General features: G+C 48.5%; 11 protein-coding genes and 4 long non-coding RNA genes across 20 annotated transcripts in view; 11 read left to right on the top strand and 4 right to left on the bottom strand.

The window, feature by feature from the left end:
* Nucleotides 1–1811, top strand: part of HOXA13 (homeobox A13) — a 2212-nt gene extending 401 nt beyond the window's left edge. Inside the window, exons 1-2 of the mRNA XM_051963353.1 lie at nt 1–623; nt 1455–1811. The exon at nt 1–623 is cut by the window's left edge and continues 401 nt beyond it. Coding sequence (XP_051819313.1) covers nt 1–623; nt 1455–1699 — 868 coding nt within the window. The 3' untranslated portion in view covers nt 1700–1811. The remainder of the gene's footprint in view (nt 624–1454) is intronic.
* An 8986-nt stretch (nt 1812–10797) lies between these two features.
* On the bottom strand, nt 10798–15513 carry LOC127539267 (uncharacterized). 3 transcript variants are annotated; one of them, XR_007947893.1, is made up of 3 exons: nt 15199–15513; nt 12099–14522; nt 10798–11942 (listed from the first exon to the last, which is right to left on the bottom strand). It is a non-coding gene; the product is annotated as an uncharacterized LOC127539267 (long non-coding RNA). The 3 variants fall into 3 exon arrangements; XR_007947894.1 differs by lacking the exon at nt 15199–15513 and having other exon boundaries at nt 12099–12169; nt 14391–15192; XR_007947892.1 differs by lacking the exon at nt 15199–15513 and having other exon boundaries at nt 12099–15192.
* Nucleotides 15514–18014: 2501 nt separating this feature from the next.
* HOXA11 (homeobox A11) lies at nt 18015–21988 on the top strand. Of its 2 annotated transcripts, none has more exons than XM_051963360.1 (2): nt 18015–18928; nt 20542–20717. In XM_051963360.1, the coding sequence occupies exons 1-2, from the start codon at nt 18192–18194 to the stop codon at nt 20630–20632; spliced, it is 828 nt and encodes a 275-aa protein (XP_051819320.1). In that variant the 5' UTR covers nt 18015–18191; the 3' UTR covers nt 20633–20717. The 2 variants fall into 2 exon arrangements, with proteins under 2 accessions (XP_051819320.1, XP_051819319.1); XM_051963359.1 differs by having other exon boundaries at nt 18021–18924; nt 20542–21988.
* An 8018-nt stretch (nt 21989–30006) lies between these two features.
* Nucleotides 30007–35144, top strand: HOXA10 (homeobox A10). Its single transcript, XM_051963352.1, has 2 exons — nt 30007–31911; nt 33506–35144. The coding sequence occupies exons 1-2, from the start codon at nt 30867–30869 to the stop codon at nt 33778–33780; spliced, it is 1320 nt and encodes a 439-aa protein (XP_051819312.1). The 5' UTR covers nt 30007–30866; the 3' UTR covers nt 33781–35144.
* A 5524-nt stretch (nt 35145–40668) lies between these two features.
* HOXA9 (homeobox A9) lies at nt 40669–45298 on the top strand. The gene is made up of 2 exons (XM_051963363.1): nt 40669–42064; nt 43794–45298. The coding sequence occupies exons 1-2, from the start codon at nt 41515–41517 to the stop codon at nt 44030–44032; spliced, it is 789 nt and encodes a 262-aa protein (XP_051819323.1). The 5' UTR covers nt 40669–41514; the 3' UTR covers nt 44033–45298.
* A 7884-nt stretch (nt 45299–53182) lies between these two features.
* Nucleotides 53183–57165, top strand: HOXA7 (homeobox A7). Of its 2 annotated transcripts, none has more exons than XM_051963364.1 (2): nt 53183–53722; nt 55072–57165. In XM_051963364.1, the coding sequence occupies exons 1-2, from the start codon at nt 53347–53349 to the stop codon at nt 55410–55412; spliced, it is 717 nt and encodes a 238-aa protein (XP_051819324.1). In that variant the 5' UTR covers nt 53183–53346; the 3' UTR covers nt 55413–57165. The 2 variants fall into 2 exon arrangements, with proteins under 2 accessions (XP_051819324.1, XP_051819325.1); XM_051963365.1 differs by having other exon boundaries at nt 53202–53722; nt 55108–57165.
* On the bottom strand, nt 57158–61667 carry LOC127539266 (uncharacterized). Its single transcript, XR_007947891.1, has 2 exons — nt 59237–61667; nt 57158–58581 (listed from the first exon to the last, which is right to left on the bottom strand). It is a non-coding gene; the product is annotated as an uncharacterized LOC127539266 (long non-coding RNA).
* A 101-nt stretch (nt 61668–61768) lies between these two features.
* HOXA6 (homeobox A6) lies at nt 61769–67578 on the top strand. Its single transcript, XM_051963366.1, has 2 exons — nt 61769–64269; nt 65681–67578. The coding sequence occupies exons 1-2, from the start codon at nt 63831–63833 to the stop codon at nt 65944–65946; spliced, it is 705 nt and encodes a 234-aa protein (XP_051819326.1). The 5' UTR covers nt 61769–63830; the 3' UTR covers nt 65947–67578.
* Nucleotides 67579–67674: 96 nt separating this feature from the next.
* Nucleotides 67675–70940, top strand: HOXA5 (homeobox A5). The gene is made up of 2 exons (XM_051963362.1): nt 67675–68699; nt 69847–70940. The coding sequence occupies exons 1-2, from the start codon at nt 68141–68143 to the stop codon at nt 70095–70097; spliced, it is 810 nt and encodes a 269-aa protein (XP_051819322.1). The 5' UTR covers nt 67675–68140; the 3' UTR covers nt 70098–70940.
* An 11368-nt stretch (nt 70941–82308) lies between these two features.
* HOXA4 (homeobox A4) lies at nt 82309–84650 on the top strand. Its single transcript, XM_051963355.1, has 2 exons — nt 82309–83042; nt 83538–84650. Exons 1-2 carry the CDS (start codon nt 82439–82441, stop codon nt 83876–83878), a joined length of 945 nt encoding a protein of 314 aa, XP_051819315.1. The 5' UTR covers nt 82309–82438; the 3' UTR covers nt 83879–84650.
* A 1495-nt stretch (nt 84651–86145) lies between these two features.
* Nucleotides 86146–107580, top strand: HOXA3 (homeobox A3). Of its 2 annotated transcripts, XM_051963350.1 has the most exons (4): nt 86146–86313; nt 91060–91137; nt 103425–104102; nt 105724–107580. In XM_051963350.1, the coding sequence occupies exons 3-4, from the start codon at nt 103544–103546 to the stop codon at nt 106494–106496; spliced, it is 1332 nt and encodes a 443-aa protein (XP_051819310.1). In that variant the 5' UTR covers nt 86146–86313; nt 91060–91137; nt 103425–103543; the 3' UTR covers nt 106497–107580. The 2 variants fall into 2 exon arrangements, with proteins under 2 accessions (XP_051819310.1, XP_051819311.1); XM_051963351.1 differs by lacking the exons at nt 86146–86313; nt 91060–91137 and adding an exon at nt 95412–95843.
* Nucleotides 98086–100337, bottom strand: LOC127539270 (uncharacterized). The gene is made up of 2 exons (XR_007947895.1): nt 100235–100337; nt 98086–99020 (listed from the first exon to the last, which is right to left on the bottom strand). It is a non-coding gene; the product is annotated as an uncharacterized LOC127539270 (long non-coding RNA).
* A 4776-nt stretch (nt 107581–112356) lies between the features above and the next one.
* Nucleotides 112357–115124, top strand: HOXA2 (homeobox A2). The gene is made up of 2 exons (XM_051963356.1): nt 112357–113263; nt 113927–115124. Exons 1-2 carry the CDS (start codon nt 112867–112869, stop codon nt 114643–114645), a joined length of 1116 nt encoding a protein of 371 aa, XP_051819316.1. The 5' UTR covers nt 112357–112866; the 3' UTR covers nt 114646–115124.
* A 349-nt stretch (nt 115125–115473) lies between these two features.
* Nucleotides 115474–120143, bottom strand: LOC127539265 (uncharacterized). The gene is made up of 2 exons (XR_007947890.1): nt 119927–120143; nt 115474–115624 (listed from the first exon to the last, which is right to left on the bottom strand). It is a non-coding gene; the product is annotated as an uncharacterized LOC127539265 (long non-coding RNA).
* Nucleotides 120144–120266: 123 nt separating this feature from the next.
* Nucleotides 120267–123423, top strand: HOXA1 (homeobox A1). The gene is made up of 2 exons (XM_051963358.1): nt 120267–121318; nt 121891–123423. Exons 1-2 carry the CDS (start codon nt 120676–120678, stop codon nt 122247–122249), a joined length of 1002 nt encoding a protein of 333 aa, XP_051819318.1. The 5' UTR covers nt 120267–120675; the 3' UTR covers nt 122250–123423.
* The last annotated feature ends 12893 nt before the right edge of the window (nt 123424–136316 follow it).

The raw sequence follows: 136316 nt of genomic DNA, 5'->3' as shown, positions 1-136316 counted from the left end.
ACCCCCGTCCGCGGCCGCCGCCGCCGCCGCCGCCGCCGCTGCAGCTGCCGCTGCCGCCGCGTCCTCGTCTTCGTCGTCCTCTGGCGGCCCCGGGCCCGCGGGGGCGGCGGGCGCCGAGCCGGTCAAGCAGTGCAGCCCCTGCTCGGCTGCGGCTCAGAGCTCGTCGGGCGCCGCCCTGCCCTACGGTTACTTCGGCAGCGGTTACTACCCGTGCGCCCGCATGGGCCACCACCCCAACGCGCTCAAGTCGTGCGCCGCGGCGGCACAGCCAGCCTCGGCGGCAGCAGCAGCCGCCGCCGCCGCCTTCGCTGACAAGTACATGGACACGGCGGCCGGTCCCGCCGCGGCGGCGGCGGAGGAGTTCAGCTCCCGCGCTAAGGAGTTCGCCTTCTATCACCAGGGCTACGCAGCCGGGCCCTACCACCATCACCAGCCCGTGCCCGGTTACTTGGATATGCCCGTGGTGCCGGGCCTCGGGGGCCCCGGCGAGCCCCGCCACGAGCCGCTGGGGCTGCCCATGGAGAGCTACCAGCCCTGGGCTTTGCCCAACGGTTGGAATGGCCAGGTGTACTGCCCCAAAGAGCAAGGCCAGCCTCCCCATCTCTGGAAGTCCACTCTGCCCGGTAAATGATGCCCCTCTCCCTCCTTCTGCGGCTCCGCTCCGCTCTCCGGGCTGATGTCTCTACTCCTCCCTAGCCCGCTTCTAGCTCTTCCCCAGCTCCCCTCTGTACCCTCCGTGCTCTTCGAGAGTCAGCGGAGCCTTCTCTTCCTCTCCATGCTCCCAATCACCTTCTATACCATGTCTTTGCTACAGTCCCCGCGGTTTTGCTTCCCCTTTCTCTATTACGCCTGTCACCCGACGAGTGGGGGTGGGCGCTTAATTGACTCCGCTGTGCCCAAATCTCCTCCCTCTGGAGCCCCTCTTCTCAGAGTATGGTTTTCGGAATAGTTTCGGGAAATCATAGAGTCCTCTCTCAGCCTCCAGACCATCCCCAACTTCTATTTTTCTCCCAACCGACTTTAGTCAAGAGCTGCCCATTTTCGTATAGATCAGAGAATTAGACTGGAAGAAAGCTGGGGAGGAGGTGGGTGATGTGGCAGCTGAAAGTCTGTTGTCCACAGCTACTAGACAGTCCCCCCAAGGTGGGCAACGATTGCCGAGACTGGGCACTCCTTGAACAAGGATGGACATGAGCATGAGCACCTCTCCTCGTCCATCGGATAGACAGCCCCTGCTGATTTTCCTTGCGGGCAAAAGGGGAGCAATTTGACCCCAGAATGATCCTTTCTCCCGTAGTACAAATCGCCGGGGTCCAAAGGTGGCAAAGGTAGAAGTAGGCTGGGCAGGCGTGAGGATGCTGGCCGCCTGGGAGTCGGCCATCCCCGGGCACGGCAGGCCTGCTCACTGGGTGTGTAATTCGCCTTCTTTCTCTTTCTCTCTCTCTGCTGTGTAGATGTTGTCTCACACCCGTCGGACGCGAACTCCTACCGAAGGGGAAGAAAGAAACGGGTGCCTTATACCAAGGTCCAACTAAAAGAACTCGAAAGGGAATATGCTACAAATAAATTCATTACTAAGGACAAACGGAGGAGGATATCAGCCACGACGAATCTCTCCGAGCGACAGGTCACCATCTGGTTCCAAAACAGGAGGGTCAAAGAGAAAAAAGTCATCAACAAACTCAAGACGACAAGTTAATGGATTTTTTTTTTTTAATGGAGAGAAGAGGCGACTCTTCTGTGGAAAGTTGCCGAACTCGTTGCCTTGCCCACACTCAGATAATAATAATTAATAATAATGAAAACGATCAGAGGAGAGACAATGGCCCTCTTCTTTCCTAAAGAGATAGCTGTGTCTTTGATGGAATCTATAATTTTTTTTTTAAAACAAAAACAAAAAACCTTGCGATAAGAAACAGTTAAGACTTCACAGTTCTCCTGAAAGCCCAAGCTGACTGACTGTTAATGCCCAACTCTAGAACCCAAACGCCAACCCCCAAATACGCAATTTTCAGATAAGTTACGCATTTACTGAAATCCTGTAAGTATTTATGTGACCTTTGTATTTTAGGACGCTCTCTTAAATGGTTAGGATCTGAAAGCTGGTGAAATTCGCGAGGTCATGGTCAACATCTGCCTTTACTAAAACAAAAACAAAAAAACAAAAAGCAAAAAATTATGTTTGCAATCTTATGTTTGCAATCCCAGTGCTTGTGGGATAGCTGCTCAGGTAACTAACTCCGAGTGAAAATGTCCACTTTCTCGATGGTAAAGTTGATGCATTTATGTTATTCTGTGTGTATAAATAGAGAGGAAAGAAGGTATTGGAATCCTGAAGGCAGAAATATCAAGAGAGGGGGTGAGGGCAGGGAAAGAGGCAGCACTGAGGAAGAAGATTTCTAGTCTGGGTGGTGAAGACAGCCAAATCAACCTCTGGAGTATAGGAAACAAAATCCTTAGAATCGTCCTTATTTGCTACTAACAAGCAAATATTGTGGCATTTGGACTGTATTTCCTGCCCCTCCAAAACTATTGATTTTCCAAAGGACTCCGCATCTTTTAATCCGCCTTTGCTCTTCCAAGACACCTTCTAGCCTAATCCTGTAACGACCACCAAAAAAACACCACCAAAATATCGGGGGAAAAAACTATCACCACCACCAAGAACAGAAAAAAACAAAAACAAAAAAAAAAAAAACCTCCCATATCTCGGTAGACCACGGATAGAGTACTGGTTAGAATTGGCCTTTTCTATTTGACGAAGCTTTTTTTCTGGAGAAAAAAAAAGTGGGGACTAGAAAACTCAGAGCCGAAATCCATTCTTGTCCCCCAGAAACATTTTTGATTTCTATAGCCTATATTTTGATCATTTAAGTAATTAGTTTTTTTTTCCTTGTTTATCATCTGTTATGAAACCGCATTAGGCAGTGTTAGGGATTCATCTTACAGCACCTTTTTAATCAATCAGTTATTTCAACCAGCACATTAGACTTGTTCTTATTCACTATTAAAAAAAAATGCTATCTTGTAAATAAAGACATTCAGCGCACTGTGAATGATGTATCTGTGCACCCTCATTTTTTTTATATTTCTACTGAAAATGAAAAAATTCTAAGACATGTAGATAGTGATCTAGTGATGTTTATTCTGTTAATAAAATAGTCACTGCCATACAATCTCAAGGAAATACTCTTTATTTCCCTACCCTGAAAATGCGCTGCGCGGAGAGTGAAGACCCAGCTTTATCTCATCTTTTAAAGCTAGGACCCTTCTTTTCTATTCTCAACCCAGCTCATAATATTGCTATAAATTTTTGAGCAAAGGGTGAAATCTCCCTATCTCTAGATTCAGCCAGATGATAAGTGCTTAGGGAAGGTTAAAGTGTCAGGTATTTTGAAGGGGAGGGGTGGAGAAGCAAAAAAAAAAAAAAAAAAGAAGGAAGGAAGGAAAGGAAAAGAGATAGTCTAAATTCCCAGGTTTCAGTGGAAAATGAGAACCAGTTGTGAGTATCAGAAATGCCAAAGCCGCCGTATTTTAAGGACTTTTGTTGGGTCTGGAAGTGTCTAGAAGTGCAGGTTTTGATATTTGTTGAAATGACAAGACTAGGAAAGGCCCTAAACCTTGACCTTGAGGAAAAAAGACAATTTGTGACCTTGACTTTTGACAGCTCATGAATCGGCCTCTTTGGGATTGGTGGATCAAGGGCGCCACCTGGTGTTTCAGAGAATTGTTGTCATTCAGCTTGTTTTCAGAGTTTCTTAAGCTGTTGGGGAATGGGAGAAGAGGGAATGGGGAGGGAATGGATTGGAGGTAGTTACTAGGCCCAAGGCAGAGTTTTTCTTTTTTTTTGGGGGGGGGGGCGGGAGGGAGGAGGGGAAGGTTAGCTCCAGAAGAAGCAAATGTATATATAGATTTGTATAGATTTTATATAGATTTGTAGATACTTGACATTTGGTAGATACAGTAAATATATATATATATTTTAATAAGAGGCATGCACTACCAGGTTTGAAAATATTTTGTAAATGTTGTTTCCAGTTAAAACGTTTTGGGCTAATGTTGACAATGTGTGATGATTCATGAAGTTGAGGGAATCTCTCCGTACTCTTGTGCTTTCGATGATACAGAATGTCCTTTAAAAATTATAATAATAGTCATTCCGAAGCTAGTTTAGGCCATCTAAATAACAGATCCTTTCTGCTTTGTCAGAAGCACATGGGTGTATTTTCAAAGCTGAAAATGTTTATTACAGTATAGGAGGCCTGCCTAAATAATCTTTCCTTCCTTCCCGTCGTCTCCTAAGGTGGTCTACCAGCCTAATTAGAATTATTGGGAACCTTTACGGCAAATAAAAAAAGGTTTTAGATGCCTTGCTAACTATAGACTTCTAGAATTACATTTCAGAAATTCAAAGAAACCTACCTCTTTAAAGGTCAATATGGAGACCCTTCTTGATTTCAGAGCTACAGATCTGAGTCTAACAGTCATTCATAGGGAAAATCTATTGGAGGTCCAAAAGCTGAATGTTATTTTGCTAGCATATAGTTATGAGTTGAAAGTTTGTGAGATCTGCCTGTTAGGTTTTTCTTTTTAAAGAAAGAATATGTATATATTATATAGACAGATATAATGTATTTACATATGTCCATAGCGGCATAGTGTGCATGTATTTGTGATCATGTGTGTATAAGACTTTATGTTTAGCCTTTTGTCGGAGAGTTTGACTTTTTATTTATACTGGAAATAGGACTCACTAAAGATGGGCCGAAGCCTACTTTAGCATTGCATGGAATAATATAGTCATGTTCAATTGTGAGCTACACAAGCTCGCATAAACAACCCAGGAAAGATTTTCCCGATGTTGTTCCTAGCACTTACAAAAAACTGGACCGTCTTCTTTAAGACATATAATTATACAGAGAAAATGAAAGTATTTCTCCCTAAGCCTGCCACCTTAAAAATTATTATCAGAGTAAATTCATAAAATATAATCCTACTCTGAAGTTATAAGGATTTTAAAGTTTGGTTTGGGTTTTTTGTTTGGTTTTTTGTTGTTGTTTTGAGTCAAATGACAATAATCTACCTTGGTTCTCTCTATCTAAAATATACACTTACACACAAACATACACCAAGTATATTTCCTAATGTAACTGCACCTCAAGGGCAACATAGATCATCTATAGGCTCTTTGGGGAAGGCCACAGAGCCTCTCTTATTCCTTTTTCGTGTTTGTTTATTTGTAGACATGTAGTCAGGGAAACTTCTGTTGGTGCACGGGTATTTATGTCTAGAGAATGGAGTAATTTACTAATTATCCTGGTTTGGAAAGCTGGCAGGCAGCAAATGGGGTGACCTCAGGGGCTCCTTCTTCGAAGGCCTGATAATAGCACCCAGCCCCGGTTCCGGTTCCTTCGGTTTTGTTTTCTGCACCCTCCCCACAAGGAGACTTGTAACCTTCATAGACAACAGATTAGCCTTGGCAATGGGGGGATTGGGAGGAGGCAGATTTTTATGGTCTAAAGAGGCTTCCATTATGTTGATGGTATTTCTTCACTCCTCTCTTATTTTAAATGTTAATTAATCTGTGAGATAATGATGGTAGCTGCCGAAACTTGTGGAGACCTGATATGAACCAGGGGAACAGAGAGGGCTGGGTAATGCTCAGACAACTCAGCTCTCTCTCTCTCTCTCTTTCTTTCTTTCTTTCTTTTTTTCTTTCTTTCTTTCTTTTTTTCTTTCTTTCTTTCTTTCTTTCTTTTTTCTTTCTTTCTTTCTTCTTCTTCTTCTTCTTCTTCTTCTTCTTCTTCTTCTTCTTCTTCTTCTTCTTCTTCTTCTTCTGCTTCTGCTTCTGCTTCTGCTTCTGCTTCTGCTTCTGCTTCTGCTTCTGCTTCTGCTTCTTCTGCTTCTTCTGCTTCTCCTGCTGCTGCTTCTTTTGCTTCTTCTTCCCCTCTTTTTTCTTCCTTTCACTCTCTGTCTTTGTTTCTGTATCTGCACCTTCCTACCTCTGTCTCTCTGTGTGTCTCTTTCTCTGTCTATCGGTCTTTCTCCCTCTTTCTCTTCCTCCCTGAAGCCTCCTAAAAATCAAAGCGGGAGGGCTTTGGGCGCAGCTTGAAAACATTCGTGAAATTGACTAATACTGGCCTTGGGCTAGTCCCGCTGCGTCGAGGCCGGAAAAGTCTCATAGGCTTAAAAAAACCAAAGCAAGCCACATATACACCCAGAAGAGATTGGTCGATCAACAGTGATCAACGCTAGGCCCTTTAGCCTTATTTATTGCATCAGGGTTTTTACGTAATCGAGTTTATTAAAGGCATTTCACGAGAGAATTTGTAACACGTTGCTATGGGCATTCCACTGCTGTTTACGCACAGTCTGGAGTTTTTAAATAGACCTCTTTGAAATGGCAAAGCACATACACAAAAATGTGAAATGGGACGCGTTGGAGGGAGGGGGGAACACACCTCAAATTCAGTCTTTTCTTAAAAAAATAAAATTCAACTCCGTGACTTCTCTTCGGGAGAAGGGGGACAGCTTTCACAGTGAAATCGGCCGGGCGCTTCTGCACACTTGCGGAGTAGTGGATGAGCTCTTGTTTGCTGATGTTTTCTGCAACCGGCCTCTTCAGCTATGTTTCGGTCCCTGCATCTCTCCACGGTTTCCCGGCTTGTCTAAAGCGTACCGAGGGCTCTGGATCCCACCCCGAGCCCCGGGGTTGGCCGCTCTGGGGAGTCCTGCTCTCCTCCCTCCTCCCCTCCCTCCGTGCGGGACCTCGAGGCCGGAGACGGAGGCCCGGTCCCCCCACTGATTTATGCGCATTCCTTTAAACTTGATCGAATGCGTGTCAACAGCCCCGGACCTGGCGGAGGAGCCGAGAAACGCCCGGCCGCTCGCTCCGGTGCCATTTTTCATAAGCAGAGATGCAGCCGATAGGCGGGGAGAGATTTACGCCGCGCTCCCCGGACGGGCACGCCAATTAAGTTTTCATCTGCTCCGGCCGCCGCGTAAATAATAGCTGCTTAATTCCTCCCGAAACGGGAAGGGCCCCCTTCGGCGGACGCGGCACCTTCTCCCCACCGAGGACGATCGGGGAGACGGTGGAGCTGCGTGATACGTTCATTGCCGTGGAAGAAGAGAAAAGCTGAGAAAACGTCAATATTCCTCTGCCCCAAACCCCGCTAGGCCGGCGGGCGCAGGCCTTCCTCGGTTGGGCCGCTTACGGGCACAGCCCTGGGGCCGCCGAGCCATCGCCCGCTCCGAGCTGAGGCGCAGGAAGCCAGACTCGCAAACGCCTTTCGAGGAGGAGCAGGACGTCCAAAAAGGCCCCGGGGAATAAAGGCGAGATAGGGAGAACGGAAGGGATGGTGGTTTGGACGGGGATTTGTCACACGCGTACGCACCAGGCTTTCCTTTCATTTGGGACGCGTGCATAAATCCCGGCTACAAAGCGAAGTCGGAGCAAAATGGTACCCGAAGAGAGATCTTGACAGGAGTTCTAGGCGGGAGGGAAGGGGTGTGTGTGGTGCGAATAGAAAACAGGCTTGGAGGGGGAGGGGGGGTCTACCTGGGTCCCCGGGGCGCTGGCAGCGAGACTCGTTTTGGGGGCGTGGGACTGGGGGGGCCTGCAGGGGAGGGAGGGTTCCCAAGGCTCAGGCAGGCTCTTCCCGACCCTAGCCCTAGCTGAAGGCTGGCATTCTCAGTTGATGTATGCTGACGTCACTGCAGCCTTGGAGTTGGGTTCTGAAAGATGGGATTCATTTGGGTGTTGTTGAAGGAGGACGGACACAGTAAAACGAATGGCTGGCTAGATTGTGCGGGCTCCCACCCTCACCGGGTCCGGGCCCCCGACAAGAGAATAAGTGGGTATTTAATCGCTCTCCGTCTTAATTCTTGGCAGAGTAGAAGGCGGTTTGCAACGGGAAATAAAACTTGACAGCGACATATTTCCTAAAAGGAATTCTAAGACTGGCTGAAAAGAAACTGTGTTTTTCTCCCCCAAATACTTCCGCTGGAAAATCCTGTATTTGTTTAGGCGCTATTCGGAGTTCTGGGAGTTCTGGGTTCCCTGGGCCGCCTGCGGAGCCCCTGCCCATGCAGGGTGGCCCCGAGAGTTGCCGGCGGCCTCTCTGGAGGCTCAGAAGGTCTGCCTGGAGAGCTAGCGGCGGTCAGCCAGTCCTAGAACTCGGGCTCCAGGCCCAGCAGGGCCTCTCTCGGGCCTCGTGTTTAGGCACTAAAAGGCCACGACTAAGAACGCTAATTCTCGGATGCGATAAGGTTTATTTTGTTTGAGGGAGAAGGCAAAGGCAAAACAAGGGAGCCCTCCGTTACAGGGCCTTCGGCACAGACCCTTTCTGAAGACCCGGCCTCCTTGGGTCATAAGGGGTGCAAGTTAGCAGAAGGGTTGGAGGGAAGAGGGACTGGAGCTTCGACTCTTTGGCCTTTTTCTTCTCCTCTCACCTCAGGCCAGAGACCCTGATTTCTAGGTTGAATGTGGCAGAACACATTTGATCCTATAGTGATGGAAGAGCCAGAGGACCAGCCTCCGGTGACTTAGGAGTAGTAAAAGGTAGCTGCATTTCAGATCTGGTTAGGCTGGGGGGTGGGGGGGTGGAGAATGGGGGGGGGGGGAGGCTCTGCTCTTCACCGTCATTGTGGCCCCAGTCTCTCAGGCAGGGTGGCCACTTTACACAAAGCCTGGGACTGATTGGAAAGAGGGTAAGAAGCTGGAGATAGTGGGTTGGGGAGAGGAAGCTCTCGTTTACCCAAGACTGGCAGACAGGAATAGGAACTGTCCCGATTGCTATTGGACGGAATAGCGTTGGAAAGTTCCCGAGATAAAGAGGATCTCTCCTCCGCCCTCCTTCACTCCCCCCTCCCTCTCCCTGCCCCCCCCCTTCCCTCTGTATAGTGAAAGAAAGCGCCCTCCTCAGCGGCGTAAAGGTCAAGTCCTCTTGCGCGCCATCCACGGTCATGTCTGTGGCCAGGCCCTCTGCCGTGCTGGAAAGGAGTAGAGAGAGGGGACACTGGCCTCTCTAGAGCCCACCCTAGACTCTGGGGGTGGGAGAAATGGAGCCGGCGGCTGCAACGGTGCAGTCTTTCTTTGTGACTTTGTTCTCTCTCAGACTCATTAATTCCTGGCAAAACGTTGAAGGCGAGCAAACCTGGCTGCTTGGAGTACCGACGCGTTTTTATTATTGTATTTTTCCTTTGGGAGGGGATTGTTTTGTTTTGAAAACCGTCCATCTACGTGCTCCCCCACCCCCCACCTCCCTGCCGCCCGCTGAAGTGCCTGAAGAAACAAACCGTGCAGCTGAAGATGGCTGGTCGGCTTCTCATCATCTTTTTCTACAGAAAGAGACAGACAGACAGACAGAGACAGAAAAAGACAGAGACAGGGAGAGAAAAAAAGATAGAGAAAGGGAGAGAGAGAAAGGGAGGAAAGGGGGAGAGATGAAAGCCAGAAAGAAAGGGAGGGAGAGAGGGGGGTAGGGAGAGAGAGGGAGAAAAAGAGCATCAGAGGATCATGGGGGCTAAGAAGGTATGCAGCGCCTGCCCCCTCTTCACTTTCTGGACGCTTTCCGATTCCAAGACCCGGCCACATCGAGCATGCAGTACCCGGAAGGGTAAGAACCGAGGGACACTGAAGTGTTTGAAGGGGGGTTAAGGAGGCGCATGACTTGGGGCTTGGGGGGACTCATTGAAAGATAACTGTGCCGTCGATCTGGGTTGAGATCATGTCTGGGGACCTCCTGGGCAGTCTGAAGCCTGGGCAGTTTCTTTCGGATTTTTTTTTCTTTTGTTTCCTCTTTCCATTTGTAAAATTCAGGCTGATCTAGCTGAGTTTGCTGAAGGACATCTTGGGCTTAGGCCCCTGAGGCCTTTTAATGTGGTCAGGGCAAAAAAAAAAAAAAAAACAAGGCCTTCAAGAGGGTCTTCGAGTGGAAAGGAGAGACAATTTGGGTGCCATGTGGGTGTGGGAGGCTCCCTCCCTTCTTTGGGTCTCCAAAACCCAATTGCTGCACAATCCTCTCCCCCTCCCCCCAGTACACACCTCTTTTTACGTCTGACAGGTCCTGAATCTCAGTGCCAGGACTTGGAGCCCTGGAGACCTTGAGATGGGACTGAACCAAATCTTGCAGAGATTCCTGATGGTGTTTGGGGCAAAACTCTTGTCTTTCCTTTACCCGTTTTGGCGAAAACGCAAATGAAGGGTGATTGCCAGGGCCCAGAGCACACCCCACAGCAGGCCGACTGGCTTCCAGCCGCCTGCTTGTTCCTAGGGCGTCTGTGGTTCAGAAATACCTCGTCTGCGTTTTTAATCGCGCCTGCCCACCCGCTGTTCAGTCTTATCCCTGCTGCAGGTAATGATTGGCACATGTCTAAAGCAAACCAGACGGCTCAAAATGAATCCAAAGGGGGCCCCTGGAAATCATTGTTGAAAAGGAAAGAAAAGCTCTGAAATCTCCCTCCTCCTACTATACACACACCCCCATCTGTTCACTGCTAACTGGGGGAAAGGATTCTGGATTGTGTGCACTTAGGCGGTCTGTGGAGTTCTTGGAGAGACCCAGAAATGACTAGGCCAGGCCGAAGCTCGTTAGCCCAAGAGCCACATCTCTATTTTCGTTAGTCATAACCAGACTGAAATATGAACCGCTGTCCACTGGACAGTCAGTCAAGAAAAACCGGAATTATGAAGGAGAACAAAATGTGCTCTTAAAGAGACCTTTCTTTTCTCTCATCCTCTTGCTCCCATATTCTCCACCCTTCCACAAATATAGTAGAAATAGAGACAACGCATGCGAGACAGGGGCTACCCTTTATTTCTGATGGAAGCAGAATAGAAGCATTAGCAGAGCAAGTCCTGGTTCAAGGCCGAGCTGGGGCCACTGCAGCTGGTACCCAGCTACTGGCTTTCCACTAGGCCCTCAGAGGCAGGGGCTAGCTTTCTTCGTTGGAGAATGGGGCTGGACAGACTAGAACAGGGCCTGGAGCAATCACTTTGCTGGGGAGTACTCCCAAATGGATAGGGAGAGTCCTCCCTTTGAGTTTTAGAAGGGTCTCCAGACCAAGCCAGGCAAAGTTGGCCCCAGATGCATTCAGGAGAAGAGTGAAGGGAAAACTGACCTTGTTCTTGATAAATAAATGCCAACAAAATCAGGCTGAATGATATCTCCATCGATATAGTCATTCACCACAAAGCTTCTTGAATCAAAGATGGAGGGAGAATGGGGTCAGAACTCAAATAACCTTTTTTGGAAGAATTGCTTATTTGATATCCTCTCCCACTCCCAACTTTTGACAGCAATAAGACCAAAAATAATTCTCAAAGAGATTTTTTTTTTAATGCTCCTCTTCGAAGTTAGTGTGAGGGACCTGAAAATATTAACCAGCTTTGGCTTCCAGTCAGCTAAAGAGGTTCTATAGGCAGAGAGAGAGGAAAGAGGATTTGGGGTTCTTAGGGAAAAAACTGATAATTATTCATAGGATATTGATGGCAGGAAAGATTTATAATAATTAATAATATCATTAAGGTGGGTATTATTGTTGTTATTTTTTTTAACTATGGTTTGATAAAGAAAAAATGCCAAGTGAAGGCTAAAGTGTTCCCTGTCTGAGCAGCGATGAGGAAGGGTCAAAGGCAGTATGGTTGCTGAGATTGTGAGCAGAGGAATTGAGAGGAGGCCGTTGCATAGAGATGGACACAAATTCTTCAGGGCACCTGGTGGTGATCATGGCTGTTTTTTTGAATTTTTGATCTCTAATTACAACAGCAGCTCCTAGCTAAACTTTCAAATAGGACAGAAAAAGCTATGGGTCCACTTGTGTGGTCTCTCTTGGATGGAATACTGGGGAGAGGTTTCCTTCAGTGCATCCATACATCCATATCCGACTTCCACAGAAAACTAGGCTGCTCCCAATTGGCCTGCCCCAATTTACTATATCTGCAAGTCCCAAATATGAGCGATTAGAACCTCCCTCCCCTTCAAAAAAAAAAAAAAGGTTTACATATATATACGCATATATACACATACATATATATATACACAACATACATATATGTATATGTATAAATGTGTGCATGCAGAAGTTTAGGATACCTTGGCAAATGGCTTTAGCCACCAACATCATGAAGCTACTCATTCTACATGTTGCCTTCGGAGTCTTGCACCTGTGGGAGAAGACACAGAGAGAAATGAATGAACGTGTTGTTTTTGTAGGAACCATTGTTGCTTCTGGGTTTGATTGTTTTTTTGAGATTTTTTTTTCTTTGAAGGGATTGAGGGAGAGGAAAGAGGGGACAAAGTCGTTTAGAGGAGTCAAAAGTTTGGATAATCGTGTGGTAGTTAGTATGGCCAAATTAATTTCCAAGACAGTGACCAAAAAAAATAAAATAAAATAAAATAGAGAAAAAGGGAATTAAAAACAAAACAAAACAAAAGCTTTTTGATTATCAGGGAAATGATCTTATTGAATCCCTCCCTGCTCCACTCCAAGCCTAAGCTTGATTCAGCACCCCGCCTTTTAGCCACCCCCAGTCACCTACACACACAAACACACACATACACATGAAAATGCAGACAATGAGAAGGATCCAGCTGAGTCCCAGAACCTTCAGCTGATACCCCGTCCCAAGTTGGACCAGAATCTTCCGAAGGTCCTTAGAATCAGAGGAAAAAGAGGAGAAGGAAGAGGCAAAGAAGCTTGCTCTGGGAAACACTTATATCCGGCTTTCCAAGGACAAGCTGAAGTGTAGCCGAGGGTAATGACCGTCTGTATTGGTCTAGAATCCAGCGGGAAATTGCCCAGCCTCAGTAACTCTCCCTCCCCATTCTTTTGTGCCCAAGTTCCTCTTGGTAGGGAGCCTTTGAAAGGCCGATCTTTTGAGTGGCCATCCTTCCTTGAAGATCCCAGGAAGGGAACGTGGGCAGGAAAGTAGCCTGAGGAAGGCAAATGTCTGAGTGGGAGCTGCACGAATCCGTGTGAGCAGGACTGGGCTCGCAGAGAGAGAGGATGCATGCCGGGGGTGGGGAGAAGCTGACTGCGGAGGGGGATTAACGAAATTAATGTCCCAGCTCCAAGAAGGCAGCCAAGCTGAGACCCAAGCGGATGTTTACACTGGGTCGAGATTTCATAAGATGGACATTTCCATGCACCTAAAATGTGTCCGAATGGGTGACTTCAAATTTCGAACAAACCCTGCCTTCTCCTGAGCCCGGATCCTGGAGGAGAAATTGCCTCGGTTGTTAGTTGCTAGTGAGCAGATTAAAAAAAAAAAAGGGGGGGGGGGCCGAAAGTGTCAGCCCTTGTGGGAGAGAATGGCCTCCTGTCTAGGAAGGAAGGAAAGAAGAAAGGAAAGAAAGAAGGAAGGAAGGAAGTGAGGGAGAAAGGAAAGAATAGAAGGAAGGAGGGAGAATAAGAGAAGAGAAGAAGGAAAAAAAAAAAGAAGAAGAAAATATTTCCAAAAGTGGATAGGAGAATCATTTGTGATAAGACCCCAAATCAAAACCAGGTGTATAATTTAAAAGCCAGACTAAAGTGTGGACATTGGCGACTTCCGAGCAGCATAAAGGACATCCTTCCCTTTGGGAGCTCGCCTGCGGAGCCCACCTACCATATAGCGGCGGCCAGAGAGTCCCTATCCTGAAAAGGGCAGCCCGAGGCGATCGGGCCAGACAAACCCAACCGGCCAGTTCCGATTGGAATTGCTAGCCCAAGTTTAAAGTGAGAGGATGAAACGGCGTCCCAGCTCTCCACGCACTTCCCGGCCTTCCTCTAGCCCACTGTCCACCGGTGGCGGTGGCCCAGCTGCAGAGAGACCGGGGAAACTGGACAATAGCTCGAGCTCCCAGCCTGGATCCTCTGCCAAGTCCAAGGCGACGGTTTGGTTTGTTTTTCTGGACAGCCCCGCTCGTTATTCGCTTCCGCATTTCCAAGTCTGCTTTGGATCACGACTGTCCTAGGTGACTTGGACGCCTGCAGTTGCGGCCTCTTTTCCCCCCTTCCGTTATTTTCTGCAAAAATGGGTTCCCCCCCCAAAAAAAAAAATGCATCTAACGGAACCAGAGGAGCCCAACCCTCCCAGAGCCATAGAGACCTTGCCCTTTTTACAAAAGAGCCCGAAGGAATTGCCCTCCTTGCCTCTGCTCATCAGAAGTACGCAAACCCAAACGTCCTCACTTCCTGGCTTTGTTGTCCTTCCTCCAAAGGAATTTTTAGGCACTTTACATAAGGCTCTTAAGAGACTCCATGTTGACCAATAAAATTAAGGAAATCGAGTGCGGTCTGTGAGATCTATCTCCTCGGGCATTTGACAATCTTCTCCCTCTGAGAAAACGTAGCTTGCAGACCGGCTCGCCCTGTGAAGTATCAGAGCTTGAGTTCTGCCTTACCTGGGGAAGCTTGGAGAACCTGAGAAAAAGGAAGCTGATGTGCCCATGTTCTCGCCTGCCCCTCCCACGTCTGCTGGCCCTCTCCCGGAGCTGATCGAGCCTTGTGCCCTTGGAGTGGGCCTCCTGAAACAGCTTCAGACAGGCAAAGAGCAAAGTCAAAATCAACTCTCCCCCTTCCCCCTGACAGCCTTGGGCCTCCTCCCCCAATAACGAATATTCTCTCCTGTTCGTAAAAAAATGGCCAGAACAGCCAGTTCCCTCTCCACCGCAGTTATCTCCCGCCCAGGCTTTTCGAGAAGGCTGGGAGAGTAATGAGTTAGGTTTCATTTAACAGCAAATAAAGCTGTGAGCAGAACTGCTCTGACTGCAAGGGTTGTTCCCCCTTATCCCCTCACACACTGCCTTCTCGATCCCAGCCTTTCCCACTAGCATTCCCAAAAGGTTTGCCAAACACAGTTAGCCTTTCCTCTTCCCTTGGGTTCCAAAGCCTTCTTTTGAGACAATTCTGCTCCTGGGAGTTCAAATATGCACCATTCAGAGCTCAGTTTTCTCAGTAACCTCTGTACCACCACCCCCTAGCCTGTACCCAAAGTTACAGCCAGTCCCCCAATTTAGGCCAGCCACCCTGGCTGCACCTCCATCCTCTCCTTTCTTCAATGCACAGAAACTCCCTTAAATATCCTTTGTTTCCAATACACAATCTTGGGTGATGGGGTAAAGGTGAAAACCTCCCCCCTTGCCGTGATGGGAAAAAAACTATGGAGCTGGAAGAGGTAACCCTAAAGCAGACTGACACCCTAATACCAACCTTTTCAGGCTCACTCTTCCCTCTAGGGGAGGGGTGCAGCTAATTAAAAAGGGACAGCCAGGAGCTGTGGAGAGGGTGGCGCATCCATCTCCCTGCAGAGTAACGCGGGTTTGTCTGCTCTACCCCAGGCTGAAGTTGACTGCCAAAGGGCTATAAAGCAGGAGGTCTGTCTAGAACTGTTTTCGGTTCTCCTAGACGTCCCGTGTTCAATTATGGCCTTAAAAGCCCTAATACAAGTGCAAGAATAGGTTTGCCATCGCCCAGGGGCGGGGCGAAGCCTGCGATGGTGGCGCCTTTGTTATCTCAAAGTCACTGAAATCCTTCAGACAGCCCTTTTGTTGGAGGGAGGGGGTGGTTGGGGGTGGGGGAAGTCAACGATGGGGGAAGTAGTATTTTTTATATCGAAACCTCAACACAGAAAAGAAAAAGGGGGAGACCCTAAACCTCCACAAAAGTCCAATTTTCTTTTTTGCTTGTTTTTTATTTCCCCTCCTTTCCTTTTTCCGAGAGAAAATGAAGGAGAAGGATACCGCCAGGAGAGCAGGCAGAAAGCAAACGTAACGCTGGAGTTGCTTCTGGAAAACCAGCTCTTTTCTTGAAATGCAGTGTTCTCAGATCTATAACTTCCTTCTCTCTTCTCCTTAGTTCCATCCCTCCTCTACACCATCCATTCCTTTAAATCTGCCTCAACCCAAGCAACAGGGGACAGAAATGGCGAGCTGGGAATGATGGAATCATCCCGAAATTTATCCCGCCAACCTTAAGATGCGGAAGGTTCTCTTGCCGCAGACACTGATTAAAGTTCGTTAAATGGTGGTGTCCGAGGGATGTGATTTGTGAGAAGTAATCCTTGTTAAAAAAAAAAAAAGGCAAATAAACATAAATGCTAATAAATTAGTTTACTCCACTACAAAGTAATTACTGCGTATTATTGATATTTATGGCAGGTATTCAAATGGAATGGTGAACCATCATTGGAGAAAATACATAATGAGAATATTTCTTTCCCGGAGCAAACATGATTAGATTTGTTATTAAGTCAGTTATGGTCAGCTCAGCAATAAATAAATAAATCGATGTTGACATTTAAATACTGGAGATCTTTGAATTTAGGCTGCAAATCTCCCTTCTCCCACCCCCCAGATATGTAGATACTTTTGCCCTCCGGGAGTGAGAGATGGGGGATAGGAAAAGGTTAGTCCTGTTCATTTTTCGAGTTCCTTTTGGTACCTTACCCCGGAAAGAATCAGGAAAAGAGGGATGGAAAGTAGGATCAATTCCTAAGCACCCCGACTTCTGCAGCGCCCTTTGTGGCGGGCTGCCACGGCCATCCATTTCCCCCTCTCTCTTCGCCCTCACTCCCAAGCGGGGCAATTAAATCTGGCAAAACTGCCCGGATTTTCAGCTCCTTCTTTGACTTCTTTCCCTTTCCCTAAAGTCTATGAGAGTTAGATTGTCGGGGTAACCACAAGTGTCTCTCTGCCACTGTGTCTCTGCCTCTTCTGTCTAGTCTGTGTCTCTGTTTCGGTGTCTCTGTCTCTCGTTCAGCCGCCTCCTTCCGAAGGTACTGGCTTTGGCTAGCCTGTTTTCTTTGGTGATCCTCGTTCTGTGGCATGCACACTGAGACTTTCTAGTCTCTGTCTTGCCCAGCGGTCGCTACCGACTCTCTTTTCTTTCAAGCAAAGATAGGCAAAGCCTTGGTGTTTCAAAAACAGCTCCCCCGATTCTCTCCCCCACTCCCCCGGCACCCCTTCCCCAGGTCTGTCTGGGTCTGCCTGTGCAGAGAAGCTGGGGAGTCATTGAGCGACCAGCCTTCTCTGGGAAAGAGCCTTGGATGTCATTTCGTATTAACTAGACTGGTGGCAATTAAGCAAGAATGGAAGTGTTTGTGGAGCCCGGACTCGCTTCATGGCCATTGGCTTCCCAAGCCATCAGTACCAGGCATCCAGGAGAGCATGCAGCCTGCCTCCCCTCCCCACCTCGCTCCCAGTCCAGATCTCTGCTTCAGGGAGCTCCGAAGCTGGGGGGAGGGTGGCAAGCGTGGGAAGGGGAGGGCGGGGGAGTTGGGAGAGAGGAAGTGGGGGCGAAGAGCGAGAAAGATCCCGGGTGAGACGAACGCTCTGCACGGCTGAGCAGGTCGCGCAAAGCCCGGGTGAAAACTGCCTTGGGGGACTGATGAGGCTCCCAGAAAAGGGAGGGTAGTTATTGGAGCGCCTCGGAAGTGACCGTGAATGCGGGCGTGTAATGGAGCCACCGTGCAAATCGGACAAGCCCCGAGCCCGGCACACTCACAGAGACGAAAGCTAGTCTGAAACGGATAGACTGGTTGGGGGGGTGGGGGGGAGGAAATGAGGGGAGCGAGTAGAAGCAGGAGACCTTGACGAAAGGGGGGAGGCAACGGGAAGCGGGAGTCCAGGAAGCCGGGGAGAGGGAGAGAGGCCGAAACGGCCCCAGAGACAGAAAGCCCAGGGGCCCTAGCCCCAGTCCCTATGCCTCCTCGAGAGCACCTTGGCTAAGGCCAGCAGGCAATCGCCGGGCTAAAGGGGGGAGGGGTGAAACGGACCCTCGAGGTCTGAAGTCTGGGGATGGGGAGGCAGAGGCTGGACCCCCCCCCCCGAAAGGGAGCAAGGCAAGGTTTGTCACGCGTCCGGCGGTCCTCGGAGGGTGCCCCAGCTAACATGAGTTACACTGGAGATTACTGAGCTTTCGGTGAGAATACCAAGTGCCGATCTGTTGCTTCCCTTGAGATGGCCACAAAGAAAGGAAGGGGGGGGGAGGGTTGGGGAGGAAAGGGGGGGAAAGGGCCCAGACTCGCAGCTTGTCAATTTCAACATTTGGTCACATGACCAGCACCTCCCTGCTAAGGATGGGGATAGATTTCCACGTCAGCTTACGTCTCCAAATTTCTACTTCACGGATCTGCTTCAAAGACGCAGCTGCATCAGAGAATCATGTGGAGCTCAGCTAATGCGCCGAGAGCGAGGTAGCCCAGGATGGATTTTGATGAGCGCGTGCCCTGCTCGTCTAACATGTATTTGCCCAGTTGTACTTACTACGTCTCGGGTCCTGACTTCTCGAGCCTCCCTTCTTTTTTGCCCCAAACCCCGTCTTCTCGCCCCATGACATACTCCTACTCCTCCAACCTCCCCCAGGTACAACCTGTAAGAGAAGTGACCTTTCGGGAGTACGCCATTGAGCCCTCCAGTAAATGGCACCCCCGGGCCAACCTGCCCCACTGCTATTCGGCAGAGGAGCTCATGCACAGGGACTGCCTGCCCGCCTCCGGCAGCGCGAGCGTGGGCGACATGCTGGCCAAGAACTCCGCCAACGTCTACCACCACCCCAGCACCACGGGCACCTCGTCCAATTTCTATAGCACGGTGGGCAGGAACGGGGTCCTGCCCCAGGCTTTCGACCAGTTTTTCGAGACCGCCTACGGCCCCCCGGACAACCTGACCGCCTCCGCCTCCTCGGACTACCCGGGGGACAAGGGCGCAGACAAAATGCCCCCGGCGGCCGGGGCGGCGGCGGCGGCGGCCGCAGCCCCGCCAACTTCAAGTTCGGACGCCGGCGGCGGCGGCTGCGGCGGCAGGGAGAATGCGGCGGCGGCGGCGGCGGCGGCTGCCGCGGCCGCGGCCGAGGAGAAGGAAAGGCGCCGGCGGACTGAGAGCAGCAGCAGCCCCGAGTCATCTTCCGGCAACAATGAGGACAAATCCAGCGGCTCCAGTAGGTATAAAGGCAGCGCCCCGCGCGCTCTCCGAGAGGGGACTTGGAAATGTAGCGCAGCCCCGCTGTTAAATTTTTATATGCTGTTTTATAAGCATATAAGGTTTATGAAGGGCCCTTAGATTTCCCCCAACAAAACTTTGTTATAAAAAGGCGCGATCACGTGGCGAGGGCTGAAATTGGCCGTGAAATACCCACCGGCCAATGGAGGCCTGAAAAAAAAAGGAAAGAAAAGCACCCACCCGATTCTTTTTTTTTCCCACCCCTCACCCCCCAGGCAGCCGCCCAGAGCCCCGGCTCCCGCTCCGGGGTCAGCCCTCGGGAAGGGGGGAAGGAGAGGGGGGAGCGCCTGTAAATTCACCCCCGAAAGAGAACTCGGAGCCTTTGATACCGAGGTAATCCAGCGCTTTTTATAAAAGCCATGTGTTGCGCCCAGAGTCTAGTTAGGGGCCCCCATTCAAAGGCAGGGCTGATGTGTAAGCACCGCCTGAGAGAGAGAGAGACAGAGGGAGCTGGGCTGCCCAGCCAGCTCAGTCCTCGCGGCCCACGCTAGCAATATATTAGAAAGAAACAAATTAACCCAAAGCTGGCCTTTTTGTCCAAAGGAAGCCGTTTTACTCAGGCACTGTGGCAATTACTGGCCGCCTTCTGTCCGGCGGCGTGTTCCTCCTCGCAATTGTTATTCAATCTGTCAGAAGGGGGTTTTTTATGTCTGTGGGTTTTTTTCCCCTCTCCCCTCAACCTCTCTTTAAGACCAAGCTTGCCAAAGCTTTGAGGAACTGGGCTCTGTCTCCCACCCTCTATCCCCTCCGCGCTACCTGCAAAAGGGGACCTCGGAGAGGAAAGGAGCGTTGGCTCTAATCTCGGGGAGATTGTTTGGGAGGGAAGAGAACAGGATGCCCAGAAGCCATTGCTTTTAAGCAAAGGTAGGCTACGAGGCGGGTTGGACTGGCCAAGACTAGCCTCGAGGAGCATTATTAGCCTCTGACAAAGAAGGGAAAAGCTAAAACGGAGATGGTTTGCCAAATCCAAGCCCAACAGCCACGGCCACTAGAGAGATTGGGATGAGGGATGGCTCATTGTGCCCGGGGAAGCAAGGAAAGTTACCCCCAGGGTTAGGAGGTGAAATTGCCGTGAGCTGTTTGTTTAGTCTATCCGAGCTGTGAGAGCTTCGGGGGAGCCCCGGCTGGCTTTAAAAGCTTCAGCCACTGCAGCCTGTTGCTTGGGAGAACATGCGTTTCTGATCTGGAGGCTGGCGTGTTAACTTCATCTGGGGCCGGCCCGGCTTAAAGGAGACTTTTATCTGGGCTCTGCCTGGGGTTGTATGAGGGGAGCTCGGCTCCTCGGCCAGGCTGCTGCAGAAATTAGCCCCTAGCTCCGCCCGCCTTTGGGCCAGAGAGATGAGGTGGGTTGGAGAAGGGCAAGAAGGTGTCAGGAGCCGTCTGGTAGCCGAGACATCCCAGGAGAGGGAAGGCAGAGGGAGTGCCTAGCCCAAAGGTGCTGGGAGTCCCAGCCCCCAAGCTCGTGTTCCTCGAGTTAAGGAGTTAAATGTAAATCTCAAGGCCATCCCTCTCTCCGGCCTCAACCTCCCTCTCTCTACCTTCTCTCATTCCACAGGTGGCCAACGGACCCGGAAAAAACGTTGCCCCTACACAAAATATCAGATTCGGGAACTCGAGAGAGAATTCTTCTTCAGTGTCTATATTAATAAGGAGAAGCGCCTCCAGCTCTCTCGCATGCTCAACCTGACCGACCGCCAAGTCAAAATCTGGTTTCAGAACAGACGCATGAAAGAAAAAAAAATTAACAGAGACCGATTACAGTACTACTCTGCCAACCCGCTGCTCTAAGACTCCGTCCCGCTTTCGGAGCTTCGTGGGGCTTTTTTTTTTTCCAAGAGGAGATTAAACTCAGATTTCGCCCTTGACAAGGTCAAGCCACACGGTGACTTTTCAGGAAGAAGGTGTGGAACCGAGGGACAGAGGGAACTGGGGGGTTCACAAGCCAGAACAGCGCCCTGGACTGCCTCGCTGGGGTTGGGGCGTTATTATGGAGAAGGGGATTTTCCTATTGCCACATCAACTGGAATCCATTCCATTGGGACCTCTGTGGCCCTTACTCGGAGGATTTGGGCCACCCCATGCCCCAGGGAGGAGCTTTTACCTTTTACTGTGACAGATCCTGCACCCGGGCAAGGAGCAGACTGGCTCCTTAGTTTCCAAACGTAGGCATAGGACAAAAGGGGTCTCCACACCTAGCTGTAGGTCCCTTTGCTTGGGCCCCAGTGCAGGATGGCTGATCTGGGTTAGAAGGGGGTGCTCTAAGACCCAGGATATGCAGTGAGGACTAGTGCGAAATCAAACTTGGAAAGAAAAAGCAAAAATCAACAACACACCACCACGAGCAAACTGCAGACTTTGGGAAGAGGAGGAGGAGGAGGAGGAGGGAAAAGAAGGGATAGGGGACCGAAGGAAGGAGATTCTTCGGTCAGAGCAGGGCCCGCTCCCCCTTGATAGAATGGAAGACAGACTGCTCTCTCCAAAAGCCTATGCGAAAAGAGGCAAACGAGAGAGAACGCTTTGGAAATGTTTCTGAAAGATTTCAGGTACCGACTCGCCGGATCCCTTCGGGAAAACAATACTATCCCGGCAGCCCTAGCCCTCTGCCTACCTGGAGAGGCTCTGAGCTTTGTAGCGGGGAAATAGCCACGCGGGAAAGAGCCCTTCCGGGGGCTGGGGCTGAGCCCCTGAACTTCAACAATGGATCAGAGGGAGAAGGGAGAGAAAAAAAACTAATTCCCTTACAGGCTGTTTCTGACTCCCCAAAACTTTCTTCAGGAAATACCTGTGGAGAGCGAGTTTGGCAAATCCTACCCAACACTTAATTGAAACGTGGATTTGTGCAATGCACTGACATCGGATCATTAAAAGCCCTTTCATCCAGTGTTGTTTGCGAAGGGAGGGAGGGAAGCAGGAATTTCGCGACCGGGCAGAGCAGGCAGACAATGTAAATACTCGCGTTCTGTTTTCTCCCCTCCAGTTGTGTGTGTGTGTGTGTGTGTGTGTGTGTGTGTGTGTGTGCTACCATTCCGCGTCCTAAAAAGCTTTGTCCGAAATCCACCAGGAAAGGAGAGTTGTCCGCAATTATTTTAAAAAAGAAATAGTCTATAGAGATATATATATTTCCCTGCAGGAACCAAAGCGATGGAAAAAAAATGCAATTTAAAGACAAAGGAAGAATGAAAAAAATATTTAAGATTCTATATCTGTTTACAAAAGGAGCGATGTTCATGGCGAGGTTAATTTACTGGTGAGAATTTTGAATGTATGTTTCATACAGGAACAGTGTTTTACAAGACTTGTAAATAAAGAAACCATAACCTATTTTGTTTGAATACTTTTTTAAAACATATTTTAATTTGGGAAGAGGTGATTGCCTTCGGAAAGGGGGGAGGGAAGGGGCTTATCAAACTTGTGCAAAGTAGGGGGGACCTACAAACGAATTGGAAAACGATTAGCTTACCAAACGGGGTCGTGTCCTTCTTTACCACGATTCAATGAGATGCAGTATCTTCATATTCCATCACTGTTTTGAGAAATGTATTGTCTCTATGTATGTACAGTGTTCTTTTCGTGTGCCAACGTATTGGGCTGCATGTATACACTGCAACGGGGCACAAGGAAAATAAAAAAAAGTGGAAACTTTATAATATTCATGCTGGTTTGTGACATTCCTCTCCCTGACGGATTCCCATCGCCAAATACCTGGAATCAAATCACCCACAAATAGGGAACAAGAAAAACAACAACAACAACAACCCTGATCCCACTCACTATCCACTGAATGAAGAGAATTAGGTTGTTATTGTCGTTGTTCATCCCAAGAGCTCCCCAGGCTTCAGATGAAAAGATTTGAAGGAAATAGATCTTGGAAGGGTAGGGATTTAAAAGAGGTCACTAGGCTAAGAGTCCGTCCCCAGAGTCTCCAACACCTTGGCCAAAGCAGATTAGAATGAAGTCGGGGCCTCTAATAGCAGAGAGTTGGGGTGCTTCTCAGAACTGGTCTTCAGATCAGACTCCATCCTTTTCACCTTCTAAGCTTCTCTGGGCCAAGCTCAAGGGTGGGGTAGTGGGGAATTAAATTTGTGGTGCCCTGGTCCAAGAACGCCATCAAACAGTGGGCCCCGAAATAGTTTTGAGGTACATCAGGAGGCAAAATGTGTGAAAATGAAGGACCGGGCTGAAGGCAGTGCTTGGGGAACCTTCCAAGGTGGGATTCCTTTCCACTAGTATACAAGGGAGATTTTTCCTATTTTATTCCTTCCCATTTTCTTGGGGATTTTTTTTTGGGGGGAGAAAGTAGCCCACTTTTCTCATTGTTTGCTGGCTTTGAACTTCTATATTGCTTTGGACATCACCCATAACCTTGAGGTGAAGGGCGAACCAGCCAGGACCTTTTGTTGACCACCCCACCCCCTCAACCCCACCCACCCACCCAGGCAGGCGGGCGTCTGGCCCTGGGGAGAGGGATATAATCTGAGAGTGAGGAAGGGGAGCCTGGGTCAGTTTGTTTGTTTATCTGACTGGTAAGGCCTGCTGGATGTAGGTTGAAAAGTCTACCAGACAGACAGAGGGATGCCTGTCGAGGAAATGAAGCAGACAGACACACAGACAGAAAGAACAGGATATTGATGAATGATGGGGGGTGGGGGAGAGGAGGAGGGTGAGATGTGGGGGGGATGTCGGGGGAGGGAAAGAGGAGGGAGGAGGAATCTGCACCCCCGGGCTGAGAGCAGGGACTTCCTTCTCTTGCTAGTTAAAAATTAACTGAAATTCGCTGCAAGTTGCTAGAGAGTCGAGGCCTGGAGCTGCTCCCTGCTCGGAGGATTTGATTTCCTGGCCCAATAAAAATCACATCCTCTTGGTTGCTGTGACAATGTGGTCATAAACCCGTCCGTGACTGGCCGATTTGCATATTTGGAATGGTCTGCTATAAACCCAGCCGAGGTTTTGAAGCAATTTCTTAGATGTAAAAATTAGATCTGAATAGCAGCGGTCTGGGCTCCTTCTCCAGCATCTCTTTACGAGAGAGAGCCGTCTTTGAAAACAGGGGACTCGCGCTCAGGCCTAGACGCCCGGCGGCCACAAGGTGGCGCGCTTCCGATCAATGTCAAAGCCGCCGCCGTGGGAGCCTCCGAGCCCTGCAAGAAGCTGGCTTGGCCTTTGTTCCCTTCAGATCCTAGGAGAAGCACGTTAAAATTATCTCACTTTCCCCTGATCCCGGTCGCAAAAGGGGGTCCTCGAGATAGGTTGCTAATCGCATTTAAATACACCCCCCTCCACACAGGCGAGAGGCCGGCAAGGGCGAGCCAGCGGAAGCGATGGGCAGTGCCTTAGGAAGCCCCTCAAGGTAAGTGCCCACAAGTTGGAAGGGTCGAGTCTCAGGTGGTGTCTTTTGGGAACCGGCTCGGAAGCTTTGGTCAGGCTTGGTGATCACTGTGCCGAGTTCCGAGCTTTAGGTTCAAGGTCCCCCGGCTGGAAAGAGACAGAGCACGGACCCATTCTAAAAGTTGAAGATTCAACTCAGGCTTGAGCGTTTTTCTCCTTAGAGGCGATTGTCTATCTGGCTTGTTCCGTCACAACCTCGGTCCAGCTGTCTGGAGAAGCGGGCAAGTGTGACGGGACCCTATAATAATAAGGTCATTTTCGCAGAGTCGCAATTGTGTGGTGTTTTGTGAGGCGAGGTCTCTCTCTCTCTCAAAGTTTTGCCGGTTGCAATCTCGAATTCGGGCAGAGTCAGATGGCTCATTTCCTCGCTGGAACGTTTTGCTGTGTATTCTGCAAAACGGCCAGTCCCCCCCACTCTGCGCTGCTCCCTAATTCGCAGGGTGGCCTGGTGAGAGACCTTTGTTCGAGAGAGGGAAGGCCGCTGGAGAACGAGCAGATTCAGATTTCTGCACTAGCAGAATTGGGGAGCGCTATTGGTAAATACGCATTTGCAAAAGCTTGCATTGTGCGTGAACTCTGATCATGTAATCTTTACATCAGGGTTTTCATAAAACTAGATTTAAGTAGACATAAATCATTTATATTTTGTTCTGGGCCACATTGCCCTCTCTCTCACTCCCTCTAACTCCCTCCTTCTCACGTTCTGTCTCTGTCTCGCTGTCTCTGTCTCTGTCTCCATATATATTTATATCTTTTTTTCAATTTTTTTTAGTTTCATTCCTATTTGCTATTTTCATAAAACAGGCCCAGTCTCTGGAGCATGCAATAATGGGTAAAAGGATTCACTTAGCTCGCTTTTTTGCTCTCCATTTTCTAAATTCAGAAATATATCCGAATATCAGAAATTCTTTCACTATCGAGTACCACCGAATTAGGCCGAGACTTCGGGTGAATCTGGCTCTTTGGGGACTTGGACTCCAGGGGCTTTCATTTTTCCTGCCTGGGCCTACCCCTTCAAGGAGAGTGAAAGGCCATTTAGAATGGGCAGGAGAGACGACCAGCCACCTCTGAGTTGGATGAAAAGGCTCCTGGAAAGCCAGTGATGGCTGGCGTGGCTGGGTTTCTGGAGAAAGCAAAATTTCGATAGAGATCGTTTAAAGCAAAGGGTACATCTACCGCCTGAGTTCAGGGAGACTAAATAGGAAATGTTGTTACCCTTATCTGAGATAAACGTGAAAAAGACGTCATTGCTGACGAAAAATGCTTCTAAAATAAGTGCAGCGATCTCGGGAAAGCTAGTGACTGGATTCCAGGCTTCGTGATTTAGGCAACCCGAGAAATTGTGGAAATCGTGTTTATTTTTTGCAGGCCCCAACATTGCTAGAAAAAAATCGGGGCGTCCTAACATCCGCCCCTGCGTCCTGTAAATACAAACAGTTTACGAAGGGGATCAGCCCAGGAACTCAATTGAAAAACAAAACAAAACAAAACAAGCTTGCTTCTTGCAATAATCGTTTGTTATTTCTGCTCGTATATAACTGGTCCCTTTTGGAAGGAAAATTCAAAATAGGGTCAAAGGGATGTTTTTCTGGAGGTAGAAAATATCCAGGGTGTCTCAAAGAAAGCTCCCAGAGGAGGGCCAGGCCTCTCTAATATGTCAGGGACATCGAGTGCAATCAGGGCCATAGAATCAAAGCTTGGAGTTGGGGAGGCCACAGGGCTCGGGCTTAAGGATCCAGAGAAAGCATCCGTTTCGGTCAAAAACGTTTTAAACTAGCGAAATAGAAAGGTAGGAAGTAGCGGGTCGAGATGACAGGAACCATAACTCCAACTGGATATTTCTGCTCCTTATTAAAACGCATTGGGGAAAGATGGTTGTTTGGAGAAATGTTTTCTTGATGAAGGTAACATTATGTTATCAAATGGAATGATCTTAGGATAAAGTCCAGGTATACAGCCATAGTGGGGGGAAGGGGAGGTGGAGAGAGAAGGAGGGAAATTTTGGTGTTTAACTTGAGCTTCTGCTGCAGCTGCAGAATCCATATTTTATAATCTAAAACGTGTCCTAATGCATCGGTTCCCCAGTATATGTGGCTGTTTGACTGTGTGCAGGTATGGATCTTTTCATTGGACAAATGTATACTTTTGAAATAAATAATAAATTTGCTGTAGAGAATATAACATGCTGACTTATTATATCTAGCATATGGGATGGAACTGGATCTCTGATTTTATTCTGATATAAATAATGCAGTGCTGCGTCATATTAGGGAGAAAAGAAAAACAAATATATGCAACATATTTATTGCGATGCAATGGTTTCAAATACATTTATTACAATGCAAGTACACAAGGCCATGGGTAAAGGCATCTACCTTGTAGGAATCACTGTTGCATTGTTCATTTGTAGGGAATTGCTTCTCCCCTCCTCTCCCAGCCAGGGTCCCTTTACCCAGCATGAAAGTATTCTAGTAAAGATGAAAATTAGCGAGCTAGTCATTTGTCCCCTCCGTTGGCACTAGGCTGCAACAGGGAGGGAGAGTCGGGGAGCCGCCTACTTTGGAATCGATCCAGACCAAGAAACCCATTTGGCTCTTCCACAGAGTCCTGACAAGTGACAGACAGAGAACTCTAAAATAGGGGAGCACATGACATTCTCTTTTGGGGGAAAGTTCGCTAAAGACAATGGGGACCGTACGGGATTTTCTCCCGTTTCTGGCTAAGCGGCTCCAGCGGTTGTCTCAGCCGCTTGAATTTTCAGTAGCAATCTCAAAGCTCTTTACTTCGGTATTGGGGTTGGGCTGGAATGAAGGTTTTCCCCCCTGTTTTGTTTTGTTTTTTTACCTTGAGAAAGCACTTCTCCCAAGAGCAGGAAAAGCCCATATTCAAAAAACAGATTCTTAGCATTAAAAAAAAAAAAAAGAAGAAGAAGAAGAAGCAGATTTGCTCTGAGAGTTAGTGAATTTAGGTTTACCCAAAGATTAGCGAGCTGGGGGGGAACCTCAGCGCCTTAAGTTGATGCATTTAACAGCTTCCCACTGCAAGAGTGAGGAGGGAAGTCTGCCGCCCCTGTAGCTGCCCATGCTCTTTACCCACTTCGGTCTCCCTGAATAGACTGGACTTCTTAATCTTGAGGCTCGGGATTTTTTGCTCCTGGAGATGAAGGGGGTGCACGCAAATTCTACATATTCTCTTCTTTGACCCTATGGCTCTTTTTTATTTTCCCTTTTATTTCCCCAAGGCCTAGCGTGGCCAGGGGTAGGCTGGCCCGAGCAGCAGGCAGCAAGTGATCTGGTAAGGGCAAGGATATGTGGGATGAGGCACCTGGGCAAGGAGTCGATTCACCAGGTTCTGGGAGTGCGGGTAGGGATCCCCCCTAATTCCTCCAGAAACGTCTGTGACGGGTTTACCTCGGCCGCCTCCGATGAGCTAGGCTGCCGTTTGCCTTGGCCTTGTGAGCTAGGGAAGGAATCCGCCGGGCCAGCTAACCGGCGGCGGCGGCGGGTTCATGATCTCCCTCTCCAGACGCCACGAAACTGACCCTCAGTGGCCCAGCCCTAGCCCCAGACTCAGCCCCTGCGCCAGGGCGAGAGGCCCGTGGCTGCCGATCCTTTTTCTTGCCTTCCTTCCTCCCTGCCCTTCTTTTTTTTTTCCTTGCATCCTTTCCTGGGTCCAGCTGCAGCACCCACCACCTGGAACATGAAGTGTAACCGATGAAACTCAGAGACTGGCAACCGGGAAGGTGGGGGACATGGGGGGCGCCCCTGTCTCTGTCTGGACCAGAAACTTAGGCTTCTGCACTCCTCGAGGAGGCAGGAGGGAAAGAAGCTCAGGGCCTGGTCGGGCAGCCAGATCCCTATCCCGTTTCTCCTCTGGCCAGCTCAGGAGCTGTGGCTGCTAGGGCCCCTCTGGCCTCTGGCCTTGGCCGCTCTGAGGGCTTCCTCCCAGAGCCGTGCTGCACATCGGCAAAGAGGCCTGGGTGAGGCCGAGCTCGGGCCTTCCTTTGGCCGCGGCCCGGCTAGCCGAGCCGAGCCCCAGGGGGCCCAGCTTTATACCTGCTGTGGGCTGAGAAAGGATCTGGAGCGTGGGCCGAGAGCTCGAGTTTCATTGCACTGAGAGCTCTCTGGCGCAGGAGAAGCCTTGTAGGTTAGCCAGCAAATGGGGGGGGGGGACCCACAGGAGGTATAGGCTGGAGGGGGGATTTTCTGGGAACATAGAGGAAAGAGTTGGGGGCGACGATAAAGAGAGGGAGGCTCAGGAGAGTGAGACATGGTTCGAGAAGCAGGAAGGCCAGGGAAGGCACAAAACCCGAGCCGACTGCCTGGGCCTGGGCCTGGCTCCGGGTTATAAAGACAGCCACTTCCCGGGGTCCATTTGATCGCACCCGGAGAACGTCTCCTTTCCATAAACCTTTTATGGGACTGCGGAAAGTTGTGACAACCTCTCCCATACCCTGGCGTTTACAGTTGGCGCGGAGGGACCCTCCAAAATGGGGAGGAAGAGGGAGGAGGAGGCTCAGGGGCGGCCCCTCCTTTAGAAAGCCGTCCCGGCTGCCCTGATGCTTGACCGGCCCACTCCCCAAATAGCTTGTCCTGGAGCCTGTCACAACCTAGGAGGGAATTTCCTCAACTGAGACCCACGTTAAAATATCCAAACGGCTGACAGATCGATGGGGTTTGGAGGGAGGGAGTCTTGGGGGAGGGGGGAGATGGAGAAGGTTAAAGGGAAGGGGGAAACCGAGAAGCAGGAAGGGGGGGCTAGCAGTGACACTGATTCTTGTCATCCTCCGGGATTGTGTGAAAGCCAAGGCTAAAGGCAGGGGAAGAGAACCGTGTTCAGTCTGGAGGCCAGTGTTTCCTCCGTCCTAGGGATCCCCTTTTCTTCTTCACCCCGTCCTTACGTCCCTTATCCCCATTTTGCTCCCTCTGGAGTGCTGCACTGATGGGGAAGGAGCAGCCTGGGGATAAGAACGGGCGTGGGGAGGAGGGAAGGAGTAGAATTTGAGTTTAGTTTTATTTGGGAAAATTGGCTTTTTATCGGCGGAGCTGGGCTGTGAAAGGTCCTGATGAACTGAGAATTGTTAGGCTCGTCAGCTTTGTGTCTCTAATCGCCTTGTGTCACCTTCATGAGCACCACAGCCTTTCCCGGCTGGCTAGCCTCCCTCTGCCCACTGTGCGAGAATCCCGGAAAGGGGGGAAACCGAGAAGCCGCCAGGCCAATGCCAAAGCCGGGCAGCCGGCGGCCCTGATCTTTCCTTGCAGCCTCTCGGTCCCGGGCCCAGATATTTAATGCTGCCTTCTGTGAGCTTTCGAGGTAGACCTTTTCAAAGACTGCAATCCCAGAACGTCAGAGCCGGAAGGGAAAGGGATCCTAGAGATTGTTTGCATCCAGTGCCCTAAAGAAATTCTGGAAATAATCGTAATCATAGCCAATCGATTAAAACAAAAGCGGCCGAGACCGAGCAGTGGAGCCGCTGAGGTTAGGAAACCGAACGAGGGCGGCGGAGCCCCAGACGCTGGGGCTGGATCCGAGAGGAGGGAGAGTCTCCGCGCCTTCCCTTACAGGAGAAACCAAAACGAGAGGAGGGGAGCTCCCGGGGCAGGGAGCCAGCCAGATGCCCCCGATTGCGGGCGAGGTGTACCCGTTCTCTGGGAGCCTGAGGAGCCAGGCTCCTTTCTCTTTCGTTCCCTCCTTCGTTAGTTCCCCGGCTCCTCGCCTCGGCCCGAGGCGCCTCTATTCACTTCTCTGCCGGGCCCCGCCCGAGTTGCCAGTATTCTCAGAGCCTGCTTTGGACTAGAACTGACATTTGGGTCCCGAGCTAGCCTAATGCTCTGGGGACAACTAATTCCTCAAGAATTTAACGCCAAACCTCGGCCAAGGTCTCTTTTGCCCCCTAAGCGGGGCAGAGAGAGAAATAGAAGGGCTAGAAAATACTGGGAGGCTTATTGATTTGACCGGCCCCCCCATTAAAATTTGAAAAAGGGAGAAAGGGCAAGGGACATGGTATGTACTTTTATTTAAGTCGGCTCACATATGCTTTATCCGGAGAGAGATTTTTGGAACACGCCTAGGGCAGACTCGGGCTCCCGGATAGCGCTAGGTCGGAGGCGTCATAAACACCCCACTTGTTTACTATCTGATATCAAGGCCCAGGAGCGCCACAGAGATGAGCTTAGTCCCCCCTCCCGCCATGAAAATGGGGTGCACGACTTGGGGAAGGAGGGATCCGGTGGCTAGTCCAAAATCCTGGTGGAGATCGCGCCCCCAGAGTCCCGAGCCCCAGCCTTAGGTGTTGGGGCGTGTGTCTCAAGGCCCATCAATATACATTACATATTTATATAAATTCTCAATTCAGAGGTCGACCTGAGACCAGCACAGCGCCTACGAAACCAAACTGGGAGGGGTCGCTGGGAAACCCTGGCTCTTCATTGGCTGCGGGAGCTCGCCGAGGTGCGGGGGGATCTCTAACCCTATTCAGCATGTTTTGTACAAGAAATGTCAGCCAGAAAGGGCTATCTGCTCCCTTCGCCAAATTATCCCACAGCAATGTCATGCTCCGAGAGCCCGGCCGCGAACTCTTTTTTGGTGGATTCGCTGATCAGCTCGGGCAGAGGGGAAGGCGGTGGCGGTGGCGGCGGCGGCGGCGGCAGCGGCGGCGGCGGCGGCGGCTACTACTCTCACTACCTGCCACAGGCTTCCGAGCTGTCCTACGGGCTGCAAAGCTGCGGGCTTTTCCCGGTCCTGAGCAAACGCAATGAAGGAGGAGGCTCGCCCGGGGGCATGGTGCCCTCGTCGCACCCCTACATGTCGGGCATGGAGGTCTGGCTAGACGGCCCCAGGTCGTGTCGGATGGAGCAAGCGGACGGGCCGCCGCCCCCGAATCACCAGCCGCAGCCCCAGCAGCCGCAGCCCCAGCAGAACCAGCAGCCCCAGTCCCAGAACCAGCAGCAGCCCCAGAATCACCACCACCACCAGCAGCCGCCGCAGCAGCCAGCGCAGCAGCAGGCGACCTCTTGCTCCTTCGCTCAGAACATCAAAGAGGAGAACTCTTATTGTCTCTATGATTCCGACAAATGCCCCAAAAGTTCAACGGCCCCGGAGCTAGCCACCTTCCCCCCGCGGGGCCCTCCCGAGGTCTGTGCCCTCAACAGCGGCGGCGGCGGGGGCGGCGGCGGGGGAGGGGGTGGTGGCGTGCCGGTCCCGGGCTATTTCCGCCTATCTCAAGCCTATGGCACCGGCAGCTCCAAGAGCTATAGCGCGGCGGCGGCGGCGGCGGCCGCAGCAGCCCCGGGGGCGCAGCTGGGCGCTTCCCCTTTCCCCCAGCAGCCCCAAGTTCGTTTCGACTCGCCGTCCGCTCTCGCTTCGGTCTCGGCCGAGGCGGCCAGGAAGGAGAGCTCCCTTGAGTCGCCTCCGCCTACGGCCTTAGCTTGTGGATCCCAGGCTGCGGAGGAAGAGGGACAGGCGTCGTCCTCCGCCGCGGAGGAACTGTCCCCCGCTCCCTCGGAGAGCAGCAAACCCTCTCCCGAGAAAGACCCCATAGGTAAGTGTGCTTGAAAACCCCGGACCTGCACAGAGGGAGCGGAAGTGAGAGAGAAAGCCAGCCACAGAAGGATCAGGAGAGACAGGGAGACAGAGAAGCAGACATGGAGACGGAGGAGGAAGGGAGGGGAGGAAGGAAAGAGAAAGGGGCCCCCCGAAAGGCAGAGATAGAGAGCCCCGGAAATAGCAGAGAGCCAGCAAAAAACCCCGAGGAGAGGAGAGGGAACTCAGCAGCCGGCAGTTTCGGTCTGGCACGCAGCTCCACTCCAGCTGACCTTGTGAACTTGGTTTAGTATTTTTTTTTTTTTAATATTTGGGCGTGGGGACGCAGTAAAAATTAATGTCCGGTGTAGAGAACTGCCTCTGCTCTCCAGCCCCAGACTCGTTCGCCAGGCGAGCCAGGTCGGAGGTGATCAGAACCAGGAGGCCAGGGAGCAACCCCCCCCCCCTCCACCACTTCTCCTTTACCATGGTCTTCCTCCTCGTCAGAATCCCCGACCCAATCGCCCCAGCCCACCCGCCCAGCCCCGCCAGCGAGGAGAAGGTGGTTCGCAGATAACAAGGCTGTTTGTAAAGCTTCCAAAATAATCAGCCGCCGGCGCCAATAAATAAGCCCTATTAACAGGCGAAGTTGTAGTTTACGATCCCAAATGTCTCTTGCAAAGTCACAGTCGCCATGAGATCCTCCTTGCAAGGGGAACTGGCAGGGAATCTCCTCTGACAACCCCAGTGCAGCCCAGCCTAACCCCGACCTAGAGCTTGGAGTTAGAGCATAGTAGGGCTTTCCCCCTCTCGCTCCCTCGGAATTCCCCGAGTTCCTATATTCTTGGCTGGGGGTTGGGGATGACACCCAATCGATTATTTTTCCTCTTTACTTTTGGCACAAATTCAATCGTCTCCCACCATCCCCACGCCCACCCTCAGTCCAGTAGAGACCGGTTGGGGCAGCCGCCAAGGTCCCCTCCCCCAAGCCTTTCCTCTGCTGACCCTGGGGCAATAATGGGACTCCCTGCCCCCAAGCTCAGGGGGGCAGAGGAAATGCTTGTCTGCTAAGGGGAAGGAAAGGCAAAGAAAGGCGTTAAGTTCAAGATATACGGCCGCCCTTCTCCCGGTGCCCAGCCTTCGCTTCCAAGCTCTCCTCCGCGTCCTCCCCGCTAGCTCCCTTTGTGTGAAAACAGGTGTTTGGAAAACCAATTAAAACGCAATTTGGGGGGGTGTGGGGGTGTTCTGAAGGGGAAGAGAGCCGGGAGGCCTTTAGAAAATGTCTTTTAATGGAGTCGCCCCCCTCCTCGGCATGACCAAAGGGGAGATTTGAACCCCTTTCTGTAGCTTTCAGCCCTCCCCTCTCCCTTTCCACTGTCTGGGGTCCATTAGGGACGACGTGCAGGAAAGGCTTTTCCACGAGGTGCTGGGCCAAAGCAGTGCAAGGGCTCCCCCGGAGCCTGGGTCCCAGCCGCGCCTGCGGCCAGCCGGGGTCCCCGATGCGTGCTCTGCTGCGGGCCTGGCCGTAACTTGCCTCCCTCCTCCTTTCTCGTTCCCTCCTCTGCCTCCCCCTCTCCTCCTCTCCCTTCCCCGCTTTCTCTTCTCGACCCCAGGCAACGCCAAAGGTGAGAACGCGGCTAACTGGCTCACGGCGAAGAGCGGCCGGAAGAAGCGCTGCCCTTACACCAAGCACCAGACTTTGGAGCTGGAGAAGGAATTTCTTTTCAACATGTACCTAACTCGAGAGCGGCGCCTAGAGATCAGCCGCAGTGTCCATCTCACAGACAGACAGGTTAAGATCTGGTTTCAGAACCGACGCATGAAACTGAAGAAAATGAACCGAGAGAACAGAATCCGCGAGCTCACAGCCAATTTTAACTTTTCTTGATGAACCTCCAAACGACCACCACGTTTTGACGGTGAAAAGAGCCAGTAGCCCTTCTTCCTAGGCGCTAGAGATTCGCACCTGTATCTCCCGGAGTCACGATTTTGATTTTGTTTGGTTTTGGTTTTTCCCACCCCTTTCTCCATCCTCCATCTAGCCCTAGCAGCTTCGCAAGGCGGGATCGGGGAGGGGGGAGATCGTTTGGTTTGTTTGTCTTGTTTTCTGGGGGTGAACGGGGAGGGGGAGACTTGCCTCCCAAACAAACAAGCGAGCAAACGAGCAAACAAACAAACAAACCGAGCTGACGTGGCGAGCGACGTCTCGGGCTGAGCTTGCTCGCCTCCCTCTCTCCCCACTCCTTCCACGAGTCAAGTGTCATCTCTCAGAGGGCTACGCGTGGCTAGCCAGGCTCCGAGTCCAGAGACAAGAGTGTACTCATTGTAAACGCTAAGGTGTCTGTGGGGAGGTGACGGGTGAGTAGTCGAGGTTTTTCATTTTGGCCGCGTTCAGGTCAGAGTCGGGCTGGGAGGTATGTGTGAGAGAGGGAGGCTGTCTCTTTCCCTTGGCGTTCCTAGTTTCTTTCTTTCTTTTCGAAGGGAAGGCCTTCACCATCGCGAACACGCAGGGGGAAAACAAGGGCATGACGTTGTGGGGGGGCCAGAAGGAGGGAAAGATGGAGAGAGGGAGAAAGAAAGAGGAAGAGAAAGAACGGGCTCCCTTCTCTCTTTTCTCTGAAAACTATCCCAGTTTTACAAATTGAGCAGGAGAGGAAGACCTCTTTTGACTGCAACCAAGGTCTCGTGCTGCTCCGGCATTAAATGTTCACACTTACCTCTGCCTCCCGCTATCTTCCCTGTTGTAGATAGTGATCTAATGTAGTTTTGCTTATTATATTATGTGGAATTAGTGGATTTTTGTCTCTAAGTAATGTTACCACTGGTAGCACGTGACAAGCACACACAATTCTCCTGGCCTTGACGGGGAGGAGGAGAGGAAATTTCGCTTTTATTTTGCTTACTGAAATTCATGGAACCCTTCAGAGGACTCTAGCAGACGGGGTAGAAGAGAGAAAGGGAGACATTGTTTGGATTTCCTTTATACTGTGAAGTTACATGCATAAAAGGGTCAAACCTGTAGGTGCAGAAACAAAGAGAAGTCGAAGTACAAATCTGTATAAATGTCTATTATTAAAGAATTGCCAATACTGTTTTAAGCAAATGCATTCTATCGTTATTATAAATGTTAGTCCTAGCTCTATTTACTTCTTACCTTAAATCAGAATAAATTAATATTGTAATGCTGCTGTGCGTGGAAAAAAAAAAAGACAATGTTTATGTTCTTATATAGAATAAAAGCCGTGGAATGAAGCCTTTTAATTTTACCTCTTTTGTGACTGTTTATCTTCACCACCCACTTTATCTCGTCCCCAACTTTTACAACAGGAATAGGGCCTGGGCTCCCTGCAATTACTCGAGGCATCCATTTAAATATTACCTAGACAGTCGTAATTTGTCTCGGCCGTAGAGCAATGCGGCCCTAAGGTTTGTGGGCTTTTGTTCCTTTTTTTATGACTTGCTAGTATATCTGGATTGTTGCTGACTTGGACGAGCGAGTGGTTTCAGTCGAGTGAGGAGCTGCATAGACAGAGGAAGCCACAGAGTATTTCTAGAGGGTAGAGAATGGATCAGAGATCGATTTTTTTGTTTTGTTTTGTTTTGCGGCCGACACCCAATCTCAATGAATCGAGGTCTTTTCCTAGGCAGGAAACAGGCCTTAGGTGCCACCCATAACCCTCGGATACCCCGGGAGCTGCTGGGAAGGTGAGCCCCTACCAGAGAGATGGCGGATGGCTAGAGACAGCGGTGCCCCAAACCCAACTTCTCTCTCCCCACAAGCTCCTCACTGCGGCTGACCCCTCACCCACCCCATCCCCACCCCAGGCCTTCTGTCTACCTGGTGGTTCTAGCCTGGAGAGGCAAAAAGGTTTCTGCCTCCTTGTCAGATTAAGGTGGGAGTGGGGGGAGGCAGCAACGAGAGGGGGCTGGGGGAGTGCTTGAAGAGAAGAGGAAGAGGAGGGGGAGAAGGAAGTGGGGGGCAGCCCCGGCAGGCTTGGCTAGTCCAAGCCGCTGGGCCAACTCTCCTCCAAGACAGACTTTGAACCCGATGCTCAGCTCAGTCCTTTAGGGCTTTATGGTAGGCCCATTAATGCCCTCCCCTTTTCTCCACGGTTCGCTCTACTTGAAGGTTTGAGAAAAACAAACCCACACACCGGATCTCTCTCTCTCTCTCTCTCTCTCTCTCTCTCTCTCTCTCTCTCTCTCTCTCTCTCTCTCTCTCTCTCTCTCTCACACACACACACACACACACACACACACACACACTTTCTCTCCTCTCACTCGTTCTTGCTTTCTCCCTCTCCTCTCCTTCCTTTCCCTCCTCCCTCCCCGTCCTTCCATCTCTCTCGCCCTCCCTTCTCTCTGTCTTTTCCTTTCCTTTCCCCATTTTAAGCAGTCATAAGACTGCGGCGGTGGCGGTGGCGGTGGCGGTGGCGGTGGAGGTGGCAGCGGCCCGGGGCAGGTTGGAGCGGCGGCGCCTCGGTCTGGGGTTTGACTTGATTTTGTTTCTCTCTCTATAGCGGGATCCCTGCATAAGGAACCGGGCCTTGGGGGAGCAGCAGAACTGGTCTGTGATTTAGGTAGTTTCCTGTTGTTGGGGCTCCACCTTTCTCTCGACAGCATGATACTGCCTTCATTACTTCAGTTGAATTCGTCACCAGGTATAGAGAGCCGGTGGGCAGGGGGCCGAAGACAGGGGCCGAGGACGGACCTCTAACTAGGCGTCACGTCCAAATGCCACTACCCGCTCCGGGAGCACAGTGCTTCTCTGCCGCCTGCCCTGCCCGGATCCGGGGCGTGCGCGGACCGAGGAGCGCCCAGTTCTCCTTCCTCTTCTCCTTCCTACGTTTTCCTATGCTCTGCTCCTCCCCCCCCCCCCAAACTTGGGGCAGGTATGGTCAGGTTAGCTCGCTCGGAGGCGGCGGGGGCGTGGTAGGAATTTCTCGGCTAGGGGCCATTCAAGGTCAGGTGCGGTTTGCTAAGGAATGGGGGCTTCGGGTGCTTGGACCCGCGTTTCAGCCGCCCCTGCTTTGCGCGTAAAATTCCAAGATCTTCTGTTGCCTGAAAAGAATTAGAGGAAACCTAGAAATCTGGATGGGACCCCCTTCCTCCTCCCCTTCCCCAAAACCTCTGGTTCAGACTTGTCAAAGAAGGGCCAAGGTGGAAGGAAGTCAGGATTCTGCTTATCGATTATTCCCACAAACACACACACACACACACACACACACACACACACACACACACACACTGCTTTCTCTTTCTCTCTTTTTTTGTTTTCTGATTCTCTTTTCTCCATATTTCCTTCTCCTTTCATTTTGGGCCTTTGGGACACAGGCCTGGTTTGTGGACTAACTGCGGATTTGCCTTAGTCCTCCTATCCAGGTGCTGCGGTTAAGTTTGGGGGAGAGCCTAAAGAAACTGAGGTCTCCACTGCCTGACTCGGGAAGGAACGGGTCCCGAGGAGAGGAGACAATCGAGGCAGATTTTGCACTTTGGCTCGGTAGCGTTCGCAAGGCCTCGGTTACGATCACGATTAGGCAGCGGCCAGGCGCCTGCATTCCTTTGAGGCGGACTGAGCAACAGCGACCTCGCTGGGTCTGTCGCGGGGAGCCCCACACTCCGGGCTTTGTTACGTGGACACCAAACAAGAACCAGTGCCCGGGAACCCGGGAGAGATGAGGGCTGGCGGGAATATGTGCAGGAGCAGAGGGATTCTGCAGGCTGAGCTTGTGGCTACAAGGGGCACGCTGCTTCCTTGCTCTGTGCCAGGGTTTTGAGACTGACTAGGCTGTCAGGGGGGCAAGGAAGCTCTTCGGGGAGCATTCTCCGAGAAAACCCAGAAGAAGCCAAGCAGGGAGAGAGCTTCTGCGGCTGGCTCTACAACAGAGCTTTGCCATGGTCCTTCTGGCTAAGTTAGGAGAGAGGAAGAGAGAGATGGATAGAGAGATGAAAAGAGAGATGAAAAAAGAGAAAGAGAGAGAGAGAGAGAGAGAGAGAGAGAGAGAGAGAGAGAGAGAGAGAGAGAGAGAGAGAGAGAGAGAGAGAGAGAGAGAGAATAGAAAATAGAAAATATGACCCGCTGGGGTAATTCAATCCCTGGTCATTTGAATAAATATTTATATATCTAACTACCTTAAATGCATTCCTTTGCCCAGGGAATTTTGAGAAAGAAACATGAAAGGAGAATCGGGGAGCTTCGGACAGCCCAATTCCCAGATTTAGGAAGCTTTAAGTAATCCAAGGCGGGACTGGCCCCACAAAACTCTAGAAAAGACAAGGCAAAGTTGAGTGCTTGAGCCCAGGTGGAGTCTATTCCGAGGCAGGGGTCACATCTCCCCCAAGTCGGGCTTGCCCAACAACAGAAAGGCCCTTTCCGTCCCACGCGGTGCCGAAATCCGGACAGAATAGCCACTTTCTTTTTCTTGGGCCAACCTGGAAGGATCTTTACTCTCTCTCTCTCTCCCTCCCTCTCTCTCTCTCTCTTTTTCCCTTTAAGGAGGTAAAACCCAATTGCTGCCCTTTTCCAACCTGCAGCCTCTCAGTTTGCTCTGAAGGCCACTTGGAGTGTTGTATTAACCTCTGGTGCTTGTGGTCTATGGAGGGTCGTTAGAGAGCCTGCCGCGGTGGCGGCTCTACAATTCAATTCATTTGCTATGCAATACCCTTAAAAAAGAATTATATGCAGGGAGGGGAGAGGTTCTTAATTACACCGGCTTATTAGTCTGGCGGCTAGGGTCTTTTTCACGGAAACAAACAAACAAAAACCCAACCGTGGTTATCGCAGTCAAAATAAAAACATAAGCCAGCTCAATGCCTTCTCCAAACGGGGTTTGGAATTTTGCTTTCTCAGCCTCTGTCAAGCTGCAGTTTGCCGACTATCAAATTATTCAGCTATAGCTCGGGTTAAAAAGAATTAGGCCGTTTGAGAGAACGACCACTTTTCTCGTTGTGTTATTGTTATTGTTGTTATTGTTGTTATTAGTTTTCTCTAGGTTGAAGCTGAGAAAGGGCTCATTGGGGGTGCCTCGGTTCGGAGACAGTAAAGTCTATTACGCTCAGCTAAGTCTGAAACGTTTACAACGAACAAAATTGTCCTTAAGTAAGGACCGGGAGCCTAAGGATGCCAGAGAACGATTCCGGACCCCTTGTCCGTCCTTTGTTTATGAGGAGGCGATTTTTAAAAAAAAAGAAAGAGGATAAAATCAGGGCTCCCCGAGGGCTAGCCCTGGACGTAAGCAAGCGGACGGCCGAGAGCTAAGTTGGAGGTCATTGTGTAACCTAACTTCATTCACGTCCATTCCATATTTTTTTAGGAAGCCAATGGGCCGGCCTTCCTCGAGCTGCTGCATCTTGCCGGGTTCTCTGACTGCCTCAAAGAGATAAGACTCTCCCAGCTTCTTATCACTCCGAATCAGACGTGGAATTGAGAGAAAGAATAGGATCTCTCTGAGATTTCTGTTGTGGTCATTGAGAAAACTTGAACAGGAGGAAAAGGGAGAGAAAAAAAAGAGGGGGAGAAAGGAAAGGGAGGAAAGAGATGTAAAGCTAATGAGAAACATATTTTTGCATGCGGAATATTCACACGTGAATTTAATTACTACCCAGTTGCAAGTCCTTGTGGCTTTCTACTTAGGATTGGGTTTTTCAAATTAACAGGGAGGCGGCCTGCTTTCTCCCCCCAGCCCCACGGCAGTGGTTGGGGGTGGGGGGTAGGATAAAGAGGCCATACCCAAGAAAAGTAAAGAAAGAATGAATTCAAGTCAAAAGTCCCATTCTCCCCCTGCTCGGTGCTGGACCTTTACTTTAATTCCTAACACTGGACTTGAGCTGAGGGACGGCTCACTTGCTTTACTTGGAGACTGTAACCCTCCGCTCACTTTGTGTATCTTGTGTGTGAACCCAGTAGACTAGGAGCATCCTGGAAATTAATAAACAAACATTTCTTCCTCGGTCCTAGGGCCTGTGACCGGCTGCGTCGGGGTTCCCCCATCCCCACACAAAGAATCCCCCTGCTTTTCTATGGCAATGGACAGAGGAAGGAGAGAGGGAGGAGGGGAAGAAGGGAATGAGGAAGGGAAGGTTGGTGTGCCTTTTCTGTTGCTGGGACTGCATTTTTCAAGATTCCCTCGCTTTTGGTAAATATTTTCCCTTTCTCAGGCTTGGGCTGCGGGCGAGCCTGGTCCCGGCTGCTTGGGCCCTGCGGAGAGCTTGCCAGAAGAGTCCCAGCTCGGGATAGAGTCCTTTGCCTGGCCGTGGGGCCAGCCTGGGGGCCGGACGCGGGGCTCAGCTTTGGACCCGGGCCCCAAGACGCGGTCTTGAAGCTGCCCCCTCCCAACAGCTCTACTGACGGTTCTCGGAATCTGCCCAGATGCCCAGATCCCCACAAAGTCGTTCTCCCCCAACTTTAGGCCGGAGAGCCTGTCTCCATAGGACCAGAGAAAAGCAGGCATGTGTGTGTGTGTGTGTGTGTGTGTGTGTGTGTGTGTGTGTGCGTGTGCGCGCGAGCCTGTGTCCGTGCCACTGAGGGTTGGCGTTGTGTGAGAGAGAAAAAGGCTAAGATCGAGAGAAGAAATCTGTAGACACCCGAGTGCGGCGGCTGGAGATGCTTTCCCGTTCGAGTCTTCTTTGCTGGGTGCGTCCTGGGCACTACAGTCAACTTGGGGGGGGGGCACGGTGGGAGAAGGGGCATCGGCAGCCTGGGCGCCCTGAGCATCCCCAGCCTACAGCCCCGGGGGACGCGAGGGAGACGCCGGAGGACGGCCGGGGGAGCCCCAGGAACACTCCAAGCTTTCCTTCGGATCAAGGCACGCGGGGTCCTGGGATCCGTCCCGAGACCGGGGCCGGGCTCTGGGCGTCGGGGCCGGGCGGGGAGCGGTCGGGGCGGACGGCTGCTCTGAGGCGCCTTTGACTTTCGGCCGGAGGCTCCGGCCCCGGCGCAGCGCGGTTATTTACAGTGAGCTCCCAAACCAAACACAATAGTATAATTTAACCTTTCCAAGCACTCGTAAATTTTTACTACGGGGAGACACGGCGAGGCAAATGAATATGCCTTTCCTTACTGACTTCCTACCAGCCCCGTGGCTCTCGCAACAATAACTCCTTATGAAATATCATAAATATATATTTAAATACAGTACAGCGAGAATGCGATTTTGCTTTTTTATGGCTTCAATTATTGTATAATTTTATGTGGAGGTCTCGGCTCCCCAGGTTTTCGCAGGGAGCTCTGCCTCACTGATGGCGTGATTAATTGTGATATAAAATAGTCCGCTTAAAAAGGGGGTAGTCAGACCCAACCTGATCTTTTAATCTCCGTTGGCCACAATTAAAACAAACTTTATCGTAGAACTCAAATATCCCTTTGCATAAAAACATATGGCTTTGCTATAAAAATTATGACTGGAAAACACTGGCCCATTAATAGCCTGCGGAGTGATTTATACTTTATTGTTCTGCTGGCCCGGCACGTGACGCGGCCAGCCAATGGCGTGACAGGCAGCCTTCAACTTATTAGGTGACTGTACTTCTCCGTAGGACCAAGTTGTTACATGAAATCTGCAGTTTCATAATTTCCGCAGGTCCGGCGTCGGGGCGGCGGCGGCGGCGGCGGCGTCGCGTGGCCATGTCGACTTCGGGGACCCTGAGCAATTACTACGTGGACTCGTTTCTGCTCCACGAGAGTGAAGAGCTGGTGCCGTCCCGCTACGGCCCCGGCGCCCTGGCGCAGCCCGCCCGGCAGCCGGCGTTGGGGGAGCACCCGGACTTCAGCCCGTGCAGCTTCCAATCGAAGGCATCGGTCTTCGGCACTTCCTGGAATCCGGTGCACCCGCCGAGCGCCAACAATGTGCCCGCCGTCTACCACCCCTATGTGCACCACCAGGCGCCCGTAGCGGCGGCCCCTGACGGCAGGTACATGCGTTCCTGGCTGGAACCCATGCCAGGCTCTCTGTCCTTCCCGGGTTTACCTTCCAGCAGGCATTACGGCATTAAACCTGAACCGCTCTCGGCCAGAAGGGGTGACTGTACCACGTTTGACACTCACACTTTGTCTCTGTCTGACTATGCTTGTGGTTCTCCTCCAGTTGATAGGGATAAGCAGCCCAACGAAGGTGCGTTCTCGGAAAACAATGGAGACAGTGAGGCCGGCGGGGACAAACCTCCCATTGATCCGAGTAAGTGTCAGAGCGGACACCCTTCCACCCCAGCACCGCTGCTGTCACTTCGGCCACCCCCCGGCTGCCCGCCTCCCGCCCGGACCTGCCGGCTCCCAGGACTGAGAGCTGCTCCTGTTGGAGAAAGATCTCTTTCCCCTTCTTTCTCTCTTTTTCTCCATCCCTCTATCCCTTCTTTGCCTTTTCTCTTCTGTCCAGTCCCCTCCTCTCTGCTTCCTTCCCCTTCCCTCTTTCCTTATCCCATTCTGTCCCATTCTGAGGTTTTCTCTCTCTCTCTCTCTCTCTCTCTCTCTCTCTCTCTCTCTCTCTCTCTCTCTCTCTCTCTCTCTCTCTCTCCCCTCTCTCTTCTTCTCTCTCTTTCTCCCCCCCCACCTTCTCCCTCTTTCTCTTCTCTCTCTCTTCCCCCCCTACCTGTCCAGACTTTCCCTCATCCCCACCCCCACTAGGAGGCAGAAGTCAGGACTTGCTGGTGTAAATTGAACGGATGAAACACTCCCTTTCCTCTCCGCCCCCTTCCCAAATCCCCAAATCCAGAACTGAGCTGGAGAGGTTGATGTGTGTGTGTGTTGGGGGGGGAGGGAGGGAAGAGGCAAAGGGAGGAGAGAGGTAGGGTGGAGTATGGGACTATGGGGGGCACATAACTGAAACCAGGACATTTCCTTCCACCCCTCTCTAACCTCTGCTTAGGACTTTCTGGTGTGCTTCCTGGACTCTAGGGACAAAGTTACTTTGGGCCGGTTCTTCGAAAGCATGAGATGCTAATATATTCTTTTGTGAGACTTATATGGCCACTAGCCACAACTCCAGCAGCAGCGGGAGTACTAACAGTTCGAGTTGGGGGGACCCTGGTTTGGGGGAGAGAAAAGACCATGCTCCACTAAAATTCACTTCTTTCAACAGACTGCTCTGTAAAGTCTCTTGAACGGAGCATACTGAATCTCAAGCGGCTGCAGCTCAGATATCATGCTATGCAAATAAGCTTCATAAGCAATCCGGGCTTAATTCAGCCAGCTGGAGAGACGTGTTTTTGTGTTGTGCAGTCTTCCAGGGAAAGCACATAGGAAGGTCAAAATGAAGCAGGGAGGAAGGGAGGGAGAAAGAGAGAGGGAGGGAGGGAGAAAGAGAGAGGGATGAAGGAAGGAAGGGAGAGAGAGAGGAGAAAGAAAGAGAGAGGGAGAGAGAAAGAGAGGAAGGGAGGGAGAGAGAGAAGAGGAGAGGGAGGGAGAGAGAGAGGAGAGAGAAAGAGAGAGGGAGAGAGAAGGGGGGGGTTGTATTTCTGTGCCAATACAACACAATGTGGCTTCTTCTGGGATGGAGAGAGGGGAGGTGTATTTTAAAGTTATATTCTGTAATCAATCTAACACGGGTAGGGAAAAAGGAGGCGGAGGTTGAGGGCTTGGCTTAGCTAGGCTACGTGTAAATTGTATGTGACCCTCCATGTGTTCGTTTGATTTTTCATTCCATTGTGTCTGACCCCAACACACACACAAAACACATACACACACACACACACACACACACACACACACACCCTGTCTCGGAAAATAAGAAAGGAACGTCCTAACCTTCGATCTCCTTGAATTCCCCCAAAGGCCCCCCTAAATTGGGAGAGGCTGGGTGGGCACTGCTGCTGCTCTTGCTGATTCTTATCTTATTATAATCGCCAGGGGGAGAAAAATATCTCACGCTCTCTTGTCTTTTCCCACTTCCCTTCACCCCCCCACCCCAGACAACCCAGCTGCGAACTGGCTACACGCGAGATCCACTCGAAAAAAGCGCTGTCCCTACACCAAGCACCAAACACTAGAACTGGAGAAGGAATTCTTGTTCAATATGTATCTCACCAGGGACCGCAGATACGAAGTGGCAAGACTCCTCAACCTCACCGAAAGACAAGTCAAAATTTGGTTTCAAAACAGGAGGATGAAAATGAAGAAAATTAACAAAGACCGAGCAAAGGACGAATGATGTGGCCCAGGTTGATAGGAAGGCTGGGGGAAGTTCTATCCCTCCCATTCCTTCTTCTCCCCTCTCCCAGCCTCCAGAACCCCACACAATATGACTGAATCCAGGTCTCACCCCACCCACCCCATCCCTTCTTCCCCTCTTCCCCAATCCTTATCATTCATAATGGTGTACCTTGTCACGGTAGCACGGGGGCCTTGCCCAGCCTGTGGTGGAGGTACTGTAAGCTTTTTCATTTTCTATCCTAGGACAAAAAAGGGGGCATTAGTGCTGTATGGCTGTGTGTGTTGGCTTGTATTTAAAAAAAAAAAAAAGAAAGAAAGAAAGAAAGAAAATAAGAAATCTACCTGTTCCTTACTTATGGAGAAAAAAAATAATAACTACCTTTTTCCTAATGCACAACTCTCTGGACAGACTGTAGAGCGTAGTGTGTGTAGTTCTTTGATTTGCTCTGTGCGCAGCGGAGAGGGCTGCTGTAATACTTGAACATGTGTTTGTTTGTGGTTAATCATTGTTCGTGAATCCACTTTTGTGCTCGGGTGCCGGCCCTACCGGTTGTCATCGTGGACGCTAAGAATCTCATTCGAACTCAGGTTGTTGAGGAGAAATGTGGCAAAGGGTCTAGCTCTGTAGTGTAATAAGTCTTTCTTCTGTATAACTAGACAGTTAACCTTGGATTGTAATATAAATAGAGAAAGAGAGAGAGAGTATATAAAATATCATCCCAGTCAAAGAAAAAAAAAAGAAAAAAAAAAAAAAAGAAACTTTTGTTGGGCTGGGAGGGATAAGTGGACTCCAAAGCCTCTCCCCAACGTCTTTCCAATCGGGACATTTTAGTCTGTACAGTTGATCTCTAGTACTGTCTTGTCAGTTGTATATAATCTATATATTAAAGAAAAAAAAAAAGTAAATACTCAGACGAGCTTGAATCTTGTTTTTGCACCAGTGAAGCCGCTTTCCGATTTCGGAATTATTTGTTCACGTGAAGAAGGTAACTACCTATAGTTTACTTTTAATTTTAATTGGGGGGGGGGGAACGAATGCTTATTGTAATGGAGTTAATTTTATTGATAATAAATTATGCGCTATGAAACCTGCCATCGGGCTATCGTAGATTTGTATCACTTGAAATTTGGGGACTTCTGTTAAGGCAGAACAATAAATACACTGTATATTTTGCAAGAGTTACCTCATGACCTACTGACCAAACCATTGTGTTGAGATGATATTTAACTTTTTGCCAAATAAAAATATATTGATTCTTTTCTATTCTACGGGTCCACTGTTTTGAACGTCCTTCTTCAAGTATCGATTGCCGGTTTCTTCCTCCCCAGCTAGGTACTGGAAGGGCGGCAGCAGGGCTAGCGAGTCCAAGGCGCTGCGGAGAGAGCAGGGAGGGAGCCCAAAGCTGGGCCTCTTTTTGCTCCCTCCTCCCTCTGGGCAGGCCGGCGGAACCAGGCTGATGGTTGTAGTTTCCTTTCTCGGTCCCTAGTTTTTTTCTTCCCTCCCCAGACCGAGGCCCAGGCTTTCAGACTGAGCTCCAGACGCCGGCCCCCTGGCCGGGAGGGAATGGGAGAGAAAGATTTCTTAGGGAACGGGCTGTAGCTGAGCAGAGCAGAGAGCTCTCATTAGTTTAGGCTCCGGACTCATTCCCAGCCTGGGCCGGTGGCCCTTAGACTTGGTTCAGGGGAACCCCAAAGGAAAGTGGGTGGGTGAGACAGGGGACCAACTCAGCTAAGGAGCAGAAGAGATCCGAAGGGCCATGCAGATGTGGAAAGGACTGGATGCGGGACCCAGGAGGCTAAAGGAAACTCTCTCCACATACCCTGCGTGCGCCTAATCCGGGTGGTGGAGAAAGACTCGGCCAGTCGGAATTCTGAGAGATTTTTCTCCTTTATTCATTGCCACTCGTCCCTAAAAAATGAAGAGAGAGTCACCCACCACCTCCTTTTTCTCCTTCTCAAAGTGGCACTCTCCCTCAAGACTCAGGAGAATTTCTTTCTCTTTCCCCCGCTCCTTCCCATTTCTTTCTTTTTTTTTCTTCTTTTGTCTTTCTGTCTTTTTGCATGTTTCCACCGTTTCTCTCCTTTTGTTTCTAACTCGAAAGAAAAGTCTTTTCCCTAAAAGGTAGGGTTCTTGTGGAGAGATAAAAATCTCAATTAAAAAAAATAAAATTTAACCAGTGGCCTGAGGAAAGAAAGGAAGGGGAAAGAAAAAAAGGGGGGGAGGAGAGAGATTTTTTTTTTAAAAGACAAAAAGCTAAAAGGACTTGATTATATGTAAGTATATACATATAATATGCATGTGTATTTATCCAAAATGAAATATCTTGAGAGGGAAAAGGAATCGTCCTTTTTTTCGGGACATGGATGGACTCCAGAGAACAATTAAAGAGAGAATCTTAAAAGGCGGATTTAAAGTGTAGTTCCTGCCTGAGCTGACATTTTAGATCTCGGAGAAAGCCTTCTTCCTCCCCTGCACCCGCCCCCCGCTCCCCACTCCCCCACCCCGGCTGTCTTTCTCAGGCAGGGCATGGGCAGCAGAGACGCCCAAGAATCACTAGGGGCCTTGCATTCTAGGAGGGCCCAAAATTGCGAACGCTCAGAGTGGCAAGTCTTGGCAGAAAAATCTGTAAGGAAAACGCAGAACCATGGAGCGCCATAAAAGAAAATGACCGCTGTTAGCGTTTATGGGGTGTAAAGAGCTTCAGGGGGAGAGGACAAAACTTAGGGAGCCGTCGCCGCCGTGGGTCGGGCAGGGAGGCCCTTCGGAGGTGCAGGGGACTCGCGATATTCGGTCGAACCCTCTCCTCCCCTCCCCCCCTTTTAAAAGTCGTCCTCTGGAAAGTTGAATATGTTTTTATAATTAGTAAAAGGGGAAATAGTTCTACTAGTCAAAGAAAAAAGAGCGAGAGAGGGAGGGCGGGAGGGCGGGAGGGAGCCCTTAATTGGTCCGTGTTGGGACACCCTCTGTTGTTGCAGACTGAAGAAACTTCAAAGAATGGGCATTAAGGGTGTGTAATAAAGGCCGGGTCTGCAAACTGTCTGGAATTCGGCCCTTAATGAGTTTACAACTGTCCAGCCACAATTAAGATTTTTCCACAAAAGCTTTTTTTCATTTATTTTGTCTGGTCGCCGAAGATAAGGTTGGGGGGGTGTGTAAGGAAACGACCCCTTTTATGGGGACTGGTTGCTGCCCCTTGGGCGGCGTGGGCTCCGGTGTGGACATTTATCTTTCATGTTTTCTAAGCAACAGAGTAGGAGGACGGTTGTTTCCCCCCCTTCTCCTTTCTATAATTGGGACCCTGCAGCGGGCTGGAAGTGGGGCCGGCGTCCCTGGCTCCAAGGCCAGCTGGTTAAGGGGCCAGCTGCAGGCCCGGAACCAGGCGATTCAGAGAGCTGCAGTAGCACCTAAGAACCAGCAGATGGCAGTGTGGTTCCACGCAAACAGCTGTGCTGCCGCCATGATGCCCTCAGTCCCGACCCTGGGCAGCTTCTAAAATGTCGACTTTATGGGAGCATTTCTGGATTTGAAGCCACTGATTTGAGTTTAACAACGGTCAGATATTTCCGGTACTACTCATGTTTTGACTGATACCTCGGTGGGAGGGTTAAAAAAAAACCCCAAAACGATAAATTAGTTTAAGGACAAGGCTGGTCTCCCTTATGCTGAATTCTGGAAAAGATTGGAGTTTGCAGAATATGGATTTTTAAAGAGGCTTCGGGGGACACTTTAGGAGGGCCCCTCTGGCTCTGATATGTGCCACCCCGACGGGGCACCCCACTGTCTGAGGGAGAGAGGCTCCGCGCATCGGGTTCAGTCTTTTCGGGAAGGGCGTTCTCAACTGGAATGCCCTGCCCGGTCTGGGTCCCACCCTAGCAGGCCAGCTCGAGGAGCCGGGGGGCTCGGAGGATGGCCCGCGTAAAGCCCAGCACACTGGGGGGGGGGGGGGGCGCGCACCCACTCATATCTAATAAAACAATAACCAAAAAAAAAAAAACAACAAAATTGGTCAGAAGACCTTGGAGGTTGATTTAATAATTTGGAAGACTGTATTTAAACAAACGGGGTAGTGACGCCCTGGAATTGAAAATTAGTTCTAGGAGTCTCGGATTTTCCTCCTAAATGTCGCCTTTTGCAGGAGGCTTAAAGCTCTATTGTAGTTGTGTAAATATGTATAGAAGAATTGCACATGTGTAACATATATTGGATTACTTGCCGTCTAGGAGAGGGGATGGGAGAAGGGAGAGAGGGGGAAAAATGGAATACAAGATTTTGCAAAGGTGAATGTTGAAAACTATCTCTGCAATATGTTCTGAAAATAAAAAGCTTAAAAAAAAAAAACCTGTTCTGTGTCCCCCCCCCAAAAAAATCCCTTTTCATTTAACTTACAGAACAATGATTTGCAATATTTTAACAACATAGACTGTTAGTATTTTTAAATTAATGTTTATTCCTGAATTTCAAAAGCAGAGCCACTGTTATTTTTATCTTCGATTCTTCTCCTCTCTCCTTCTTTTCCTTTTCTTTCTTTTCTTTCTCCTCCTTCTCTTTTTGGTTTAAAAAAAAATTGAGAAACGAGCCCCAGGATTTTGTAGGCTTTTTTTTTCTCCTTGGTTCAGAGGTAGGAAAAGAGAATAAATGAACCACAGCGACTGAAGTGCGAGCGGAGTGCAGGTTCCAGGAAAGAAGAGAAAAAAAAGGAAGGAATCAAACAATACCTCTCCCCCAGAAGCACAAAAAAAACCCCAGCGCCTCTACTATCACTCCACGTGGAGAGTGGGGAAGCCGGGAGCTGGGTTTGCTTCCAAGTGGAAAAAGCAAAAGAAAACTGAGAAAACCACTAACCCACCCGAGAGCTCTGGGAATTCGGCACACGTTGTATTTATTGGGATTATTATAGTCTCTGCCAAGCCCACAAAATGTTTATGACCCAGATCTCCGCGACAAACTCGTTGTAAAATTGAGGACGGGATTTTGGCTCCAAGTCGACCTCTTCCTTTCTTTCATTCTGTATGTTTGTGGGATCTATAACTATTTCTCTCTGCAGATAGATCTCATCTATATCTGTAACAGTATCTAGATTTATCTCGATGTATGTAAGTATATACATGTGTGTGTGTGTATATATATATATATAATATTCGTGTGTATTTATCCAAAATGGTGCATGTAAACTCACACTATATATCTATATAAAATATTTATAGTGAGATAATTTCATAAATCGCCATTTCGATCTAGACAGATCTGTGTTTGCTCCTGGACACATTGCGACTAAATGGAGAAAAATCTCACTATAGATAGTTGGTGTGTCACAATATGTATTGCACACGCACTCACACACACATAATGCGTAATAGATATAAATATATGTATATATATACAAATATATATGTATAAATGAGTATTTATGTATTTCTACGTGGTAGGAGCCCACATAGATCTATTGCCCTAAAGGCCACCGCGGCGGTCCAGATTATCCAAACCGGGAATTTGACTGGCCAACCCCTGGGCAAAACCCCCTGGAAGTAGCGGCCTGCCTTACCCCGGGTTGTGTCAGCAGAGATTCCAAACCCCCGATCCGCTGCCCACACATGCCCTGGACTGGCAGGAGGGCCTCGGGAACCAGTGCTGCGCTGGAATTCCGAATTATTCGGCCAGGCTCGAGAGCGCGGGCCGCCCGGCCACTGGTAGTGGCAAGCGAGCTTTCCTTCGCCACCCTGGCGGCGTCTGCGGCCCGAGCCACCTCTCACTGTAATTCGTTGCTAATTTTCACGCGTCTGTAATGAGTTTATCACCGAATCCCGCCAGTCCTGAGATGTCCTGCATTACAAATAACAAATACTGTCTTTGCTCAGTTGGAGCAGAGACTGAAAAGAAGAGCGGCAAAAAGCGCCGTGGAGAAGGGCATTAAGAAATGTGCTTGGAGGCAGAGCTGGCAGAGAGAGTGGGGCTGGGGAGGTGAACGCTAATATGAGATCGTTGTTTGCATTAATATATAAACGGAAAACATTTATTGATTACGATATTTCCAGCTCTAGCTCTTCAGAACCACATCTAGGAAAAGAGAGCTAGTAGCTATAAACACATCCAGGAAAAGAGAACTAGTAGCTATAAACTCATAGTGGCTTTTCTCTCCAAATGAAATAGATCCTCGTTATTTTCGAGTCAGATGTGTGATTAGATCCATGTCGGCGTTCTAACTCGATGAATTGCCTTTATATAAATGCAAGGATAGGGGTGTGTGGATCTAGAGCTATGTGAGCACCTGTGTGCGGGACCATTTCTCCAAAATAATGTTATTTATTATTCTTATTTCTATAGCGACTCTAATGCGAAGGGGGGCTTGTTGAGGGGCAAACCTCCGCAGACCTAGACAGAATTTTTGACTTTGGAACATAATGTAACCTGGGTTTGGGGGGATTTCAAATGCACAAAAATTGAGAGGGAATTTATAAGAGGATGTATATATGTTATGTATGTGTATATAAATACATACAAATACACACGTGTACACAATTTATTTCCCCTCTCTGAATCTCCCCAATTCGGCCGAAGCTGTAGGCCGATCCCCCAGAAAGATACTTGCAGAGGTTTGGGGGCAGCAGTCGGCAGACACAGGCAGAGAACAACTCGTCTGTCCCACAAAAGGAAGGGGCTTGCAAACAGTAGTTGTCGATATTCCAGGCACGGTGGGCTGAAATTCGTTCTGTTTCTCCCCACTTCACATCCCACGCTCCTGCTTCCCCAGCCCCTCAGTAAAGGGCATGGTCTGTTTGAAATGTCATCTCTGCAAACCCTGTCGCCTATGCTCTCGGCTGAGTCTAGACAGGGGCTGGGCAGCCTGCTTCTTTCTCTTGCATCTTAGTCTGTTGTCACCAGAGGAACAATTTATTGGTCTAAAGCAGCCTAATTCAGTCGCTTTGATCTCCTGAATCGTCTTCTTGTTGCCTTTGCTTTTACTTAACGTCCCCAGGCCTCTATTTCCTACCAGAATTTGATGCTATTTAGGATATTTGGTCTTTTTCTCTTCCCCCCATTCAACCCTCCCTCCCTTACTCAGGATAGGGCCGGCTTCCTGAGATGCCATAAACAGGGATCTCCGGATATTGGACCCACTGGTTCCGAACAATTAAGTGCCCAGACAAGGGATCTGGGGCCCAGCTCAGCGCCAAGACACCCACTAGCCCACCTCCTCTTCGGGCCCAATGTCCAATGAGCCACGGTCCTCCTTTAGCAAAATTTAATGACATTCTCTTAATTCTTGAATTCTGGGGTGGTTGGGCCCTGCCATCCTTCCTGAGCCCCATTCCACCGAGTGCCTTTTGTGTATTTTTTTTTTCCAGAGTGTCAACACCCATTGAGCGTGCAGCCAAACACACCGGCCAGGAACCATCTCAAGTGGTGAGCAGCGCTTTGTACCCAAGGAACCAAACTCTCATTTGCAGGAGAATTTCCGGGGCAATCTATTGTGCTCCCTCCAGTTTATGATGTGCAATACAGGCCGGCAGTAAAAGCTGTCCTGACCTGGGCCCTCTGTCTGAGGGCCGCAGCAAAGTCATTTTACGATCCGTTTAGAGGAAGGGCTCGCCCCGACATCCTCAATGGAGAGGCATTTCCATTGTTGGAAGGCAGGCTGGCCTGGGGTGTGTGTGTGTGAGACGAAGCCGCTTGCTTGGCTTGACTGGAGGGGGGTAAATGGGGGGAAATAAAGGTGGCCTTTTGCAACGGAGCCCGGGAAAGGTAAGCGTGTATGTGCGCTGGCCTGAGTTTGTGAGTGTGTAGGGGCTTGGGAAAAACAGTCTGGAAAGCAGCTGAGAAGGGGGAAAGCAAGGCTTTGCATATTACGCTTCCCATTCCCTCCCTCATTTATTTAAACCGATTCTCCAAAGAGGTAGCGCTCTGAAGTTCCTGAAAAGGACACAAGTCACCTCAATTCCAATTTCTGTTTCTAGAGCTGTGCTCTTGTCACAGTACATGACCATATTTACACAATACAGATTCAATGGGGAGCAGCGGGGCTGAGGGGGCCGAAGGGATCCTTCTTTAACTCAATTGGCTTTTCCGATTTGTCCTTGAGGCTGTTGAGCCCGAGGCCAATGGCCTAGCTTGGAACATGAGGGGAGAAGGTTGGAGTGTGTGAAAGGGGTTATGGTAAATGTTGCCTCCCTAGTCCCAGTATTGCAGGGTCCTGGTCTTAGAACAAAGGAACGTTAAAACAGGCTTCGTAGAGACCCTTAATTTCTCCAGTCAGGCCAGCAGGTTAGACTGCAGTGGAAAGGGAGTGGATGGGCACAAAGGTAGTCTCCCCTCCAGAGAGGCGGCTACTGGAGGAAGGTGGCCCCAGTGACCAAGGATTAGGGTTAGTCGGGTGCAAAGTGGAGAGACGGGAAAAACGGGGTTTGGGAAATCCGTTTTGCACATTAGAGTCATTAATATAGGGATATTTCATTTCTTCCTGTGGGGGAAAATTAATGCCACAACTGCTCAGTCAGAGATTCTCTGAAACTTTTACTTCACTTGGGACACATGGTTCCAGTTTAATGTGGTGACTTGTTTTGTTTTAAAATTTAATTTTAACTGCATCTGGAAGCGACTGTGCCTTCTTGGCAAGCCCCGAGAGGACACCCTGCTCGTAACGGGCAATTTGGGAGAATGAATTAATAAAGCCGACAGACAGACAGCGGTCGTGCACGGGGGCACTCAAAATCGCGGCTCCAAGGCACCCGGGCCGGCACCTTGCCCATCCAGATCCAGCCCCGCGAGGGTTCGGGGAGGGGAAATGGTGGGAGGGAAGCTTGGAGAGTCAGGGAGGAGAAAGCGGGCCGAGGGGAGACGACCGGCTGCGAGCAGGAAGAGGGGCGGCTGGTGGAAGTAATGGGGTGGGAAAGACTCGGAGACCGCTTCAGTAGGGCAGAAGTTCGCCGCTGCCCGTGGCTAGCCTTAGCAGGGGTGCAAGCGTACAGGGAGTCCCGGGGCCCGAGGGTGCGCGCGCGCCCTGGCCTCCAGGGGCCACAGCTTCGGCAGGGCACAGGGCGCAACGAGCCCAGAGCGCGCACACACTCCCTCCCCCGTTTGAGCCTCTTCCCCTGCCATGCTAGGAGGGAGGCTGGAGTCACCCTGAGCTCTACCACCTGTGATGGAGGAGGAGATTGGCGGAGGCCGTCATATGACCGGTCACGTGCTGGAGGCAAGCTCCGTCCAAAAGAAAATGGGGTTTGGTGTAAATCTGGGGGTGTAATGTTACCATATATCACGCTACCTCGTAAAACCGACACGGGAGCCTGCCGGACAACAAATCACAGGTCAAAATTATGAGTTCTTCGTATTATGTGAATGCGCTTTTTAGCAAATATACGGCGGGGGCTTCTCTGTTCCAAAATGCAGAGCCGACTTCTTGCTCCTTTGCCACCAACTCTCAGAGAAGCGGCTACGGACCGGGCGCGGGCGCCTTCGCTTCCTCCGTGCCCGGCGTGTACAATGTGAACAGTGCCATTTATCCGGGGCCCTTCTCGTCCGGATACGGCCTGGGCTCAGACGCCTACAACCTGCACTGCTCGTCCTTCGACCAGAATATCCCGGTCCTCTGCAATGACCTAGCGAAAGGCAGCTGTGAGAAAGCCGAGGCGAGCGCCCTGCACAGCCAGGCAGACACCAATTTCCGGATATACCCTTGGATGAGGTCTTCAGGTAGGGGCAGCGGACACGAGGCGAGCAGGAGAGAGGAGAGGAGGAGGCAGGAGACGACTGGCCTGGAGGGGAAGGACAGGAGAGCACTGACTAGGGCAGGGGAGGACAGGAGAGCCCTGGCTAGGGCAGGGGAGGACAGGAGAGCGCTGGCCTGGAAGGGAAGGAGAGGAGGCAGAAGAGGGGAAAGGGGAACGAGAAGGCAGGACAAGGAGGAAAGGAGGACAGGCAGGGCAGAAAAGGAGGAAAGGGACAGGACAGGGCAGGACAGGAAGGGACAGGAGAGTGAAGGGGACAGGACAAGCAAGAGAGAAGCAGGAAGGGGGAGATAAGAGGGCAGGGCAGGGCTGGAGAACAGAGGCCAGGCAGGCAGGCAAACGGGGAGCCAAAGTGACTCCTGTCAGAGCCAGCCTCCATGGTTTTAATTATAGCAGAGGCGCCATTGCGTAGAGAGCCCGTAGCATTGTATGTAAATGAGTATCATAAAACTTTTTATTGCCCAATTAATGGGTTCTATCCTCGTAAATTTATTTAACTCCGTTTGCTTTGGAATTTTTAACATTAAGTGTATTCGATCGCCATTTTCTTTTCTTTTCCCTTCCGCCCCCCCCTCTCTTTTTCTTTTTCTTCCTTCACGGAGAGAGGAGAGCTCCTGAGCCACCCTCGCCCCTCCCCCGCCCACACCACCTGGAGCTCGGGGAGATTTGGGGGGAAAGGTTCCAGGAGGATTAGGGGAAGAAGGAGGCGAAGGGGAACAAGGGAGTACTGGTGAGGGACAAGAAGACATGGGGTCCAAGGCGATCTGGAGTGGGGAGAGATGCCCACTCGCCCAGGGAAGCTGCTTTGGGAGTTGGGCACGATTGTGGGTCCAGGAGGGAAGGGAGAAGACGTCCAAGGCAGTAACCGTCAGATATGTGCATTGGCTCCGGGTAGCTGCTGCTGGGCCTCTCTTCGACTGGAAAAGCAGATAAACTCCCCTAACTTGCCCCCAGTCTATATTGCTAACTTCCCTTTGTCAGAACAGGCATTGTGGAAACTTAGCCGGCTGGAAGAAAAAAAAAGCCTTCTAAAGTTTGGCAGGGACTTGATGTTTCCTCCCCCACCCCACCCCCACCCCCATAAAGATCTGTTTTTAAAAATCTCTTATTATCCAGACACCCTCCCCAACTTCATAGACAAGTGGGGGTAGCAGTAATTGGAGAACTGGCTGGGACTGGGGCTGGGGGGGAGGGGAGGGAGGTCGAGTAGCCCGGCGGGAGAGGCGAGAGAAAGAGGGGGTGGGGGCTAAAGGGTCTGGGCGCCTGGGGGAAATAAGGAACTTGTGCTCTTGCTCCCCGGCTAATCCCCTCGAGGGGGGGGTGTTCTCTCGTGCCTGATACTGTTCGCAGGTCCGGATCGCAAGAGGGGCCGCCAGACCTATACCCGCTACCAGACCCTGGAGCTAGAAAAGGAGTTCCATTTCAACCGCTACCTGACCCGGCGGCGGCGCATCGAGATCGCCCACGCCTTGTGCCTCACCGAGAGGCAGATCAAAATCTGGTTCCAGAATAGGAGGATGAAGTGGAAGAAAGAACACAAGGACGAGGGATCTGCCGCCCCGGCCGCCGCCGAGAGCGCCTCGACCACCCCTTCGGCTGGGAAAGTGGAAGAGGAAGAAGAGGAGGAGGAGGAGGAAGAGGAGGAGGAGGAATGAGGCTGGAGCTGAAAGAAGCCCGAGCCGCCCAGCCGAGCTGTGGAGTCTGAGAGATGCACGTGACAGTCGGAAAAGCGTCTTTAAGAGACTTATCCGTTTTATTTTTAAAAAAGAAAAAGAAAAAAAAAAATCTTCCCCAGTCAATCCTCACCCCCACCCCACCCCCAAACCTTCCTCCCTTCTAGCTCAGCTCCTAAGACTGGCGGTGCTGAGGTATCCAGGAAGGCCGAGGTATCTAGTCTATTCTTCCTCTTCCCTTCCCCTGCCCCCTCTTTCTCCTCCCTGGGTCCCTTGGAGTTTCCTAGCTGAGTTCCTCTACCCTGAGCCCGCACAGGCCCGGGCCCCCCTGCCAAGTCGGTGCCCTCGGCCCCGTGGCTGCTATCCCTACCCCTGGCCGAGGGATCCCGACGGGTACACAGCGCTGGCGCTCAGAGAAACTACCTAACAGAGTCCTTGGGCTCGGTCACCCCCCTGATGAAGAGGGCAAGGGCGTCCAAGCGCCCACCAAACTACCTAATTATGCCAACCCAGAGCTCTGGGGGCTTCCGTTTCACAATTCAGAATCGTCTCTTTCATTTTCCTTCCTGAAAGGGCAATAAGAGCAAAGGTGGGGAAGGAGGAGACGTTCTGACAACTCACAAAAACACAATTACACAAATACACACACACCTAGACAACCACTACACTCCAGCAATGAGCTGTACTACCTATCTGATTTCCAAACTACCTATTTTTTTGCTTCACCTACCTAGCTCCTTCATTAAGACTGTACTTTAGAAATCCGAGAAGGATTAGATGCTAAAGATGACTGACAAAAAAAGAAAAAAAAAAAGAAAGAAAGAAAAAAGAAAAAGAAAAGAAAAAAAAAGAAAAAGAAAAAAAGGGAAAAAAGTATAATATTTTCAAAAAAAGCTTTTAGTCCACTTGACTGGAGCGCTTCTTCGTAGCTTGGGCAGAGAACTGGGGACCAGGGCTCAGTGGCTTCTATTTAAATTGAAAATGATAATAATAATAATAATAATATATTTATTCCAAAGCGATTCTAAATGAAATCATATGCTGCAAACTGGCTTTCCTCTCCTTGTCTGACCATTCCGAGTGCAGAAGAAAATACCTCCGCTTTGGGGGAGGAGGCAAGGAGGGCACCCTTTTCCCCTCGACTGGCACCCCATTAGGCTTCTGCTTGGCCAGCCTTCCAAGGGCTGCAATATCCTCTGAACCAAGTTTCTGGCGAAAGTGACCATTCCCTGTCCCCCGTACTTATATACACCTTATCCTTACCCTTCTCACCTCTCCACCCCGCTCTGTGTCTTGCCCCTCACCTAGTGTTTAATATTGCTGCCCTGACTTTTCCTACGATAACAAATCCTGTATATATTGAGTTTTGGGGGCCATTTATTTTGTCTTGAAGCTTATTTGTAATACCTTGCCCTGACTCGGGAAGGCTGTCTGTCATTCATTGGGATACCTTTGTAGAGTGGTGTTTTGTTGCTAACTCCCATAGCGAGGCAAGCGGGTAGGGCAGCTCTAACGCCCTGTGGAGGCTGCCCAGTCTCGGTCTCGGCCTCTGTCCCTAACCCCGTCTCTGGTGTTCCCTCGTGTTCCCGTCAACTTTGGCTCTGCCGTCCACGTAGGTCTTGAGAGTCCCAACTGTGTGTGTGTGAACTCCGTGGAGGTGACTGTTCCAGTCTCGCCCCCACCAAATGTGGTTTATGTTACATAGAAAAAATAAAATATATGCTTGGTGACAATAGACTTGGTTTCTTTATTCGCGCTCAGGCACCATAAAAAGCACTGGGGGGAAATAAAGGGGTTTGGGTGCGGAGAAGAGGGAGAATATCGCCTGAACGATATGGGTATGTGATATCAGGACACAAGTTTGAGCTATTTTCACGTGCGTGTGGAGACGTGTTTGTGCGCGGACACACGTGAACACGAACAGACACTTCCATCTGTCAATATTCGGTCTGTCCTTTATAGGAGGACCCCCTCCTCAAACTGCACCTTTCTCGGGGTAGGATCCTGGGAGGGCGGGGGTGGAGGCAGGGAACCTCCCTCGCCAAGTTGGCTTTGCCCTATTTCCCAGAAGTGTCCCTCGGCTCAGCTCCAGATTCTGGCCCGCTCGGAAGCCGGGTCCAGTCGGGCTGAATCGGTGTCCCCGAGAATCTGATTTCAGCTCTGGAGGTGCAGGGTCCAGACCGCAAGCAGGACAAAAAAAAAAAAAGTGGGGCCCGGTGGTCGAGCTGTCCGTGGCAGGGCCTGCTGCTGATTGTGATTTCCCCCATCCCGTCCAGTCCCGTTCAGCCCAGCCCAGTCCGTTCTAGGCCACTTCATCCCACCCCGGAGCTGCTGCAGCAAAGGGCTCATGGGGAAGAAAAAAGGCTTCCTAGGAAATCGAAATTCACTAAAACTCTGCTGCAGCCGGGGAAGAGAGGGGGAGAAAGAGGATGAAGGCAGGCCGAGAGGGAAGGGAGGGGGAGGAAGGCAGCTCAGGGCTGACCTAGAGGCCCAGAGCTCGACTCTGCTTGCCTCTGCCAAGCGGCCTCCGCCGCGGCCTCCTCCTGGCTGGAGAGCGTCTAATCGCTCCTCCAAGAAAACGAGGGCAAAGTGGGGCTGCAAAAAGCCCAGCCTAGCACTCCTGGGCTGCCTTTCTGGTAAGATGGCGCCTCTGTAAGACCTGCCTCTTCTCAGTGATGAGGAAAAGGCCATAAATCCGTTGTTGTTTATGAAAATTTACAACTTTGCAATACAACTTTATGAGTTGTTCGGGGTTTCCATTGGCCGCTGTCGGTCATGTGGATGGCAACCGTGAACATGAACTTTTTTATAATTTCCCTTGCGAGAATAGAGCTGCATTCTTTTGCTGAGCTCGGTCCTGCTTCGGATCTCGGGCTTTTCAGTCCCTATAGCGTTTGCTCTTTGGAAGGCAATGGGGAGCGGAGAAGGAGGGGATGCAGGGGCCGCCTCCAAGCCCCGACCTGCCGGCAGGGCCCTTGCCCGGAGCCCGGGGGGAAGGGAAGGTGGGGCACGCTGGATCCAAGCTGCCGACTGGCCGATTTTCGACTCGCAACCTGGCTAATTTCCTGCTTCTTCTGGCACCAAAAGGAGGGCGATTCGTCTCCCGAGCAGCAACCGAAGCGACAGCTGTCAGAATGACTGGAGTTCCTTCCTGTAAGCCAGAATCTAAAGGTGAGACGCCGAGAGGTAGCCTAGCAGCCCTCGAGCTGACCCTGGCGGGAGGGATTTCGGAGAGCATAAATGGACACAGATGTGGAGACAGACATCTATACCCACGGAGACATCCACACATAGATCCCTACACATTTGCGTGCCCGAGTGGGGATGCATTCTACCTTATATATTATATGTCCCACACATCTGTACACACATAGATTAGTTCTACGAGATTGCGCATCTGGTTGGCCATGGACAAGGCTCAGAATCCTGGCACTGCCAGAGCAGCAAAAGCTGAAGCCTTTGCCTTCAGCCACTCAAACTACCAGTGTTTGTCCCCTGAACGAGAGGCTTGCGATTTTTCGCAGGGACCCACGATTTGGGGTTGCGGGCTTTTCTCTCAGAGAGCATTTAAAAAAAAAAAAAATCCTGTGCTGGTGATGGTGATTCATTTTAATTCGGATTCCCGCCTTCCCTCTCCTACCCCCTCCCCCAAAACAACGAAGGAACCTATTTCCGGCAAAGGAAGGGGAGGGAAAAAAAGGGGAAAAACAATTAAATGGGCCGGTTTTTATTTGGGTGCGAGCTGCCCCTTAATTTGGAGTGAATTCAGTTTGCCAGAGTAAAAGTAATAAAAGAGAGACACTTACAAATTGAGAGAACCCTCTTGCAATTAGCAGCTTCTCGTTTGGTACGGGATTTCCAGGAGAGAGGTCTGAAATGGGAGAATAGAGGAAATGGATTTGTTGTTGGAATTTGGGGGAGTTGGTTGACTAGGCTTACGTGTTAATTGGCTGAAGTTTCGCTGTTGGTGGAGATGGTTCTCTTCGAATGGTTCGGTTTGTACCGTGGCCAAGAGCGGTTTGGGTGCTTTGGAGCAGACATTGCAGCGTGGATGTTTGGGGGCCACGGGTGTTGTTGAGTGACTGTGTGTCCACCTCCGTATATATCTCTGGGTGTCTGTGTACAGTCTGGAAGCTCGCTACTCCTTTTGAATCATAAGCGAATTTCTTTTAGTTTAGGACCGAGGACTTGTATTTGACTGGAAGGGGAAGAGATTATATTAAAAAAAAAAAAAAAGAAAGAAAGAAAGAAAAAGAAAAAGAGGTGTGTGTGTGTGTGTGTGTGTGTGTGTGTGTGTAGAGTTCACAGGCAAAAGGCAAACAGATCGAGACCTGGGGAGGGCTGAGAGGGCTATGTTTTCGTAACCGATTTGGCATCCGCACGCGTGTTTCAGTGGTCCAGGGCGCCCTCCGGTCTGCGAGCTGCAGAGGCAAGGAGAGGCAAAGTCCCCAGCCAGCAGCGGTGCAGGGGGCTGGGGCTTCGGGATTATCTTGGTATTCATTACCGTAATTCAGAAGGAGCCGCGCGCACTCCTAATGTTAACACCGGCGTTGTTTGTGCTCTGTCGGCTGCTAAAGAATTGTATTTGCATGGCACTGCGGTGTCTGCTCCCCTGCAACTGCAGCAAGGGGGGTGCGATTATTTATGGTGACTCGCTCGGGGCTCAGTGCTGCCACGCTGTGGCCAAAAGCAGTAGCGGCGAGCGTCCCCGGCCAAGGGGAAGCCGAGCCTTGGCGAGAGTGGCTTCTCACTTCCCCTTGGAGGAATTATTGGAGTGAGGGAATGGGGAGGGGGGGGGAGGGAGGATGGGCCTAGTCAGAGAGGTGGTGGGCACCTGGTCATTTCTGGATCACGTCCCACCCCAGTTGGTTCTCTGCGGGCCCGTGGATGGCCTGGACACCCCTACCCCCACCCCTAACTACACAATTCTGGAAACCGGTTGCATAGCTTGGAGAGGACTGATTGTGAATAGCATGGCTGCCTCCTCCCCCAAACTGAGGTCCCTCAGGCCCGTGGAATCCAAACAATGGTTCTGGGAGGGGGGTGGGGTTGGGGAGCCAACATCGTTTGGATCTTGGAGTCTGAGAGCAAGCTCCGGGGCTCGTGGGCGGCCCAGGGCCAGGTCTGAGCTGGAGAAGAGACGTATCTGGTGTCGGTGGCTAGAGAAATTGGGGTTTGTCTGGAATAGTCGGGTGCAGTTGGGCCCCGCACCTGTGTTGAGCAGCCTCTGACTTATTGATCCTATTGATGGGAAGGAGACTGCGTGGCGTGGCCGTGGCCCTGCCTGACTGTGGACTTGCTGGAGTTGACACTATTTCATCGGGCGAGACCGAGGAATAGCGGGCAGAGTCTGGGGTTCTTGGAGCCCCGGGCAGATCCCAGGGATAGCCTCTCCCCTTTTGAAGAGCATTTTCGAGGTAAGTGGCCTTTCTCTCCCTCTTCCCTCAATTGCTTTGCGAGAGTTGAGAGGTAGCCCGGGGAGGCGTCTGGCCTCTGAGGGAGCCCCTGGGGTCTGCCTCGTGCTGTGGTCTAACCCCGCTTGCTTGTTGTGTGGGTTACACCAGTTTCCTGGTGTGCGTGTGTGTTGGTTTTGATTCATGAAAAACACCTAAAGCTGGATGGAGAAACAAATTGGTCGGCTGCCAACCTATCACACATCAGCCTTCTAGAATACGCTGGGTTTCAATTTGGTTTTAGTTATGGTATTAAAAAAAATTTTTTTTTTCCGGTTTAGTCACAACGGAAACAAGGACATAACGTTTTTCCCTTTTACCCTGAGAAATGAGAATTTCACTTGGTCTTGGGAAAATCATATCGAGAATTTAGGCCAAACCACGAAAACAATGACAACTCACCCCAAATCCCACCTCTCACCCCGAGGAGTTGAGGGTGCTGGAGGGATTGAAAAGGCATGTATAAAATGGAAATGTTTACAGAGATAGCCAGGTCAGCACCGCGCCTCTGGTTTTCACAATATTCCAACCTTATTTAAAGCTTTCACTGCAAACACCCTACCTCAAATCAGGACTTTCTCCCACGGAGTTTTAAACCACAGATTCTTTATCTCTCCCCATTGTTTTCATTTGGCCTCCATTCTGAAATAAGTGAGGGAAAAGAGCCTATTTTGGCTGCTCCATCCCAGCCCCTATTTATTTTGGTGAAACTTTCCAGGGAAAGGTTTTGTTCTGGAAATAAGCACGAGGACTTTAGCTCCGTCCCATAAAAAAATAAAATGCGTCTGCACACTATATATAATATATATTATATTATATATTATATGTGTGTATATATATTTACATATGTATATGTATATATATATATATACACACACACATACAACTTACGGATGTTTGTAAATATACATATGTACCCACCAGATCTCTCCAGATTAGGAGGGTGAAAAGAGAGATAGGAAAATGGAGGGGGGATAGCAAGAGATTAACAAAGTTCCTGCTTGATCACTGAAGGTAATTGCTACTGCCACTGATATCGCTGACACCACCAGGATATTGCTGAGAGTTGCATACATTCGCTAGGGTTTTACTGATCTTATAAGCAGCCTCCGGAAATGCAGCAAGATGGTATAAATAGACTTTCTCCAGCCACCATAGAATTCAGGGTTTTAAAGCTAATCCAGAAGGCTTTACAAACACCACCATAAAAATGCCACTGGGACGTTATTGCGTTTTTGTTGGTTGTTGTTGGGTTTTTTTTTTTTTTTTAAGAGATGGATACATCTGCAGGGAAGTCAAAGATCTAGAGGAAACACCTCTTGGAAAGTCAGCCTGGTTAGAAGCATTCATTTATTCGCTGTCTGGGGCGCAAGGGGTTAGATATCCAGAATTTCTGGGGCTAACTACCAGAACTCTACCCAGGACATGAGCTCGTCAGATTTGGGGCTGGGCTAGCCCTCCCAGGGCACAGATTTCGACCTTTATAGATCTATCAGTTCATTCAAATGTTCTGAAAGCCAGGGTTCGATCATTTAGTCCTCGGGATTGCGAACAGGGCCAGAGCTGCCCGGCCTCTTTGAGTATTGGCCCACCGCCTAGTTCAATAGAGAAGTCTTTTTAATAAGGTAAACACGTCTCTCTGGATTTCGATTTCAGTGTGTAAACAGCCGCAATGAACTGAGGGAAAAGGAAACGCGAACGTTCTGAGGGATTAGAAGGCCGAGGGAGTTGGGGGAGACCCTTGATGGCTTCGGGTGCCCCCAAATCTTTACAAGTCGCCTATTTGGTTAGTTAGTTAGTTAGCAATTTCCTTCTGCTCTCGGTAGAAAATGGCTGGATTCGGGATCGCTCTTTCGGGAATTGGTCTGGGGAGATGAGAGTGGGGATTTCTGGTCGCTGTGGCCCAGGTGTTTGGGACCTCAGCAGTCGTCGGAAGGTCCCTGTGTCGGGGCAGTAGAGGTGCTTAGTCTTTTTTTTTTTTTTTTTTTTTTTAATGGAATGAAGCGGCTTGCGGCACGAAAGGGGGATCAGAACCATTTAGGACAGTGCCTGTGCCTGACTCTCCGGTCAAGCAGAGTGCAAATCTGCCTTTCGTGCCTTTCCCTCTTTTACAAGGCTCGGCTGGACGAGTTGTCCGCAGGCCTCTTTTGGGGTCAATAGGAGAGGAAGGGGTGACCCCCTCTGCTTCCCAAGTTTCACTAAGCAGAAGAGAGGCAGGAGGCCTTCTTTGAGCTTTGCCCCTCCCCTAGAGCGTGCGGTGGGACTCCAGCGCCCACGGGTGGGAGGTGAAGGAGAGGTAAGGGTAAGGACCCCCTGACCTCGGCCTCCCCCTGGCGGAGCCTAAATAGACGAATGGGTCCCTTTCTGCAGTTTCGGAGCCGTGTTTGGGAGGGAGGGGGAAATGGAAAGAGATATGGAGGGGGGGGGGAGGAATCTGTGGTTGTCACGGCCCCTCTCGGCTGAAGATCTGTGGGCGTACCAGTTACTTATGTGAGAGAGAGAGAGAGAGAGAGAGAGAGAGAGAGAGAGAGAGAGAGTGTAAGGGAGGCCTGGCCCAGGTTCCCCTCCAAGTGTAGGAGGCTGGAGGGCTCTCAAACCCCGGGGGCCCCGAGGCCAAGGAGGCCGAGGCCGACCCCCTCCCCGGCCGCCCTCGGCTGGCGTTCCGGGAAGAGAGGCGGGCGGGCAGGCTGGCTGTGCGTGCCCATTAATCTGCCGGGTGTGCGGGCTGGGGGTTGTTTGTAACTTTGCTGGCTCGGTCGCCGCGGGTCCCCGGGGAGCGGGCTCCACGGCTCGCTCCCATTGGCCGCCGCGCCGTCAGCTGGTGCTATTTGCTGCTGTCGCTTTTGGCGCTCGGCCATCCAGAAACAAACCAGTTCGATGACTACTAATAGTTATAGCCAGATGTACTAATACACAACAAATCACGGTCCTGCAGAGGGGAGCGCAAATGAGTTCCTATTTTGTGAATCCCACTTTCCCTGGGAGCCTGCCTAATGGACAGGACTCCTTCCTCGGGCAAATCCCCCTCTACCCAGCTGGCTATGACGCTCTGAGGCATTTCCCCGCTTCTTATGGGGCATCGAGCCTCCAGGACAAGACATACACCTCACCTTGTTTCTACCAACAGTCCAACACGGTCATTGCTTGCAATCGAGCGTCCTATGAGTACGGCACCTCTTGTTTCTACTCAGACAAGGACCTGAGTAGCGCCTCTCCCTCGGGCAGTGGCAAACAGAGGGGCCACGGGGAGTATCTGCACTTTTCTCCTGAGCAACAATACAAATCCGAAAGCAGCGTGCAGGGCAAAATCTTAAATGACGAAGGCAGCGACCGGAAGTACACGAGTCCTGTTTATCCCTGGATGCAGCGGATGAATTCCTGTGCTGGTAAGTCATTGGCATGCAATTCCCCCTCTAACCCCACCTCCACCAAAGAAAGAAAAGAAGGGAGGAAGGGAAAAGAGAGAGAGAGAGAGAGAGAGAGAGAGAGAGAGAGAGAGAGAGAGAGAGAGAGAGAGAGAGAGAGCAGATAATAGAAAGAAATAAAGAAAAGAAATAAGAAAGAAAAAGTTTTCTTTTACATTAAAAAAAAAAGAAAGAGAAAAAAATTCAATGTGGAAACTAGGTTATAGGAAGGCAGGGCTCTTTTCGCCATGTAACGTGACACCTTTGGGGAGTGGTGAGGGGCTGCCATTGCCAAGTTATTTGGGATCTATAACATGGACAATCTGAAAGGGAGAGAGAGAGAGAAAGAGAGAGAGAGAGAGAGAGAGAGAGAGAGAGAGAGAGAGAGAGAGACAGACCATGCTACATCCTCGTGTGAAGTTCTCAAGCCACGGTGGACCAGCATTCTACACACACATCATTAATGATCAATCTCCCTCCACACCAAACCCCCCTCTCCTATGCGCCCTGGAGATGCAAAGATAGATGGAGATGCCCAATCTTCTCTCTCCTAGTGACACCCTAAAGCAGTTGGACGACCCAGTTCTCCAGCTTCAGAATTTGTCCCTCCTACTTCCTCTCCCCCTCTTCTAGAAACTATTCCCTGAATAGCTAACTTCTGAGACCCTAGGAACCCTTCAGTTCCTCAGCAAGGTGGGCTTAATTAAGGTGGAGGATGCCCTAAAGACCCTATTTGCCTTGAAGGCCATTAATTTCCAGAAACTCCAGAAAGCCTATCCTCTCTCCACCCTCATTTCCTCTGCTTTCCCGAAGTTCCACTAACAGAAGGTCCTTTAGAGCAAGACTGCAGGACTAAAGCAGATTTGGAAACCTCAGGTCTTGTGCCTTTAAAAAAAATCCATTTATCTTTAAAGGGGGCATGCTCCATTTTCTTTCGTGCAAGGTGATTTTGGAAAAATCACCGAGGAGTTGTGAGAGCTGAGTATTTTTATTACTTACAATTTGGCTGCCCTATGATGGCTTGCTTTCACTGATACCTCCACAGATGTTTGTGCACACTCACACCCAGGCACAAACACATGATTGTCTGCTTCTCTCTCTATAGAGAGAGAGGTTAGTATGGCTCCCTCTCCAGCCCCCAGTCATTCCTTCGTAGATATCAAAAACACAGAGCAATAATTGTAAGTGAGAAGACCCAAGCCAGCCAGGACAAATCACACTGACCTATTTAGACTCCTTGATTATTTCAGAATTAGCCAAGGCAGAAATAGACCCCTGTGCTTGCCCTTGTAGAAGAGACTAGAGGGGGCTAGCTTAGAGCATGTCTTGTTCTTTCTTCTTGAAACCCTAGACCTTTTTTCAAAGCAATTCCCTTCACCTTTCTTTCTCCCAGGTACCGTGTACGGCACCCACGGCCGAAGGGGAAGGCAAACTTACACCAGATATCAAACCCTCGAATTGGAAAAGGAGTTCCATTTTAACCGCTACCTGACGCGAAGGCGCCGGATTGAGATCGCCAACGCGCTCTGTCTCACAGAACGACAGATCAAAATATGGTTCCAAAACAGGAGAATGAAATGGAAAAAAGAGAACAAACTCATAAATTCCACACAGCCCAGCAGCGAAGAAACAGAGGAAAAGGCAGGGGGAGTAGAATAACGAATGCAGCAGGAAAGTTCCCAGGCCTTCCCCTTTCTTAGCGGCTTTCCCCCCTTGTGTTCTCCTTCTGCCGACACTATTGCTGCCCTAAGTAATCACAGTCTGTTATTTCTAAAGCTGGAGGAGAGGCTATATATTTGCAATCAACTGTGTGTTTCTTAAGAGAAAAAAAAATAGGAGTCATTTAGAAGTCTGTTGTGTACATAGCTCCCCTTTCCCTTCTCCTGTAAAGTCAGTAAACCAGGGACCCCACCCCCAGAAGGGACCCTGTTTTCTGTTGGGCATCTCGGATTGTCCGAGTGTCTGTTCTAGTAGCTGCGATTCGGTTACAGAAGCGAATAGGTGCATGGTTTAGCATCTGAACTGTGAGCTAATTTGGAGGGGGAAAAGCACCAAGCCGGCGTTTCAACCCTTTGAGAATCTATTTACGGTCGGGGTCGTCTCCTCCCTACGGTGTTTGGGAGCTGGCTGTCCAGCGGGATCTACAAAAAGTTTTACGGTAGTAAGCAACAATGCAACAAGACATAAACCAATAAATCTGCTGAACAAAGAAGGGAAAAGACAGTTGGGGTCCCCCCGCACCCCCTCCCCCCAAAAAGACCTCTAAGAGTCATTTCGCCTCGGGCAGAAATGGGCAATGGAAGAACTTTCAGGAAACAAAGAGTCGACTAGAAGGAGCTATAAAACTCATGTTCCCAAATGAAGACGGTTAAGTCTAACTGCGAAAAAAAGCAACCTTCCAGGCAAGGCAAGAAAATCGGGGCACTGAACTTTGCAGGCTCGGGAGAAGCCCGATCTTTCCGAGGGTACAGTACCACGGGAGTCCCGGCTGCAATTCCAGAAGATCGGGTTGTTGTTGGTTCTCCCCCCTCTCTTTAATGTCAGTAAGAAGGGGGCATTTTTTTTTTTTAATTAGGTGGTACATTGGCCTGAGCTTTCCGCATTTCCAAGTGGCTCGTGGGCTTGGTCCAGACTGTCTCTTATCTCTCTGCTACCTTTGTCATTTACTTTCGAAATTCTAAGCCCAGGAAAATAAAGGCGACAGCCCGAGCTGCCCTGAAATGCTTCTATTCTGGCTCTCCTTGAATTTTTTCTCATCAGAGCAGGACTCCCAAAGCAGGTCTATCGAGCTATCTCTGCATCGCCCCAGCACAGCCTCTGCATTTTCGGGGAACCAAGCCTGGGCACAGAGATACGCAGCAAGAAATCCCCTTGCTTTCGGGCATCTGGAATACGAAGATTTTCCCCGAGCTCTGTCTTTAAAGCGATTGGAATAGCTATCTATGAAAATCATATTTATTTGTGGAAAAAAAAAATTCGGCGGGGACATAAAATTGTACGGAATTTGACCTCGCCTTGGAAAACTACAACACAAAAGCTATCTTTGCTAGATGTTTGTCATTTAAAATCGGCAGGGTAGTGTCCCTTATGCGCCTGCAGAAAACAGGGCTGTGATTGCAGCTGCTGAAGGGGGGGAGGAGAGATTTATTTCTCCAATTGGTTCAGTGTACATCACCCTAAAGAAATAAGGGGATTGGGGTGTTTTACAGAATTCTGACCTGACAGCGGGACCCAAAGAAAAAGAAAAAAAAAAGCCCGGACTCAAAAAACAAAAAAGGCAACCCACACCAACAATTAGAGGGGAAGAAAGGAAAAAGAAAAGCAAGTGGATGCAAAATAATAAAAGTAAACAATTTTCCCCAGTCTTTTGCATTATCGTTAGTTTGGTGATCTGCAGCTGATAGCCCTCACAATTGGTACATACTAATGGAACGGCGAGGGAAATGCAATAATTTTGCTATAATGGGCTGTAACCTCAATTCGACCCCAGCCCTGCAGCCCCTGGTCGGCAGGGTGAAGATCTAGCTTGTCTCCAGAGGGTGGCGCAAGAGTCCGACTGAAAGCCGGGAGCTGGTGGCGGGAACGCGCCCGGGGCGCGCGCGCCGAGCCTCCAGCATCCACCCAACTCCCCCATTAGTGCACGAGTTTACCTCTAGAGGTCATCAGGCAGGATTTACGACTGGACAACAAAAGCACGTGATTTGAAGTCGTACCCCATATTTGGGTGCCTACGTAGGAGGGAACCAAGTACATGTCCCAGTCATTTCCATAATTCATCATAAATTGTGCAAGGGTGCTATAGACGCACAAAACGACCAAGAGCCACAAATCAAGCACACATATCAAAAAACAAATGAGCTCTTATTTTGTAAACTCATTTTGCGGTCGCTATCCAAATGGCCCGGACTACCAGTTACATAATTATGGAGATCACAGTTCCGTGAGCGAGCAATACAGGGATTCAGCGAGCATGCATCCCAGCAGGTACGGCTATGGTTACAATGGCATGGATCTCAGCGTCGGGCGCTCAGCTTCCAGCCACTTTGGTGCCAATGAGAGAGCCCGCAGTTACCCCGCCAATGCCACCTCGGCGTCCACGGAGCCCAGGTATAACCAACCTGCCACGTCGTCTCACTCGCCTCCACCTGACCCTCTGCCCTGCACCGCCGTGGCCGCTTCGCCTGTCAGCGAGAGTCATCACGGGGTGAAAAACTCGCTAGCTAACTCCACGAGCACTTCGTCCAATTCCAGCAGCACTCACATAAGCAGAGAGGGGGTTGGCACCTCGTCTGGGACTGAGGATGACACCCCAGCGAGCAGCGAGCAGGCGAGTGCCCAGAGCGAGCAAAGTCCAGCCCAGCCCGCCCAGCCCCAGATTTACCCCTGGATGAGGAAGCTGCACATAAGTCATGGTAAAGCTAACCTTGGGCGCTCTCTCTCTCTCTCTCTCTCTCTCTCTCTCTCTCTCTCTCTCTCTCTCTCTCGCCGCGATTACCACGAGCTCTGTCTTTCACTGCCCGTCTTGCTTCCCCTGTCCCTGCCTATCTTTTCTTTCTGCCATTCTCCTCCTGTCTGTGGCTCTCTTTCCTCTCCCTCTCCTTCTCGCCTGAATCTCCCCCTCTCTCTCGTGTACATCTAGTTCGCTCAGTTCCACTGTGCTGGGAAATGGGATAAATCAAATGGCCGCTTTAGGAGACAAGTTAAGGCATAAAGGAAAGACGAAAAGGAAAGAAGGAGGGAAAGAGGCGAGGCGAAGGGAAAAGGGGGGAGCCGAAAGAAATCCGCAACCTTTCCTCCTCACTCCCAACTCTAACAGCTGAGGGGGCAGAGAGGTAGATATTGGGAATGGGGGAAGTGAATAGGTGCTTGTCACGGCGGATAATTTATTAGCAGGGCTTTCCTGGGGAAACAGCGTTACTAATTATATCCCCCCCAAAAAAAGGAGTTTAGGAAATAATAAGGGCAAGAGCTCGCAGGGTTATGAAGTTGGGGGGGGGGGAGAAGAAGCGAAGAGTAGGCATAAATGGGGGAAAAAGAAAGAACCCCGGGCGTGAACGCTGGAACAGAGGGTAGGCTGGGGCGGGGGTGTTCATTCTTCCCTGGAACTTTGAGGAAGGATGACCCGGCGGCCACTTTTCGTATCGTAAAATGGCCATTATTAGGGGGCTTTTAGGGCATCGTAAAAGTGAATCGTATGAAAGCTGGGAGGGTTGTGCCTCTGGGAGACTAGCTTCCTGGGGTGGGGAGGCAGAAAGCAGGCAGCAGAGGGGGAAAAAAAAAAGCCACAGCTCCAAGCTTTACATCTGCTGATTGTTCGCCCGTCGCCAAATCGTATTGTTTTCTCTCCAGAAAGGAAAGAGAGAGGAAATGGGGGGCGGGCGGGGAGGGGGGGGGAAGAGAGAAGTGGAGAGAGGACTTGTTGAGCGTGTCCCCCCCCCCCCCAGCCACTGCAAAATAACAATCGTCCGGAGTCTAACGGTCCCGTGGCTCTCGTGGGCTGCTCAGGACCTTCGGGCAAATCGCTGCGGAGTTTTAAAATCAGTGACTTTTTTGTTGCAGACAACATAGGAGGACCAGAAGGCAAAAGGGCTCGGACTGCATACACCCGCTACCAGACCCTGGAGCTGGAAAAGGAATTCCACTTCAATAGATACCTGACCCGCAGAAGAAGGATTGAAATAGCACATGCTCTTTGCCTCTCAGAGAGACAAATTAAGATCTGGTTCCAAAACCGGAGAATGAAATGGAAAAAAGATAATAAGCTTAAAAGTATGAGTATGGCCGCGGCGGGAGGGGCTTTTCGCCCCTAATTATCCGAGAGTTTAAAAGTACTGAGCAGTATTAGTGGAACCTGCGCCTAGTGTCAGTACTAAAGGTGACTTTCTGAAACTTCCTCGTGTTACTTCTGTGAAGAAATCCTGTCCTTGTCACCCCCCCGCACCCACCTTTTAATCATGAGCCTGTTTATGAGCATTATTATATCGCCTGTTTAAGTGTATAAGTAGATCTGCTTTCTGTATATTTCTTTGTCCTGAATGGCTTTGTCTTGAAAAAAAAAATAGATGTTTTAACTTATTTATATAAAGCGAGCTGTGTTACTTGAAGTAACTGTAAAAAAGAGAAAAAAGAACAAAACAAAAAAAAAAAAAGAGAGAGAGAGAGACTCTCCTCCTTCCCCCCCCCCCCAACCTTGTTTAGTGCCAATGTCGTGTGTTGCACTCGATCCGTCTCTTTAACTGTGCATGTGCGTGGAAGTGTCCCTGTCTGAATAGCTCCAAGCTGTTAAAAATATTTTTATTCTAACTACCTATATTCCCTGTGTAACTAACTAATGCTGTTGTAGAGATGACTTGATGAGATACAAGTTAACTTCTTATCAACGTGTAGTGAATAGTGAATCTGTGACGGCAAGTGTGACTCGAAGCAGTGTCTGTTTTGCTGTGCCTTTGTACAACTCTTTGCACGAACTCCTAAAAAAAAAAGTGGCTTCTTATACGCGCAGCTTCAGTGGTGTCTGTTTTTGTGAACAAAGTTACAAATATAGTCCAAGTCTGGCTGTTTAAAGCAAACTGTGATAAGCTCTTTTTTTTTTTTTATTTGTTTTTAAAGAAAAAAAACCTGACTGGAAACAAAAAATAAACTTTCTATTGTAAGTTCTCGTGAGCTGGTTTGTACCAAATGGTGAGCTCGTCCTTTCTCTTTGCCTCTTTCCCCCCCAGATTCTGAGGCTCGGGGTCTGCCCCGAGCCCCAGGGTCAGCGGAATACCTGGCCAGCGAGGGCCCGCTGGTGCAAAGGCTAGAGTGTATCCGCCAGTGAGCTCTCTGCCACTGAAACTTTCTCTTAACTACCTCCTGAGAGAGAGGTAGAAATCGCAGGACAGAAGAAATCGCAGGACAGAAGTCCTCATCACACTGCCTGCCTTTCATTTACCAAAATGTTTGTTATTTGGGGGGGGAAAAAAAAGAAAAGAAAAGAGAAAAAGATAGGAAAGAAAAAAAAAAGAAAGGAAGAAAGAGAGAAATCATGTTCTTTGTTAAAATACCCTCCTCGGCTTCACAACATCTCTACTTCATTCTTAAACTGCTCTTGTGGTCTCAACTAGCTGGAGACCCTGGTATTTCCAGGATCCCAAGCCCAAAACCCTCTTCACCAGAGTCAGATCCTAACACCACCTTCCCCCATTTCACCCTTAACAGATAGGATTCCTTTTGCTACAATTAATTCGCTACAAATGTAATGTTACTTACCCCCATCCTAGCTCGATTGGTTAACTCTTCTGAGCTTCGAAGAGCAACTAAAGATTTGCACATTTACTGAGTGCTTACATTGATGCCTTCCTTTAAAAGTTATAAAACAGTAAACTTTATAAGCCCCAGTTCCGGCTATATGACATTTGGGTGCCAAATGAATAGGGTTTTGTCTATGAATTAGATCGTAAAATCATCCATAGCACAGACAGATAGGCTCACTGGCTATAGAAAGTCACGTGGTGCCATTAAAGTAAGTTTTATGGTTTTGGGGAGTTGACATCCAACATTATATACCACATAACATATAATCTCACTGACGCTGGACTTCATTGGACTCTTTTGCAGGCTACATGTGGCACCTGGTCATTCAAGTGGTCAATTTTAGGGGCAGAAGTGCCCAAACCACGAGTTCTCAAAACTCTCTGAAAAATGGCTCCTAGCAAGTTAAGGTAAGTTTGACTCTTGAGTTCCTTACAGTTTATTTGTCCAGTGAACTAACTCTCTCTCAGTTCCTCTGACTCTGTCTCTCTGGTTCAGTAACTCTGAGGGCTGCCACTGCATTCAAAAGAGTAGAACAATTCAGCCAGACTATGAATCTGCCTGCAAACTTGCTTCCCTTCCCCAAAAAGAAGTGCTAACAGCAAGCTCTGAAATTTTTACCAGTCCCATCCAAGTAAACCACAATAAGTGACTTTGGCAGAGATTAATCCTGAGGCCTAACTTTAATTAGTTGGACTACCGCAGATGTTAATGACTTCCGCTGCTCTCTGTGTCTGGTCTATCCAGTTTGCAAAAAGATGATTTTTGTGTGTGTGAGAATGTGCATATGTATATGGTGAGGGTATGGGTGTGGGTTGGTGGGAGGGAGAAGAATCTGAAAAGCAGCCTCTCAGAAAGCCCTGGTCCTGCATCTTGGCTAAATCTTCTCTGAGTCCTGGTGGTGGTGGGTGGGTGGGTGGGAGCTGGCAGGCTGGATCCTCAGGGTTCTGAAGCAGGCTTGGAAAGGAGTCTGGGCCAGGATACTCTGCTCCAGTATCAAGGGTTAGGAAGGGTGATGTTGACTTGCCAAGCCAGCTGGTTACTAATTTCTTGACTGGGTAATGTTTGTGTGTATGGAGGAGACTATTGAAATATTCTTCTCAAAGACTGAAGTCATTTGGCAGGGTCTGAGTTTAAGGGATCCTTTCTCTGTCTTACCAGTTTCTGTAATGTTCTGGTCCAGAATACCGGCGAGGAGTCGATTTAAAAGGCACTTTTCACCCCTGCAGGGCCACTCAACACATTTGGATTTTAGAGAATGGAAATCATGGTATAGACAAGACGATAGATAGAGCATCCCTGGAAATGTAGACGCCAAGAGTTCTGGCCTTTGAGATCTTATCCTTCCCTTTCCCCCACACCCGACCCCCAGCTGTGGGAACTAGGCCTCAACTGCCTGTTTATTTCAGTGGGGCTGTTCTCACCAGCCTGTGATTACTCAGCAATAAACTTTATGGCCGGATTTCACTCTGTTCTTTGAATTTCCAGAGCTGAATGAAAAGGGTAAAAGAACCTTTCTTTCTTTTCTTCTCCTTCCCTTTCCTTCCTTTTCCCCTTCCTTTCTCACATTCTTTCTCTCTCTAGAATGACTATTTCAGTGCTTTTTACTCTGAAAAGGTGACAGAACGGTCTATCTGATTAGAAATTAGGAAAAAAAAATAGCACCTCTTTCTCCCACTTCCCATAACCCCACCCATTAAAACCTTGGCTCTGGAGTTTTGGGGGAAATAACGCAATTTTAAATGTCCAACTTAAAAGTCTTGCAGGGCCCTTAGGTTTGTTTTTCCTGACACTCCATAAAAGGGAATTTAGGGAAGAAATGAGTCGTTTGTCAGTAGGAGATTTCCGCCTTTCTTTTGTCAGCCCCTCACTCTGTTTGATCATGGACAATTTACATAATCTATGATTTTGAAAACAACCATTTCCAAAATGGCACCAGCGGCTCATTCTTTAGTGAAAAAGGATTGTATTTTTCTATTTGATCTCATCCTCCACCTACATTCACTAACCTCCCTCTTTAACTCTCTAAATTTTTCAGGGCCTTTAAAGCCTCACGAACTTTATTATAATGTAACCTCATTCCGAGATGATGTGCTTGGCTAAATTCTGGGAGCAATAGACTTAGTAAATAACCTCAAAGTCCCTTCTAAAGATACTGTTGAGTTCAGCCTAACTTCTCCAGCTGGTCTCTGGAATTAAGCAAAAAAAAAAAAAAAAAAGTCAAATATTGTCTTTCTTAATGCTCTCCTCACTTAGGATCTGGATAGCTTCCTACAAGCAATAACTTGAGAGAGCATTTTCAATTCTCCTGATAGGGGACTTGAGATTCAAGGGTTTTAAAAATTGCACCAAAGTTTATTGTATAGAGTTTATGTTTTGACAGAGAACATCCATCCAACAGCTGCCCACAGAATCAGTGGTTTAAGAAGCAACATTTTAAAAAAGCAAAGTTTCTAGGAAAATATCAAATCTGTTTGGTTCTGACCAGTTCTTTTTGTTGGTTGGGGAAAACCTGCGTCATATAAGTTATATTGTGTGATCCTTTAACATAATCATCGAAATTCAAATATCTATACAGCTCAAGTAATTCAGATTTCTTTTAGATTTCTCCCCTTCCCCCCTTTTAAGGATTATATGTGTGTGTATTTGTGTGTGGGTGGGTGATTGTGTGTGTAAAATCTTGGTTCTTTGTTTTGTTCCCCAGACTTCCGCCTTCATTTTTAGAAAACATTAACTCAAGGTTTCATTTTAGTGTCCTTCAAGTAATCTAGATGAATGATTTCTTCGTGCCCGAAACAACAAACAGAAAGGGAAGTAGAGGGACCTTGCCATATTGCCTAGTGGCCTAATCAGAGGAAGTGTGTAGATGCATCTATGAATAGCTAGTTATCTAGAAAGCTGTGTGCATTAAACCCTGAAGAAGGTGACTGACAAACAGGAGTTTGTCTAATATCTGTTTCCACAAACTATCCAGGAGCTCAACTGACTCCTCTAAAATATTAGTTACAATTATTATCTTATCTGGGAAGTTGTATTCTTTAAATAAATTAAAAGTTAAGATAGCCTCTTTTGTGGATACCTAGACCAACAAAGTTCTGTGACTTCTAAAAATTCTAAATCTAATTAGCATCATTTTAAGATTATTTTGAGGAAATCTCTCTCTCTCTCTCTCTCTCTCTCTCTCTCTCTCTCTCTCTCTCTCTCTCTCTCTTTCTCTCTCTCTCCCCATCCCCGTCTATCTGTCTATCTTTGTTCCTCTCTTCCTTCGGCCCTAGATTTAAATGGCTCGGAGTAAAGAATATAGGATGATCTAGTTCTCTGCTCATTTAATTTTATTTATTTTATTTTTTCTTGATCCTTCTTGATTTGAATTATTTTGTGGGAGGTAACTTCCTTTTAAAAGCCCTGGTTCTTTTGTCTTTATTAAGATATTTAATTTCACCCAGTGACAGAAGGGCATTCATGTATCTTACCCTGTAAAAGGAGAAAACACCCTAAAATTCCAGGCCCAGATTTTTTCCAGCAGGAAGAATGACAATATCCCTTGAACTATAAACACATTATAGGAAGCTTCTGGTCACACTTACTTATAGGTTGTTAAGTTTTCCATGGGCTCATTTCAAAACAGCACGCCAAGATTCTGACTTTTTTCTTCTTTTCGCATGCCTCCTGGTGGGTATTCTTTCAGAGAAGACAAGTAATATTTCATATCAGAAAGAATATTTTGCACTGGGGCCATTCGAAATATTACCGTTTCCAAATAATAAGGGAATATATAATCTATACACACATACGCACCCACTGTGGATTAGAGGGCGTTAAGGAGGAAAACGAACCTTTCAGTTTAAGTGGACCTCAGTGCTTCGTGGCTGAGCTATAGATAATTCCTGGCTTGCCCTTCCATGAAGAGGACAATCTAGACCATCTACAGGAGGTTTCCTTTTGGTCCACAATGGAGCTTTCCACAGTCCTCCAGGAAAGGCCTCCCAGAGCAGACCCTTGTTCAGTCTCTTCTGACATGCTCCCAGGATGGTGGAGCTACAGAACCCCCCTGGAAAGTCCCCAAAATGGGGAGCAGGGTCCCCTCCTTTGGTATTTTACCAGAACTGCCCCTTTCTCCGCCTGCCTTTTCCTCTCCCTCCCTCTTTTCAATAATAATATTTGTTATGAAGGTTATTGGGTAATTATTGCGATTTTGTGAAACAGTCCTTGCTTGAGGTGAAGTCTGTCATCGCCAAACAAATGACAGCCAGCGCAGTTCACTGCCGGGTTAAGTAAATGCAGAAAAGATAAATCTGCACACCCTAGGAATCACCAGCAGAGCTCGCTTCAGACCAAGTTCACAGTCAACTCCTTTGCCTAGGCAAGCTTTCCCAAACAATTAGGTTTGTTGTGTCTTTATTTTTAAATAAAAGAAAAATGACGGATGGAAGTCCGGGCCACCACTTTCCCCCCATCATTTCTCTCTTTTCGCTTTTTTTCACTCTTCCCCCAACTTACCCTAGATTTCCCTTGCAAATGTAATCAGGAGCTTCTTGGAGTTAATCTCGTCCCTCCGCGCTGACGAAAGAGTGGGGAAATGAATTGGACAGCAAATACAATAATGAAAGAGGGAAAAATATATTTTCGTCCTTCCTCTTTCCCCAAATACACTTTCGGGGGTGGGGGGGGCAGCCGAACTATTGAAACAAACAGGGCGCCCTCGCCATCCTCAAAGAACCCAGAGGCATCGCTTTTGTGTATCTTTGTGGTTAGGGCGTTACAACCGCGGGTCACAAAGTTGAGGGTCAAAAGTTTACATTGTGCACCACTCTCCGTCATCTGCCCAGACAGAGCTTGATGTCAATGTTACAGCCGAGATGCGGGCTATCAACACAAAAGATAAAATATAGCGTCGAGTTTCGCGTGCATCATGCTATGGACTCCAGGTGAACCCTGGCGCTCGGATGACCTCAATTACTGAGCAAAGGATAGAAAATTCCTCTTTTCGAGAGGAGTACGCGCTGTATTTCATCCTGAATTATCGGGCCCCCTTCTGAGGGACTCTGGGTACCTCGGAGGGAGCAGGTAAATAGCTGCAGTTCCAAATCGCCTGCCAGCCTTGAAGGAAGGCTCGCCTGCCCCAGGGCTTTGTCGCGGACCAAAATGCGCCCAACTCCTGGAGGTCGGATTTTATTTTATCTTTGAAAGGAACGTAAGCATCGAATGCTCTCCTCCAGCTCTTCCCCCTTCCCCTCCGTGGTTCAGAAGGCAGGAAAGTGGTATAGGGGAGATCTTTTTTTTTTTAGAAAGTGATTTTAATTTCATTTTTTTTTGGTGGGGGGAGGAGGAACAAGACCAGACTTCGATATATTCAGATTAAAAAATAAATAAAAACTGTCCTTCGATTCATATGCTCTATCTGGAAAGAGACCTAAGTTGTGAAAAATAGATAGCACCCTCTCCCCCTGCCAAATCCCTTAAGAAAGAAATGTTCCTTAAAGTTCTGGGTTCCCCAGGCTTGATGAAAAGACCCTCGGTGGTGTTTAGGTTTCCGCTTCCAAGTCCCTACTCTAAAGTTATCGTTTGCCTTCAAATGTAAGGCAACTTCCATTCTTTACAAGAATAACTCAACTCTAGAAAATGTGACATTTGGAGCAGGGGACCCAAGAGTCGTGGTGAAATCTCACTTTTTAAAAAGAAAAATATGATCAATGTATGATTTTCAGCAAAACTTAAATTTATATTTAGAAGGGGTGATGAGGTAGCGAGGGACAGCGAAAAAGCGAGAAAAGAAAAGAAAGGAAACAAGAATACATTGAGTCCCTAATATAGGCAAGGGAATCTCATTCATGTTCCTTAGCTGCATTTGGAAGCTAGGGGAAAAAAATCTGGTTTACATGCCACTGGGTACTCATTGTGAGAGTCTCTTTTTGGGGGGCATAGTTTCTCTAAGCTGACTTTAGGGGCTCACGAAGATAAATACGAAATATTTATTTTGCTCAATCTACATCCAGGGATCTGATTATTCTGCAAATGTAAATGCATGCATGTGAAGGTCCATGCAGGACAATCCCTGCAACCACTGAGGTGGCTTACTTTCTGGCCATGGTCTCTGTGATTTGGGGGGGGGGGGAGCAAAGGAAAGGTTCCACTTGTGGGGCCTTTCTTCATGGAGAAATTCCACACTCTTCTGAGCTGTGTGTAATTCTGACTGGTGATGCGAAGAAAGAACTCATGCCCGAGTTGGGCATCAGTCTTGCACATTTCCTTGACCATATCTAGATGAGTGCTAGGAAGAAAATGAAAACCTACTCTATTCCTGACCTTCCCCAAAATTATGTGTCCTCAAGTGCACGTTTTCATCGTGTTTTAGATCAAAAGTTTGTGACGCCCCTTTTAAAAAGATTTCAATGACTGTCAACATCTCCCAGCAATTATAAATTTCAGATAAAATTTTCCTTTACTCCGAGGCAGCACATTGATAGATCATTTAAATGGTCAAAATTCATTTAAATACGAATGTAAGTTACACTTCCCATGTCTGGGTTTTGTTTATTTTTTAAAGCCCAGCAAAAACAAATAGCCCTGGATACATCTTACTGAAGGCTTCACTATTTGAAACCGAATGGCTGATGAGGATTTCTTTTGGAGAATGTCGTGAATAATCACTCTTAAAATGTGACCCCCTCTTTTTTGGAACCCCAAAGTTTCATGGACTCCTTTGCCAGTGCCCAGTATTAAACAATGTGGTTGGGTGAGGGGGACGGGAAGAGGGATCTTGGTTCCAAGGAACAAAGGACAGATACAGTCGATCCATTCCACAGTGTGTACACTTCCCTGTGATCCCTCACCCCCTTGGTTTTCTCTCCGAAGGAGTGACCTGGGCAAAGCACCCAACTATCTAAAAGACACTGTATAGACCTTTGAGAACAGCTAAGTCCAAGGCCGAGGTGAACTTCAGGTCAGCGCGTCTAACAAATATGAAAATGTCGGCTGGTGAAGGGCGCGCCTTGTTATTTAACAAAGACTGTCAATGTGTGAGATTAATAAGAAACAAAATGCGCCCGGTGTCACTTTTCGGTCACTTTGAAAGTTGGGACAGGGTTGTATTCAGGAGGAAAGGCTGATCCAAATATATTCAAAATGATTCAAATCAGATTCAAACTAGACTAAAAATGCAGTTCTCCTTTCTCTCCCTCTCTCTGTCCACTGCCTATTCCCCCCACTCTCCCACTATTTTCTTCCTTCCTTCCTTCCTTCCTTCCTTCCTTCCTTCCTTCCTTCCTTCCTTCCTTCCTTCTTCCTTCCTTCCTCCTTCCTTCCTTCCTTCCTTCCTTCCTTCCTTCCTTCCTTCCTTCCTTCCTTCCTTCCTCCCTCCCTCTTCTTTTCTCCTTCCCTTCCTTCCTCTTTTTCTTTTTCTCTTCCTTTCTCCTGTCCTCCCTCCCTCCTTCCCTTCCTTCCTTCTTCCTTTCCTTTCTTTTCCTTTTTCTTTTCCCTTCCCCTTTCCTTTCCTTTCCTTTCCTTTCCTTTCCTTTCCTTTCCTTTCCTTTCCTTTCCTTTCCTTTCCTTTCCTTTCCTTTCCTTTCCTTTCCTTTCCTTTCCTTCCTTTCCTTTCCTTTCCTTCCTTTCCTTTCCTTTCCTTTCCTTTCCTTTCTTTTCCTTTCCTTTCCTTTCCTCTCCTTCTCTGTCTCTTACTTGCCCCTCTTTGCCTCCCCCCCATCCCCATTTATGGTGCTTGAATTCAATGGAAAGTTATTTTACCTAATGGGATTTAAAGAAATCTTTTGTTGCACACATATTTTATCCGAGCACGTGGAATGAGCAGATGTGCTTACATGTTTTACAAAGAAGGGAAAACCCCTTTTCCCTACTTGGAATTGGATCCAGTTGGTATATGAAGATTAGACCTCTCCATTTCTGCTTCATTTCCTTGAATTCCATTCTCTTCTCCGGAGAGATACTGCTGGTAAACTTTTGGTTGTTTTATTAGTTGGGTTAGTGTCTTCCCAGGCTAATTATGGTGTCACATTTCTTGGGATAAAAGGTGTTTTAATTTTTAGAATCTATCTCTCTGTGACTTAATTTGGTTGAATGATGCACTGTTTTGCAAAGGGAGGTTCTGGTCGGATCAGAAGAGGTACCGAGGTTGTTTATTGCAGCCATAAATCTCGCTTTAAAATGTCAAAATGTCGGTGTCTGAGATAACACTTGGTGGTCTTGGCCGAGTTTTTGTTTATGATAGCAAACCACCAAGACAAGTTACAGGCCTTAGGAGATCCCGAAGAAGCCCATCTCCACCGAGGAACAGAGCCACGTGAATAACAGACTCCAGCTCGCCAGTTTAGGCCGATTAGACACAAAACAGGGCTGCTTTCTTTTGTAACCTCTCAAAATAGCAGCATCGCAGAAAAGTGCAGTTAAACACAAATTTTAGGGTTTAATGCCGGGAAATCATAATAAACAGACCCAGAAAAAAACCTAAGAAGGCAGAGTTGATGACAAGAGAAAAGATGCAAGATTGCGCGGTGTATTTCTTCTGCAGGGTGGATCTGTGGTTCTGTTTACCGGCTTGCCTTTCACTGCTAGAGCTCATCACGAGAACGCACAGAGCGGCTTTTTTGAGAGCTTCTGGGGAAATCTGGATATTTGATTAGCTGTTATTTTGTATGTACACACGTACACGTATGTGTGTACATACATACATATACACACGCGCACACATACGCGTGTGATAAATCCCCTTGCTTTTATTTTCAATCGACCGTGCCCGCGGCGAGCAAGCCTGTATTCGCGTCCTATTTCTCTGTGCTTTTCTGGCTCCCTATCCCAGGCCCAAAGTAGAAAATAGCTTCAAAAGCTCTTTGTTTTGGTTTTGTTTTGGGTTTTGGTTGTTTTTGTTTTTTTTCAAATCTGGGAGATTCTAGAGAAAAAGCCAAAAGGATCCTTTTCTTGAGCCTCTTTTCCTAAATTAGTTTAAAGATTAGTTGACTATAATAGGCTTTATGTGGCTAAGCATTAAATGTCTATCCATCAAATGGCTATATTTCAACATTCAGTAACTCCTGTGCTAACTAATGTAAATGGAGAAAGAAATGCTATTCCTTCTGAAGTGTCGCTGGGATTTAGGCTCGAACTTTCTCTGTCTACCTTGGAAACCCAAGCGGGGAGGAAGCTTGTCTTCCCAATGCCCTTTGAGAAAGAGCCCTTCGGGAAAATCGTGGCCTGGCCTTGTCTTTGTGGATTTGTTTGTTCTCGATTTCTGGGTGAATCGAACGGTCTTCCTGGGGTCAGGGAGGCAGGTGAGGAGAGGAGGAGAGGAAGGGAGAGAGGAGATGAAATGGAGAGAGAAAGAAAGAAGAGGGAAAGGAAAGGAGCGAAAAAGAGGGGAGAAGGGAGGGAAGGTGAGGGGAGAGCAGGGAAAAGGACAACGGAGAAGGGGAGAGAAGAAGAGGCGATTGGAGAAGAAAGGAAACGAGGTGTGTGTGGGGGGCAGAAAGCAAGGTGTATGCTAGATCCAGAGAAGGAAAGAGAAAACCTCCATGTGTGCGTGAGAAAAGCAGCTTTAGTATTTATTTCCAAGATCAACACTGAGTGGAATTAATAAGTAATTTATTTGTTAATAATGCAGTAATTAGTTTAACCATCAAATTTCAATTACCCTGTGGTAGGCTTCAGCCTCTCCCCCAATCCCCTCCCCTGCTTGAGGCAGACGTCAATCCGGAGCCTGACCTGCAGCTAGAAGCCCAGCCGCCGGCCTTGCTCTCCCGGCTTGCGGCAGGGAAGGACTTCCAGCGCAGGGATCCTTCCTGTTTTTTCCATGCACTTCCCAAACACACCCAGACACGGTCATCCGGAGGAGGCCGTGTCCTCAGTGGGCTCGGGCCGCCCCCGGTCCCAGCCCCAGCCAGATTTCCCTTTTCTCTCAGCCTCCGATTAGTCAAGGTCCCCCCTATTCCAGCTGGGAAAGGACAAAGATGACTCGGCACTGGAGCTACAGGCCCAGGTGAAGCTCCTCAGGTGCCAGAAGGGCCACCCGATCTGTGTGTGGGAAAGGGCCACCTTCCTATGTGGAAGCCACACGGAGGGGCTACGGGGGGCGACGCCCTCTGGGCCTGGGGAAGGGCTTCAGGACCTCTGGGTGCGTAGGGTTGGTGGTCCAGGAGGCACCTTTGTGTGAGGCGGGGAGCAGGGGCGAGGGGCTGGGTGAGGAAAGGAAGCTTGGACTCGCCTGTGGGGGAGGGCTGGGGACCCCTTGCTTATGGGGAGGGGGAGTTTGTGAGACACTTAGTATGGACGGAGAAGGGAGCTATGGCCACAGGGGAGGCGGAGGGGGGGGCGATGACCTTGGGGGCTGCGAGAAAAGGACCGGTTTGGGGATGTGAGAGATAGGAACGTTCTGCACCGATCGCGGCCCCCCATCCATTCCCCTCCCTCCCTCCAGTAAAATCGCGCGGGGTGAGGACCCCAGTTGACCGCCCCCTCTCACCCTCTCCCTCCCCCACGCCTAGGACTGGGGCATTCATCATCCAACCCCGAGTTTCCTGATCCGGGGCCCGCGCGCGCCGAGCCCCCATTGGCCAGTAACGGGTCACGTGCGGGGAGGGCGGGGGGGGCCCGAAGGTGCGGAGGGGGACGGATGGGGGGAGGGGACGGGGCCCGAACTTTGTCCTCCGCTGCAGCGCCGGGGGAGGGGGAGGGGAAGGGGGAGGGTGCGGGAAGGGGGAGGAGAGGCATTGGGGGACGGGGGAGGGAGAGGAAAGGAGAGGAGGAAGGGGGGCCCGAGGGAGGATGGGGAGCGAGGCAGGAGGGGGAGGGGCCTCGGCGAGCCCAGAAAAACGACAACGCGAGAAAAATTAGTATTTTTGCACTTCACAAATTAATGACCATGAGCTCGTTTTTGATAAACTCCAACTACATCGAACCCAAGTTCCCGCCCTGCGAAGAGTTCGGGGCGCCCGGCGGCCCCGACGGGGGAGGCTACCCCCCGCCCCCGCAGCCCCCGCAGCCCCCGCCGTCCCCGCACCTGCAGCCGCCCCCGGGGGCCGGCCGCTCGCCCCCGGGCTACTACCGCCCGCCGCGGGCCGGGCCGGAGCCGGGGTACCCCGCGCCCGCGCCCAGCGCCGCCCTCTACCCCGCGACCCCCGCAGCCGGCGCCCGCTACCCGTACGGCTATGGCCGCGCCAGCCCCGGCCGGCCCCGGCACGAGCAGCCCCCGCCCCCGCCACCCCCGGTCCCCGCCGGCCCCGCCGGCCAGACTCTGCTCGTGGCCAGCCACGTCCTGCCGCCCCCGCAGCCTCAGCCGCACCCGGCTCCTCCCGCGCCCCCACCCCCAGCTCTCCCCCGCCGCAGCGAGGCGGCCCCCGCCGCCGCGGGCAGCCCCCCGGGGTGCCCCCTGCTCCTGGCGGACAAGAGCCTGTGCGGCCTGAAGGGCAGCAAGGAGCCCGTGGTGTACCCCTGGATGAAAAAGATCCATGTCAGCACCGGTGAGCGACGCCTGGGCCGCAGCGAGGGCGGGGGGATGGGGGGGGCAGGGGCCTGGGAGGGCCTCGGGGCAGGAAGGGGAACCTACTGCCCTGGCAGCGGAGGGGGGGGGGGTCACTGTGCGTGTGTGTGCCACCTAATCAAAACGTGAGAAACCTTTTGTATCCGGGGTCCCTTTATCGGGAGATTTACGAGACGCCAAACTGTTAGGGCAGTAATTATAGCCCCCATAAATTGAATTGCCCTGGCAGCGGCTCTGGGCCATGTGTCTTTGAAGCTTTTCTTCAGCCCCAATGCCCAACACCATTTTTTATGGCTCTCGCTTGTTTTCCGTTGTCAATAGCCTGTGAAACATTTTCTTTGCCGTATGTATTCTTACGTGAACTTGGTGTCAGGTTATTATATAACGATCTTGTCCAATTGCTCCCCCCTTCTGTTCTTCCTCTTCCTCCTTCTCTTCTTCCTCCTCCGCCTGCTCCTGGGCCCTGCACGCTCAGTCAACCCCAATTACAATGGAGGGGAACCCAAACGTTCCCGAACCGCCTACACCAGGCAGCAGGTCTTGGAGCTGGAGAAGGAGTTTCATTTTAACCGTTACCTGACCCGGCGGCGGCGCATCGAGATCGCTCATACGCTCTGCCTCTCCGAGCGCCAGGTCAAGATCTGGTTCCAAAACCGGAGGATGAAGTGGAAGAAGGACCACAAACTGCCCAACACTAAGCTGCGCTCCTCGGCTCCGGCCCCAGGCAGCCAGGCCTCCAAGGCACAGACTCCCGGGCCGCATCTGCACCCCCGCCACCAGCCAGGTGCCTCCACACCCAACTCCTCCGCGCTATAACCGTCCGCAGGCCCATTTTCCTCCCTCCCGGCCTCCGCCGTTTCTCTTCTGCCCCGCTTTCTCCCTCCCCCGGTTTGGACCAAAAATAAACGCCCACACAGCCCCCGACCGCGCATTTGTAGCTAAGAAGGACGAGCGAGAATGAGAGAAGACGCGAGCTCTGGCAGAGGACAGGTTGTCACCTGGATCTGGACCCTAGCGCAGGCTGGCCGGCCTACCCGTGCGAGTGTTTATTTATGGAAATGCTCACCGAGCTGGGAGGGGAAGTTCGGGACCTAACTAAGGACGCCTTTGAATGCAGGATTTTTGAAATGGCTAAAAAATAAAGTCCTACCCAGTGGTGATGGGAGTTGTGCAGTTCTCGGAAATGTCCACCTACATCTAGTGCAAACAAAAGAACCGGGCCCTTCCTCCCCCCCCCCCCCATCTTGTATTCCCTCTCCCCCAGCAGCTTGCAAAAACTGATTCTGAACAGAAAAGAGAAGAGGACATTTGGAAAGTCATAAGGTTATTTAATTGGTCTCCAGGTGTATAGTCCCTAATGATATTTGTGACACATTAGTTTCTCTTTATCTCATTTATTTAAAATATTGTTAGAGGTTTATTGTTGTCTTACTCTCTGGCCCAGCTCTAACTGGCAAGAGGGGGCCCATTTAGATCCACGTGAGACTGTAAATTGTGGGTTTTGGTGTAACTGTATATAGAGCCAAGTGCTGAGAATAAATCCTGTAAAACAGCAACAACAAACCATGATATTAAAGGCTTAAAACAACTGGTTCTCGTGTTTCCTAAACTTTCTGGTGAGGAAGATATGTCCTTGGATCGGGATGAGCAACTAGTTTGAAAGATAAGGGGGTCTTGTGTCTAATGCAATGCTGCTCGCCAAAATCGTTTTATTAAGTCTCCGACTTGAGAGATAAGAGAGATAAGGACAGCAGAGAGATATAGAGATAGACTGACCCAGAGAAAGAGACAGATGAGAGAGAGAGAGAGAGAGAGAGAGAGAGAGAGAGAGAGAGAGAGAGAGAGAGAGAGAGAGAGAGAGAGAGAGAGATTCTTTCTTCCCTGGCTGGCCTGAACGATTGAAAAGTTTAAAGGAAAAAGAAGCTCTTTGGCACAGGTTTAATTCTTCTCCATAGCTATAGGACTAGATATAGAAAAGGGCTCCTGGCTCCCAGCAGCTGTTTTGCCCTGGCCGAACATACACAACCATAATCACACTTGAAAGTAAGTGATCATTTTGATATTTATTGCCGAACAAAGCTTTTCTTAGGAATCAGGATGGGGGAGGGGGGAAGCTGGCTCTTTTAAAGATTCTGTGAGCTAAATACTGATTTATGATTTGGGGAGGGAGAGGGGACTGTTTGAAAAAGAGTTAAATTAAATTTGCCAGTATGTGTGCCTCCAAAGTTTTGGTCCAGAAAGATGGGCAGATGATGCCACAAAAGGTTGCTATCTCAGTAATATTTAGCCCCCCAGATTGCGGGAGTCCCAGGGTGACGACTCTGGATTCTGGGCAGCTTCCTTGATTTCACTGCCTGTAAATCAAGACAATCAGAATACTACATACAAAAAAAAGGAGGAGGAGGGGAGCGATCATCCAACCTGGAGAGGAATCCCAAGTCATTTTCTTATGCTAGAGACTTGCTCCTCAGATGTAGGAACTCCCTCTGCAATATGAAAGGGAAAATACATTAGCATCAGAGTATCCTAGAATTGACTGCGTGTTCAATGAGTGATAGGCTTTTAATGAAAAAGTTTGAGCAGGGCCTGGGGTGGTGATGGGAGTAGAAAACCTCTTCAGAATTAGACCAGAGGCATTTTAAAGACATTCGCCCATCAGTAGTTAATACACTTAACTAAAAAGCAAGAGCTATGTTTCTTTTACATGTTATCATTTGTTAAAAGCGAATTCTGCCAGCTCTTTAATTATGAACGAAATAGATCTGAGAACGAGACAACAGTCTCATTGCTCAGAGCAGCTTCCATTTCTCTGCCATAAAAAAAAACCCATCTTGCCACTAAAAATTAGGGAGGAACAAATAAACACATTCAGAAGTCATCCAAAGTCCTAAAGTGAACCATGTTTTATAAGATGTGAACTGGAAGCTCTGGGTCGCTCTAAACCTGGGCTTCAACTTCTTATTCCCCTCCCCCAACTTGTAAAACGAAATTAAATCACGCTGAAAATAGCAATTTTGCCGAGAATCATTAATCACCTCATACAATAAATACTTCTTTGTAATTCAACAGCAATTCTGAAAGGCATTCTCCTGGAAAAGTCTGTGGAGGAGCAAAGGATGTCCCTGGAAAAAATGTGGTCATATATAAAGATGGAAAATCTTGGCTATCTCCTAAAAAAAAAAAAAATGCAGGCTCTCGGTGGAAAAGAAGAGCTGGCTGCAGTCTGTTATGGCAGATTATCATCATATAAGGTAAATGCTCCTATTTACCCTTTGTGTTCTGAGGCTGGGAGGTGTCTAGAAATTAACAGGCCGTGTGTGTGTGTGTGTGTGTGTGTGTGTGTGTGTGTGTGTGTGTACACTCTGGGGAAATCGAGTGTGCATGTGGGTGTGGGGGGGAGCTCTTTGGTGGAGTATCTAGCGACACCCTGAAAATGAGGTGGAGTGGTGAGACCATTTTTAAAGCTAAAGATTTTGAGCCGAAATGCCTGAATAATTACGTTCAACTGGGCTTTTTTAAAAACTCGAATTACCTGGATAATTATCTTCACTTGACACTTCACTTAAGTCTGTTACAGAATCTGGTCCTTTGAGCCAGAATGTTATAATAACTTAAGAAATTCTGCTTCGGAGTTTAAGCCTTTGCATTCTCCTTCTTTTGCTACGGCAACCGTAAAAGGTCACTGAGAGGACAAATTTTCTATCCCATTAATTGTTTTTTTTAGAAAAGCCCACTGGCCCTGGGGACCCTTGACCTTTAAAGATAGTATTCTATGTAAGCCCTAAAGCTCTCCTCTCCCTCCAAATATCCCCATACTCTCTCCCTCTTTCTTCTTCCCTTCCTCCCTCCCCCTCTCTCCTTTCTGTCTCTCTCCCCTTGTCTATTTTTCTCTCTCTTCCCCTTTTCCCCCTTCTTCTTTCTCTGTTTCTCTCCTTTTTCCCTCTCTTTCTCTGCTCCCTCTACTTTCTTCTCCCCCCTCTGCAAACACACACACACACACACACACACACACACACACTTTAGCTTTAGTCACAGAGGAAAGCCATAGAACATCAGAGCTAAAACTTTTGTCAACATCTGAAATCAACCTAAATCGGATCGGAGACACTTTAATTGTCACAGTTTGAAGCAAGTGCTTAACACTCTCCCCCCTGAAGGAAAATGGCAGTTTGCAAGCTCTCTTTCCTAGTTTTTGCTGAAATCTATGATATACCCGGTGTTTTATTACAGGAGGAATTCAACTGTGACAGGCAGAGTACAGTACTTAATACCCAGAATAGAGCTCCATGGGAAGATTACCTAGATATATTACATTTAGGGTGGGTGGGTGGGTGAAGTGAGCCTTGTACATAGCTTCCTGAATTTTATACAAGGGGAGCTCCTGGGGTTTTTCTTCATTCTCTCTACCTTAAACCTCCTTCATAGTTCTGGCCCCTCTCCCTTCAGTATCCTTCTCGCCCCCTTTTCTTCTTACCCCTCCCTTAAAATCTCAGAATTGTTTGTTATCTTTCAGCCTTTGTATCATTTTATTCTAGCCATTACAATAAGGGAACAGATTTACTCGATTTAAAATAGAATTGTAAGTTCAATTATTTGAATTGTATTCAATTCAATTCAATTAGAAATTCAGAGAATTTGAAAAATCAGTCATGAAAATGGGGACCTCAGGTTTCCTATGAGAAAGTGGGAAGGAATCAGAGGGTTTGTTCTTCCTCATCCCCATAATGATCTATTTGACATTTTATTCGATTGAAAACACCACATACACACACCAAGGCCTAATCTACATTCCCCGGCCCTTCCTACTGGTATAAAAACAATTCCACTCGCCATTTCGATGAATTTCTGGTATTTCTTGGATATCGAAGGGGATGTGTGGTTTCTGATTCCTTCATACTCCAGGCAGAGTATTTATGGTGACTTGAGACTGATCCCAGCACCTAGCCACACTCTCCAGGGCTGGACGATGTTATGTGGAGCTCAGAGCAAATGTATCAAATGCATGACATAGTTCTTATTCAGTATCTAAAGGCAAAAGAGGGTGAGGAAAGAGTCACTCTACAGCTGGAGAGTCACATAACAATGAACTCAGCTCATGTCCAGTCTTAAAATTAATGGCTAATTTTACCCCCGCCCCCATTTTCTTGGCATTAATAATAGCCTGCAACTCTGTAGTGACTTCTGCATCTTGTATAGGTAGGATGTGTCTATGGAAGCCCACATCTAGACACACGTGTCCTTTGTCTGCCAGCACACAAGCTTGTCAGCGTGTGTGTGTGTGTGTTGTGTGTGTGTGTGTGTGTGTTTATGTCTGACCCATTTGTGCAGAAATCTACATTCAAAATGGCCAGGTCCTAGAGAGTCATTCTTTCCAGGCACTAGGGCAGCTAAGCCAAGGAACAACATCACGTACTCATCTTGGGCTTGCTGGATCTAAAGATTCCAGGTTGGAGATCGTATTATAAGAGGCAACCTGAGAAACCTGCACCATTAAGGCAGCAACCTTTGGCCCAGAATCTCCAGTAGGATTCAGAGGACTCAGGTTGTACCTAAGAAGGAGGCAGTACGATGATTATGGCCGCTTGCTCACTCAAGACAGAAGGAAAAGTCACCCCAAGTCCTAGAGATCTGGGGGCTGCCTAAGAAAGGAAAAATGAAATGCTAGTGCTCGAAGAGAAAGGTGTTGCCTCTGCTCTGGGGGTGATATTGAAATGGTAAGCTTTGGAGCGTCACGTGACTCATTAAATAATTAATGCAGACAGGCAAGAATGGATCTGTGCTCGTCAGCATCTCACTCACTAGGAATGATACTCTCAAGTGAAACCCAACTTCCTAGTTGATAGATTTCCAAATATATATTTAAAATTCACACTCAGATTTATCTCGAAAGACTTTAAACTCTTTTAAGAGGGGGCAATAGGGATTCTGCTGGTGAGTATGGAGGGATCACGTAGTCTTCGTTCTCATTTGACCATTCCTCGGATATTTTCCTGTGGGTCGGATGAGGGAACAGCAGATCATGGGTGGATGGGGGGGGTGGGAGTGGGGGAGCAGGATCAACCCTTTGGCTTTGGGTATCTCGTGGTGGTCACAGTCTCTCTTTTGTGTCAGAATGGGCTGATTATTTTTGGTAATGTTTTCATTCACTCTGTGGACTGCTGACTGCTACAAGGCAGGAGCAAAGCTTTGTCCCGTTTTCTTGGAGCTAATAAATCACAGCCCATGAGAGCAGGGCCAAAAAAATAAAGCCAATTCTTGATTCTGAGGGCTTGGGGTGAGAAAGGGAGAAAGAGAGAGAGCAAAAGAGAGAGAGAGAGAGAGAGAGAGAGAGAGAGAGAGAGAGAGAGAGAGAGAGAGAGAGAGAGAGGAAAAGTCAGGGGCAAATTTCTTCCTGATTCATTCATTAGTGGGCATGATTTATATTCGTACCAAGTTGGGGAGCCCATCGTGTGCATTGGACTTCCTCGGGTAACAAAGTAACAGCGACAATCATAACAATAATCATTATCTTGGTCATCCGTCTCATAAATGGCATGGCAAATGGCGACTTAGCAGTTTCTTTCTGGGAGAAGTTGTGTTGGAAGTCCTGACTGGAAGCGCCAGACAATGAGTAGTGTGTGTGGCTACAGAAGTAGCCAGAAGTGGCTTTCCCAGATGCAAATGGCATATTAAAGGGGGAGGAAAAGACTGCCAATAAAGTATATTGCCATTTCTAACCGAATATTGATTACAGGTCAAAAGAGATCAAAGAGCGACTAGGGAGGGAAGCAGCAGGCTGATTTGGAAATAGGACGAGACGAGTGAAGAAGAAGGGGGGGGATGGCAATGCACAAGTCAAATGCTGGCTCTGTCCACTTACTGAGCAGTCTAAGCGTCTTGGGAAGGCAACTTTCACATTTCAATATTGTTGGACAGTCAGTGGGAGAGTCAGACAGTGACTGCCACGGCTGGAGATCAGTCAGCTCTCTCAGCGGGCTGGGCTGGGGAGGGAGGGGGCACGCACTGGAGGCTGGAAAGAAAGAGGAACGTTGAAAGGGATGGAACTCTGAAGCTACACAATGAAACTTTCTTCCCGAGAAGTTCTCTCAAGACAGCCTTCAGAGCTTTCCAAGGCATGAGCTGGAAGATCCCACCATTCCCGTCCCTCCCTCTTCAAAGTTGCATGCTCACAACATTGCCCTTTGCTGGCCAGGCAGAAATTCAGGGGTGCAGTTTGGTTGCAAATAATGCATGCATCTGGCCTGTTCTCCAAGCGGGGAGGTGTATCCAAAGAGCTCCCTCATTGGCGTCTTGTAATAATATTTTTCAAGTGGCTGCTTCGGGCTTCCCAGTTTCCAGCAGAAGTTCGTCTAAAGTCTGAAAGGTCCAGCACAGCTGGGCCCTCTTGTCAGGCCCCAAACACGTTTGGCTCAGAGATGAAGAAGGCTGGGTTTGAATAAACCAGAAGACAAAAACTCCCGCTCACAATGCTGTGCCCGGCTTGTAGACTGGAGCCCCAGTCAGAAACTTCTCCAGCGACTAGGGAGGTTTCTACTCAAACGCTCCCCACTCCCAAAGAAAACCCCAAGGCTAGCCTTTGATAGCAACTGAAAATCAAGCATGCTTTCATATCTCCAGATTTAGGGGCGGCAGAATAGGGTAGAGCCCAGACTGGCTGAGGGCAGAGAATTCCCTCTCTTCTACCCATCTTTCTTGCCCTTTCCCATTCCAACCCCGCCCCCAAGAAAGAAAGGAAAAAAAAACACAAGAAAATGGGTGTGGAGCTAGGAAATGTATTTGTTTATTTTATTTTATTTTTTTTAATAATTAAATTATTAGATGTGTAGGCTAGATCCTATCGGGTGACCAAAGTCGATCTGGGAGGAAAATCTGGTGACTTTTTGTTTGTGAACTCACCATGTACCGAAGGACGATCTTGTACTGCACGCCCCTCACTCCCCCGACTCTCCCCTTCCCTCCCAGCCACGATTCACCCACTGCTGTCTGTTTGTCTGCAGAACTGCCTGGGTACCGGGAAAGATGACTGAGCGCCTGGGGCAGGAAGCCATTCCATGATCTGATTCAAATCTGAAGAGGTAAGAGAGCTGCAAATGCCTAACCTCCGTGGCGTGCACTGAAATGGGGTTGACATGGACTTTCCTTTGGGGTGGATGTCTAGGGCGGGTTGGGGTCGGGGGGAGCTGAGAGATCTTTTTTTCTCCTCCTGCTTGTGAGGGGAAGGGAGGAGTTCTGATCAATTTTTAACCCAGTTGGAATTTTCTGGCCAGTTTCTATTCATCGCCCATCCCCGGCGAATGCCGGGTCTAGACAGAGAAAGAATGTCTAGGAATCGGAGCTGTACGTACAGGAGCGCTTAGATTATGGGGCGGCTAGAGATCATGGGAGTAAATGGTGTGCTGTGGTACGGTGTGGTTAGCTAGAGCCTTGTCGGCTTCCTTCTTCCAACTAGCCTCAAACAAACCTCCACTTGGACTACCGCGATTTCCAGCCAGTGAGGACCGTGAAAACAATTGGAAACAACTGGGACTTTTGGAGGGAGGTGATGGTGGGGGAACTGGGTGGTGATGGAGGTGGAAGCGGGTGTTCTGCTTTCTGGGTTGCTTTTTGCAGACCCTTTCGAGGGAGCTTAGGAGCTGGAAAAAATCAGAGTCATGATTCAGTTTGAAGGAAACTGGTCTCAATGGCCCCACTTTCCCCCAAGCTTCCCTTTCCCGACTTTTCCTTCTTAGACTCAGAAATCAGTGACCTCACTGGCATTTTGTATGTTTAGGCCTTCTCAACTGTGTGTATGTGACCGCTATTCCTTTCCCGGAGTGGGCAGAAAGTCGCATTGGCTAAGCTAATGCAGTGCTCTTCAGCGGGTTTAGGATTTTCTTTTCATATTTAAGGCAAGGGAAAAACTCTCTGGAATCCTTTCAAGTTCTTACTGAAGTTGTTTGGGATGCAGGAAAGTAATTAGTGTGGTTTATTACCTTGTAAAAGGGTCATAAATTCAGGGCCTATGGGGGGTGTCTATTGGAAGGCTGGGGTAGCCCTCAGAACCCTCTCTTTGCACAGAGCTGCTGCTGAACACGAAATGGTCTCTTTGTTCTTTGGAGGATTGCTCCTTTTAAGCTAGGCACAAATAGGGAGTTTCAGAAAAGTCTGTTTATCTGTATATTTCCCAGGCCTAAATCTTCCCTGACATTTGCCCTTCCCTTCCCCTCCCCCATTCTATCAGTTTATTACTTCTTTCCAACTTAATGATGAATCAGTCTCTGTGCTGATATGTTGGTGTTCGAGGTTTGATTTCTATCGGATAGAAAGTGAAGTATCTTAGTAGATCTAAACACCTCTATTATCAACTACTTTGTGTCGTGTGCCTGTACCCAGATCTATTTAGGATATCAGTTATCAGCACTTTTCCCATTGTAATGTTCTCATTATATCAAGAAATAGCTTCAGGAATCTACCATAACCTTCAGTGCCCAGAAAATTTAGAGTCTGGATGCATTGCAGATGTGCCTTAAGAAATATCCCTAATAAATAATGATGCTTCTCTCCCCCACTTTAAGGAGAAAAAGAGAGACTTCTTTCCCTGGTACTTAGGGATAGGGAGAAAAAAAAAGAAGAGGAGAGAGAGAGAGAGAGAGAGAGAGAGAGAGAGAGAGAGAGAGAGAGAGAGAGAGAGAGAGAGAGAGATCCAGATTAACTACAGAAAGGAAAACATCTTGTAAGTATATTTATAGTGGAGAAATTAAATTGTCATATTTGAATGTAAAAATCTTCTGAAACTCGTCTCTTATTAGTTTCCCTGCCCTTTATAAGGCACCTCTATTGCTTTTTGTTATTTCATTTGCCTGGACCCATACTTAAGTTTCCCTCACTCACTCCAAAATCAGATGGGCAATAGAGTTTAGTTCTAGGAAAATGTAGAAGTTTGGCAGGAGGGAATTAGTTCTTGTGGAAGGATGGAATATAAATATGAGAGGAGTAAGAAAGACTTTCCCCTTCTCCAGTCTGTCCCAAGAGTGATGCAGTGGAATGAAAGGGGACAAGGTTGAAATCTTTTCTCTCTCTTCCATTAGAATTGAGTGTGATACATAATAGACCTTTCCTAGGACTTGAGAATTGTAAGGCCCAATGAAAAGAAATGCATAATTTTCAGTTGGATTTTTCTTGCCATCTGCATCCTAGCCCAATGGGGAAGAAGTCAGAACACTATCCTTTTGCTTAAGTCCACCCTCAGGGAAATCATTTCCCCTTCAAGTTCTACTTCCTTGAAAGTCATTAGACATCCCCTCCTAGTTTTTTTTTTTTTTTTTTCAAACTGGCCCCACTCCACTCCAAGATGTTAATTGTTAAACAGAAGTTTGGGCATTAACTTAGTGGTTAACAGAAATGAGGACCTTCTGGGGACCTGAATTGGGAAATCCAGCCCCTTTCACTAGCGTTAAGGCATTTAACTGAAGATGTACCTCTGACTTATGATGGTGATTTATGGTTGTTGGAGTTTCTGTTTGCTTGGGAGTCTTAAGGTCTGAAACCGCCCTCCCTCTGTCCCCCACTTGGGGATACAGCATAGTAGAGAACACTTTTTGTTTTGTTTTTATTAAGCTTCAGTACTTTTTCCAGGCTCATATTCCATTTCAGAGACTTGGCAAACTATCAGGATTGGGGAGAATGTGGGGTGGAGAGAAGAGGGTGTCACTATCTTTCCTGGGAGTGAAGTAAGATTTTTTTAAAATCAATCTTAAATCCCAGCTGTGATCATTTTCACTTTCAGTTCACTCCTGCAGCTGGACTGAGTCAGTCTAGTTAAACCAGAATATCCCATGGAGGCACAGAAGGGCTTAGGCAAGAAAAAGGGGTTACTAGCTGAGCACACTCACTTTCACTAAAGGTAGGGATAGACTTCAGGGCAGGACTCCTTTTTAAAAATGTTCAGATGACTTATTTGCTAGGCTGGTTACCCCATAGTTACAGACGCATAGATTCAGTCTCCCTCTCTTTCCCTTGGGAAGAAAAGAGAAATAATATGAAGTCTCTGGTTACCAAAATTGGGTCCTATTTACAGATAGGAAGGTAAGAAAGGGAGACTGGGCAAAAAGTAGAAAAACAGAGTTCCAGGACTTAGTAGGGGTTTCCTCAGAGTTAAAAGAGAAAGGGTTAAGAAGGGCATTGGAGATATTTTCTTATTTAAACCCTGGTCACTGAGTATTAGAATCAGAGCAGTAAGGACCCAAGTGTCATCAAAGTGGAAGGATGAGGTCTGGAAGACTTAGAGCCTTCCATGAGCCTCATTTGGCTGGGGGAACATCCGTTATTTTAAATCATTTTCTCTGTTATTGGATAAAGCGTTATGGATGTTGGAAAGGACTAAACAGTCTTAAGGGAAGCCCTTTGGATATTCATGCAGATAAGGCACCAGCTTATTTTCTAGGTTAACTCAAGGGACACAAGTGAAGGTTGTTTTTTTTTTTTTTTCTCTTGGACAATTAGATCATTCTCTCCCCGCCCCCCTTTGCATTTTTCATCGTTAGAAACCTATAATTTCGTGTAGCACTCAGCCTGTGCATAGGAAATGCGTAAGCCCAGGTTCAACGGGGATGGTCCCTACAGAGTTTGAAAAATTCAGATCCACCCCACCGGAGTCAGGCACATCCTTCAGAGCCTGGGCTCCCACAACTCAAAACATCTCAGCTTCCAGGAGACGCATCTGCCTTTGTCAGGTAAATTACAGGCCCTTTCAGCCACCCGGGCCGCTCTGTTGTACCGCGTGGGTGTGGAGCAAGTTCCACACAATAGCGTTATAGTGGAGCCTGTGGGGACGCTGGTCTGGCAATCAAGTGACTCATTAAGGAGTTTCCTTATCGAAAGCAAGGGATCAGCCTTTTGATTTATTATTGGAGCAGGGACCAGATGAGGCTCTGGCCCTGCCAAAGATGCGGGGTGGCCTTTGCTTACCAGAGGAGCAGGGTCTGTTAGAAAAGTTGAGTGGACTCACTGAATAGGGCAATGTTGTTGTTGTTGTTTTAAGCTTAACTCTAGTTGGAGTGTGTGTAAAGAAATAAAAGTGAAGATGGAGGGGGGGCGCAAAGGGCAGGAGGACGGGGTTGGAGTGGAGTGAAGTTGTCCCAGTAAGAGTACCGGCTGGCACTACGAACTTCCTGGTTGCTTTTGGACAAGGCTGCCTTCCTTCCTTTCTTCTTTCTTTCTTTCTTTTTCCTTTCCTTTTTCTTTCTTTTTCCTTTCCTTTTTCTTTCTTTCTTTCTTTCTTTCTTTCTTTCTTTCTTTCTTTCTTTCTTTCTTTCTTTCTTTTCTTTCTTTCTTTCTTTCTTTCTTTCTTTCTCTCCTTTTTCTTTTTCTCTTTCCGTCTTTCTCACCATATCTATTTGTCTCTCTATCTCTCTCTTCCTCTCTTTTTCTCCCCCCACCCCCACCCCGGTTCTGTTCTGCTGGAAAATCTAGTTCCTTCAATGATTCCCTATTTCAAATAAAAGGATTTAAGTTGACGCGTGACCACGTGAGCACATAATGCAGCGCATTATTGTGGCATTTGGAGCGGACACCGAGGCGGGCTTCTTCTGTGATTACGTGATCCCAGAATCTGTTCAGAACGAGAGCTTTCCTTCCCCCCCCCCCATGTCTTCCCCTCCACCCCCACCTCCCTTCTTCTCTTTCCCCTTCTCCTCCTCAGAGAGCTTTGCGTGCTGGCTGCGGTATTTTAGGGCTCATGGACAGATTACTGCCGAGCTGATGGGACGCGAGGCTGCAGGAGGAGGATGGATTTGGTTTTAAGGTATTTCCGTTGATTGTTCGCTTCTTCGATAAATTATTGCTGATTGAGGTAAAGGTCAGCTCAGGAAGCTCAAGGGAGTACGCGGAGCAGAGTGCAGTGGCCTGTTCTTTCCCCCTTTGTCTTGGTTCAGAACTGAAAACCGTCCCGAACTCCCCCGTTAGCCCCAGTAAAGCCAGAGTTTCTTTTTCAGGAGAGTGTGTGTGTGTGTGTAGGTGGTGGAGGAGAAATTTGGGTGCTGCTCCGTGGGCCTCATCCCCTAAAGGAGCCTTATTTGACTCCTCCATTCTGCTGTGCTTTCTAGAATGTGTTCTACTTCCAGGAGCTAGTCCGAGGGAGAAAGGAAGATCCTAAAGCTAAGGCCTGGACAGTTGGGTTTTTGTTGGTTTGTTTGTCCAGTGGGGGTCTGAAGGGTGGGGGTGAGGGGGGGCCTCTTGTCCGTTTTGTTGGAGGTGAATGGACTGGCTGTGCCTACAGTCGCTGGTGGAGCCTGGAAAGGGAACTGGCTGAGTGCAGTCGTTTTGCTTCCATCTTATCTGGGATGGGGCTCACTACTGTGTTTACTATCCGGGTGCTGGGCTCACACGCTTTCCTGGAAACAGTACAGAGGAAGTCCAAATCGGGGAGAGAGACTCCATTGTATTCTTCTCTCTATTCTGTGCCCCCGAGATGGGATGGGAAATAGGACAGTCTCATCTTTGCAGAGAGAGTAATAGAAAAATAAAGGGATAGGTGGGTTGGGGACAGGGGCCTCTAGCTTTGGTTTCTCCTAAAAACTGTAGAGGAGCCTGGAGACCCTGGAGTCTCCTTGAACAGTAGGACACGGTCCCTGTTTTCCTGGTCACAGAAGACACTGAATTGATAGACCTTAGGCCCTGGACCCCAGGTCCTCAGTCGAAGTATGAAATGAAAAGCTAGGGTAGGCGGCAGAAGCCAGCTCTGATAGAGGACGAGAATCGAGCTAAGATTTATGGCGCTCCGAGGTCCCTGGCAGAGACCCCGGGGAAGGCTGCTTCGGGGAACTTAACCTGGTTGTCCCAAATTCTCGGGCAGTTTCCCTACCTCCGTCCTAAGCTTGCTTTGGGGACCCAAACGATCTAGGGATTCATGAAGAAGCTAGGTTTGCCTCTGATACTCCCCTGGCTGTAGGGAAGAGATGATAGATCAGAACAGACTCTGGAGGTAAAAATGACCAAAAGCAACCCTTTCCTTCTTTTTCATTTCATCCTCAATTAAAAAAAAAAAAAAGTCTAATCAAGTTTCCCAGCTTAAATGGTATTTTCTGTCTCTCCCTCCTCCCCATCACGCGGGGCTGCTCACCCGCTCCCCGTTGCCGATTTCATAGGTAAACATGTTTTACAGCGGCTATTTTAAGTGGCCTAAAACGCCCCTTGAAAATAAAATGTAAGCTTTAATTGCAGTTCAATTACTTGTCAGCGTTTCCTATGATTTATGACCCAGTTCGGGCGCGTTTTTGACCCAGTTAAGGACTCATAAATAATATAGTTCCACTAGGAAGAAAGTGAGAGCAAGCGAGGTTTGTAGATCTGTCCTTTATTATCTGTTTAGTGCTGGCGAGTCGAATGGATATCAAATGAGACTCTGCTTCCCGGCTCTGGAAGGGAGCATCCGCACTGAACAAAAAGCGGCAGATCAGTTTACAAAATTCGCTTCTCCGGAAAAGGGAAAAGGAAAAAGGGAAGGAGATCAGCCAGAGCAGATTAAAAAATCTCCTTCCTCTAGACACGGCCTCGTCACCCCTCTCTTAAGAATGACCTGGATGTTGAGCTCAGCCCGAGTTTTCCTGCCCTGAGTGGGATTTCGATCCCCGATTCCTGCCAGCAAAAATTGCTCTCTCCCCCTTTTCGGATCCCGACCACGGCTAAAAGGAAGCGCTTCTTAGCTTCATGGGGAAATTCCTCTCCCAGGAGCTTTGTCCCATTGCAGATGAAACCCCGAATAGAAGATTGGAAGCGGTCTCAATCTTCTCGGAGAAGTTTGCTTTCCTACTCTTCCAGAGCCCAGCAATTGTAGCTTTCTCAGTCTCAAGGCCGGGCGAAAAGGTTTGGAATTCCCTAATTCAGCTTGTTTCTCAGGGAAAGGGGAAGCCGGTTTTGAATTCGCCAGAAAGCTCGAGAGAAAAGGGCAGAAAACAGACGCGAAACAAATTGGGCTTTGCGAGATCAGAGCCCAGCCAGGGACTGGTGGGGTGGGGAGAGGAGGAGAATCTCTGAGCCGATAAATCTTTTCAAGGCGATTGCTTTTATTTTGGTCGTTGTTGTTTCCAAATAAATAAAACCCAAACCAATGGCGACGTAAAACCCCCCCCAAGCACGAACGAACCAAATGATTGTTAGAAATCCACCATCCATCCTTTCAAAGTATCCGTTTTTTTAAGTGACCCGAGGAGGGGCGTCTTTTTTTGCATCTCTGGCCGCCTTCTTCCCGAGATGCCAGCTCACCTCGCCCCCTTCCACGCCTATGGCCCACCACTGGCCCGAGCAGAAAAAGTCAACGAAGGAAGCACCTTTGTGTGCCCCGGAGCCCTATTCTGCTGCTTCGGAGGTGCGCCGGGGAGGCTGAAAGCTGCCCCCCGATCCCAGGCTATCTATTTGAGATTCCCTCCTTCCCAGGCAGATTTTTTTTTTTTTTAAAGCTCTCCGGGTTAAAAGTACCTAGCTTAGTCTCGGGAGTGGACTTTCTAGAGTCTTCTCATGGCCCGCTCTATTTCCAAAGAACTCGGAGGAGGTCGAGACATCCCCCCAGCCCCCTTTTCCGACAGCAGCACATCTCTGTGCCCTCTCCCACCTCTAACCCCGGCCCCGGCTGCTTAGCGTCCTCCTCTTCTTGCCCTAAGTTTCTGGCAGCCTTCCTTTCGTTCCCTGCAGCTAGTTTAGCTGGAAACGGGGAGCCAGTCGCATCAGCAGTTTGGAGGAGAAAGTGCGGGGTTGATTATTGACCTAGCCTCTTTTCTTCCAGGGAAACATCCAACCTGGGGGTGGGCTGATGGCTTGAAGAGAAAATGCAGGCCAGCGGATTTTTCGGCCCCCTCTCGCCTCGCCTCCTACGCGACCCGGCTTCTCCTTTCATGTTGGGCCGTCGCAATATGCCATAAGGAGCAAGTGTTTTCTGTTTTAGTTCTCTGTTTACAGCTTTGGTGCATGAAGTCATAAATCTTGCCTGGCCATAAATGACAAAAAACCATTGGTATGCATGAGCGGCCGCCCTGGCCTGAGAGCGCTTTAGCTCTGCTCCCTTTCCCCCGGCTTTGTTTGGGCTCTAAGGTGACACTTTGGCTCCTCGCGAGTTTAAACATACTATTTATATTTTTAACACCTTCCTTTGAGCAGGATGGGACCGCTGACGCCTCGGAATTACGCAAAATCTCCATTTCTCCCTTGCCGCCACTTAGGACACCCAGCAGGCCCACAGAGACCGGCTTTCTGGGGTCCCTCTCGAATCCCCTGCTCAGTCTGAGGCACGTTGCGGAGGGGAGGGTGCCGGGAGTGTCCACTCTGAAGGGGACACACTAGCAGAAGTGCATCCCCACGCTCTCCTCCCCCTGCCCCCCAATTGGAAAGAATTGCTGGGAGCTCGCGCTGGGACCGGTGCGATCCCACCCCATCTTTGACACGCTGCCCTTAAGCGGTAAATTGCAGGAGAGTTTAGACACCGGGCCCGCACGGGCGGGAGTCTAGATGAGCCCCATTCCGGGCACGGCGGCCGGATCGGCGTGGAAATCTGCCTTCCCTCCCCCCCACACCCCCAGCTCCCTACTCCTCCTGAGGCTGAAACTGCTCAAATCCTTCCTATGTAAAAATACAATCGAATCGAGCGAGAGCCAATGATTGACCTAACAGGACTCTGTCTGACCCCCTGGCAACCCTGGGTAAAAGCTGGGGAAATGGAGGCCCACCTCTCTTTCCCTGGAAGTTGGGGATGGTGCAGGGGGCCGGGAGAACATCTTGCTTCGGAAGTTAACCACTTAGTGTCGGGGAAACTTTGGTGTCCCCCACCCTAGCTCTTCTCCGCCCCCCTCCATGGCCGAGCGCTATCTTAGGAGGTTTCTCCAACAGATTCATAAGAAATAAAGACCCTGGTGAGAAAGCCCCTTTGTGAGAGCTGTTTGTCTTCATTAGCATAATTTTCCTGGACTTTAGTGACGCCTCAGAGCGGGGAGGGGGTGGGGATGAGGAGGTGGGGGTGGGGGAGGCTGCCCTCCTTTCCTCGTTCACTCCCTCTCTCCTTACTCCTCAGCTCCCTCGATCCCCATCCCCCCACTCCGGCCCGCGCTTCCCCAGTCGGCTTTGCCTCTCCCCCACCCCCCATCCCACCCCCACCCCCACCCCGACCAGACGCTGCTGCTCCGCGTGTAATATTCATAAGAAACATACCCATCTCGGTGCCACTACCCTAGCCAAAGCCCGGCGGTAGCTCTTATCTCGGGGCCCCGGCTGCCGCCCTCAGGAAGGGCAGGGAGGGGGTGCTAGGGGAGGGGGTGGGGTGGGGGAGGGGGGGTCCGAGCCGCCCCTGCCAGCCCTCGGCGAGTAGTGCAGGAGCAGCGAGTGGAGTCACGCCTCTCCTCGCGCCTGGGCTCCGGGGTCTTCCTCCCGGCGGCTGATGCCTGGAGCTGGTGCCCATCCCGACCGAGCCGGAGGGGACCTGGGCCGGGGCAGCCGGCCCGGAGCACGGGAGGAGGGTGCCCGCCTCCTTCCGCGTCCGTCGTCAGAAGTTAAGGTAAGCTGGGCCACAGGCCGCCGCCGCCGCCGCCGCCGCCGCCGCTATCAGTGCTGAATGGCGGAGTTTGTGTCTCGGTGATTTATGGCCACAGACTTAAATCTCGGTTCATGAAGAGTTCACAAGCTGCAGCTTCCTCGCAGGCAGTGACTGATACCCTTAGACTTCGAGTTCAGGCCGTTTCCCCCCACCCCCGCCCCCCCACCCCCACCTCCCATGCCCACTTTTCCTCTTCCCTTAACTTTTCTTTTTCGTGGGGACAGTGGGCACTTGTGGGGGCTCTCACCTGGCTTCCCCCTTCTGATCTGGGGTGAGAGCTTGGGAGGGGGGGGGAGCAGGAGAGCAAGGAGGCAGGGGAGAAAGGAGCCTGAATTTGGCCAGATCTAAAAGGTAGACAATAGGGGCTGTTCCATGCAGTCCATTTAGCCTCTGACTCGATTTCTGCTCAGCTGCACCTGGGTATGGCCCAGAAATAGATTGTATTTATTTTCTTTTTATGCGTTGGAATCTTTGCTGAAAGCCTTTGTCTTTGGGGTGGAGGGAGAACCTCCTGCCAGACTGACCTCCAACTTCATTAGGAAGCAAACTTGGGGAGAGCTTGTTTGGGCCCGAGGGTTGCCTGGGGTCCTTAGACAATGGGGATCACTTTGGGGTTGGACCTGGGGAGTGACTGCACATCTTTTAGGAGTCGGGTGGTTGTTTTTCTCTGAATTTTAAGCAAGCAGTACACAACTTCGTGAAAGCCTTGAAGTTAAGCAGGAGCCCGATCTGGCTTGGGATAATGGATTAGCAAGTCACTTGAAGTATTGCACTTTCAAAATCAACTTAATTTTGTTTTATCTAATATCTTGCTGTTCAAGTGTCTGGAGTGATTTTCTTAACCTGACATTGTATTTAACACAAGCCTGGTATCTAAAATATTTACAATGTTAGACATTAACACTGTCAAATGGAATAGGAACCCTTTTCAGTAGGAGAACAGGAAATTGTGATATTAAATTCACCACTGGCTTCTACACTATTATTTAAGATTTGATTTTCTTCCAGTTGTGCTATCTGGATCTTCTCATTTATTTCCAAGGGCTAAACAATACTCCAGAGCCTAGGGCTCCCATACAATCACTTTGGGTAGGAGACGCTGTAATTTTTAATTGAGGTACTGGAGAATTAATTGTGCCTGCTTTCCAGATGTTGATCAGATTGTTGGTTTAATAATAAAATCCAAAGGAGCAGATTATTAAAAACGAAATCAGATTCACCCACTGATAGATGGAATTTTTTTTTTTTGAGCTAACAAAGTGCCTGCTATTCCCTTGTAATCCTGCACAACTTAGAATGCAAATATATACGGTTAGGCCTGCAACTGTCCACAAATAGTTCATGATTACTTTTTTTTAAGTGCCATAGAGAAAATAGCATTAATATTGTGTGTGTCTCTGTGTGTGTAAATACGTGTGTATTTGCACATGTATGCAGTAAGGGTGAAACTTTTCTGAGCTGGTAACGAGAGATTAGATTTAAGACTGGAAATCCAAAGAAACTCTCTGGATCTCAGTTCCCAGAGAACTCTCTTCACTCCAAATCTCAGATGCTGCTTAACTCTAGTGTGCCTTCTTTAATTGGTTATTGAGAGGCAGGTAAAGTAGTGGAGTTAGCAAACAGCTTTGAAAACAACAAAAACGACTGAGGAACTGAAGGAGTGATTTCTGGTTTGTCTTTCCATCCCCTCTTCCCGAGCCAAATGACCCCCATACATCAAATTACATAGCAGTTTCCAAGACAGAGCCTATTATCGTTAAGTTGGAAGGAAAGTTCAAGCGGTGGTCATGGAGATGAACGCTGGTTTTTCAGGTTCCTGGTGGGTTTCCCCCCTCTAATCCATCATGTTTTAACAGGTAGAATTTGGTAGGTGCCATGAAAAAGCCAGCACCTCAGACATTCCTGGGAGGCAGGGATGGGGTGCCTTTTGCTTTGGAAGATAGCTCTGGGGTGCTTGCTGAGTCCAAGATATCTGGGAGCAGGGATCCAGGCTGAAAAGATCAGCCTCCGAGTTAGAATCGAGATTTGACGGGGATGGGAGAGGAGTGGGTTTTGTTGGTGTTTTTCCCTATATTCCTTTCAATTTCCCCGAGGGATGTGGAGACCTAAAGTCCAAGAGGGTTAGTTTAGGTGAAGAAGGCGGTAAATAGGAGAGCTTTGAAATTGGTCTGGGCTTGCAAGTGTTGGTTTCCTCGAATACCAAAAAGACAATCATAACTTTCAGTGTGTGTGTGTGTGTGTGTGTGTGTGTGTGTGTCTGCGAATGTGCAGGAGGAGACGTGGCAAGAAGAGAGCAAGAACCGGTGCTGATCTCTTTGGGAAATAGAAGTCTTGTCCCTAGGACTGGCTAGCTAATAGCCCCTTTGGGCCCCTAGCACCTCCCCAAAGGCCGAGGGTGACAACGACCGGCCAGAGGAGGTGGGAAAGGAAGGGGCTAAGATTGTGGCTCTCTGGGTCCTCCATCTCTGGCAGAGGGAGACCCCAATCGTCCCAGTGCCTTCTTGGCTGGGGGATGGAATCGAGAGAGGAGGCGAGCGCAAAGCCTGTGCCCGCTCCGACCCCCAGACCCCATTGCTTTGGAAAACCCCTCAAGTCCAGGCCCAAGCTAACCAAATATTGGAAGCTGCCAGTAAATGCCAGCGGCTTTTTATAGCTCGGCTCCCTGCGCCCCGGGCCAAGTCATGCTGCTAAATATTGCTGACCACTTTTTCTTCTATGGCTTTCATGTCACTTAGCTATTGAAAGTAAGATGGATTTGTACTGAGCCCTCACCGCGCTGCGCTTCTCATCTCTCCCCCCCACCCCCAGGTCTGTCGGGGGCGGCCATTGGCAGAGGAACGTCACGTGACGGAGGGGGGTGCCAATGTTCGGCTTCAAGGGTGTCAAGACCCTGTCAGTGTGTGAAATAAATACTGGGATACAACGAAATGCAAAAAGCGACCTACTACGACAGTTCGGCAATCTACGGCGGCTACCCATACCAAGGAGCAAACGGTTTCACTTATAATGCGAGTCATCAGCAATATCCTCCGCCTTCGGCGCTGGTGGAAAGCGAGTACCATCGCCCGGCCTGCTCCCTGCAGTCCCCCGGCAGCGCCGTGGCCCGCCACAAGGCCAATGACATCAACGAGAGCTGTATGAGAACCATCGGGGCCCAAGGTGGCCAGGCTCAGGGCCTTGCCGAATCCCAACAGCCTCCGCCACAGCCCCTGCAGCAGCCCCAGCAGCCCCAGCAGCAGCCCCTGCAGCAGCAGGCTCCACCACCATCTTCCCAACAGCCCCAGCAGCCGGCTCAGCCCCCTGTTCCCTCGGCTCCATCGTCCTCACAGCCCCCTCCCTCTGTCTCGCCACCTCAAAATGCCAGCAGCAATCCAGCCCCCACCAAGAGTCCCATGCTCAATTCGCCTACCATGTCCAAACAAATCTTTCCTTGGATGAAAGAGTCTCGTCAAAACACAAAACAGAAAAACAGCAGCTCCAGTTCAGGTAACCATTGTTGGCAAGGCAAGGGATGGTGCTCACCTGCCTCTTTCCCCCCACCAAGCTCCCCTTCTTCACACGGCTTCCTCTTTCCCTTCCTCTCCTCTTCCCTGATCCAGAACCAGTCTGGCTGAGAGAGGAACACAGGGCAGCATAAAGCCTCCTGTGCTCTGGGATTCTCCTCACCCTGGGGGTTTGGTTTTCCCATAAACTTTTCAGATTTCCTTCCCCAAGGGTGTGGTTCTCTAGTATATATCTCAAAGAAAACTGACTCTAGGGTACCATTCTTCCTTTCTAGAATCTTGGTGATGGTCAGGGCAGGCTTTCCAAGTTAAGAATAGAAATCTGGCTCCATCCCTCATCTTTCTGTTGAGTTCTGATGTATCTCTGGAGGCCTGAGACTTGGGCCCTTAGCCAGAAGACCATCCTGAGTCATACTCTCTCTCTTTTTTTCTCCCTCGCTTTCTTTTTTTCTTTTTGGCACAGATTGCATATAATAAGATAGTGACCCAGGGCTGAAGTGTAACTCCAATAAAATGGCTCATGATCACCTGCAGTCAGAATCAATGCTTCGCTTATAATCAGATGCTATTTTTGCCCCAGTGGGTTGAAGGTCTGATTTACACAGTTCTAGTGAACCCATGCTCTGTGTTAGCACAATAAAGTCAGGCCTTGGGAAAAAAAAAAAAAAGAAGAAGGCGGAGGGGTGGGAGATTATGGTGTTTGTCATCTTAATGTGAACCACATGGGCCTGAGTGATACAAACCCCAGTGGATGAAAGAGCCCTAGCTGTAGCTTTCAGGCATCTTGTTTACATCTGCCCCCTTTCCAGCTGTTGCTTGAAGTAGTTCTAAACCTGGAACAAACCATATCTGACTGGGGATGCCTTGGGGGTGCCCAGGAAGAGTGTGAGTGTAAGGAAAAGCTTGGGAAAGTCTGGAATGATACCTCCCTGCCACATGTCTCCCAGCTAAAGTCGACCACCCCACCCCCACTGATTTTCTAGGTATATGATAGCCATTCAAGGAAAGGGCAAATTGTACTCTCTAACAGATCTTCTCCAGTACTCAGGATGCTTCAGGGCCTTTCTTTCAAGCATTTCCACTTGGATGTCCTCACCCTCACTATATGTGCTTGGAGCATTGGAGATCTGAGGAAACTGAAGAGAGACTTACAGCAGGCTTTCCTCTTAGTGAAGGAGGGGGAAACTTTTCTTTGGGGGGAGGCTTCCTTTTCATCTTGAAGGATGAAGATGAATTTTACACTACACTGAATTTCACCCGTTTCAGTTGTCTGTTTCACATTTTCCTCTCACCCTTTCCAAAACCATCTGTTTCCCTTAAAACCCCCAAGAGAAAGGACTTTGTCACCTCGTTTGGAAGGGGGGGGTATTTGTGTGTCCTTTCAGTTTAGGTTGCTGGAGCCCTCCCGGGGTCTGGAAGGTGAGCAGCAGGGGGTGGGAGCAGAGAAAAGCAGGCCATGAAGGAGAGCACCTCTCTGGACCAGCTGTTCTAATCACCTCCCGGTGGTCCAGGGGGAGGCCCATGTTCAATGGCTCAGAGTGCAGGGGCTGGGGGCTCTCTGGCTCCAGAGTACTCATCCTCTTCTTTGTGTGTGATTTGTGTAGGTGAGAGTTGCTCTGGCGATAAAAGCCCCCCGGGGCAAGCATCCTCCAAGAGGGCTCGAACAGCTTACACAAGTGCCCAGCTGGTGGAGCTGGAGAAGGAATTCCACTTCAATAGGTATCTGTGTAGGCCCAGGAGGGTCGAGATGGCCAACTTGCTCAACCTTACCGAGAGACAGATCAAAATCTGGTTTCAGAACCGCAGGATGAAATATAAAAAGGATCAGAAAGGCAAGGGCATGATGACGTCCTCTGGGGGGCAGTCCCCCAGCCGCAGCCCGGTGCCTTCTGGTGCCGGAGGGTACCTGAACTCTATGCATTCTCTGGTCAACAGTGTCCCCTACGAGCCCCAGTCGCCCCCGGCCTTTAGCAAGCCTCATCAGAACGCCTATGGCCTCCCCAACTCCTACCCAGCTGCCCTTAACAGCTGCCCACCTCCTCAGAAGCGGTATTCGGGGACTGCCTCGGTCACTCCAGATTACGACCCTCACCCCCTCCAAGGCAACGGTAGTTATGGGACCCCACACTTACAGGGAAGCCCCGTCTTCGTGGGGGGCAACTATGTGGAGCCCATGAGTAATTCCGGGTCTTCCATCTTTGGTCTGACTCATCTGCCCCATCCTGTCTCAGCCAACATGGACTATGGGGGGCCCGGGCCCATCGCCAATAACCATCATCATGGACCTTGTGAGCCCCACCCCACCTACACAGACCTTACAGCTCACCATCCTTCTCAGGGAAGAATTCAGGAGGCGCCCAAACTGACCCATCTGTGATGGACCTCGGGGTTGAGTGGACACAAAGTCAACCCACTTCTTTCTTTTTTAGTTCTGTTGTGGTTTTTTTTTTCCCCCTTTCTTTCTTCCTTCCTTCCTTTTTTTTTTTTAAAATGGTCCTTCCTTCCTTGTCTCTTTTTCTCCTCTCTCCTCTCTCCCCTCCCCCATCCCCTCTTTTGTTTTCTTGGGTAAAGCCTTTTTATAGTTTATATGACGTAGCAATATTCGTTGCTTGAATGGCTCTAGAGTTTCCATGGTGATATTTATCTGCCCCCAACTCGAGTCCTCTGGCTCTCCTTGGCTGGGGTAGGGTGGGGGCGAGAGGAGGGGGCTCCCTTCCTTCACCTTCTTTACTCTTTTATCAGAAACAGGGTATATGAACAAATTTTCTAGCCGAATTCTTCAATGTGAATTTGTTCGTACATTATGGCTCCCGAGAGGAAGCGATTAAGTTGTGTTTTATTATTATTAATTATTATTTTTAGTTGTTTTTTATTGCACTTCTTTTAAAGAGCGAGAAAGGATATCAAAGGGAGCTTTGAAACAGGGTCTCCCTGGACAATAATGAATCTGTGTCCGTCTCTCGATGTGTGTATGCTGGTGAACAGTCAGATTTATTTATATTTTTTTTGCAAACATTGAATAATCTAAGTGTTTAAATATTATTTATCCCCATCCGTTCATATTTATATTAAAAAAAAAATCTCCCCTGCTCCCCCCCCCCCTCCCAATCTATACCCTGATTGTTCAGGAGCTGTCCTCTGACCTTTTGTTCAGTAGCAGATCGGCGTCCTACCACAGTTTGGTTCGAAAGGGAAAGAATTCCCTCACCAAGATGGTAACGATTGTAACAAAACCAGAGAGAAGCCACGTTTTCCCTTTTTTCTTTCTTTTTCTTTTTGTCAACAATAGTTTATGCTTGGAACATCGGGCTAAACGGAAACCCCCTTTTCCTCCCCCCAACAATCTGTAAACGTGAAAAAAAAATCCCAGATTTGTTTCGAGAGGTCTACATTCCTTGCTGCTCACGTTCTGAAAAAACAAAAAAAAAACAGGAAAAAAATAAAGTTTTTATTCTGACTAATTCGGTTTTCAGAACGTGTTCTTTGGCCGATATTGGGGACGGCTTACGCGCTGGAGAAGGGAGGCGAGGCACAGGTAGCCAGAGGCATCCCCCCACTCCCACCGCTTCCCCAATCTCCGCATCCTTCCGGGCACCCCCCTCCCCAACCTCCTTCGGCCCCCCTCCGGAGCGGGGCTGTAGGAACCAGCCTTGGCCTAGGGTTGGCCTTGGAGTGCTGCTAGAGGGGGGTGTGGGTTTAGGTGGGGGCGCGGGGCGCCCTCGGTGAGAGCTCGGGATCCGACAAACTCTAGCTGGGCCGGCTTTGGGGCTGCGCCTCCGAGCTGCCGGGGCCCGGGCCCGAGCCAGAGTTACCCTGGAGCTCGCAAGCCGGGAACAAAGCGCCGCGAACACAGGTGTTGGTGCTGGGCCCGAGAAGCTGCGGGAGTCAGGGGTGGGGGGGCAATGGGGGCGGGGATGGAGATTCACCACTCCTTGCTCGAAGAGGAAGGAAGGCGATCGCCATCTTCTCTGGAGAGCCTTTCTCTTTCCCCTTTCTCTCTGTGTATTTCTCGCCTTCTCCTTCCTCTACGTCTCCCTCCTTCAAGACACCCCAAGAGAGAAGAACGCTCCTCTCTCCTGCCCTGGGGACCTTTATCTACTCCCACACTTTCCCTTCCAGGGTGAGAAGAGAGAAGCTAAAGGCTGTTACATTGTGCGGGGGCTGCCTTAAATAAAGGCCAACGGAGCCAGGCATACAAATCAGGGGCGGCGGGACGCCGTTTCCAAGGGGCAAATTCGAAATACAGTCGTTTATGGCTTCCCATGTCGTTAATCACTCCTGGAAGAGACAGTCCATCATAAATCGCCTATGAGGTTTGAGGCGGTTTTTCGGTAACTACGGTAGTTCAGGCTCACAAAGGGGGCTGAACGTGAAGGGAAAGTAGGTAGCAGCCGCTAGCCAAGCCTTCTCCTTCCCTGGACTGGTTGACAGTCAGTGGCAGCTTTCAAGCATGAACCTTCTTCCCAGGATTTGGTATATTTTCTCCCATTTTCTGAACCTGGTCTCCCCCTTCTTCTTCCTTGTGTTTTTTTTTTTTTTTTTTTAAAGAGAGACAGAGACAGACTTAGAGACAGACAGAAGTAGAGACAGAATCAGACACTTAAAGAGCAGAGACAGAGAAAGTAGTTTATCTTTCCAATAAAAATCCAATATTTCCAAGGGTTTTCTTTTGCTTTTTTTAAAAAACTAACTATTGTATTGCTATTGAAGGAGTTGCAGAAAGAACTACCCTCTGAGAGAGAACCCAAAGCCCACACATTAAAAAAAGAAATATTTCCATCCCGAGGGCTTTTTTTTTAAGCCAATGGATTTTTAGATTCATATTTAAGTACTATATCAGCTCTGAGCTTAAAGCGTGAAGTGAAAAGACATCTGTATCTGTAGCTAGGCACGTATTTTAGGTGAGAAAAAAAATCAGCTTCTCCCTCTCTCTGCTGCATCTCTCAAAGCACAGGGAAAAAAAATGTCGCCATTTTGTTCACTCAAAAATATCTTTAATCATGTTCTTTATCTTCCTCTGAAAACTTTCCTCGAATGACCTTTTGAAATATCCTGTAAAGATGTGTAGACACATCTATGGGATGTGTGATTTGCTCTTAGTCGGGTTAAGAAATATAACATTTTAATTTTTTTTTCCTTTTAAAAGAAGAACGGAAAAGGGGAGCGGGTAGCGGCCGGGAGGAGATGCTTCCTGCGAACAGAAGCTATTTATATGTTTTCATCTCCATCTAGAGATTTCTCTATCTTCTCTTTGCCAGGGCCATCGACTAAGAGACAATTTGAGGGAGGTTTGGTTAAAAAGAAATCCCTTGCTGTCATTTTCTCTCCATTTCTCTCATTCCTCTATGGGAAAATGGCGCAGTTGATAAATACACAAAGCTAAAATTTAGGCTTTGTAAGGAATATAGTCTCTATGTCTTTGGACTGAAAAAGGTGGGAGAAAAAAATTAACCATTTTGAGACAAATAAATCCTGTAAGTTGGGTGGGAGGAAATAGAGAAAAGGAGGCTAGAGTAAATTCCTTCTATCCTTTGAATCCGTTTAAAAAAAAAAAAAAAAAAAAGAAGCTTTTAAGGGAGAATGAACTAGATTGATAGCTACCTCCTTCCCCGAGGGCAGAGATTTTAAAAATAAAATTCTAAAATGATTTTCTGGATCTTGCTAGCCAAAATATTAATTTTGACTTTCAAGGGAAAAATCCATTCTATCTCCTCTAATTTCCTAAATATGTTTTTGGTAAAATCCTTATTGAAACACATTCTAGTTAAAGTAATAGATTTTCAGACATCTTGCTGTTGAGTGGCCAGAGAAAAAGAGTTTCTTCCAGATGGTATTCGAATTAGAAGCCCCAGAAAGGACTAGCAGAATTCAGCGCCCACTCAGCTCAACTCACAAAGCCTGCAGAAATGTGCAGGCGGATGCTTCCTGCTTTCTTGCTTCAGCTCCCACCCCAGCCCCAAGATTTCCAAGCAAAAGCCAAAGACAGCGGCCGCCAACCCGTACCCCTGAAAAGCTCGGCGCCCCAAACCATCCCCCTAACCCTTTCTGCCACGAAAATATCTAAAAAGAAACATTGGTCCCTGTTTACTTGCGTTTCTTGCTCTTCCCTCATTTCTCGGCAACATTTGGTCTTGGAAAGAGCAAGAAGCTCCCAATGTGTTGTCAAGGGCCAGGAGCTGTCAGACCTTTTGGCGAATAAGATTGATCGCACCCAGACTTCCTTCAGAGCTTTGTGTGGAATAAAAGCAAGAAAATTAAAAACCTACATTTTTTTTTCCCCGGGAAAGCATCTCTATCCATAAGGCGCTGCTTTTAGCTAGTAAATGACCAGTCCCACACTGTATTTAATTTTAACCCGAATTGCTTTAAACGCCCAGAATAGAACATTTCTCCCTTCCTCTGTCTTCTGGAGTGGGAATTTCTGGTTTGTAACCGTGGATTTTTTTTTCTCTCCCTAACGTTTTTTAGAGTAACTTATTTTTCTAGCTGTGTGGATACTGGGCTAGTTTGGGGAAGATTTGTTTGGCCTTTGTCAAAGGAAGCAAAAGCGTACCGCCATCACCATCATCACCAAGGTATTTTTTAGGGGGGCGGGTTTCTTTTTCCAAATACTGCTCTCTTCCTTTTAAAAATGTCTTTTCTTTCTTTCTTTCTTTCTTTTTTTTTTTTTTTTTTGCCTCGATGACTTTTATCGAAGAGATTTGGTAGCTCAAAATTAATGTTTCTTTTTTTAGAAGGAAAATGAATTGGACCTGAGAGACCTTCAATTTCGGGACTCTCCTAGCACAAAAGTCCCTGGGTGCTTTTCTTCGCCCCCCCCCCCCTTCCCCCTGGTCTTTTAAACTCTGGTTTCGATTTCACCGAACAGAACAAGGGTCCGAATTGCAATTCCCAGCCCTGGAGCTGTTGAGACGGCCCCAAGAAAAAGAAGACTCCAGGTGATTGATGTTGGGAAAGAAGCCTGTTTTCCAGGTGCGACGAATTTCACTTCAAGAAATCCAAACCCCAAAGAAATAGTTAAACAATAACAAAACAAAACAAAACAAAAAAAAAAAAAAAGGAAGAATAAAGGGGGTAAGAAAAAGCGACTTCCTTCTCTTTGGCGCTGACTTCCAGGAAATCGGATATACTCACCGGACCCCTGTGTACTACGGGTATTAAACACAAGAAGTCAGCAGCCCGGAGCATGCTATATTCTACATTATTACATGCCTCTGGCTATATGGCTCCCTCTACATAGGTTTTGTATACATGGATCTGGGTCCCTACTGGCATATGCATTTATCTGTCACGGTCCGTTCCGGGGAAGTTGACTGCAAGGGAAAGTCTTGGAGCACACAAAAGCTGCCTTCTATTTTCCGCTTCCCCCAGGAGCCAGATGCGAGGCTGCTGCGGAAAGTCCGGCGAACAATGGGCTGAGCGGACGCAGGCCAATTGTGCACTGCACTGTACACCGGGGAAGAAGGGGGAGGGGGTAGCGGAGAAAGAGAGCGATCGAGAAAGAAAGAGGAGCAGAGAGGGTGGGGAAGTGAGAGAGGAAGAGGGAAGGAAAAGAGGAAGGGAGAAAGAGAGACGGAGGGAAGGAGGGGTAGAGAGAGAGGTAAAGGAAGGAGAAAGGGGGAAAAGAGAGAAAGGAAAATTTAAAGAGGAAGAGGGAAGGAAAGGAGAGAAGGAGAAAAAGAAAGAGAGGTAAAGGAGGGAGAGGGGAGAAGAGAGGAGAGAGGAGGGAAAGAAGAAGGAGGGAGGAAGGGAGGGAAGGAGAGGCAGAGAGAGAGAGAGAGAGGAGAGAGAGAGAGAGAGAGAGAGAGAGCAAATTGAGGATGCCAGCTTTGGAACTAGTTTAGAGAAGATGGGGAAGAAAAAGAGAAAGAAAAATAAAAAGGCCAGCAGGAGACTCTCTCTCTCTCTCTCTCTCTCTCTCTCTCTCTCTCTCTCTCTCTCTCTCTCTCTCTCTCTCTCTCTCTCCTCACTCCTTCTCTCCCTCCTTCTGTCTTTGCCCCCCTCTCAGAGAAGAACTTATGTGGCTAAGATGCGGGGGCCCTCCGGTGTCAAAACTTTGAAGATTAATGGATTACTTTGTTAATGACTGCAGGCGTCAGATTGATTTGTGAGGTGCGAAGCGTCTTCCTGACAGTCCCAAACAATGCTAGGAGTGTGCGGGAGGAGAAGGGAGGGCAGCAGTCGGCTAGATCAGCATCCCGGACTCACACACACACACACACACACACACACACACACACACACACACACACACACACATCCACGCGCGCGCACGCGAGAGCACACACAGATCTCGCTCGCTTCGGAGGCCGGCGGCCCCCTTACTCTCGCACTCCCACCCTAGCCTTCCACACCCACACCCACCAAGATGTATTTTTTGCCTTTAAAAAAGTGTAAATAAAGCCTCGCTAGCCCCCAATGAGGCGTTCCTTCCCGACTTTTTTGGATCAATCAAACAGACAGTGGCTTCTTTTGATTAAAGCCCAAATTGTCATTGGGCAGAAGCAATCATGTGACAGCCAATTCGGTCCAATTTCAACCTTGTCTCCATGAATTCAATAGTTTAATAGTAGCGCGGTCCCCATACGGCTGTAATCAGTGAATTAGAAAAAAAACACCCCAGCAGCGATCTTCTATGAGAGATTTTTTTTTCTTCTCTCTCCTTTCGCCTGGGCCTTCCCCCCGCCCCCCCTAAGCCCCTCCAGAAGAGGGAACTTTTTCTCCGAGGGGGCTCCGAGGAGAAGGCCATGAATTACGAATTTGAGCGAGAGACTGGCTTTATCAATAGTCAGCCGTCGCTCGCTGAGTGCCTGACATCTTTTCCCCCTGTCGGTGATACATTTCAAAGTTCATCAATCAAGAGCTCGTCGCTTTCACAGTCGACACTGATTCCTCCTCCTTTTGAGCAGACCATCCCCAGCCTGAACCCGGGCAGCCACCCTCGCCACGGCAGCGGCGGCGGCCGCCCCAAATCGAGCCCTGATGGCAGCGGCGGCGGCGGCGGCAGCCCGGTGCCCGCCGGCGCCCTGCAGCCCCCGGAGTACCCCTGGATGAAAGAGAAAAAAGCTTCCAAGAAATCCGCGCTGCCTCCCGCCTCCTCGGCCTCCGCCTCCGCCACTGGACATGCCTGCCTGAACCACAAAGGTCAGTTCAAAGACTTCCCCCCCACACACCCACACCCCACTCAGCTCCTGGATCCCGGCTTTCCCCCTTCTTGCCACTCCGGGGCTATATTTTTGGGGAGGGGGAGGGAGAAAGATGGGGAAAAGGCGAGGGGGTTGCCTGGTTGCCTCAGATCTCTCCACTACGGGTTCTGGAACTGTGGAAAAGAGAAGGCGCTGATGGCTTCCACGATGCTATTTAAAAAAAAGAAAAAAGCAAAGAAAAAAAAAAAACTTTCCCTAACTTGTTTAATATGGGATGATTTATTTGAGTTGGAACTGACCTCCTCTTGTCTTGCTGTCCTAGAGTTTGGGTATTTGACAGTAATGAAGAGTGATAGATGGTTCTTGCTCAGCTAAGCAGCTGATGCATTAATTATAAATTGCAGTATGGCTAATATAAAGTTTGTTCCCGGATAGAGAGGTTGGGGACTCGGAGGCAATCATTTTATTGAGGTGGCAAAGAAGGGGTTTCGCGGGGCTGGGCGCTCAAGGAGGGCAGCACAATGGATTTTACTGCATACGAGGGCGGCCATTTTGTTGCAGTGATACTTTATGCTATATTTATTCTCCAGTGGAATAACCCCCGCTTGGACCCTCCACCTCCAACTGTGCGTGTGTCTCTTGTCGGTTTCCCTTTCTGCAGAATCCCTGGAAATCGCAGATAACAGCAGCGGGGGCTCCAGACGCCTGAGAACGGCTTACACCAACACCCAGCTCTTGGAGCTGGAAAAAGAATTTCATTTCAACAAGTATCTCTGTAGACCTCGGAGGGTGGAGATCGCAGCCCTGCTGGATTTGACTGAGAGACAAGTAAAAGTCTGGTTCCAGAACCGGAGGATGAAACACAAGAGGCAGACCCAGTGCAAAGAGAACCAAAACAGCGAGGGGAAATACAAGAACCTGGAGGACCCCGAGAAAGCCGAGGAAGAAGAGGAGAAATCGCTCTTTGAGCAAGCGCTCAACGTCTCAGGGGCCCTTCTGGAGAGGGAAGGGTACACTTTTCAGCAAAACGCCCTGTCCCAGCAGCAGGCGCCCAACGTGCACAATGGCGACTCCCAAAGTTTCCCAGTTTCGCCTTTAACCAGCAATGAGAAAAATCTGAAACATTTTCAGCACCAGTCACCCACTGTTCAGAACTGCTTGTCAACAATGGGCCTGAACAATGACAGCCCAGAGGCCTTGGATGTCCCCTCTTTACAAGACTTCACCGTATTCTCCACAGATTCCTGCCTCCAGCTTTCAGAGGCCGTATCGCCCAGTTTACCAGGCTCTCTCGACAGTCCTGTAGATATCTCAGCTGACAGCTTTGACTTTTTCACAGACACACTCACTACAATTGACTTGCAGCATCTGAATTACTAAACACATTAAAAAACAAAACAAAAAAAAAAGCAAAACAAAAATCCCTTTGGGGGGTTGCCTTCTCTTTTCCCCGGAGTTGATTTCAACAAAAAAAGTTCCCTCTCTCCTGCCCTTTTCTCCCTCCTCCCCCGCTCCCCAACTGGTCAGGGATTTTTGGTTTAGTAACTCCCCTGATCGAGTTCCAGAGCCATCTTTGCAGGTTATAATGAAGTTATAGTTGTTTTGGATTTAACCCAAATACCCTCTAGGTGATTCCTTGAAAGCAATATATGAGGCCTGTAAGAAAGTGACCGTCTAATTGTATCGTCACTTTCTTTTTATTTTTGTATTACATTAGAATGCATTGTCATAAGTATTTTTGGTAGAATAAATTCTCCTTTGCTACAAGTAATTTTCTTATCCCCCTTCCCCCACCAAGATTCATAACGCTTCCTTTCCCTCCTTTTAGTCTAACTTGGTAAATAAAATTCTGCTCACAATCTCTCTTCTTTTATTTCCATTTGAATATATTTATGAGGGGGGAACATTCAGTTTGATTTTAAACGTTAGGTGCCAACGGAAGGAAAGCGAGAGGGTGGGCAGAGCTTCTGAGAAGCATTTTCCCCCCTTTTAAAAGAGGACTAGATTTTGTTATCAGACTATATAGTAGGTACAAGCCATAGATGTGACCCCATAAAAGAAAGAGAAACGTGTAGCCTTTCTGTCAGGGAAAGTTGGAGTTTTTGAGAGCGGAGACTTAAAGTGCCTATGAAATATTCCCCCTTTATGTGATGAATGTGGAGTTCCTTTAAAGACAAAGACAAAAAGAAAGCTCCATGTGTCTCTAGATCCATAGCTAAATCACAAACAATTCGTTTATTTCTACACCTTTGTTTCAAACATCTACATTCCAATGATGACAGCAACAAAAGTCCCATCAAACCCAGCCAAAGGAGTTTGATTAGTCTCCCAGCTGCTGAGAGGTCCCAGGCAAACAGACCTAAAAAATAGAGAAAGAAAAACAAAACAAAATAATGGTTACAGGCTGTAGGATGTATTTCAGAGGGATTTTTCATTCAACTGGACCAGGTCAGTCCTTCCAGGAAATTTTTTTTTTTCAGGGTAGGAAATAAAAAAAAAAATCAATATTTCATTCTTAAACCTGTTTACATGGCAGATAAGGGTTCATTAAAGCTTTGAAGTCAGGTTAGCAAATTGAAATCTAAAATGGAGTGTGGGTCAGCTCAACATCTTCTAAAATATGGAAGATTCCCAAGTCAGAGCAAAAAAAAAAAATCTATAAAATATATAAAATGCACTTTAAATGAACATCAATAAAATATGATGTAGGGCTGTGCTATTGGGTTGTTCTGTTTTTTTTCCCTCCTCTTAATTTCTTCCCTCTTTTTTCTCCCCCCTTTCTGTGAATTGTGTTATTTACCGTGAGAAAACAGAGTGCAAGCAACATGTGTGAGTGGGCTGGTCTGATTTACTAACCGAAGACCTTCGCGGTAATAGCTTGGCAGCTACAATGAGATCTTGGCTCTGTGGGTGTGTGAATGCGTGCCCCCCTCCATCTCCTCAGACCCCCCCCCAACCCCCTCCTTAAAGAACTATCCAGCATCTGGGAGAAGGAGCGGGATTGTCTTTGCCGGAGCCCAGCGGAGAGAGGCTGAATTGGGCTGGGCAGAGCTGGACTGGGCTGGGCTGGGCTGGGCTGTGTGGGCCAGAGCTGGGAAAAGGGCTGGATGGGATTCTTCCTACTGCTCATAAATCAAACTCTTTCTATGAATGAGAATGTCATCAAAGAGATCAATTGCAGGAACACATGCACAAATACAAGTCCTCTTACGTATTTGCCCGAGCTGGGGATCCCCGTCTGAAAGCATTAAGTTAGGAGGCGTTTAAGCTATAAGTCATTTTTATTGCTCTTTTAAAACAACAGCTTGGCTAAGCTGCCGGTGCCACGAAAAGCTCCGAGCCTGGGCTTCCCCCACCCCCACCCCCCTCCCTCCTTTCCTTTCTAGGAGAAGGGCTTTGGGCGGAGGGAAGAAGCGCTTTAAACCTAGCCATCCTCTTTTTATTTTAATGACGATCTCTCCTCCCTTCCCCTGACTGCCCCATAGCTTTCCATTAAAAAACAACAACATGGAGTTCTTTGATCGCTCACTGCCGACCCCCCCTCACCTCCTCGGGCCCAAAGAGGGCTCTAAAACTGGTTCGTCAATTCCGAGATCAATTTCCTCCAGAGCGAGGGGAGGTTTTTTGCCTTCAAGCCTCCCGGTCGCCTTGCGGCCAGTGTTCTGTGAGATGGCCGGTGGGGAGAAAGTGCCAGAAAGGCGAAAGACGCTGAAGGAAGTGGTGGAGATGGTGTGGATTACGCCGAGCCTGGGGGAGCCCGGCCCAGGCAGCCGAGAGGCTAAGCCGGATGGGGAGAAGCATCTATGGGTACAGTATCTCGGTTTCTGTTGACGGCTTTGCCTGTGTGGATGTGTGTCTGGGGCTATTTACACACACCAGGGAAACCCCTCCACGGGGCTTCTTCCACTTAATGGGAAAGAGGAGGGAGGGAGGGAAAAGAGGAAAGAAAGAAAGAAAGGAGAGAGGAAAAGGAGGAAGGAGAGGGAAAGAGATGGGAGTGAGAGGAAGGAAATAAAAGAAAGAGGAAAGAAAAAAGAAGAGGAAAAGAGAAAGCGAGAGGAGGGATGAAAAGGAAAAGGGAAGAGAGAGCAAGAAGATGAGGAGTGAGGGAGAGAAGAAGGAGAAAAAAGAGGGAGGGAAAGAGAAATAGAAGTGGGATGAAGGATAAGAAAGAGAGGGAGATAGAGGGAAGGGGGGGAAATGTCAGAGAAATGAAGAAAAGCAAAGGAGAAAGAGGGGAAAAAAGAGGAAAGAAGAGAAGAAAGGAGAGAGGGAGAGAGGAAAAGGAAGAAAGAGGAAAAGAGACCCGGAGAGGGCCAGTGGGAAAGCAAAAGGGCAAAAGAAGGAGGGAAAAACAGAAAGAGGAGGGGGATGGGATAAAGAAACAGGCAGTGAAAGAAAGCAGCCAACATGGGGAGGCCATAGAACACATTCGATCATTCCCTATTATGTTTCATTGTGACAGAGCAGGCCACAGACTCCTGGGCCGAGTGGGAGGCTAACAAAAGAGATGAGCTTTTAAAAGCAAAGATGTAGAAATGGAGAAAAGAGGGGGACTCTAAGTGGAAGCTGTGCTCCTGCAAAGGAAAGCCTTAGCTGGGATGATTGTCCAGCTCCCTCCTCAGTGTCTCTCCAGCCCCCCAGCCCCTGCCCCCACAATCTCTGAAAAGGAACCTCAGAATTGGATGCTGGCCTGGGAAGAAGAGAAAGGGGCAATGCCCCTCAGCCACCGTCCAGACTCTTTCTTTTCAGAGGTTCCAACCTGCCTGGTGACACGGTGGTGATCCTGATGGAAGAGGCTGTATTGGCTCACTTGGGGCCTGCTTCAGTCTCTCATTAGAGCTATGGATCAAATGGCAAAGGAACAAATGAAAATAGAAGGAGAAATAGTATTGGGGGGTATCTTCTACCTGGGAGAGGGAGAATAGAGAGAAGGGGGTGGGTTGAGGGTGCTCCTGGGGGAGCCGGAGAATACTCTGGAGTTTTGTTCTTCCATCTTTAAGGAGGAGGTTATTGGGGAGGGCGCTCAATATGGAGGAGGAAAAAGGCTTAAGGTTTATATTTTAGGATACAAAACAGAAAGGAAAGGGGGGAAATACCGAGATTTCAAATGGGCCCCATTAAAAATCTAGTATTTAAAACTGGAGAGGATGGGAGGAAAGCAGTAATCAACCAAAACCAGCCTCTGGATCTGGGGCCCTCGGAATCAGTGTTTGTGCCGGGTCCGCTCTAACCAGAGCCCAGACATGTACGCCTCCCTAGTGAGCAGCCCTGCCCAGCGGAGAGAGCCCTTCTCCGGGGAGCTCTCGGCTTTGCTGTTTGGCCCAACTCTTTCCTATCAGTGTCTCTGACTGGTTCTACTCGGCCTTTCCCCTGCCCGCCCAGGATTGACACAGAGGCCAGGGCCCGACAGAAATAAAGAAGCCCGTTAGTGCCTGTGAGAGAACGAAGGTGACTGGAAACAGGACCCTCGCTGGGGAGGAGATCCCTCTTAGTAGCAACGCATCCCTCTGGGGAAAACTAGGCAGCCAGTGCAAGCGAGAAACCATTCAGGGGAGGCTGGTTCTGGCTGTGGGGAGGGAGGGGAAAGCTCGCTTTTCATCATCAACCATCTGTCGCCCCTCCCACTTGGCAGCCCCCCCCCCCCCCAGACACACCGGATGGTGGCCCGAGGAGTGTCGGGGTTCGATTGGGGGGGGGAGGAAAATCGTGAGAAGGTGGTGTAGCCCCCCCCCCCCAGGATAGAGGACCTTGATCATAGATCATTCTTAGCCCTCTCCCTGATTTTCCGCCTAGGCACCTGGCCCAGGGTTGGGGTTCGACAGAGGCCTCCCATGTCTTGGCCTGCGAGTGGTGGCCCCTGGGGGAGCCTACCAGATGGACAGCAGCGCCGGGACCAGCCCCAGAGCTGGCCATATTTGCCAGCGTCTGCCCCTTCTCCCCCCCACCCCAATCCCTCTGCAGTTACTCGGGGGTCACCTCGGAGGAGTATGGATGACGGGGAAGGAGGAGCAGGGGAGAGAGCGTAAGGCGGGTTGCTGCTGCCACTGCGGCCTTTTGGGTAATCCAGGGTCCCCCAGCTCTCCCGCCTTTGGGAATCGGATTACAACTACGTCTCATTGCCATTCTAATAGCTGGGGGACTGGGGAAGGGAAGCTCCTTGGCTTTGGAGACCTTCAGTGGAGAAGTCCTCCTCCTCCTCCTCCTCCTCCTCCTCCTCCTCTTCCTCCTCCTCTCCTCCTCCCCTCCTCCTCTTCCTCCTTCCTTCTCCTCCTCCTCCTCCTCCTCCTCCTCTTCCTCCTCCTCTTCCTCCTCTTCTCCTCCCCCTCCTCCTCTTCCTCCTTCCTTCTCCTCCCCCTCCTCCTCCTCCCTTCTCCTCCTCCTCCTCCCCCTTCCTCCTCTTCTTCCCTCCTCTTCCTCCTCCTCCTCTGCTTCTCCTCCCCCTCCTCCTCCCCCCTCCTCCACTTCTTCCTTCTCCCCCTCCTCTTTCTTCCCCCTCCCTCCCCCTCATTTTCTCATCTCATCTCCTAACCTCCTCCCACACGGGCCTGGAGATTTCCTCACCAAACCGTCCCCTTCTCCCAGTCGCCGTTCCCGAAGGGAACCATGGTGATGACAACTACAGAACCGGGCAGCTAGGGGCAGCGCGGTGCACACTCACCGGGAGGCGGGGGCTCGGGTGCGGGGAGATCTTCCTCTTCTTCCTCCTTTGCTCACGCCGGGACCGGGGGTGGTGGGGAGGGTGAGAGGCTCTCCCACTCACCTGCAGTGGTTCTGTCAGATCAGTGCAGACTGATCCTCAATCCTGCAATCCTGACTAGAGCCAGGAGCCCCATGTCGTCCTCTTCCTCCTTCTCCTCCTCTACCTCCTCCTCCTCTCCCCTTCCTCCTCCTCCTCCCCCCCCCCCCTCCTCCTCCTCCTCTTCCTCCTCCTCTTTCTCTTTCTCTTCTCTGGGCCCCAGGGATCTCCCCTACTCCCCTATTCCCCGGGTAACTCCTACAGCGGGGCCGAGCGGAAGCCTCCAGCGGCGGCAGCAGCAGCGCCGGCGGCTCCTTCTCGGACTCCGGCTCCTCTTGGGCCCGGCCCCAGCGCGGGGCTCTCGCCGTTGCCGCTCCCGCCGCCGCTGCCGCTGCCGGGGGGGCGACTGCGCGTCACCTTGATGGAGGAGCGCCCGGGATTTAAATGCCACTGAAACGGTGATCCATCACCAGCAGGAACAGGCAAACTTTCGCAGGGGGCTCCGCCATTGGCTGCCGCGGTCACGTGCACCCCGTCCCTCTCTTCCCCCTCCCCCGCCCCCTGCACACTGTACATTCATATCATTTTTCTCTTTGGCCCCATGGAGGAAGTGAGAAAGTTGGCACGGTCACCCAGGGCAAGGAAGGACCCGGTCACTGCGTGACAGGCAGATGGACAATGCGAGAATGAGCGCCTCCTTCCTGGAGCACCCCATCCTCAACGCAGGAGACTCGGGGACCTGCTCGGGCCGAGCCTACCACCCCGACCATGGGATCCCAACTTTCCAGTCGTGCGCGGTCAGTGCCAACAGCTGCGGGGGCGACGAGCGCTTCCTGGTGGGCAGGGGGGTGCAGATGAGTCCCCCTCACGCCCATCACCACTATCCCCAGCCGGCCGCCTACCAGCACCTCAACAACCTGGGTATGTCTTATTCCCACTCCAGCTGTGGCCCGGGGTTCGCATCGCAGAACTTCAGCGCAGGTTACAGCCCCTACTCATTAAATCAGGAAGCAGACGTAAGCGGCGGGTACCCCTCTTGCGCTCCCGCTGTTTACTCTGGAACTCTCTCATCTCCCATGGTCCAGCATCACCACCACCACCAGGGTTATGCCGGGGGCGCGGTGGGCTCGCCTCAATACATTCACCACTCATATGGACAAGAAGCGCAGAATCTGACCCTGGCAAATTATAATAACTCCTTGTCCCCTCTCCATGCCAGCCACCAAGAAACCTGTCGCTCTCCTTCAGCAGAGACGTCACCTCCAGCACAGACCTTTGACTGGATGAAAGTCAAAAGGAATCCCCCCAAAACAGGTCAGTTCCCTTTTTTTTGCAGAACACCTGGCCGCTGCTCTTGCTCCCTCGGAGGTCTGGGGGTGGCCGGTGGGGTGGCTGTGGGCTTACTTAGTGTTTGAGGGAGGGGGGGCCGACTCGAGATTAGGGATAGGTTTTGGAGAGGGTGGGTGGGGTGGAAAACTCCGGTATACTCAAGTAAATGATGCCCTGGAAGTAATAGACAGAAGGCCAGTCCCTCTCTCTGGCTTCCTGAAAGTAGGAAGGAGGGTCTTTTTTTTTGGGGGGGGAATTGAGTGAGGGGCTGTAAGTATTTCTGGACTCCTATTAGTCACGGTTTCTGCTCACATCAAAGGTTGACTTCAAGTTAATACTTTGTATCTCATCAGTCACCTTTTAGGAGTTCAATGTGACTCTTTAGCGACTATGATTGGGAAGCTTGCCGGGTATAAATCACTCACCCGCACTTTATTTAAACAAACAAAAAACAAAAGATTAAAAAAAAAAAGCTAACTTATACCTTAAACAACAACAACAACAACGAACCCCCAAACCAAACGACTTCTTTTTTTCTCTCCACCCTTGCCCTCCAGGGAAAGCTGGCGAGTACGGGTATATTGGCCAACCCAACACAGTGCGCACCAATTTTACCACCAAGCAGCTTACTGAGCTGGAAAAGGAGTTCCATTTCAACAAGTACCTGACCAGGGCCAGGAGGGTGGAGATCGCGGCCTCGCTACAACTCAACGAGACCCAGGTGAAGATCTGGTTTCAGAACCGCCGCATGAAGCAGAAGAAGAGAGAGAAGGAGGGCCTGCTGCCCATTTCGCCCACCACCCCGTCCCGGAACGAGGAGAAGGCGGAGGAATCCTCAGACAAATCTACCTCCTCGCCCTGCGTCCCCTCTTCCCCGGCCTCCTCTACCTCAGACACTCTGACTACCTCCAACTGAGTTTGCCCCCGGCCCCTTTCTCTCCCCCCGCCACTCCAGTGCAGAACTGCTAACCCGAAGCACATTCTTAGCTTATCTTTCCCTTCGTTTACAATTGTCTCTCTTTCTTTTTGATGTTATCTTCAGGTCTTCTTCGGGCTAGGTCACTGTTTCAAGAGAATTTTGGCCCAGAGACTCAGAGGCTGGGTGGGAGTAACTTCCCTAATGGTGGGGTGTCACCATCTGGTCTTCTGATGGCCTCTGAGCCCCCCTCCCACTTCTATGATTGATTCCGATCTCCTTTGGAAAAGCTCCATCAGTTCCTCCTCCCCATGCTCGCAGAGCGGGCCATCTCTATCGCCTAACTTTAGATTATTTTTTTCCTCCTCTTCCTCCTTCTCCCCATCTCCTGGACACTCGAGGCAGGCAAAAGAGAATCGAAGACCTCAAGAAGAGGATGCACTATGAAAGTGTTTACACAATTCATCTTTTTAATTTAATGCATTCAGTTTCTTGTGTAAGAGTTTGCTGGTTGTAAATACTTTAAGAGATTTATCTTTATACAGATTTTCTAGAAATGATGTTTAGTTTAGGAGATTAAAACAGGGTGGACACACTCCCAAGGCTGGGTGTAATTTTATACAGGACTAAAAGTGAGAAAAATAAAGAAATCAGGCTGGACTGGTGAAGCCCAATCAGATAATTCACAGGGAAGTTTCTCTGTGTCTTTGGAGGAGATAAGGAGGCCTGGACTGTGCTGGATTTATTTTTATTTGTATTTTTGGTAAACCTTGCTGGGTGTGCAGTATCTCTCTTCTCCAGCATTCCTCTGGCCTCTGCCCTGTTCAAAAATTGTGCTGGATTGTTCCTGAACCTTAGGGCATATTATCTCCCAACATCTTATTTCCACAGTAATCTTTCCCTCGATTTGATGTATCTCCAACCCAATCGTAAATGTGATGAATGGCGAAATGAATGTATATTTCATGTGATTCGTGAATAGACTTTCTGCATGGTGCACAATGGTTTGAGCCCCCAAAGATACTACACTGAGTTCTATCAGTTGTCCTTTGTGGTCCCACGATGTTTCTGAGTCTCTGTACAATCATGAAAAGTTCTGCGATTCCAAGAGTATGGAATCCAGAGCAGAATTTACGGGTCCTAAAATATCTGTAATAAATATATTCACATTTCAGATATGTTTGGGTTTCCTTGTATCTCCCTTCAATCTGTTGCAATTGATTTCAATTCGGGTGGATCATTTCATGTGGGAAGGGAAAGGAAAGGTTTTTAAAAAGGTTACTTTTCAGTGGATGAAGTCATTTTTTTCCTCCTCTTCCTGCTGCTAAAATCCACCTGTATCGTTTTCTCAGCTTCATGTTTGACACTTATACTCTGGTTTGGGGTGTGCGGGTACACACACACACACACACACACACACACACACACACACACACTTTTTTTTTTTAAACGGGAAGGGTTATTCTTTTTTCAAAAGTTTAAATCATAGGGAAATTTATGAAGTAAATCTATTTTTGCACAAATCCAGGAACTTCCTGGGTCAAGTGCTAACCTTTTCACCCTTAACTGAATGTTGACATATATATAAACAGATTTCCCTTCAAAAGCACAAACTGTCTTCAGTCAGTCTTTCCTCACATCAGTGAACCAACAATCAAGAGACTCCCATTTAATTACCTCTGATATGAAGCTGTCCTGGGAGTGGAACCCTCTCTCTCTCCCTCATTCCTATTTACTCACCTTTCCTCTTTGTTGATTGCCAATAGCTTTCAATATCTTCTCTGTCCCCCCTCCATTCTTCCTGTCCCTCTTTTATCTCCTCCTCCATCCTTCCCTCTCTCCCTTAAACTCTCAATCATGTCTCATTCATCTCCAAACTCAAATTTGATTTTAAAAGCTGTGCCAGATCTGGAACATTTTGCTGGGAGACTTGTGATTCCTGGGCATATGCCCCAGTTACCCAGAGGCCCCAGGTTCCCTAGTTCCCTCCATATCTATTTTCAGGTAAACTTGTAAGAGTTTCTTCAAGGTCTTACATGGCCCAGCTGCACAAAATCAGCATTCAGGAAAAGAGCAACATTTCAAAGCTCCAGGGTTCACACTTCTGCTCTCTCCCAAATCTTTACCCCGAGCCCTCTCTCCTCCACCTCCAACACAAACGTTTTAGCGGAACGTTCCGCCCCAAGCTTCCAGAAGGGGAAAAAATTCTGGCATCCTCCAAAGAACAAATAAATATTTCTCCTAAGAAACAAATAAACAAACAGCCTGGGCTTTCGCCCTTTTCCAACAAAGGAATGCTTTGCCCCGAGAGTCAGGGCTGCAAAGTTGCTGGTTCGGTGGAGCATCTACGTGAGATTCTTCACTTCCTTGTCAAAGGAGACAAGTCTCGATCTGCAGGCGGGTCGGCCATATCAAGGGCACCAGGAGAGAGCTAGGGCTCCCTGCCTCAACCCTGAGACCGTCCCTAAAAAGACTGCAGTGGATGGAGCCCAACTTCAAAGCGGAGCCAAAGATTTCTTTCATTTTCCCGCCTGGGCTTCTACTGTATCTTTTGTTTATTAGTGTAAGGGCACAAAACAAAACAGATGGCCTCCTTCCAAATACTTTCAAGTGCTAAAGGCGGCATTTGCATACCACCGACCCTGATTTCAATATCTAAGGACAGAGGGGTCCCAACCCCGAGGCCCTGGCAAGCAAGTGTCCAGGTACCGGCTTTTGAATGGCCCTGGGAGGAGGAAAAGGATCAATTACAGCGAAATTGACCAAGACTTTTCTCCGAGGTGGGATAAATCAGCTAACGAGCAATGCATTTAGGACGCATTAATATACCTTTCAGCAACGAAAACATTTGTATCTTTTTAACTGTCCCAATCGATTTAATCAAAATAGCTTAACATGACCTACTCCAAGGTCTTTCTCTCTTTAGGTCCAGGAGGAAAGCAGACAACTCAGTCAAAAAAAAGGAAAAAGAAAGAAAAGCAAAATTGAAACCCCAAAAGTACCTAAAATAGGGGATCCTCATCTTTACAGATTTAAAACCGATCTTGAGTGGTGGATCGCAGGATGCGGAGGTTTTGGAGATCCTCTTTCTCAATCCCCTTGTTTTACCAAAGGATGGCTCTCGATAGGACCACGGTATCCCCCGTGATTCAGGTTCAGGGGGTCCCCCAATCCCAGCCGGGTTTTAGATTTTTTTTCTGCAGCCCCCTCCCATAGAGAACACCCCCCCTCCCCTTTCAAATTTACTTTTGGAGCTTAGGCAGAGGCTGGGGTGTTTTCCTCTGGGGCAATCAGATTCCAACCGATCAATATTTACTCAGTCTGAAAGGGTTGTTGAAAAGGCAGCATCAACAAACTGCTTAGCTGCTCACCCCAGTTTAATCTCAGGTTCACCGAAAGTTCAAACAGAAATTAATTCAGAGATGGGTCACTTTAGAAAGAGCCCTCCGCGGAAGGCAAACAATTCCAGTCCCATCCCTTTTGAGGAGGGGGGCATTTTTCCTATTCTTTTTTGGTTAGATAGTGTTTACTAAAAACTTAAAACACTTTCCTTTCCCTCCCCAGAGATGGGTTTTTTTTTTGGGGGGGGGAGGGGGGAGAGTAGTTTCCTTGCTGTCCTCTTCCTGCCCTCCTATTCTAGCTTTTCCTTCACCAATTCATTAGTCTTTACTTGGCTTAAACTAAATCGCATCGAATATTTATAAAACAAAATAAAACACACCTTACATCGGGCGGATGGAACGGATCCTATTTATTTCTGCAGCCAGGAGCTATGAAATAGGGCTCCTATTAGAACACATCTCCTAGGAGCAGCACTGGCCGAGATTGGCTGGAGAAGCCCATTTATGCCTGAATCTTGCGGCCTCTCTCCTTATCATCTCTCTAGGCCCGGGTGTACAGTCCCGCAGGGGAGGGGGGGGGAGGAGAGGCTGGAGGAACCAAGGGGTAGCGTCTATTGGGGGGGCGCCCTGGAATTCTGATGGACTCTAGCTTCGTCACGTGTGTGCGTTGGGGGGAGCAAAGGACAGGAAGAACTAAGATGGAAAGGAGGGTGAAGAGGTTACTGTTGGAGATGGGAAATGCTGCACATTGTGGCTAATTGCCACGGAGCTCCAGGGGTCAGAGTTCACATAATCACTGCATAAATGAATGCTCAATAGGGACTTATTAAACTCTCTCCTAATGTCAGCTCACGCTCGGCCAAAAACACGAATATTCCCGGCCAAGAAGACGCATCCACAAGGAAGGATTGACCCCTTCGCATTTTGACGTATGAAAAAGACAAGCCTCTCTTTCGTGGTCTCCATGCTCACACGTTTATTTTGAATACAGGGAGAGATCGTTTCATTTTCTGATTGTGCTGCAATATGCGCCACTTAGCATTTTCAAGAGTCAGGAAAGAACTGCTCCCAGGGATTTCTCTATTAGGGTGGCCTGTTTGGGAAGAGACAGACGACTCCGGGGTGGAAAAGCCCCCTTGGCGCTACATTCTGAGGGCGAGAGGAGGTTCCTGGTTTCTGATCCTTCTTGTCGAGATCCAGACTAGTTTTGTAACTCCTTTTTTTCAAGAGCAAAACGGGTCCCTCTCATTTTCTGGTGCACCCACTATTCCTTTCCGGGGGGGGGGGACCACCATTCCGTCCCTGTTTTTGTTTCTTTCACACACCTGCGAGAGGAGGGAGGGAAGCTCTGTGTTCTTGTTCCATGGTTTTCTTACTTGACAGAACTCTGGGCTAATACTCCATCTGAGGGTTCCGGTCTGGGATTATTTGGGGAAGTGATCTCCGAGCACCCCTCTCCCCCTTCCTGTTAAACCAGCATCAATCGAATGCAGATCCTAGCGATTATACACTGGGAAACTAGCGTCATTCCAAGAATAAACACATTTTAAGGTTTGAGAGAAGGCATGAAAAGTTGTGGGAACTGGTTCTCAGAAACATTTTAAAAATTCAATCTAGATCTGGGAAAGAATCGACGTGAAAGGAAACCTCCGGCATTAAGGCTTTGACCCCATTAAATTGGCAAAGGTTGCTGTCAGGGAGGCGCGCGGCCCAGGGGCTCTCCTAACACATTCCAGGTTGGGTTCTCACGCTGAATTATCTTCCTGTCCTGGACCGATTCCGCAGCCTGGGCTCCTTACCTGTCTCTGCCCGTATTCCTTCATTTCCTTGGATGACTCACTCTCTTATCTGGAAACCCTCCCCTCACCACCATCAACGTTCGTTGGAACGTTAACTTTGCACCTTTTCCTTTCTGCCCGTCGAAGGGACTCCTTAGGTTAGGGATATTGGGCCCAACGCCAGCATAGTGCTAGAGACTGCTGGGAGAATCCCAGGAGGCTTATCTTGCACCATCCTGTAGGCAATCACCCCGGTCATCGAATTCAGCTGACCTTCGATTGCCACTACAGAGAGCAGCCGGGCGGCTCAGCTCAGGTTGGCTCAGTGCATCTTTCTCTTCTCAATCGCTTCGTTCCCTTCTACCTTCTTCCCTATCGCTTTGTGATCCAGAAGCACAGGAATTTTCCCTTCTAGCCCCACGACTCCATAACAGCTGCATCTGGGTTTTGGCTATAAGAAATCAATTACGGTCTCGGCTTTAGCTTTCAACTTTGGGGACACAAGTCAAGACATGTATCCCGATTTAAAAAAAAAATCCTCCCGGGAATTAGAGGAATATGAAAATGCACTTTTTCTTCTTCTCTGGTGTGGAGTCAATTTATAAGGAATCTCAGGACCTTTGAGCTTTTTGTAAGAAATTAAAAAAAAAATCAACCAACAACTATAGGTTCAATATTATTCCGTGTTTTCCCCTTCTCAAAGACAAACAAACAAAACAAAATCCCACCAGCAGCAACAAAACAGGCCAATACAATCTTTCTTTTAACAGAAAATAAGGGAGAGGGGAACTTCGGTGTAAGGCCAGCTTCCTGATTCTCCCTCTTTTGGGGAGGGGGGTGTTAATATATTTTAAAGAAAAGGCATTCAATCGAGGCTCAAATAAAAGCTGGGTTTCTAGGTTCTAGGCACCCACTCTGATGATCCTTCTAAGGATGCGGGATTGGGTACAGGACGGGGCTCGGATCTTCCAGTGGGCTGATAGACTTCCCCAGGGCTATGTGGGAGCGAGTCCCAACGCTTTGCTTTCGTTCCAAGAGCCGTCCCAGTCATTGCTCGGAACTCGGACCGATCTGCCCTCAGTCCTGAGAATGCTTCAAGGTTCCAAGGCTGAAGTTCGGCTGCATGGTGTCCTGGGAAGTCAGCTCACTGTCGCTTCTCTCGGGCGACCTTTCTAGAGGCAGCCTCTACTTTCTTTTCTCACTTGGAGCTCTGATCAAAAAGCTAACCGAATTCCTGCCTTGGGGGAATGATAGAGATTTTTCCTCGGCTCGATTAAAGCCCTGGAAAGTAACCATTTGCAGCTACCAGAAAGTCTGCATTGCACTTTGGACTGCTGGGGCTACGGACAGGGCCCCTAGGTAGTTAGCCCTCTCCTCCATCCCCATTTCCCCCTAACACCTCACCTCCTATGCGCTAGAGATTGGGGTTAGAAGGCTCATCTTTAAAGGTTTCGACTTTGCATTTGGACTATCCAAAATACTGGGGGAAGAACCCAATAGGTGACATCAGGTGTCTTAAAAAGAATGAATATGCTACGTAAATTAATTCACTTTCCCCAGAGTTCTCTGCCTCCCTTTAATATCCTTTTCTTTTTGGAGTGATAATGACTCTCCCTTCTGCCTCGGATATGGAACTATTTCCATTGAGCTTGGATAGGAAGAGGAAGAAAGCAGATATAAAGGCAGCAAAGGTCCCATTAGATGCAGCAGAGGAGCCTGAGATGTAGGATGGAAGGCTCAAAAGACCCAACAACAGCAGAATTTTTTTGAGCACCGAGGGTCCTCGTTTCTCACCCTTTTTAGTCTTCCAACTTCCAGAGTTGTGACAACAAATTGAAGTCAGAAAACAAGAAAAGTCCAGAAACCCCTTTTGGGAAAAACAAAAGGAGTAGAAAAACCAAGCACTCTTAAGCAGCAGAAATTTACAATGTAATTCCAATAACCCCTCCTCCCCCCTTTTTTTCTGTAGATCATGAAGATAAGGAGAAAGAGGCAAGCAGTCTTAATCTGCAATGTAAAATTTGCAAGAGGCCACATGTTCCCTCCATGTTCCCAGGTCTCATGCATCCAGGTCTCTCTCCCCCACCTCTTTTTTTCATCAGAAGGCAGTCAAATCATTTGGGCCATGCACAAGATGTCCCAGTTCTATCAACTTCCTGGCACATCTCAGAGGTTTGGAGATGGAAAGGACCTTGGAGGCATCTTGTTTAGCCCTTTTATTCCATTCATTCAGTCTCTCAATCATCTCTCTAATCCACAGTGTGCCAGATCCTAAGGCTACACACACACACACACACACACACACACACACACACACACACACAAAGTGAAATATTTGTCCTCTAAGATGACCTTCCCAACTTCTCTCAGCCCCACTGTCCTACCTGACCCTACTCTGAGCGATGTCCTTCTAAGACACTGAGCCTGCACCACAGATTTTTATTGTCTTGTCCTTCCTTATAATCACCCCATTGTACCAGTTTTCTTTTCTCGACCAGATTAAAAACCTCTTGGAGTTAAAAAGGGACTCTATCTTATAGTTATGCTGAGAATATGGTCTAGGGAAAAGAAAAATGCATTTGGGCATCAAGAAACCTGGCTTCTAACCCTGGGCCTACCTTGAGCTCCTTATGTGCCTATGAGCAAGTACTTTAATTTTGTGCCTCAGTTTCTATTTTTGTAAAATAAGGGAATTGTATTGCTTCTAAGGTCCTTTCACTTCTAAAATTGATTAGTTTTTCAATAGTTCCCTTGGAATGCTTCAAGATGACAATTATGTCTGCCTTCTTTAGACTAAACATGCACAATTCTTTTGATTGTTTCCCCATAAATAATGCTCCCAAAGCCTTCCCTAGACATTAGCCTTCTTGTCAGTGTCTTCCCTCAAATGTGAAGCCCAGAACTGAACACAATACTGTGCATGGGGCCTGGTCAGAGTGGAGGACAGCAGAACTCTCCTCTCCCTTTTTTAATTTATCCTAAAGGACACATTAATTTTTTTGACTATCAGATAATATTATGGCATCATAGGAACTCCAAGTTTTGTAGTCAAGGAATGGATTCATGTAAAATAATAATCCTGATCTGTGGCTGACAGTAATTGGTTGAGAAAACTGCTTCTGAAGAGATGAAAGGTCATTTGCAGACAGTCATCATAAGGCTACAAACTAAAAGATTCAACCATTTGAGAAATTTTATTTCTACAAAAACAAGTATAAAAGGGATGGTGGCAAAGAATACAGACCACACATGGCTCATTTTATTTCTTACTCTAGCTGTCATGTGGCTCTGAGAACATGGCAACTAATCCCAAGTCCTGTCTAGATAAATTTAATCCTGGACTTTGAACATACTCTTCTCTGCTTTTTTCTTTCCTGACTTTTCATCCAATATATGTTCAGCTGGACATATCCAGGCTTGGTTTGCGTAGAAAAGATACGACAATCCTGAATCTTTTGAATCAAGCTTACTCTCAGGAAAGGAGAAGAGTCCCTGCCAATCCCTCCTACTAAGAACACAAGGGGCTTTGTCCAGTTTTTTCAGAAGCCAGAAATTAGGAGTTGTTTGGACAGTGTAGAGCTAGGGTGAAGTGTTGAATGTCTATTCACTAGCCCAGCAGACTGTTTTATATTCTGATGAGTTGTAAGTATCAGCCTCCCATAAATTAATTACTGAATCCTATTTGTCTTTCTGTAAATGTATATAGTGAAGTTTTGAAAAATTGTATATAGGGAATAAATACTTGTCCCATATCTGATTAAACAACATGGATTGAATACCTTTCTCCTCTCTTTTTGGGGAAACCCTAGACATGAGTAGAGAACTCATTCTTAATCGATTTTCCCCCAGGGTGCCAGAATAGCAGATATAACGAGCAAAAAAAAAAGAATGTGAAAAAAGGAAACTGATCTTTTTATTTGGAATCTAGGCTAGCCAAATTCTCTTAGGCCTGAACCCAGTCCAGTCCAGACCAGGTGTTTGAGTCTTTAGCAGAGGGCCGCCTTTAATAGAGAGAAGGAACGGTGCTCTAGCCCTTGATCTCAGCACTTATCATTAATGTTAGATGATTAGGTAGATAGTTGTAATCATAGGGAGGTTGAATTTTTCATATTTTTATTCAGATATTTGGTATCCTTTGAACTTGGTTATATTTTAAAAACTATTTTAAAATTTGGATTATTTTCAATTATCAAACTTTTACTTTTCCCCTCCTATTACCTCCTATTATATGGGGAAAAAATCCTTCTTGTGAGCAGGGAGTTCTGGATCAGTAATTTAATTGGTGTGGGGAAAAAATCTAACAGGGCAAGTCTCTTTAATCAATGAAACTCCCATTTTACTCACTTAAGAGAAAATCCTCACAGTTTAAAGTCTAACTGACTTTAACCAAGAATAAGTAAAAGACCCGTGCTTTCCAAGAAGTCCAGGCAAACACACTAAAGTCTTTTGCCTTTCCCTGGTTCATGCTGGAAACAACAGGAGTCAGCCCCTCCAGAGACTTGACTGGCACAATGTCAGAATACACTTCCCAAAAGTTCTTCTCCACACTGATTAAGTTCCTCCAAACTCCCTTAGAAGGATATTGTGAGAATAAATAAGATTTCCAATGAAGCATTATGGGCTTCTTGGGAAGAAATATGTTGTAAAAGCAATCTTTGTTAGTATTAGAGCACAGTATTAACTTATGTTAGCAGCGGAAGTAGCAGTAAGAAAGAGTATTTACTTAAATATTTAAAAAAAACACATACAACACATTTAAGTAGTTAGAAAAATGGCAGATAAAAATGATTTCCCAAAGCAGACAAATATTAAGCAATATCTTCCTTAGAAACTCCAGAGATCTTAAAGTTCTTTGTGAATTCTAACCTTATGTGTGCATGTGTGCATGTGCAAGTCAGAGCCTTTATGTCTTTGATTTATTATTTCCAATTTTTCAACCTTTTTATTTAAAGTTTTGAGTTTCAAATTCTATCCCTCTCCTTATTCCTCCCTTCCTCTTTCCCTGAGAGGATAAGCAATCAGATATGTTATACAATATGCTATTATGTAAAACACTTTCATATTCATTATTTTGTGCAAGTAGACTCAAAGGGAAAAATGAATAAAAAAGTGAAAAATGACATGCTTCAGTTTGCATTCAACTAATATCGGTTCTTTCTCTGGAATTAGATAGTATGTAATTTGGGATTGTCTTGGATCATTGTATTGTTGAGAATAGCAAGTCCCTCATAGTTCTTTATCAAACAATATTGCTAATACTATGTATAATGTTTTCCTGGTTCTATTTACTTCACTATGCACAAGTTCAGCTAAGTCTTTCCAGGTTTTTCTGAAATCAATCTGTTTCTCATTTCTTATAGCACAATAATCCACTGCAATTATATAACATCATTTATTTAGCCATTCCCTAATTGATGAATATCCTTTCCATTTCCAATTCTTAGCCACCAAAAAAAGAGCTGCTATAAATATTTTTGTACAAATTTGTCCTTTCCTCTTTTTTGGGATGTCTTTGGGATACAGACCCAATAGTGAGACTGCCGGATCAAAGGGTATGCACAATTTTATAGCTCTTTGGTCATAGTTCCAAATTGCTCTTCAGAATGGTTGGATTAGTCCACGATTAGCACTTTATTGTCCCAGTTTTCCCACATGCCTCCCAACATCCCACATTTTCCTTTTTTGTCATGTTAGCCATTCTGATAGATGTAAAGTGGTATCTCTGAATTATTTTAATTGAAATTATATAAATTTAAATGGAGCATTTTTATGTGATTATGGATAGTTTTCATTTCTTTGTCTGAAATTGGCTGCTCATATTCTTTGACCATTTATTAATTGGGGAATGACTTGTATTTTTATAAATTTGACTCAGTTCTCTATATATTTAAAAAATTAGATATGTGTTGCAAAAATCTCCCCCCCCCTCATTTTCTACTTTCCTTATAATTTTGCTTGCATTGGTTTGTGCAATTTTTATTTTTATATAATCAAAATTATCATTTTACATTTTGTAATGCTCTCCATCTTTTTTAGTCTTAAATTATCTTTCACATATGAAGGTCAGAGACATTCCCTAAGAGCCAACTAATGTTTTGCATGCAATAAGTGCTTTAATATGTACTTGTTGAACAAAACTGAAGTGCACTAAGTTAATTAGAATGAGACATAATGGTGGACTTTGAATTTAGTTTTCTGACCTGTGAGACCTTGGGCCAGTCATCCAACTTCTCTGGGTCTCAAATAGCTTACCCATGTCTATCTCCATTTCCCCCTTTCCATGGCCAGAGGCTTGGAAAGCCTTGAAGAGACAAAACACACCAAAAAATATGGATTGTATGAGTTGGAAAAGGAAAGAATAAGCCAGTCCCAGTCTTGGATGCCATTTTTACTAGTTCCAGCAGTTCCGACAATACTACAGTTGGGCACGGAAGATGAAACTCATAGGAAAATGGTTTTATTTTTGAGTAAACTCAAAAGACCAGACATTATCTCTGTCTTTCAAGAAAAGAAAGACACTGTCTTAGAGAGAAAAGTGCTGGCTTTGAAATCAGAGGACCTGGGTTTAAATGTCAGCTTTGCCACTTGCTATCTATGTGGCATTAGGCAAATGACCTTAACCCCCTGAGCCATTTCTAAATGAAGATGTACTATTGGATGACCTTTTAAATGGCTTCTTAGTTTTAAATCTATGAAATATGATGCTCTAGGAAGAGGAGGAAGTGGAAAACTAAGTTCTCTCTCTGCCCTTCTCTCTCTCTCTCTCTCTCTCGCTCTCTCTCTCTCTCTCTCTCTCTCTCTCTCTCTCTTTTCTCTCTCCCTCTCTCTCTCTCTGCCTGTTTCTATATCTCTCTATTTCTCTGGCTCTCTATATAGTCAATAGAATACTGGTTTGGAAGCAGAAATACTTGAGTTCATGCCATCCATATTTATAGTTGATTAGCAACAATGAATAATTCTTGTTACCTCTGTGATTTTCATTCATAAAATGGGAAATAATAATAATACCCACAGGGCTGCTGTGAGAGTCAAAAGGGATAATGTACATAAAAGCCTTTGCAAACTGACCATTATTCTGTAACTATATTAATAGACAAATGAATCCATCTCACTGTTTTGATTGATGCCTTTTTTTTTTTTTTAAAGAAAAAGTGTGAGATGAATCACAAGAAGGGGAATCTGGGCAAAACTGTGAAAAGAGAAGAGTCAAGTTGACCCACTCAAATTTATATGTGTACCCTAGCCCTAAAATTCTGATGATATTGGACAGAATTATCATAAAAGACTCATCAAGTATCTTTAGGTAGAAGCCAGATTAGGTATTTTAGTCTCATCTTCTTTAATACTTCAGCAGATCAGGGATCTCATTAATGTGGATGTTCCTTCTGATAATGCAGATAGAAACCACTCCATGTCTGCCCATGCTGAGGAATGCTTGTCTAAATCCTTCTATCAGTCCAAGAGAGGGGCTCCATGGAGTGGCTGGAGGTGTTGTCATAGAGGTCTCTTGATATTATATGGCCGTAAGTGTATAAACTAATCATTGGTTAACCCCAGATCCTCCCCCTCTAGTCATATATTCTCTAATGAAATCCTTTATATTGCCTCCACCTGTTCATAATCCAGAAGGAGTATCTATTCTTCCTCCCCATTCCTCCATGAAATAGATTGAACCAATAGGAGAAATCTATTCCAGATGGGAGCAGAGATATGCCCAGAACTCAAGAATTCTCTGAGGACGAAGACAGAGCCAGATGCAGAGAGGCAGCTGTCCAAGGGGAGAAGGATCTTTAAAGGGCATGACTCCTTGAATCAGAGAGGAATTCTTCCTGTGGGCTCATGAAAGGATTCCCAGTGACCAGTTTATTCTCCCCAAACACATGTCTGATCTTGTTAGAGTTCAGTCTCTCATGAACCTGTGTAGACTTATGGGAGAATATAGCTTCAATTTTTTATTGTTGTTTTGTTATTATTATTGGTGAGAGGGATATTTTGTACCAACTGTTCTAATCATACTACTTTAGTACTAGTCCTTTGTGAAAATAGTTAATTAAATCTGGCTGTTTATCAATGGGAAGTACACTGGGGAGAGTTCATGAAGCACAGTACAAGAAATGCCAGCCAATCATGGTTATCCCTAGAATCATGAGGAGGGGAGTCATCGGCTGTTCTCTGAAGATCTGGGTATCTCTCTCCAAATTCAGTGTGCTTAAAGGAGCTGAGAAGCTGGCCATCCCAGAGATGCATGGGATTTCATCCTCAGGAAAAGGGCAGGTTAGTCCAAAGAAGTTCTGGGGGCCAGCGCCAGGAAAACTCGTGGTTTCACAGATAGGAGACTTGAATTGAGTCAAAGGAAAGGGACAGAAGCCTAGGCAGATAGGATCTTATTCCTTATTAATCCTTATTATTATAATCCTTATAATCACTTATAGGATCTATAAGTGATGAGAAGAATAGGAGAAGAAATTCCAAGTGAAACTGGTAACGGAACCTTGAAGTGAGTATGAGTTGGAACATTTTTTCCAATTTATATTTTTAATATAATTTATATACAATTAACAAAGACAATACATCCCAACATTTTACATTTGACATAATTGTCACAAATGTTGACAATATTCTAAGTATTTTAAAAAAGCATAGAGATATACTGTAGGACTTTTGAAAAAGGTTACAAAACAAAAATAGTATTAAAAACTATATCTGATATGTTAAAAAATAATAGAATAAACATCTGGAAATCTGATGGCAAAGAAAGGTATTAAATTTGGGAGAAGGAGGAGAAGAAGAGAAAGGTCTGGAAGGAAGGGACAAAGTCAGGCCATATTTTGAAAGATGCTTCATCCAGTAGCAGCGGCTGGGTCAACTAAGCTAGGAGGCAAAGGGGAAAAAGAAACAAAGTCCTCTTCTCTGCCTCCCTTGATTGCCTGAAAGCAGTAGCCCCCTCT

The sequence above is a fragment of the Antechinus flavipes genome, chromosome 5 (genome assembly GCF_016432865.1).
Source record: "Antechinus flavipes isolate AdamAnt ecotype Samford, QLD, Australia chromosome 5, AdamAnt_v2, whole genome shotgun sequence".
NCBI lineage: Eukaryota > Metazoa > Chordata > Mammalia > Dasyuromorphia > Dasyuridae > Antechinus > Antechinus flavipes.
The sequence above is the reverse complement of the archived record's forward strand: the minus strand, read 5'-3'. Positions and strand labels throughout refer to the sequence as shown.

Bases quoted from the DNA above. Each gene is read 5' to 3' on its own strand.
- HOXA11 (XM_051963359.1), top strand. From the start codon at position 18,192: ATGGATTTTGATGAGCGCGTGCCCTGCTCGTCTAACATGTATTTGCCC. The intron at 18,925-20,541 runs GTAGGTATAAAG...CTCATTCCACAG, and splicing joins GGACAAATCCAGCGGCTCCA to GTGGCCAACGGACCCGGAAA.
- HOXA10 (XM_051963352.1), top strand. From the start codon at position 30,867: ATGTCAGCCAGAAAGGGCTATCTGCTCCCTTCGCCAAATTATCCCACA. The intron at 31,912-33,505 runs GTAAGTGTGCTT...TCTCGACCCCAG, and splicing joins TCCCGAGAAAGACCCCATAG to GCAACGCCAAAGGTGAGAAC.
- HOXA9 (XM_051963363.1), top strand. From the start codon at position 41,515: ATGTCGACTTCGGGGACCCTGAGCAATTACTACGTGGACTCGTTTCTG. The intron at 42,065-43,793 runs GTAAGTGTCAGA...CCCCCACCCCAG, and splicing joins CAAACCTCCCATTGATCCGA to ACAACCCAGCTGCGAACTGG.
- HOXA7 (XM_051963364.1), top strand. From the start codon at position 53,347: ATGAGTTCTTCGTATTATGTGAATGCGCTTTTTAGCAAATATACGGCG. The intron at 53,723-55,071 runs GTAGGGGCAGCG...AATCCCCTCGAG, and splicing joins CCCTTGGATGAGGTCTTCAG to GGGGGGGTGTTCTCTCGTGC.
- HOXA6 (XM_051963366.1), top strand. From the start codon at position 63,831: ATGAGTTCCTATTTTGTGAATCCCACTTTCCCTGGGAGCCTGCCTAAT. The intron at 64,270-65,680 runs GTAAGTCATTGG...TCTTTCTCCCAG, and splicing joins GCGGATGAATTCCTGTGCTG to GTACCGTGTACGGCACCCAC.
- HOXA5 (XM_051963362.1), top strand. From the start codon at position 68,141: ATGAGCTCTTATTTTGTAAACTCATTTTGCGGTCGCTATCCAAATGGC. The intron at 68,700-69,846 runs GTAAAGCTAACC...TTTTTGTTGCAG, and splicing joins GAAGCTGCACATAAGTCATG to ACAACATAGGAGGACCAGAA.
- HOXA4 (XM_051963355.1), top strand. From the start codon at position 82,439: ATGACCATGAGCTCGTTTTTGATAAACTCCAACTACATCGAACCCAAG. The intron at 83,043-83,537 runs GTGAGCGACGCC...CTGCACGCTCAG, and splicing joins AAAGATCCATGTCAGCACCG to TCAACCCCAATTACAATGGA.
- HOXA3 (XM_051963350.1), top strand. From the start codon at position 103,544: ATGCAAAAAGCGACCTACTACGACAGTTCGGCAATCTACGGCGGCTAC. The intron at 104,103-105,723 runs GTAACCATTGTT...TGATTTGTGTAG, and splicing joins AAACAGCAGCTCCAGTTCAG to GTGAGAGTTGCTCTGGCGAT.
- HOXA2 (XM_051963356.1), top strand. From the start codon at position 112,867: ATGAATTACGAATTTGAGCGAGAGACTGGCTTTATCAATAGTCAGCCG. The intron at 113,264-113,926 runs GTCAGTTCAAAG...CCCTTTCTGCAG, and splicing joins TGCCTGCCTGAACCACAAAG to AATCCCTGGAAATCGCAGAT.
- HOXA1 (XM_051963358.1), top strand. From the start codon at position 120,676: ATGGACAATGCGAGAATGAGCGCCTCCTTCCTGGAGCACCCCATCCTC. The intron at 121,319-121,890 runs GTCAGTTCCCTT...CTTGCCCTCCAG, and splicing joins AAGGAATCCCCCCAAAACAG to GGAAAGCTGGCGAGTACGGG.